Source organism: Crocodylus siamensis, chromosome 6, assembly GCF_052110815.1.
Source record: "Crocodylus siamensis isolate JL-2025a chromosome 6, ASM5211081v1, whole genome shotgun sequence".
NCBI lineage: Eukaryota > Metazoa > Chordata > Crocodylia > Crocodylidae > Crocodylus > Crocodylus siamensis.
In genome coordinates, this window is record NC_143400.1 from 16,238,643 (window position 1) to 16,369,424 (window position 130,782).

A 130,782-nucleotide genomic window follows, 5' to 3' on the forward strand; every position below is an offset into this window, starting at 1 on the left:
TCTCAGGCCTTCCCCGGGCTCTGGGCAGCGAGACCTCCGCCCTCCCTGCGGGGAAACTGAGGCAGGCTCAGGCGGGGAGGCAGCGCTGCTCCCGGGCGGTGCCACCGGGCGGGGCGGGGTAGCTCCCTGGCATCTCGGTGGTGCGAGGCGAGCCGGGTCCCAGGGCTCGCCCCCCCCGGCGCGGCGCGGCGCGGGCCCGGCCCCCGTCCGTGCAATGCTCGCGGCCGCCGCCGCGCCGCGCCCTGCCCCAGCGCCAGCGCCAGCGCCGAGCCCGCAGCCGGCGACGGAGCTTCCTGGTCGGCAGCAGCGCGCGGCCCCGCCCCGCCCGGCCCGGCCCGGGGCTCAAGTTCCCGGGGGAAGTTTCGTGCGGAGAAGCGGCCGCGGCAGCCTCGGGCCCGGGCGCGCACCCCGCTGCGCGCGGCGGCGGCGGAGGTAGGACGGAGCGGGCCCCGGCGGCTCCCTCGCGGCTCTCTCACTGGTGCTGCGTCGGGCCCCTTGCCCTCGCGCCGGGCGTGGGAGAGGCAGAGACACCCAGCGGACCTGGGCGCCTCTGGGAGCTCGTCGGAGAGCCGCAGGCTGGGCGCGGGCCGGGCCGGGGGTGCCCCTCCCTGGCCAGGGTGGCGGGGCTTTGTTGCGCCTCTGCGTTGAAGCGCGGGGCGACTCTAGCGCCGGGGAAGCGCTGAGCCCGGGCGGAGAGGCCGGGGGGGAGGGGGCGGTGGGAACAGGAAGTCCGGACTTTCTGCAGACATGTGCCGCCGTCCCGGGCCGGGCGGACCCGCCGGCTCCGCCGCCCGGCAGGGGCTTGCGGGGCTGGGGCCGGGCCGGTAAACCTGGTGGGAGGAAAGCGAGAGTCCTTTCCCCTCGCTGTGCCGAGCCCGGCTCACACCCTGCAAAGTCTTCCCCGAGGTGCAGTGGAGCCCTTTGATCTAAGCTGCTGGCGGAGGCACATTTCCCTCCCTCCTCCTCTCTTCTGCCCCGGCTGCCTTAGCTGTGAACGCAGCGAGGGGTGGTGGGGGGACAGACTGGGGTCTCAGCTCCCTGGGGGGGTTAGAAATCAGGAGGGAGCTGAAGTCAGAAGTACTCGGGGCTGGCTGGGTTACAGCCTGGCCCCTACACGATCTTACAAGAGCTATTAAAAAAAAAAAAAAAAAAAGTGCTGAGGAATTGAAAAGAAGCTGAGGCGAGCACCTATAACAGTGCTAGCGGCTGGTATTCTCCCCCCACCCTCCCCTGGGAACGGCGATGATTCAGTGGTGGGTCACCCGCCCGGGAAACCAGAAACCCATTGACACGGCATTCGAGCCCGGCTTAAATATACACCATTGCTTCATGCAGCCCCCGCAGAGAGCAGAGCGGAGCAGAGCGTTTCCTGGGCCTGCTCAGAGTCCCACGCCCTGACGTGCTGCCTCCTGTCTGGGAGGATTTCTCAACGGCCAAAGCCGAGCGCCGGGGGCTGGAAGGGAAGTCGTTCTCTGCCTGTGGACCCGGTGGGCTGGGCCGAGTCCTGCTCCGGGTAAGTCGGGCAGGAGGCCCGTGGCTGGCGTGGGATCGGCCTTGCCGCCTTCCCGTGGCAGTGTCGTCTGCAGATTAGCCCTGCAGGGAAGACCTAAATACCACCCTGGCCCCGCTCTCCCCCTGCCTCCAGAAGCTGGGTCAGACCCTGTTCTTTTTCCACAGGGCGAGGGGAGGAGGCTGGGCCTAGAGAGGGAATTTGGTGTGTGGCAGGGCCCTGCCAGACCTGTCATTTGGAAGGGAGAAACTCCCTTAATTATAAGGCCATAGTGAGAAGGGGGGGAGGGGAGGGCGTTTCAAGGTGGCTCATGGGAGGAAGAGCTTTCTCAGCCTGGGGTTTGTCAGACACGAGCTTTTCCCCGTGATCGCCCTTGGTCAGACTGTTGCATTTGGGCAGTCAGAGCTGCCCCTGACTCAGACTCGGGGCGTGTGAGAGCTTCCCCCAAGGACGTAACGGAGAATGGAGCCTGTGTTGCCGGGCTGGCGAGAGGCGCGGAGGCTGGCTGCCCCACGCCGGCGGCATGGTCTGCACCTATTGTTTTGCACAATAGTGAGGGAGGCTCTTGATGAGCGGCAAGTCTTGTGAGCCACCAGTCCCCCGTGGGCTGGCTCGCTCTCTGGAGAGGGGGCCGACTTCTTGCAGCCTCAAGCCTACTGCTTTTGTTTTTGGCTGTGCCTGTGCACAGCTTGGTGCGGCTGGCTCCTGTGCGGGTGTAAATCCGCATCGCTCCGGCTGTGTGGGGAGCAGCGGAGAGGCCCTGAAGAGGTTACCCCCTGGGCAGAATGGTGGCCTTGATTCTTTCCCAGCAGTGCTCCGTGGATGCTAGTGGAGCAGTCCCCCAGCAAAGGATGCGACTTGCGCGTCTCGAGAGCAAGACACCAGCTCGGCTGGACTTTGCAGGGAGCAGAGAGAGAGCCTCGTTTCCCTGCCCCCTTTCTGCTCTGTGTGTCAGTGTTTTAAGCCTCCCACAGAGGCACTGGGTGTTGGCTGCAGCCCAGGCTGGGGATAGGGACCGGACTGTGCCAGTGCTCCTGCTGGGACCAAAGCTGGTGGGTCCTGGCTAGATAGAGGGTCTTGTCCCCCTGACTCAGACCAACGCTGCATTGGGGTCAGAAAGGAGTTTTAGCCCCTGGCCAGGTTAGTACGTACTTGGGGAAGCAGCAGGTTGCCTTCCTCTCTAGCAGGACATGGGATCTCTGGAGCGTATATTAACAACCCTTGCAGCAGTAGGATGTTGCCGGCCATGGTCCCCCGCTTCCCCTGGGGCAGGTTTGGATGTGATGTGTAGTGCTGGGACAGGGCTGACAGTAGTTTTGCTAGGAGTTTAGATGATGGATTTGTCTGGGATGGTTTGGACAGGGCTGATCTTGCCTCAGGCAGGGGTTGCACCAGGTGTGCAGTCCCTTCCAGCCCCACTGCTCTTAGATCCTGTGATCCCCCTCACCTGGAATCTGGGGTCACTGTTTCTGCGTTGCTACCGCCCCTGATGGCACCTATCTCTTTGTGGGAAAAAGGGAACTTGTGGGTGGTGATCTCAGGTCCCAGTGTGTACAGAATGAGACTCCGATCAGGGTCAGTGGCTGGGGCGCTGCAACTACCGCTGATGAACCAGCCACCGGTGAAGGGCCAGGAGGTAATCGAGCATCATGTTTTCAGCCCACTGAGAAGCCGGTTGCATCTAGCAGCGTGGGAACAGGCTCCAGCCCCACTTCACACCTCCTTTCACACCAAGATCTCAAACGGTCTCCAGTGCATTTTACCACTGGGCATCCAGCAGGCAGCCCAGGTGCCCAGTGAAATCCTTGCGGAGTCTTGTGGGCAGCTGAGCTGGGATCGGCTCTGCCTGGCAGGCCGGCACTGCACAGAGTTAATTGCTCTTAGCTGAGCTTTGCAAATACCAGCGGTGGGGCAGCACAATGGGCTTTGGCAGGCCTGAGGAATGCGGTGTCTCTGGGATTTGCCTTTCAGTAGCGGAGGGCATAGGCTTTTTTTTTTCTTCTCGGCCTGTTGATCTCTTTTCATTCAGCGGCTTGTATCTGCCGGGATGATTTATGGAAGGGGGCGGGAGAAACAGCAGCCGGAGAGAAAGCAACTCTTCACACCCCAGTTCTCCCTCCAGGCGGGATGGGAAGGGACGGAGAGCTGCCGGGCTGATCCCCTGTGAAGATCGCAGTGGCTCCCAGACTGCGGTGTCGTGGTGCTAGGTGCTGTACGTAGGGCAGGGCGAAGGAAGGGGCCTCGCAGAAGCTAATTTCTCATGTGCCTCTCTGCAGCCAGACCTGGTGTGGCTGAAAAGTGACCACATTTGTCTCTGATCCCTTCCTCCCAACGGGGAAATTGAGGATAACTCCAGTCACACCCATGTGCAGCTGAGGCAGCATTAGGATTGGGCCTGAAATAGCGGTTTTTGTGGGGGAAATACAGAGCAGTGGAGGTGGCCCGTGGTGGACTCTGGACCCTGGGCCTAATTCTGGGTGGAGCTGGGGGTCATTCCCTTGAGGCCAAAGCAGAGCGAGTACCAGGGTCTGTGGGGTGGCACAAGGCTGCTTCAAGTCAGCTGTGGGACTGGCCCAGCATGCCAGGAGCCATGGGTCCCAGGCAGTGCCCTTAGTGGGGGGGTGGGTGCAGGAGCAGCCCCTTCTGCTGCTTGTCCCCAGGATGCTCTGCCCAGTGCAAGGGGCCTCTTCACCCAACTACCAGCTGCTCCCTCCCTAACCCCCTGGCCTTTCCATCCAGCCGCTGTCTTGCTGCCAGGCCCAGCCTCCCTGCACCTCCCGGGCTTTGCCTTGTCAGCTCCTGCTGCTCCTTAGGAGGCACAGCCAACCAGCACGACATCAAGGGCCAAACCCCCGTGGGTGGAGAAGGCGTGACGGCCCTCTGGGGTCCGTATCCCAATGCAGGCAGATCAGGGTTGAAACACTGGCGGGCACAAGTGCGGCTGGACCCTGCTGAGGACCCAGCCTCCAGAGGATCTGTGACTCCCTGAGCTCTTGGGCCCCGGGTTCTCCCCTGCTGCAGGCCTTGGCTGCTTCCTGGGCAGGATGCGGTCCGCATCCTGGTTAGGGCTGTGCCGCCGCACGGATCTTGGTATGGGGCACAGATGGAGCAGGAGACACTGAAGCTGCTTCTGCTTGTGCCTGTCGGGTATTTTTGTCTGCCCGGGCAGGTGCTCCTGGCACTAGAGACCACCTGGCGCCAGAGGTGATGGGCGCTGAGGCCAGGGTCTGGCCTGAGCTTTGGGACTTAATTTGGTGCCCTGAGGTTGAGTCCAGAAGGCAGGAATCCCATTGCCGCCGGTGCCCCGCGGATCCAAACTACAGTCGCTTTGAGCTGATGTGAGCCGGGACGCTTGCTCTGCTGTCTGGGATGTGCCCCAGCGAGCCCTTCAGTAAAGGGAAGTGGGGATTGTACTGAGCAAGGGCAGAAATTCCCCCAGGGACCACTGGCAGGGAGGCCAGGCTGGGCCAAAGTGCTGCACCCTGCTGTATGTTTCCCCTTCTACCCTGTCCCCGGGCTGCAGGAGCCTGCTAGCGGCAGCCTGCCTACAAGCCCCCTTTTGCCATTGCCTCGCACGCTCGAGGGCCCACATTTGGTGGGGATCTTGGGACCGGTGTAGATGGGTGTCTTGGAGGGTGGATGGCGGGGGGTCATTGATTCCCTTCACTGTATTGCTATATGGCGCAGGGTGGCAATCAGTGGGCCAGACTCCTGATTGGCTGTGAGATCAGGGCCAGGCTGTTCTTCAGTGCCTCAGTTTCCCTGTCTAGAAAGGGCAGGTGCACCCCCTCCTGTCTTGAGAATGACCCAAGATGCTGGGTTTCCCCGGCCCAACTCCAGACGTCAGCCATCGCGCTGGCAGCTGCAGCGTAAGCAGGGAGCTATATTTATACTGTCCAGGAAGGAGAAGGATTGGGGGGGAATGAGCCGCAGCTATAAATACTCCAGAAAGTGCCTTGGGAATTGCTCACAGCTCTGGGGAGATGGAGGAGGGCTCTGGAGCTCAGGCAGGAGGAAAAGGTGCGTGTTGAGGTGGGGGGAGACTGATACCAGATAGGATTCAGAATCTGACAGCTGACCTCAGCCTGGCCCTGAGGATGTAGTCATGAGGCAGCATGCCTAGTGGTGAGAGCCCCAGACGTGGCTGGGCTCTGATCTGTTTTCTGAACTCATGCCTCAGTTTCCCTTTCCCTGTCTCGACTGCCAGCTCCATGGGGCAGGGACTGTCCTGGAGCCGATGTCCTTGCTGCCAGCTCTGTTTAGGAATATCTATGTGGAGAAGCTGAAGGTTTTGGGGAGATGGTAGTGGTGAGTCTGTCCCAAGCACAGCTCCAGGCCTCTGCTGCCAGCCCCGTGGTTCCCTGTGCCAGACTGGAGTCTTCACGCACGCTCTGGCCAAACCAAGGGAAACTCAGTCTGAAACGAGTTTGTTCCTAAGTTTTGTTGCCCAACGGCAGGAGCCCGGCATGGCTCTGGGGTTGAACGGACTGTTTTGTTTCACCTGGAAGGAAACCTTGTGCTTGATTTATTTATTTATTTATTTATTAAATGAAGCCTTGGCAGAGTGTGAAACCGAAGCCTTGTTTTGAAGCCAAGCCTTCTCGCTGCTTGGCATTGCCCACGCCCCAAATCCTTGGCCAGCTTCAACCCAGGCTTGTAAATCAGTGGCTTTCTGCAGTGCTGTGGTTTTCTGTTTGAATAAAATAATCCCGGAAAGACGGAGAAATCTCCTCACTCTGCTCCCTGTGGCGGCAGCTGGGAGCAGGTGAGTCATAGAAAATGAGGGTTGGAAAGGACTTCAGGAGGTCACATCTAGTCCAACCCCTGCTGAAAGCAGGACAATGAATGACGCGTGCCCCTGGCAGCTGGGGGGGCACGGTAGTGCTGGCGGCGGCAGGGAGCTTCTGCAGTTGCCGGTGGCACTGTTGGCGTCAGGGGATGGGGGTGGTGAATGCCAACCAGGGGTCAGCGACCACCTGCAGGTGCTGCTGGTGGCAGCCGGCGGGGTTTGCTGACCGCTGGTGGTGTCGGCTGCGGGGTGGCAAGTGGTAACCGCCTGCAGGCGCTACCGACGGTGTTGGCGGTGCATTTTTGCAGGCGGTGCAACACCATGCTCAGGGGGTGCACATGCACCTGTGTGCACCCCCTACACATCGCCCCTGAGCAGGACCATCGCTTCAAAGAGGCTGTGCTTTCCCTTCGGGTGATCTCAGCAAGTTTGCCCTGAATCTCTTGGGAGCAGGTACTAGATGCTGGAGGCTTGCGTCAAGCAGAGGATGCTGTACAACATCCAGCTTCATTATGAAAGGTGAAGGAGCTGGGATAAGTTTGCGGAGGGGTGGGATGGGGGAAAGGCATCTTCTGGCTCTCCATTGAGGATGTGCGGAGCTGTGTGCTGTCCCCAGGGTGCAGGGCAGATAGATGGTGTCTGGTATTTCCCAGGTTTTGGGGCTTTGCTGGTTGCCAGCTGGGGCCAGGAAGGAATCTTTTCCCCTCCTGTTGCTACAGGTACTGGGGTTTTTTTCTTTGCCTTCCTCAGCAGCACTGAGTGTTGGCTGCAACCCAGTCTGGGGATGGGGACTGGGCTATGCCAGTGCTCCTGCTGGCTCCGAAGCCGGAGGGCCCTGGCTAGCGGGTCTTGCCCCTGCGCTCACGGTCAGACTGGTGCTGTGTTGGGGTCAGGAAGGAATTTTCCTCCCTGGTCAGATTGGTACAGGTTGCAGGGGGTTTCCACCTTCCTCTGCAGCGGGGGCACGGCCTCTGCTTGGGATCTCTGGAGTGGATTTTAACCATTGGCAGTGGCAGGATGTTGGCAGGGCCCCAGTGCTGCCCATGATACTTGAGGGGTTTGGGGCAATGGGCCTGGCAGTTGTACGGTACGGTTTCAGGACGAGGTTGGACAATTGCTTGTCTGGCTCAGATGGGACTGGACCTGCCTGGAGCAGGGGGCTGGACTAGGGGTGATGCCGAGGGCTGCCTGTCCGACTGCTCCATGACTGTATGTATGTGGGACGTATGTGTAGCCCTCCCTGCCCTGTTTTATGTCTGGAGCCCGTGGAACAGAGGGCAGGTCAAGTGGAAGTAGCTGGCCAGGCACCTCCTCTGCTTCCATGCACGGTCGGAGGGCAGATGTGGGCTCAAAAGGGGGCTGCGAGTGCGACCATTGGACCAGGGACTCTGCCCCCCTCCGGGCTGCGCCGGGGCTGGGGTTAAGGGTGCTGACACTGGGATGTCCCAAGGGCTTGTGTCTCTTCCCCTTTTTGGTTTGGACATAGGAACTAGAGGGAGCTGCAAGCAGCTGAGAGTGCCCTGGACGCTGACGCACCAAATGGCACAGGACACAGCTGGACTCCAGCCTTGGGGAAGTCCTCCGTCTCCTCTCCCAGCTGCACCCGTCTGGGGCAGACTCCGGCCCTGTTGGGCCCTTTCCCGCTGCCTGTGAGCCCTTTCCCCATCAGAGCAAGCGTGTGGAGCACCAGGCTCCTCGCAGGGCACTTTGGTCCAGCCTGGCCTCTCAATGGGTGGTCACTGGGGGAACCTCTGCCCTCACTCAGCACAATCCCCCATCCCTTTTCATCCCTTTTCCTGGTCTCTGGGGAAAGTCCCAGACAGCAGAGCAAGCGGGAGGAGCAGCGAATCCTGATTCCCCAACCCAGCTGTGCTCCCTCAAGACCCCAGCATGCGCTGGGGTCGGTCTCTCGCTAAAGCACTCGGTCCGGGCAGGTTGTAGCTGCTGATCCCAGATGTCCCAACATGGAGACAAACCCATAGTGGGCATGAGCCTGTTAGAGCCAGTGGGGAGCTGGGCGTGGGTGTGATGGGCGATGACGGGTGCCTAGGTTAAACCCAAGGTGGAATCAGAAATCCTAGTGCAGCGGGGCTGGAAGGGACCTCCTGAGGTCACATACAGTCCAGTCCCTACCTGAGGCAGGATCAGCCTTGTCCAGACCACCCAAGACAAATCCAGCATCTAAAGTCTTTGTAAAACTACCATCAGACCTGACACAACACGAGACATCACACCTGACCCTGCACCAGGGAAGACAGGGGGACCAGAGCAGCCAACATCCTGCTGCATGTGAAAGGTTGTTGATAGATGCTCAAGACCTCCCAGGCCGAGGCCGTGCCCCTGCTGGAGAGGAAGGCAGAGCCCCCTTAGTCCATACTAATATGAGCATGGGGGAAAATTCCTTCCCGAGCCCAAAAACAGCATGGGTCTGACCCTGAGCAGAGGGTCCAGGGACTGGATGGTCCTGTGCCACGCTTCCCCTTGTGCCTCCTTGCTGAGCCCCCTAGCCTGCCACCAAGGAGCACGTTGTGTTGGTTGTATGGGTCCCGGGGGTGCTCAGGGGAGGGGAAATGCCCTATTGCCCCTGTGGCCTGTGCCCGTGGGCTGGGCCTTCTTCAGATCTCGTCTCTGCTTCCCCCTCCCCACAGGCTGGGGGGGCCGGCAGGGCAGGCCTGTTCCTGCTGTGGGACATGGCCCCACTCCCAGCAGGGATTAGCCACGCGGGGCAGGTCGGGGCAGGCAGGAGCTTTCGTTGGGCCTGGAGCCGAGGCAGCCGGCACTGGGCAGGTCGGGGCCACGGTGCAGGAGGAGTTCACTGCACGTTGCTGGGGCGCGGAGGAGCCCGCGGGGCCAAGCAGGGCTGCGTGTTGCAACGGAGCCCAGCTTCCCCACAGGTGTTCTCCCTCCCCGATGTGCACGCGTGTGCCACCTCTCGCATGTGCTGCCTTGGTGTTCATGTGGCACATCTCATGGGGATCACACTGGGGCTGTGATGCCAGGGTGATGGGCACAGTCAGCTCTTGTGTTGTTTGTGCCCTGTTTACTCAGTGACTCCCTGTAGCTGCACGTTCTCTTGTCCTGGCCTGCCCGTGTCTTACTGCAGTGCTCATGGCGTGGCCACCCTATCCTGGTTTAGAGGCTTGAGAGGAAGAGGATAAGAGCTTGGGTGCGTGTACAATGACTCTCCCAGCGAGGTACTAGGGGTGCCTGGAGTCTGGGGTCCCCTCTCTGGCTGCCTAGGAGCTGGTTCGAAGCTCTAGACAGACTGCAGGCTCCCTGCTCCATGCCAGTGGGCCCAGCAGTGGTGGCAGTACCAGGCTGGACTTGACACCATCCAGTGGCCACAGAACAGCCTTCAGCCTTACCAAGGCCCCAAGAGCTGATAAATCCCCCGGCTTGGTGGTGCACGGGCCTTGTAAGCAGCCTCCTGCCTTGTGCTGATAGGGGTGTGGTGAGGCTGGCAAGCCCTGTGGGCTTGTGCTCGGGGCCGATAACTTTTTCCTCTGAACACTGCAGATGTTCCCTGGCAGGGCTGGGGGGGGAATTGCCTGCAGAGGGGCCCACATGCCCATGCCAGCTCCTCCCCTGGGCACATGCATGTGCCTGCGCCCCACACACATTCCTTTGCAAGTGTGCATGTGCAGGCCCAGACGTGCGTCACACCATAGCCCCTTGGCCAGGACGGTCCTCCGGGGAGGCAGGGGGATGCCCCCCGTCCTGGCGGCATTAGTGTGGTGCGGGGGTCCTGGGGGTGGGGGGCAATGCTGGATGCTGGCTAATGAGCTTCCAGGGGCAAGGCCTCCCTACCCAGGCCCCCTGCCCCATATTGCACCGTCTTGGTCCAGTGGGCTGCCCTGGTGCCTTGAGATCAGGCAGGAGCATGGCAGGGCAAGACCTGCCCGATCTAGCAGCTTGTGGCATGGGTTTGCCCTTTGGAGCAGACACATGGCATCTCCCCTGGCATCTCGGCCCCACCTGTAGTGGCTGCTGGTAGCCAGGCTGGGCTGGGTGTGGGTTTGCGACTTTTAATGTGCTTCCCTTTGACCGGGGCAGCCCGGAGCGCTGTCTGTAATACTGTTCACACCCAAAGCTGCAGGAAGACTCATGCCAGGGACTGGGGGAGCCAGGGTGCCTGGGCTCTGCCCCCAGCCCTGCCATAGACTCTCCACGTGGCCTTGGGCATGTCCCTTCCCTGTCGCTTTTCTGTGTCCCCACTGGCGTGGCTCTGGCCCCTTGGGCGCATCCCGGCTCCGTGTGGCCAGCCTGCTCCTGGTGACCTGCCAGTGCCTCCACCTTGTACCCGTTATGGTGGTCTCTGAGCCCCTGGCCTGGGGCAAGTGGCTGCCATGGGTAGTTAGTTATTGCCTTTCCTGAGACCTACAAATGAAGCTGTAGAGGTATGGGCAGGGGGAGGGCTTCCATCTCTGCCAAGTTAGGGCACCTCCCTTGGTGCCAGAAAATGTGGATGAGGGGGGTGGGGGGGCAGCAGCCTGTAGGCTTATTGTGACCGTGGCCCCTGCCTCAGTTTCCCTGGAGGGTCTATGAATGGACACACCTGTTCCTGCTGCCCCCTCAGCTGAGAATCCCGAGCCCTGCAGTGCATCCTGGCAGCTCCCTCCAGCTCCATATGCTGTGGCGTGGAGGCACCCCCGGGCTCCTGAGGCCCCAGGAACAGGGAGCAGAAGCTGGATGGGGGAGCTCAGAGATCCTGGCAGTTGGCTGGGGGGGGCACAAATTAACCCTTTATGGACTGTATACGGCCCACAGTCTGCCCTGTGCACAGCCCTGGTGTAGACAGCCCTGTTCCACATAGGCAGGGAGAAGTGTCCTGGGGCAATCGCCTGCCCCTGCCCTGGACGGCCTCTAGCCCAACAGCTCTTCCCCAGGCCCACTCTGGCTCTACTCTTGTCTGCCTCTGGCTTCTTGGGTCTTTTTCTGCTCGTCTTTCTGGACACACATGTTCAATGTGTTGGAGTCCCGAACCTCCCAGCCCTGCCCTTTGCTGGGGTCATGCATGTGCTTTGGGGTGGGGGGCACGTGATGGCTGTACGTCCATAGGGGAGCTTCAATGAAGGGCTGCAGCAGCATGCAGTCCCCATGGGAATGGTTCCCCCAGCGTGGGGAGAGATTGGAGGTTTCCTGTGAGCAGCCCGCCCTGCCGCCAGTTTGTGTAGGGGGGTGGCAGTGGGGCTGGGATAGAGGGGACATTATTTAGTGGGGCTGGGGGCAGGTCATGCTGGCTGTCATGCTGGGCACTCAGGCGCTTGCTTTTCTTGGGAGAAGAGAAGACTGGAGGATGGGCCCATCTGGGGGAGCCTGGCCTGCTGGTCCCAGCACAGAGCTCAGCACAGGGGCCTGGGCTGAGCCTGGCTCCCATGGAGCCTGAGGGGCTGCAGGGCTGGGCTTCTTGGAGCCAGGAAGCGGTGGCCCAGCCGGGCTGGCCCCGCCGACATCCCCCATGCAGCCGTGGCGCTAGCCCGTGCAGCACAGGAAGCTGCCTTTCCTGTTTTCCAGTGCGGCAGAAAAGCATCCCTTCCCCCCCACCTCTGAGCAAGTGGGGATGTCACAAGCCTGAGACCAGGCAAGAGCCCAGGCAGACTTTGTCTTGAGACCATTTGGCAGATGGGGAGACTGAGGCACGGAGTGGGGATGTGAATTGCCAGAGGTTGCTCTGCTGGTCGGGGGCTCAGTAGGGAGTCGAACGCAGGGGTCCTGTGTCCTGGCCTGGGGAGGGCTAGGCTACAGGGAGTCAGCTGTTTTCTAGGTGGGGAGGGAAGTGTGTCCCCCCTACTGCTGGGCAAAGGTCAGGAGGAGAGTGCAGCCAAATGACAGATGGGAAAACTGAGGCACTGTCCCCAGGGCCAGGTCTCTTTGCTGGATCTGGATCCTGGGCAGCTGGGCAGTGACCACTAGGCCTGCTAGTTGCACACCCAATGTGCAGCCCTTCCCAACCGGCTCACATGCCCCCTGCTTGCCCTTACTGCAAGCCTGGGACCCAGGAGATTGGGCAGCCAGGCACAGACCCTGCCTGCTACACCCGTGACCTGCCTGGGCCTCACTAGGGGTGACCTCGGGCCCCGTCCCACTGCCCTGTGGCTTTGACTGCATCTTGCTCACGGGAGACTCCTCTCCCCCTCTGCAGCCCCCTGAGCAGACTCACGGCTGAGTGGAGACCCCCAGACTCTGGGTTCTCTGCAGAGACAGGCCTGCTGTGCCGGGAGTGCCTGCTGCTACCAGACCCCCATTCCCCACAGCCGCCACCGCAAGGGGGAAGCCAGATGGGTTCCCTGTGTGGACAGGAAGACTGGGGAATAGGCATGAGGTTTGGGGATAGGGCTAGAGAAGTAAAACCAAGGCTACCTTCTGCCTTGGAGCAGCTTCCTGGCTTCTCTGCTCTCAGCAGGGGTGACCCCTTGGAGCCTCTGAGCTTTGAAAGGGTCTGTGGGAGTCTCCCCACCTTTGCCAGGGAGCCAGCCTGGCTCATGGGATCCCCCTGGGGATGGATTGGATCTCTGGGCCTAGTGCCGGAGCTGCCCATGAACCTGCTGGCCCTCGTGGATGGGTCTCCCTGGCTTGCCCCGGCGCAAGCCATGCTCTGTGCACCGGGGTTCGTGGCCAGCTCTGGGGACACCAGTGGCCATGGCTGATTGCCTGATGGGATCAGCTCAGCCTGGGGAGACCTGGATGTGTGGCAGGGACTTGTAGACAGGTCTCTGAGCTGGTCTTTGGGGGCACTGGACATGTCATTAGGACTTGTGGGGCCAGCATCTATGGTCCTAGCCTGTCTGGCCTGTCCCCGGCACGGCTTGGGGGTGCTGGACAGAGTGAGTCCAGCTGCAAAGAACAGTGTGGTCCACTGCAGCCCACAGCACCCCTCCTTGGTCACTGCACCGGAGTTTGGCGGGGAGCGACAGACCTGATGTGGCTTCAGGGCCTGATCCTGACTGTGTCAAGCTCCTGCCAGCACCTGGGGAGGGCTCTGCTAGGTTGTGGTCTGGGCTCACCCTGCCTCTTGCCTTTTCTATAACTATAGGGTCATCACACCCTGGCCCTGTCTGGGTATTTCCCCAGGGCAGGGACTGTCCTTTGTTGTATGGGTTTGTGCAGCGCCTGGTGCTGGTCTCATTGGAGCCCAGATCACGTCCCTGTGGGTCCGGGCGGGTTGGAGGTCTCCTGGAGGGAGGTGGCAGATGTGGGGTGGGGGCTGCTGAGGCTGGAAGCTGGATCCCCTGCGGCTGCCAGGCTGCTCATGGGGAGACCCACAAGGGTCCCAAGACGAGAGGTTGTAATGGGGCAAGGCGGCTGCTGATCTGTGCCTTCCCCACCTGTGAACAAACCTTCCCAGCAGCTGCTTGTGAGAAGAGAAACAACAAGGCAGCTCAACGGGGTGTGAGCGGCTTCCTGTTGTCTGCATGGCGGGGGCTGCGGGGGCCTTATCTACCAGCCCATCGCCGTGCGGTCCAGGGGGGAACTGGGGCTTGCAACATGGGTGCCTGCCAACGCAACTCTCTCTGCAGCTGCGGCCTTGCACAACAAGCCTGTGTCCTGTACCGAGAGGCACCAGTGCCTGTCGACTGCTCCTGCCCCTGCAGCCGGCTTGGGACTGATGCTGGAAATTCAGGCTGGTCTGTGCTGGATTTTCCCCCCTGCCTCCACCTGCATGCCCCCCCAGGGCTGTTTCCCAGCTGGGTGCAGCCCTGCCTGACGCTATCTGGGAGATCACGGTGCCAGGCGGGGATTTCCGGGGAATCAGAGGCACTCTCTGGCTTTTTCGAGCCCTTGAAATGCCTTGGAATGAGGGAGGAGACAGTGTTAAAGGTGCCAGGCCCCGTCATGCGACCCGGGACTGCCTGGCAGCGGGGCAGGATACAGCCTGGGAGCGGGGCTCTGACCCCACCAGCCTTTCCCGCCCTGTGCTGTGGCTCCAAGCTGAGACCCTCCTGCTTAGCCCGGCTGTCCCCCTTGCCCTGTTTGCATCCATAGGGTAGGGGGACAGTGCATCCCAGAATGCACTACTCCCTCAGGTACTGTCCCGGTCCAATTAAGAAGCTGGGAGCGCATGTTGGCTCTTGGGGGGGCACTGGGGTAGCAGCGAGGGGTAGGAGACAGTGAGGGGCTTTTTCAGCTGAAATATCCATTTTTTTGAGGGAAAAGAGCCCAAAATGTTGTGCAGAAGGGAGTTTTTGCCCTCTTCTGCCAGTGGTTCCTGTGTGGAGGGGTGTCTCAAGCGCCTAAAAGCAAGGTAGTTCAAGAGCTATATGTGCCTTGCCCTGTTGGCCATGGAAATACAGCCACCTCTGGTGTGGAACAGCCCCTCACACAGCCCCCAGCAGTCCAGGGAGGCTTGGCTTGATCTTTCCACGTGGATACAAGTGGTGCCGGGGCTGGCTGGGCTGCTGCTACGGTGCCTAACGGGAGCAGAGTCACGGGCTGTGGGGCTCAGCCAGTGGTTTGTTCAGGTTGGGTATGTTTGTCTTTCCACGGCAGGTCCCTCCCAGGCGTGTGTTGAGTGGCGGTGGTTGGCAGGCCTGGCTGATGGCATCTCTAGCCTGCTGAGTCAAGTGTTAGAGTCCCGGCGAAAGGTCGGGGCGCAAGGCACAGAGGGGAGTGGCTGCACCTGACTGGGAGGGAGCACGATTAGAGCAGGTGGATTTAAAGGACCGTGTCCCCCTCCCTGTCTCTGCCAGGATCTGAGGGCCCAGTGCACTGGGTGAAATGTGGTCCTGCTCCGTGCCTCAGTTTACCCTTCTGTGAAATGGGGAAAAACGCTGGACGTTTCTCTTGTGCAAGGGACTGGCTGTGACATTGCTGGGAGACTATAGCTTTAGCCTAAGCCCCAATCTTTGTTGCTTTGGGCCCTAGCTGGGAGTGAGCAATGGTAGCGGCCATTGCCCAGGAAGTGGTTACAGTTGTGTCTGCAGGGCACTGTGGCCCCACCCCAGGAGCAGAGCCCCGCACTGCCCTCCAGGGTCCCCAGCTAGCCCGGTGGAGCAGAGCAGGTAGGGAGGGGGCACCGGTGGGGGGCTCCCTGGGTGCTGATGTAGATGGCAGCAGTGACTCTCTGTATGTGTCGGGGGGTGTGCGGGGGCAGGAGGTGTTTGTGCCAGGGTGGGTGATGTTGAAACTCCCTAGCTGGGAAGGGAAGTGATCTGACCACAATGGGTGGCAACAACAGCCCTGTGCGCCTGGGGAGCAAGAAGGGTAGGAGAAGAAAGCGAGGTAGTTCGAGCCATGCCTCAGTTTCCCCAAGTGACTTTTGTCATCCCCCCAGCCCCAAGTCACACAGGGCTGGGCATGCAACCCAGGAGACCGGACATCTTTCTCCAGGCTGAATCATGCTCCCTCCCCGGGACAAGGGGACTGCATTCAAAAGCACTGCTTTCTAGTCTCCCCTGTTAGCGAGGTGGGGGGAAAGTCCAGCCTTGGCCGGACCCTGGGTCTCTGCCATCCTGCCTTCTGTTGTGACCACCCCCTACCAGTACCAGAAGCTGAGTACCAGTCCCCGGGGGGCGGGCGGGTTCCTTCCTGACCCCAGCAGCCTGCGCCCTGAAGCATGAGATCTGGTTGCCCAACGCGACCTCTGGACCCCAGTGAGTGCCCTGCCGATGAATCACCCCGATGCAGCCGTCTGGGTCCTCCGTGTTTCCCCCCCAGTCGTCAGCCTGGAGCTCACGAGGGAAGGAGGGAGGATTTCCAGCCTGGCTGAGCTTGGGCTGAGCAATGGGTTTGCTGCTTCCTGAAGGGTCAAAGCCCTTGTATCTCAGGCGAGCTGGGCACCCCGCTGCCCTGGGGACGGTCTGGGAGCAGGGTCTGGCTGGGATGGGGTGTGCACATCCTACTCGAGTCTCCTTCCTTGGCAGGCAGCCGTGCTGAGAGCCCCCGTGCACAGCCCCATCCTCAGGAACCGTTTGGGCCCACACCACCCCTGCCCATGGAGTGACGGACTCGGACCTGCGCTGACACTGCCTCGGGGTTGCAGCCCCCAGACCCACCGCTTCGCTGACACCGCCCGGACCAGATCAACCCCGAGGGGGAAGCTGGACGGGACAGTGAACATGAGCGACTTCTGGCACAAGCTGGGCTGCTGCGTCGTAGATAAACCGCAGCCGGTGAGTGGTGTCACCCACGAGGCGGGGGCACGGGGCCTGGCCTTATCAGCACCTGGGATTTGCTGCCTCCGGGCTGATTCTCTGCCTGGGGGCTGTGGCCTGCGGGTTGCTGCCAGACTCTTTTAAGGGAGCTGCAGCTCTGGTAGGGATGCAGAACCCTACACCTGATGCCCCATCCAGGCAAGTGTCCTGGTCCTGTCCTGCCAGTTTGGCCCGTTGTTGCAGTTAGTGAGGCATCCTGTGGATTTCTAGTTGTGTCCATCTGGCACGATGTGGCCACTCCTAGCCTTTCTGGATAGAGCAGGATATCGTATCATATAGATGATGATGATGATGACAGTTATGGACAAATCTAAATAATAATATTAATTGGACTAATAATCGTAATAATTGTAATAATGATGGTGATAATGGTATTTAAAAATAAATATTAATAACAATAATGACGATGATGATAATAATGGGTGCTAAGGTGCACAGTTGACAGCCCAGAGGTCGCAAGGTCAAGGCCATAATAGAAGTGCTCCTGGTGCAGCCTGGCGGAGTCCAGTGAACCTGTGAATTTTGCTAAATACTGGTGTCACAAGGACACGAGAAGGAAGGAAGGATAATGGTGATGATGTGAGGTCTAAATCTAAATTGTCATAACACTAATTGTGCAAAGGCGGGGAAGTTCCTTCCTGACCCCACTGCAGATGGCCCTGAAGCCTGTGGGTGGGGGCAGCCGTGAGTTAAGGCTCCCGGAGGTTCCTGTTGGCTCCCCTGGGCCCTGTCCTCTGGATCACGTCTGGGCAGCCTGGAGACCCCTGTCCTGATGAGCCCCTGCCGGTGGGATGGTGCCAAGAGCAGGCAGTGGAGGGAGACGTCTCTATGCGTGGCAGGCCCCAGTCCCAGAGCCTTGCTGCCAACCAGACCCCTGCCAGGATGAAGGGGAAAGCCTCCCAGCTGCTCCAAGCCCCAAGTAGAAGAGCTGGGGATAGGGGCAGGGGACACGGGGCAGCCCTACCGGGAGCAGGGGGCACTGAGGTGCTTGCTCTGTCAGAGCAGGAGGTGAATGAACCCAGGTGTCCTGCCCCATGTCCTCCCCTCCCCATGCTCGTATCTGCTCCATGGTGGCTCTGCTCCCCGCACCTTCCCACCTGAATACCAGCTGCTCAGCGGCTTGGCAAGGCCAGGCCCCCCCACGGCGCCTGCTCTCCTCCCCCTGGAGCCCTGAGGCCTTGTTAATATGCTAGCAGTAATGCGCCAGCACGTCTGGCTAGGATGTACTTAACCCTTGACGTGCTCTGCCCAGGGCAGGTGCCCCCCCTCCCCCCACAAGCCTACTGCACACAAAATGAGGGGGCCACATGGATATCCCTGGGCCTGGAGCTTGTATGCCAGCAGCTCTGCCCACCTCCCTGCTAGCCCTGAGTGCCCCCGACCCCTGTGCACTTCCAGGGAGCCTTGATCATCCCGCTCAACCCTGAGGTACTGAGTGGACCATGCCCGCCACTGCCCTCCAGCTCAGCTGGCTCCCGGCAGCCACCTGAGCTGGGTCCGGGGATAGCCGGGTGGGCTCTTTCGCCCAGCCTTATGACCCCCTTTACTCTGCTCCTTCCAAGCTCAGAGGAACCTGGCCTGTGATGGAGCAGCCGGTGGGGCTGGTGAAGGGTTTGCCAGGGGTTGCAGGGCTGGGCCATGGTAGGCTCCAAGTGGAAGGGACGGGAGAGGAGGGTGCTCTGCTCACAGCACCCCCCTCCAGATGGCTTCCCAGGCAGGCCCCAGGCAATGCTCCTGGCTCTGGGCTAGTGCCCTCCATTGCTCTGCTTCATGCAGGTGTGCTAGGCAGGCTGGTTTTCCCCCCCGCTTATGCGGGTGGGGAAACTGAGGCACAGGGCAGGTGGGTGATTTGGTGCCTGGGCGCAGGGACCATTTTCTGTCCTATCTTTGTACAGTGCCTGGTGCTGCAGGGCTTTGGGCTGGGCTCTGCACTCCTAGTGCCACCATGATGCAAACAAATGACCGGAGCCAGTTCCTTTGGCTGGGCCAGGGGCTGGGGGGTATCACAGCTGTCACCATGGGTCCCCTCTAGCCATGTCAGAAGCCACTGACACCTCCTTACCTTCCTTTGCCTGGCTCTGGGCTGGCTCTGGGCTGGCTCCCGTTGCATCTGCTGCTGCAGGGTGGGTATGGACCAGGGGTCTGATCCTGCCTCTGCCACTGACTGCCACCACCTTGGCCCTATTTCTCCCTGTGCCTCCATTTGCCTGTGGGTAACAACCAGTGTCGTGTATCATGAGCTCAGAGTCCCCCAGATGCTGTTGGAGGGGTGAACAGCAGCCTGACACCCCCCTCACCCACAAATCTAAGGCTCTGTCTCTCTCTCTGTCCCCTGCAGAAGAAGAAGCGGAGGCGGATCGACCGCTCCATGATTGGGGAGCCCATGAACTTCATGCACTTGACGCACATCGGCTCGGGGGACATGGCTGCCCACGAGGGTCTTCCCATGGTACATGCCCCTGCTGCGACCTTAGGGGCATGTTGGGAGGGGGGGCAAGGAGGCAGGCTTCTGCCTCGGGGAGCTCCGAGCTGCTGGGCAGGGATGCGTCTCAGGCCCAGGCAAGTTCAGGGCTGCTTCACTGTTGCCATTTCCCCACGGTTGGGCACCGGGTCAGCTTGAGGAGGTGCAGTACCCGAGCATGCCACACCTGCCTAGGAATGGTACCCGGGGGCTCAGTTGGCTGCGGGACGCCCACGAGGACTTATCATGCGGGGACAGGAGCGGGAAACAGCCACACGGGACACTTGGGGCCTGCTGAGAGTAGGGGGCGGTTGCCACCAGTGCTGGTGGGGGGGGGCGTGGTCTGAGCTTTCACAGTCAAGCAGTGAATGCTGGGCTTATCCGAGTTGCCAAGATACAGCCAGGGGCAGAGTTGGGGACCTGGGTGTCCTTGCTCGGTGCTCTCACCCTTAGGCACCCACAGTCCTGGCTTCTGAGTCCTCCTACACCCCCACTTGCCCCAGCATGGGTGTTCTGCCCCCTTCTCCCCTCCCCCCCAGACACAGCCCCTTGCCAGGGCTGACGGCTCAGTGTGTCGTGGCCCATGTGCCGCGGGGGCCGCTGATGGGTCCTGTGCTTTCTTTGCAGACAGGTGCGGTGCAGGAGATGAGATCCAAAGGCTGTCGGGAGCGACAGTGGAGCAACTCCCGTGTCTTGTAGCTCTGCCCACCAGTGTAAGTGCCTCACACGCCTGCAAAGCCCTCCCCTTGCTTGTGCAATGGTTGCACAATTGTACCGTCCTGTCCTTCCTCTCCGCCAGCAAGATGGATCCAGCTCGGTCCAGGGCTGGGGATCAGAGAAGCGATGGCAAACTGAGCTGGGGGGTTGAACAGGCAGGCCCCACATGCAGGCTGTCTGGGGTTACTGGGGGTGCTGACAGCCTAGTAGGCAGGGCCTGTCCCCTTCTGGGTGCATGGTACACTTAGTCATCCAAATGCAATTCAGTTCCCTCTGCTCCAACAACACCCAGCACCCCAGGCTGAAGGGGAAGAGCAGTCTCCATCCTGGCTGCATTGGGTGCCTGGCTCGGAAGGACCAGATGATGGCGGGCGGCAGAGCAGAGGCTGCTGGGACCCAGCAGGGCAGAACAGAACCCGGCTTTGGTGCCTCAGGCCGCTGCCACGTCTTGTGGCTGGGGCAGGATCTGGCCCCGGGGCCTTGGGAAATCCCAGCCTCAGTGAGCAGGACAGGGAGCTCCAACCTGGGACTTAGGGCTGGAGTCTTCTGTGGGGGGCTTACATGATAACATGGCCCCCACATGCTCCCTTAGGTCTCATCCTTCCCTGTAGGCTTCCCCTAGCCCAGGCCTTGCTGGTTCTGGTCCTGGGGTTGGGCCCTGGGGACTCAACCCATCAGATTTGCTATCTTCTAGCTTTCCCATGCATGAAGGGGAGGAATTTCACCCCAGACTGGGACCCTGCTGTGGGGGTACGACCCACCTGCAGCCCCAGGCCATGCAGGAGACGGAGCCTGTCGCACCCAACCACCGCACGGGGGGTCAAAGCCTCATGCATTGTTGCCAGTGCCCGCCTGCCCCAGCACTCCCACAGCCCCTTTCCTTGTGTGGGCAGTGCTATAGTTAATGGTGCTGATGCCTGGGAGAGGGTCCCTGGCCTTAGCGTCTCCCCACAGGGGCTGCCAGGGTCAGATGTGGAAGGATCAGCCAGTCGGGGGAGCTGATGGCGCAGCTGGTGCCTGGGGAAGGGGCTGAGGGGACACATCTCTCCTGCTCGCTGCCACCTGGTCCTAACCCCCACATCTGCCTCTTGCATTACAGACCCCGCGCAACCAGCCCTGGCCCGACGGGAGGGAACCCTGACCCGGCGCTTTGATTTGCTTTAATTTATGCAAACGGATTCTGCTCTCTGCATCCTCTGGCCCGTTCCTGCAGCACCTGGTCCATAGACATGCTGTGGGGTGGGGTGGGGGGTTGTCTTCAATACAGAAACTCCTCTCCTAGTGACTCCCATCCTCCACCCCCCATGGGGATCCTACCCGTTTGTTTTCTGCCCAGTTTTCATTCCCACTTCCTTGCTCTGCTCCTGGCTCCGGGGCCCAGAACTGCCCCAGGCCGAGTAGCACATTGCCACGTTGTGGGGCGTGAGGCTCACCCAGGCAGTGCAATGTGGGCCCAGGAAGGGAAAGGAGGTGGTAATATGTACCTGGATTGGGCCTGTGCTCTCCTGAATCAGGGCCTTGGTCCACCTGAAGAACCTGCCTCTCCAGGGGGATGGAGCCCAGGCACTCTGTCCCTCTGAGACCTGGCCCCCTGGGTCTCCTGTTTTGGGTACCCGGGCAGGCTGGGCCCCATATCTCAGTTTCCCCATCCCTGCCTTGCAGGGGTGTTGTGCGGATGGGCGCTGTGGGGGCCGAGGGGCTCTGCTGCCTGAGGCTGGGCTGTGGGGGCTGGCAATGGAGTCAGGGCAGCACCCGGCCATGCCAGGAGGTCCATGTCCCATGAGTCCCCTTTGAATCTCCAGTGCCGGGGTTTCCCCAACGACTTGCAGGTGGGTGGAAAATTCCTTCTTGTGATCAGGACTGACTGGTTCCAGTCACGTCCCTGAGTGGGTTTTTACCACACCAACCACCCATGTACACCTGCACCTGGAGCTGCAGGAACCCTCACAGCCCTGCTTTTCAGTCATCACTGGCTCCTTGGCATCAGCTGTCCCGGGTTGGGGGCTTTGCTGCCCAGCCACTACCCTTTACGCTGGAGGCCGGGCACTGGGGTGAGACGCAGCCAGTGGCTCCATCCACCTCTGCCCCCACTGCTGAATGAATAAGTCTTGCCCACAGTGGCTGGGATGGGGTTTGCTCTGCAGCAGCCTGGACTGGAGCAGACAGGACTGCAGGCTGGGCCAGGCCCAGTCAGGGCAGTATGGGGTGCTCAGAGGAGGTGGCTGCGGGCTGGATGCCCGACCTGCCCCAGTGCTTGCATATCCAGCCTCTCCCATCCCAGGTTGCTCAGTCCCATCCAGCCTGGATCAGCTACCATCGAAGGCTGTGAGCAGCCCTCCAGTGACCATCTGGGCACAAGCTGCTGTGGGCACTGGCCCAGCCCCAGCCCCAGCCCCAGCTGGGAGGCACTGTGGCCATGGAGCTCCTTCCCAGGCACCGGCTCTGGCACGGGGATATGCCTGCCCCCCAGGCGCTTGCACTGGGGCTTTTCCTTTGCACTGAACTTGTTCCATGAGGGAGAAGGCGGCACTCCTGGGAGGCGCTTTGCTGTCTACTCCGATCCAGGGCAGGAGGTTGTAGTACTGCATTGCCCCTTCCTGTATCACTGCTTGGCCATGTGCCCAGTGGCTGCAGGGCCCTGACTGTGCAGGCATCACTCTCTGGGCCCGCCAGGCTCTTTGCAACCGGTGTCTGTCTCAAGGCATCTGCCCTCGCCCAGCCAGCAGGAGCAGTTGTGTATGAAGCCAGCAAAGCTGAAATGCAGCAAGAAGTTGCTCCTGCTGCCTGCCTGCCCTGCCGCCCTCTGGCCTCCTCAGCATTGCATCAATGAGTTGCATGCACCTGACTCAGTTTCCCCACCGGGGTTTTGAAGCTCAAGCTGCAGCTGCACTGAGAGGCATCTTGGAGCAGTGGAGGAACACGCGGGCTGGGAGCACGAGCATGGGGACTGGGTGACTGGGGCGTTGGCAATGTTTCAGGCCAAAAGAAATTCTCCGGGTTTGAAAAATGCCTCTGGGTAGTGCTGGGGCCAAAGCGGGCTTCCACAGTGAGTGGGGATCGCCCTGCCAATCTCACCCCACAACCTGCCCCTCCCTAGAGGGGCTGTGTCGGGACAAAGCTCGTTTTCAGTCCACTTGTTGTTCGCCCTCTGTATTAAATTAAAAGAAAAATTCGATTCCACTTTGACTCCACGTGGAGACCGGGTTTCATCAGAGTTTCCAGTCGGGTTCAGTTGTATACTATCTTATTATTGTCCTGCAGCTGGTTTTGCAATCAAAACCCTGCTGGGGGAATACGGGAGCGGGGGGAGGGTGTTTGATTTTAAACATTTCTATTGATTTTTAATAGGTTTTTTTTTTTTACTGCCATTCTGCTGACGTTTGAACCTAACATTTCCCCTCTTGATGTGTTGCGGTGCAGTGCACCCTGATGGGTCCAGTGGCAAAGGGAAGGGCCCGCCAGTCTTGAGAGCATTTTACCGTGCTCTGTTCATTGGTAGCTGGGCAAAATCAGGGACCTGGTCTGGTCCCCCTCGTGCTGCGGAGCACAGGGCAAGGGCAGGTACACCCCAGCTGGGAGGCCAGGACCCTTCACGGGGCAAGTGCAATCTGGGAACAGGGCTTTTCTGTTGTGCCACGTTGGGGGCAGACTGCCAGGCACAGCAGCTGCAATTTGCACCTGGGGTAGAGAAAAGCAGGCAGTGAGGGAGAGCGAAGACCCTCCATTCATGGGAGCAGGATGTCAGGAGAAATCCTCTGCCCTGGCTTGTATCTCCTGCTTTGAGCTTCCCACCAAGCAGATTTTATTCCCTTTGGGGTGGTGACACTTTATTGAGAGCAAGGCCAAAACCCCTAGGGAGAGAGGTAGGTCTGGAAGTGATCCAGGCCCCTGGCCATGGTCCCGTCTCCTGATGTGGCCCCCACTGGAGAGCCACTCCCCAGACCCCCATCTCATGAGCACCCCTTGTTCCAGAGGCACCTGGAAGGACTTTGTGTTTGCAAACCCCCCGGCTGGGGGAGGAAGAGGGAGGCATTGGCTCTAAACCAACCTGCTCCACTGCTGGCACAGAGCAAACAGCTTGGTGCAGCAGCTCCAGGCTCAGAGGTTTCCGCTGCCTTGATTTCTTTCTTCTCCGGGAGGCACAAGGTTCAGCCCTGGGTTTCACAGCTGGCCTGTTGAACGCTGTCGCTATGCAGGAATAGCTGGACTATTCCCCTGGGTTTATTACCTTTATTTTTTCTTTTTTAAGGCAAGGGGATAAAGTGATCACTGGGATTCTCGCCTAGCCCTGGGAAGTCGGTGCAGCAGCGAGGCAGGGGGCCCCTCTTACAGTACACCCCGATGCACTGAAACCTCCCAGCTATAGGGAGACACTTGTGGAGAATACACCCTCTCTTCTGCTGTGTGAAGGGGGGATTTTGGGGTGTGTGTGGGGGGGGGATTGTTGGGCTGGGAGACCGTTGTACAGAAATCACCTTCCTCTTTCCCACACCTTTGCTTTCCCCACAGAGTGGATATTTGGACTGAAAATAAAGTAAAAGGAAAAAAGAGTTTGTCCGATGACTTTTATACAACTGGTGTGTCGTGGTTTGTGCGGTGGGAGGGTGCATTGTGCCTGTACCCCTTTTATCCCCCCTCCCCAAATGAATAGTCTCTGATGTTACTCCTTGAGCCTCAGCAGTTGCCACGAAATATTTAGGCACAGTCTGAGAGGCTGGAAAAGGTGGTATACTGGATCCTGATGTATCGCCTGATGTCACTCCTCCCATCTCCCTGGGCCTTCTGGCTCATGTACCAATAGGCTCGGTGCCTTGAAACTGAGCTTTTGAATGAAAAGTGGAGGCAGAAGGAAGCAAGGGGGTTGGGGGCAAGCAGCAGTGCCCTCCCTGTCCCCCCAGTTAGGATTATCTGCCCCTGCTCAGGGGACAGACGTGCATGATTCCCCTGGTTTAACTGGCGCTTGTAAATGTGCGCGGAAGGTGGGGGCATGCAGCGTACAGGCCTGCCCTGGGGAGGGGTGGGAATTCACGGGGGAAATGGGGGTAATGCTATACCCACCCACCCTGTATCCAGACCTAGCCCAGGGGAGCCATAGGCCGAGGCTGCCACGTGCTGTCCTGCCACCTAGTGGAGTGATGCTGTCATTGCAGCCCACAGCTGGCCTGGGAGCCGGGTGTTATCCACATCAGTATCTCCTTGAGGGTGTGGGCCCAGCCTTGGCCTGGGAGAGCAATCACCCAGGAAGTAGCAGCCTTAGGGTCTCAGGCTTTGCTTATGACTTTGCAGCATCTCTGAATTGGGTGAAAGTTTACGTTCTGCTCTGGCACTGAGGAGCAATAAAGGTTGATGCCTCCACCCCATGCCAAAGGAGTAGCCCTGGGGTCTAGGCTCATCTTGGTCTGGGGGCTGCCTGCTGGCCTGCCAACCCCGCATGCTTGTGGTGCGGGCGGTGCTTGAGCAATTAGGAGCTTGGGTCACATCAGGCACCTCCCAGCACTGGCCTGGATGGGGCTGGGGCTAGGCCCAAGTCACCCATGCACAAATCAAGTCTGAGCACCCCAGGCTGAGGCAGAGGTGCCCAACAAGCTCAGGGCTTTACAGCTCCTCTGAATCAGGTGTCTAAATCCCCTCTATGTCCTGCTCTGGCACTGAGGTGGGATAAAGGCAATGCCCCCACTCCATGCCAAAGACAGTGGACCCAGAGTGCACCACGCTGGTGCAGACTCCCTGGACGGGGAAGTGAGGCTGGCCCCTGTGATGGTTGTTGACAGAAAGGCAGGCCCGTTGCATCAGGCCTGTGAATTCATCAGCCTGATTTCCCCGCCCTCCTCCAGGTGCACAGAACATGAGTCTGTTTCCTCCCTGGCAGCCCATGTTGTCCCGTTATCTGCTGGCACTTGCCTCCCTGGTTGGTTCCTGATTCACCTGGGAGCTGTCTGCACTGGGCTCTCAAGAGAAGTGAGGCCCGGAGTGGGTCACCGTGTTGGCTGGGAGCAACGTGGACTTGTCACCCAGGACCCAGCTGCACACCTGGATGGGGCTAGCTTTGGCGCTGTGGCTGTCACTGTTGCATTGTTCTCTGATGTTTTTACTGGGGTGTGAAATAAGCCTAGACGATGAATGCCTCGTCCATCTTCACACTATATCCAGGCAGCTAAAGATGCCTCCTATGCGCCCCTACAACCACCACCTCTGTGCTGCTGCCAGGGCCCTGAAGCATCAAGAACCACCCATGGGGATGACCCCAACCCTCCTGAATCCAGAATATGAGAGTGGAGATCAGTCTGTTCTAGCTTCAGGCACACAGCCACCAGTTCAGGAGCTTACCTGGAATATCTGTCCTCTTTCCTGTACACCAGCATTAAATGATATATGCTGTTCTGGTACATCTGTTTGCTTCCGTTCATTTGGCACAGAGTAGGCAGTTAAATCAGATGGATAGACAGGCCCTCCCAGCATAAGTTCCCTCTTTTAAAGTGGTTTAGACAGATATCTGTCCACAGCCTAACTTGGGTTTTCTTTCTGATTCTGCTCATAGTGGTTGTCTATAGCAATGGGCTGTTACCAAGGGAGGGAGAAGGTCCCCCTGCACCCCAGTTGTGTCAGGTCCAGCTCCAGCTCCAGCTCCAGCAAACCTGAACCCCCCATGGTCTGGGATGTCTCTGTCCTCACCACCCCATCACAGCATCCCCAATCAGCAAGGATCTGTGGAAAGACAAGTGCCCACGTTTCCCAAGTCCCAGGCACGCCCCCTCACCATTGGGCTGTGAGAAACAGAGGCATTTGGGAGTTGCTGGCTATGGTACCCGTGTTCTTCCCCATACCTCCCTGTCTGATCCTTACCTGTGCTGGAGACAAGGTGTATCATGGCAGAAGGTATCATGACACCTGGGCCCAGGTGGCAGTGCCAGGGCACTCACGGAGCCGTGAAGCATCTCACCAATAAAGTGCAAGGGGAGACACTGCCTTGAAAACAGCTTTTACTCTTAAATATCTCTGGAGTTGCCAGCATGGCTGGCGTAATTGCTGTGTGCGGATGCCAGGGCTGTTGCAGCGTCCTCGAGATGGGGCATGGCCTCAGCTCTCTTTGTGGCTGTACTGCAGAAGAGAGATCAAAGTGCTAGCATGGGCTCTGGAGGCAAAGGACCCGAGCGCCTCTGCCCTCCCACGGCCCCAGCACCCAGCGCACATGGGCAAACCCGCTCTGCTCCGCATGGTCGGGTACCAACCCCTGTGCTCACTCTCCGGCCCCTTTGTCTGGGCCCTGCTAGACAAGCAGGACTTTAAAGCAGGTGGAAAGTGTGTATGGTTTTGGTCTGGAGCATAAGTGAAAGCCACCGCCTTCCTGAGATGGGTTTCCTACCCGCCCTGATGTGTCTAGCTCAGCCGTGCCCCTACGCTCACCCCACAGCTTCCAGCCTGCACATAACCCTGCAGCAGCTGTTTGGGCAGCGATGCCTCAAGAACAGGCCATTGCCCCAGGCTTACGCAGGCCTCAACCTTGCAAGCACAGAAGTGCTTGGGTTTCCACTGGTTGTGGCATTAAACCCCACAGCACAGTGTCTGCAATTGGGCTGGTGGGGTTGCAGTACCCCACAGGCCTTCCACACTGCGGAGGCTGCCGTGGTCCTCCTCCTTTCCCCGGGGCAGGGTCGGGTGTGATGTCTTGTGTGGTGTCAGGGCTGACGGTAGTTTTGCTAAAAGCCTGGATGACGGGTTTGTCTGGGACGCGTTGGGCAGGGCTGATCCTGCGTCAGGCAGGGGTTGGACTAGGTGTGACCTCTGGAGCTCCCTCCCAGCCCCACGGCTCTCATTCTGTGATTTGCAGCAGTGTTTTGAGAGCCAGAGAGGCAGGCTAGAAGCGAAGGGGCTTCTGGCTGCTCTCATGTAAATGTTTGCTGAGATCAGACTTCGAATGACACCCAGCATGAACCGGTCAGATAATGATGCCATCCACTGCCCGGCCTGAATGTTCTGTGGGCCCCTGGCACCAAAGTGGGCATCTCCTCTGCTGTGTGAGGGGTCCGGGTGCTGCCAATTTTCCTTATTCCCCAATATTTGGAGGACCCGTGTTGCTTAGAGCCGCCCGCCTACTCCAAGGGCACCATCCCATATGCAACCCCCTGACCAAGACTGTCCTAGACAGCATAACCACCTACAACTGGCCAGTCTGAATTTATTGCACAATTCACTCATTCACTGTGTGATCCTTACTTTGCATGTGTGGCCAGTCTACATTGATTGTACAAGTCACCGGTTAATTGTGTAATAAACATAATATCTAGTAGAGACGGGCGCTGCTGGGGAACCTAAGAAGGTGGATATCATACCAAGAGGCCCCACCCTTCTAGGATCCCACCCCGTGGACACCCATGCCGTGCCCACCCTGTGCCTCCTCCCCGCGCTGCTCACCACCTTCTCCCGGACGAAGGCAAGGCGGACGTTGTCCCACAGGTCGCGCAGCTGGCTGCGGATGCGGCGCCAGAAGCGCTGCGACTCGCGGTACTGGGCCTCCCGGATGTCACGCACGGCGCACAGGTAGGGCCTGGGCGCGTCGCATGTCAGCTCCTTGCCGGCGCACTGGAGGCTCTGGCGGCTGCAGGCACACTGCCGGTACTTGCAGGGCACGCGCTCGAAGCGCAGCGCGTTGAGGTCGTCGGGGGCCAGCTCCACGTCGGGCACCGTGTAGTTCACGTCCCGCACCCGCGCCATGCTGCCAGCCTCGCAGTTGCAGAACCACTGCCCCCACGGCTGCCACTGGTACCCGGAGTCGCCCACCGACAGGGTGGCCTCTGCGCCCAGCGTGACGGCCGTGTCCAAAACCTGGGCCACCGCCCGCTTGCTCACAGCCACTGTGGCATCTGCCTCCGTCAGGCCTGTGGCCACCGCCCGTTTGCTCATGGCTACTGTGGCCAGGCTTGTGGCCACCGCCCGCCTGCTGACGGCCACCGTGGTGTCCGCCTCTGTCAGGCCCGCGGCCACTGCCCGCTTGCTCACGGCCACCGTGGTCTCTGCCTTGGTCGGGCCTGCGGACACCGCCCGCTTGATGATGGGCACCGTGGCGTCCGCTTTGGCCAGGTCTGTGGCCACCGCCCGCTTGCTCACGGCCACCGTGGTCCCCGCCTTGGCCAGGCCAGCAGCCAGCGTGGCCAGGGAGCCTGGCTTGGCCATGGTGCTGGGCATGGCGGGCACCGACTGCGCGGCGGCCGTGACGGGCCGGTCCGTGGGCAGGTCGCGCCCCGCTTGGGCCAGCGCCCAGGCTACGGGCAGTGCCAGGAGCAGGGCCAGGCGGCCGCGGGGCAGCCCCATGCTGGGCCGAGCCGGGCCCGCGTCCTTCGAACCCGCGCGGTCGTTGGCGGGGGCGGGGCCTGCCCCGCGCGCGCCGGCGGGGGATGGGCGCGCGGGGAGCGTTGTGCGCGGGCGGGGGTGCATTTTGCAGAGCCGGGGGCGTTTGCACGCGGGAGGGGTGTACTGCGCAGGACTGAGGTGATTTTTGCACGCGCGGGGGTGCATTTTGCAGAGCAGGGGGCATTTGCACGCGCGAGGGGTGTACTGTGCAGGACTGAGGTGATTTTTGCACGCGCGAGGGTGCATTGTGCAGATGGGGGCGCGTTTTGCAGAGAAGGAGGTGCATTTTGCAGACAAAGAGGTATACTTTACAGAGGTGGGTACATTTTGCAGAAAGGTGGGGTACGTTTTTCCCATGGGGGTGAGATGCTTGCACCTGTGGGGCCGGGAGGCGCTGCAGCTCGCGTGCCCGCAGGCTGGCGTGGGGGTGTAGTGCCCAGCACAGCGGGCGGGGGGTCACAGCCCAGAGGCGCCTTGTGGCCTGGGGGCTGGACCCAGGTGGGTGCCTCATGGTGGGGGGCTTCTTTTCTCCTCACAGAGGGTCTCTGCAGACCGCTGCCAGCACCTGCCTTCCCTGTGCGAATGTGTGACAGCCTCGCACTGGGCACTGGCCCTGGCAGGGACCTGAGAGCTGCACTTGGCACGGCCCAGGCGGGCGCCCGACACGGCTGCACCATTTCTCCTTGGCATCAGTGCAGCCCTGCTCCAACACGGGCCTGAAGTGTGGGGATGGGGCAGGACCCCCGCCCCGGTCCCATCGTGGGCACTTAAGTGGCTCCAAGAGAACCCCATCACCGCCCGGCCCTCTCCGCCTCTGATGCGAGCTGTGCACACCCGTGGCCTACAGAGCTGGGCCCGTCCAGCCTGGCACTGACTCAAGCCCTGGCTACGGGCACATCCAGAGCAAGCAGGACGTTCCCCGAGGGCGCGAGGTGCTCCGGACCAGGTGCTAACAGGGTTCAGGCACCTGAATGCACATGCAGGCCGCATCGGAGGGGTTCAAATCCCCCTCCAGGTGGTTGCAACAACCCGCAAGCCCCGAATCCTAGCCTCTTCGGGCTCCCTCTTGCCTGGGAAGCCAGCACTCTCCAAGTGTCAGGAGAGCCCAGGTTCCGCCGGGGTCAGAGCCACTGGCTGCCCAGCATGAAGGGCCAGAGACTGGGCCAGTGGGGACATGCCTGGGGGGAAGACTCGGGGCTTTCCTTCCCTGCCTTGCACTTGTGCCAATAAACATGTGGGAGAAAAATCCTCTGTGTGAAATGCCCTGCCTGATGTGAAAGCTGCAGTCAGACCCTTTTGCTGGTATTTCCAGCCTCCCCTGGTTTCTCCCTGCGTCTGGAGCTACTTGGAAAACCTCCCGGGTTCTCAAAAGCTGGCCCTGGGCATGGCCTCTGCCTCCTCTCCCTGCCCCACGTCCCAGTGGGAGCTGTGCTTTTCTGGCTGCGGGGACTGGGGTATCAGCAGGCTCGTGGGGGGATCCTGCAGCTGGATCCAGCTCCATGGCCACCTGCATTAAGGCAGCAGCACGGGATACACCGCCTGCACATGCAAATTCTTCCCTTTCTACGGATCGGACCTTAAAAAAAAGAATAATCGGGTGTTTAAGCTGGAGCGATGGGCGAAGCACTGGCTGCAAGCACCCGTCTGCACAGGCCCGCACAGTTTGGTCCTTTGGAGAGAGACTCAGGGGGCATAGAGCAGAGCCCTGGTGCTGCTTTCTGCCCGGCAGCCACGTCCTGAGGTCACCGTGCCACGTCTGAGGCTCTGTCCCAGCTCGGATCCATCCTGGGGAAAGAAGAGGAGACAACGGGTCCTTCTGGGTGCTGTGGTGATGGGGATGGGGGGCTGCTAGGCCCCTGTATTAGCCTCTCTCCTCCACCTTGGCCTGGGCCAGGGGAAATGAGAGCAGGTCCTGGGCTGCTTTAAGGCAGGGGAGGGGGTTTCAGAGCAGCCCAGAAAGCCAAGGGGAGGGGGCAAGCCCTGGGCAGGTCCCAGACTGGTTCTCATGCTGGTCCAGGGCTCAGATGGGTACCTGTCCAGAGCCTGGTTTGCCAGCTCAGCCCATGTCTGCCTTGAGCCCCAGAGCAAGTCACATTTTCTCCTGAATTGGGCCCACCATGACCACGTCCTCCATGGAGCCCCGGGACCCCGAGACTGCCCTCAGAGAGCAGAGCACGGGGATGCAGGGCTCCCGGGTTCCTTTCTTTCTGGTGTTGCTACTGACTCAGTGTATGGCCTTGGTCACATCACATAGCATCCCTGCACAGCAGGGGACACCCAGATGTCCTTCAGCAGGGAGGCTCAGTCTGTTGCTCCCAGGGCGGGGCCTCCCCAGTCTGTTAACCCTCTGTAGCCCAGTGCGAGGACCCCCTGCCCACCCTGATGCTTGCGCAGAGGGGAGCACTCACTGCCGGATGCACTCGGGTATGTGTGCATGCTGCAGGGGGATTTGCCGTGCCAGGTTCCCCAAGCTGTCCACGAACTGCACCTTCCTGCTGAACTTGGAGCTGGAAAAGACAGTGGGGCAGGGGGGGCATGTGAGCCAGGCCGGGGCTCACTGCTGCCAGGGCCAAGCTGCGCCTACAGGCCGAGGGCTGAGTCCTGACAACTCGTTGCATGCATGGAGTGTCAATGGCAGCATGGGGGCCGTGGCCAAGGTCACTCTGTTTTGGAGTGAATGAGCGGTGCTGCCCCGGGACAGCAATGGCCACACACATGTCTGCACTCGCCCCCCTCGACCCACATGGCGGGCACAGCAGGGAGCCCATGACCTGGTCTGGGCAGTTTGCCCTCTGAGTCCCAGGCTGGGACCTGGGGCATGGAGCCACTCCTGGGGCCCATCCGACATTGGCCTCTGCCAGACAGAGCTGGGTGGGCGTGGGCGCCACTGGCTGGGCTCGGACCCTGCATTTCCACCCTGTGCCAGGGTCTCCTACACACTCACACTCCACCCCACGTACCAGGGATCTCTCCCCTGCCCCCACTGTGCCAGAGGTCACGCAGGGATCTCTTTCACACTCACACTCCCCATCTCATACACATGCACATACACACACTGTCTTACATGTGCACGCACACATACCCCCTCTGACGTGTGCACACACATACACAAACATGTCCCTCTCATGTGCACACACACGCATACATATACGCACCCTCTCACTTTTGCACACATACCCACCCTGTTGCAGGTGCACACCCCTCCTTCACGTGTGCCCACATATATACATATGTACACCCTCTCACATTTGCACACGCCCCATCTTACATGTGCATACATACACATATACCCCCCACCCTTTCACATGTGTACACACACACACTCACATTTGTACACACTCTCACCCTCTCGTGCACGCACACACATATACACACAACTTTTTATGTGCATGCACACATACAATTGCACTCACGCATACAGATTTGTGCATACCCCCCTCGTGTACACACACATACCTACACCCTTTCACGTGCGCACACACAGCCCCCCCACATGTGCACATGCACACACGTGCACACGCATGCACGCGCACCCCCCCTTCACATGGGCGCACACACACGCAAACACATCCCTTGACGTACAGGGGTTTCTCACAGCCTCCTGCCCCCTCTGCCCGTGCCCCTGCATGCCGGCCAGCCCTACCTGAGGAAGGGGCGGACAAGGGTCACCAGCGCCCGGATGTACCATGTGGGGTGGACGATGACCAGGGCCTTCATGTTCTTCCGCAGCCTGTGGGGATGGGGGTGTGGGCACGTGTCAGCCTGTGGGACCTGCTGCTGGGGGGCCTGGGACTGCTGCCACCAGGGCATCCCGGCTGCAGCCCCCTCCCACTGTCCAGGAACAGCCCCACTGTCTGCCCCAGGCCAAACCCTACTGGGGACGGGAGCTGGGGCTGGTCCCCTCCCTGCATGCTCTCCCCAGGGCGGGCAAAAAACCCCAGGAGTCCTGGCTCCCAGTGTCCCCAGAAGGGAGGCCGTGGCTTCCAGCTGTGCCCAGCTGGGACTGAGCTATGTTGGGAGGTGTGAGGAGGGGAGGGATTGGACAGGGCCCAGCCTGCCGTGGGTGCCTGAAGTACAGGGAGCCCTGGGGGGTAGGCTCCAGTGGGGACCCTGGGGGGGGTCCTTCCTGGGGCCAGGAGAGACAGGGGTCCCCGCATCACTCACCGCCGGTCAATGGTCTGGTAGCACTGGCGCAGCCAGCTGAGTGCTGGCACCTGGGTGCGGGCTGTGGCACCGCTGAGACACACCAGGGTGTAGTTCTCAGCCACCATCAGCTCCAGCGTCCCGATGATGTACCTAACGGGGGGAAACCGAGGCACGGTGCCAGTCGGGGAGAGGAGCCAGGGTAGGCCCAGCCCCCCAGGCCCTCCCCCACTCCTACATGTCCCTCCTGCAGTGGGTGGAAGAACCCAGGTGTCCTGATTCCTTGGTGCCTGCACTAACCACTGCTCCTCGCTGTCGTGGCCATTCACAGGGCACAGAGGCTGCAGTGGAGACCCCAGGCATTGCCCCCCTGCCCCCTGCTAGGAGAATGGAGGCCCTTGTTGCCCCCCAGCCCCTGCGGGCCACAGAGGAGGCTTTGCCGGGATCCTACGAGACGTGGGGTCCAAGTCCTGCACCCCCATGCTGGCTCTGGCTCTGGCAGGCGCTGCGCTCACCGGAAGAGATGCTCCATCACATAGGGGTAGCTGGGGACGCTGCTGTCCGGCAGGTAGCAGGAGGCGAAGAGGATGATGGCGCTGAGCCCGTCTCCATGGTACCCTGCCATGGCACAGCTTAGGGTGGAACTGGGGCAGGGTCGCCTCACCAGCCCACCCATGCCTGCCCCTGCCCCTTCCCCACTGGGAGTCCTCCGGCCACCCGAGCCCCTCAGCCCCTCTCCTGCCCCATCCCACCAGGAACAGAGCCCAGGAGTCCTGGCTCCCGGCCCCCTCCACGCTGCCCAGGGCCCCCTGCCCCACCAGCCCATAGCCCCAGCTCCTTGCAGCCCTCGAGTCACATGTGGACCCCAGGGGTCCGGGGGCTGGTACCTCCGTGGGAGATGACGCGGGTGTAGGGCTCCACCACACTCATGTCCACCCTCTGCTCCTGCTCGCTGGACAGGAAGAGCCGCCAGCGGCGCCCGTCAGGGTCGTCCACGTCCACCACACGGCCCTCCGACAGGCTGCTGGCCAGGCGCCGCACCCGCGGCAGGTCATCTGGGAAAGCACGGCGCATGGGCACCTCGTCTTGGCATCCCCTGCCCTCGCCCCGGCCTCCACCCACCCCAGGCCTCTGACCCAAGGGAAGGGACAGAACCCAGGTGTCCTAGACCCCCCGCCTCCCCTGGCTCTTTTAAACGCAAGATCCCCCTCCTGGAGCAGGGAGGAGGACCCAGGAGTCCTGCCCCACCAGCTCCTCTCTGCTACCCACCCTCCAAGCACCAGCCCCAGACTCCGTCGCCCCCAGTAAATGTCCCCTCGCTCCCAGCCCCAAAACCTGGGCGTCCGGTTCAGCCCCCTGGCCCACCTTCCCACTCGAAGCCGCCGAGGAGCTCGCTCTCGGACGGCGTGTCCAGTGCGTCCACGTCCACATCGAGGCTGCCGTCGGGCGTGGGCCCGGGGGACACGGCCGCACGCGGGGACCCCTCAGCCCCATCCAGCGCCAGGCTCAGCGCTGGGGCTGCCAGTCGCCGCCTCATGCGCCGCCTCCCGCACAGCTCCAGGGTGCTGGGGGTTGCTGGGGGGCACAAGGGGGCTGGTGGGTGCCCAGTCCAGGCCCCTGACCCCCTGCTTCTCTCACCTCCAAACCTCCTGCACTGGGGGAGCCGAGACCAGAGCCCTCCACCTGCCCCTGCAGTACCCTCTCTGCCTCCCACCTGCCCCCAGGACCACTCAGCTGCCTTCCCACTGCCCCCTTGCCCCCCACCCCTGCCAGCCCGGCCCCACCTGGGCACTGCTCAGTGCTGGTCTCCTCCAGCTCTTCCTCTGAGCTGTCCTCTGGGAGCGGTCTGCAACAGAGTTGGGGGAGGGATGGGTCAGGGGCTGCACCCCCAGCAGGCCAGGCTGGTAGTGGGGGCAGCTCAGCCAGGAGGAGGGGGCTGGACACCTGGTTTTTGTCTCTGGACCTGGGTGCGAGTGGCCAGGGCCAGGGAGCTGGGACTCCTGGGCTCTCTTGCGGGGTCACTGGAGAGCCCAGGGGTAGGGAGGGAGGCCAGGCTCTGTGGAGGCCTCCTTTGGCACCATGTGGCTACTCCCCCCCTCTCTCTGTGCCTCAGTTTCCCTTTTTCCCCACCCCATGCTGCCCCCACAGCTCCTCACTGGGGAAACTCCTCGTCCTGCCACTCCTCCTTCAGCTCCATGTCGGGGATGGAGGCGTCCCCCTGCACCCGCTCGCTTGGGCCCGGCTGCTCCAGGGTCTTCTGGTATCTGTGGGGCCAGCAGAGGAGCCCGTGGGCCTCAGGCAGCAGCAGCAGGGCTGGCTGTGCCCCCATTGCCCAGGGGCCACCTGCTTGGATGGCCCCAGGACTCTTGTGCTCCAGCTCCTGAAGTCCTGTGATGAAGGGAGACCCAGCCCAGCCTCTCCCTGTGCTGGGTCCTGTGCCCTCAGCCCCAACCCAGGGCCCTACCAGCCCCGCTTCTCTAGGATGTGACTCCCTCCTGGCCTGGGAGTTGAACTGACTTAGGACTGTGCCCACGATGGGGCCAGGCCCAGGACACTGTGTGTGGGGAACAGGAGCAAACCCTTGCAGGCTGTGCGAGCCTCTGACGCCGGCTTTACTTGAGCCCAGTGATGCCAGGCAGCGCGTGGCAGGCGCAGCAGGGGCAGGACAGCAGGACACTGGCGTTCTTCAGCCTGCCAGGCCCCCTCTGCCAACGCCTGCCTCGTGGGGCTGGGATGGGAGCTCCGGGAGGAAGGGGATCCCTCGTCCCTGCCTAGTGCCTGGCCCAGCACTGCAGCACCTGGAGAGCTCGCTGCATTGCACATAGCCTCGGCTCCATGCACCCCTGGGACACAGGGTAGGTGGCTGGTGCGTACACCCTTTTCTAGGGGCTGCCCTCTCCCTTGCTGGCCTTACAGGGTCTTCCATACCCCACTTCCACATCAGGTCATCAGCATCTCAGCCCTCCTCGCCTGCGGCTCCTTCCCCACCAAGATCTAGCTGCCCCCTGCCCCTCCATCGACCTGGAGCAGTGAGCTGGGATGCTGCGAGGGCACTGGGCCCATCTACACCTGGTACCCGGCCACCTCTGATGTGATAGAGCCTGAAGAGGACGCAAACACCCTCTCTGCTTTGACAACACATTCCTTTGGGGTGAGCAGCGCCTGCCCCGCACACGCCCAGCCCCTCCCTGGGGCTGGGGCTCCTGCAGGCTGGGGCATGACTCACGGGGAGGTGCCCGCAGACAGGCAGGGCGGCAGGCAGGCTCCGACATGGCTGGGGGCAGGGGGGAGCAGGTGATTGAAGGCAGCCTTGAGTGAGTCTGATGAGGTGGCGGGTGCAAGGGACCTCTGGGTGCTGCTGTTTGCACTGCTCAGATCTCTGCAATGCTTCTCCTGCTCCTAGATGGGCTTGGCTGGGTCAGGCCTGGTTCTTCCTCTCCAAGCAGCTTCTGTTACCTGCTCAGCGGGCTCCCAAGAAGGCCAGTAGCCTGTGAGCCAGGATGCCCCTTCTGCCTTTATCTCTGGGTTATAGGTGGAGCTTGGTGGAGCTAAGTGACTTGCCTCAGGCCACCTAGCAGCTCAGTGCCAGAGCCAGACATGGTCTCCAGAGTGCCAGAAGCCCCAGCAGCTGCACGGGGGTGGGCTGTGGCCTTCCCTGGGACAGGGGGTCTCAGCTTCCTGGCCCCACACCCAGGTCTCATACAATCCCCAGTGCTGTTTCCCAACCGGACCAGTTTATTAAGTCCTCCCTGAGTGGCCCAGTGCCAAGGCAACCATAACATTACATCTCCCGTTCTTCTTCCAGCCCAAAGGGGTGGGACCTGAGGCTCTATCACTTCCTGTCTCATTCCTCCACCCTCAGATTAATGGGGTGGCACCCCTGAGGCCAATGTGCCCCTATGCACCTTGGAGTAAAGCCCTGAGGCCAATGCACCCCAATGCACATGAAGGAAGCCCCTGAGGCCGATGCACCCTGATGCACATGAAGGAAACCCCACAGGCCGATGCACCCGGATGCACCCGGAGGAAACCCCTGAGGCCAATGCACCTCGATGCAGAGGAAACCCCTGAGGTCAATGCCCCACAATGCACCCGGAGAAAACCCCTGAGGCCAATGCACCTTGATGCAGAGGAAACCCCTGAGGCCAATGCCCCACAATGCACCCGGAGGAAACCCGAGGCCAATGCACCGTGATGCACGCAGAGGAAACCCCTGAGGCCGATGCAGCCTTGGAGGCTGGCATGCATCCCTCCATCATTACTGCGCGTGCTACCCGCAACATGGCAGACCCAGGCTGGGCACTGGGCCGACATAGGCAGGCTTTGGCTCCCAGAGCTGTGTTCTCACTGCCAACCCGGCTGTGCCAACCCCAGCCCCAGCCCTCACTGCTCCTTGACCACCTGAAAACCCTTCTGCCCCTGCCTAGCACCCTCCCGAGACCTGGCCTGAGGCCCTAAAGTAATCAGCCTTCTCACAGATAGCAGGGGGTTGTCCTCATTCCTACCTGCCCCAGCCCCAGCCTCAGCTCAGGCCTCCGTGGTGCAAGGGGCTGCACACCCAGAGCAGGGACGCTGCCGGCCCCAGACAGCTGCACCAGCCAAGGGAGGGCAGAGGGAAAGCCAGGCAATGGGACCAGCCACATGGTGACTACCAGTAAAAGAGCCAGTCCTGAGCCAGAGCTTCTCTCAAAGCCCTGGCTCCTGGAGTCACATGAGGATGGGGAAAGCCTCAACTTGCACATCTAGAAAAAAGACAAGTCCTGGTCTCTGTGGCTGCAGTGAAAAGCCTGAGAAGGAAAAGCTCCAACCCAGGTGTTTAAAATCCTGGTGGGGGAGGAAGGGAGGCTTGCAAACATTGCTCTGCTCCCGAGTCAGTCTCAGGATGGTTGAGGATGACTCCTGGCTTCTACCTGAGACTCCAGGCGAGAGCAGCACTGCTTTAAAAGGCACCTTCAAGAACTGGACTGGGAGAAATGATTGAGGCCCGACACTGGCTGAACACATAGGAGCAAACCTCGACCCCCACAGGGAAAGCGGGAATTTTTGCCCCGTCTTCCACAGTGTCTGTATTTCACCCCACCGAGTGCCTTCCAGGCTGGGCTCCGGCAAAGTGGGGGTATCCCCCATTGGTTTGGAAAGCATCAGGTCCTGAGCTGTCTCTAGGAAAACAGGCAGAGGGGCTTGGCTGGGGGGTCATGCCTTTCTCCTTTCAGGCTCTAGGGAGTTGTGAGGGGCTGGAAATAAAGGTCTGAGAGGGTTTGTACAGCTCCAAGCACGAGTGAACCCTGGGTTACTTGTGGGGTGACAGCAGAGCAGGGGAGCGGTTGTCCCCAGTGCCGTGGCACTCCCAGGGCACTTCTGTGGAAGCAAGCGCCATGGGCCAGGACACTCCCTGTCAGAGCCATAAACAAGCAGGGGCTGAGCCAGAAGCCCCGTGCAAGCAGGGGCGCAGGATCAGGGCCCGGCAGCCCTGATCCTAAGGGAGCAGTGCTACCTGTCAGAAACCACCCAGGCTGGAGGCACAAAGTGGGCACTCACCTGGGCTGCTGGGCATCCTCGGTGGGCTCCATGCAGGAGCCCATGGTCCTGTCCGTGTCCCTGCAGGCGCAAGGGGGGCTCTCCATGGACAACCTGCCCTGCCTGCCCTCCCCAGGATGCAGGGCCCAGGAAGGCCGGGAGCCCCAGCCCAGACAGGTTTTTCTGCATGCACACCTGGGCAGCAGGGCTGGGTCCTAGCGCCTGCACGGTGCACCTGGCAGGGGAGGGGGCAGCCGGCGCTGCCCTGCCCACCTTGGGCCTGGCTGCTGGGTTGGGGGGGGGGGGGGGAAGGCAGGGGGCTGCAGGCCCCTCCCTGGGCTTAGCTTGTGCTGCAGCCACAGCCTGGTCTGTCCCTGCAGGTTGGGTCCAGGGCTGAGGCAGCAGGGCTGGCGGTGTTCCCTGCTCTGCCATAGTGATGCCTGTGCTCTGCTGCAGGGATTGTCCAGGCTTTGGGCTGTGCTAGTTGCCCCCTCCCCATCTTTCTGCTCCATGTGTCGGGGGTTTTAAAGCCTCCCGCAGAGGTGCTGGGTGTTGGCTGCAGCCCAGGCTGGGGATGGGGACTGGGGTCTGCCGGTGCTCCCGCTGGCACCAAAGCTGGAGGGTCCTGGCTGGAGGGTCTTGCTCCTCTGCTCATGGTCAGACCAATCCTGCATTGGGGTCAGGAAGGAATTTTTCTCCCTGGTCAGATTGATATGGACTGGGGGCAGGGTGGGGGTGGGAGGTTGCCTTCCTCTGCAGTGGGGGCATGGCCTCTGCCTGGGATCTCTTGAGCGTCTATTAACAACTTCTCACAGCAGCAGGACGCTGGCTGCCGCGGTCCCCCTGCTTTCCCCGTGGCAGGTTCAGGTGTGATGTCTGAGTTATGTCAGGAGTGACTAGTTTTGCCAGGAGTTTGGTAAAACTCCAGTCAGCCCTGAGATGGATGTGTCTGGGCTGGTTTGCACAGGGCTGATCCTGCCTCAGGCAGGGGTTGGACTGGATGTGACCCCTGGAGCTCCCTTCCAGCCCCGCTGCTCTATGATGTATGATATACAAACTCGCCGGGTGGCTTTTCAGCAGCTCTCTGCACTGCTTGTGCCTCAGTTTCCTCACCCCAAGCACAGGACAAGGCCAGTGTCCAGGCCTGGCAAGATTGCTGGTGGCTGAAGATCATCCAGTATAGAGGAGCCAGGTCACTGGAGGCCAAAGTGCCTGTGGGAGACTGTGCTGGGACAGAGCACATTGGCGGGTCCAGTTTGCAAAGCCAAACTCAGCCAGGAAGCTCCAGGACTTTCCAAGCTCTGGGTCTGGTCTAAGTCTCCTACATTCATCTCTGGGCCTGGAGCAAGAGGCAGCATCACGTTGGGCAGGTGTGAAATGGCTGGACCCCAGCCCAGGGCTCCTCTGCACCAGGGAGCTGTTGCTGTCACAGCCGCATGGCTACGGGGTGTGGGCTGAGCTCTAGATACAGGCAGCAGACGGGGTCTTTTGGCCTGGGTGGGGTGTACCACTTTCCTGGCTCAGCTCATGACAGCTCTCTCCCACCGGTAAGCCTCACTGTGTCTGAAGCAGGACCCGTCTCCATCATCAATGCTGGCTATGAAAGCTGGCTTGGACAGTGCCTCTTGCACAAAAATGCAAGCCAGTGGCTGAGGCAAGACTGGGTTGTAATAACAAGTCTGCCCCCCCAAAAAATCAAACTCCACTAATGGTTTGCAACCCATTAGGCATAAGGGAGAGTAGAGATTGAGGTACCCAATTCCAGACCCATGCCATAAGCATGATAACAGCCTCAACCCTAAAAAATAAAAGTGGGGGTTAAAATTATTGGCAGTGACCTGACACACTCATCACATGCGTGTCTCTAAGGTAAAAAAAGCCAGAGAAAAAGGCTGAGGCGGTGTAACTAAAAAAGGCAAGGAACCTACATGTACATTTTAATTGAACTAGCAACTAAAGAAGACAAAAGCCTTACCAAGCAAAACCTGTAAAAGGTGCATTGAATGCAGGAAAAATGTCCTGTACGTGATAGTCTCACATTTCTCAAAACTGGCATTCAATGTCCATGGTGTTACAAACATCTCAATCATTCAATGTATGTCTGGAGTTTTGTAAATAGAGCATCACTGGTACAAGCTATTGCAAATACAGCGATAGGTCTGGTAACCAGTGCCTCTAGGTATCCTGCTTGATCACTCAGGGCCCATTACATTTAGTTGCTGAGCTAGTCAACAGCCGCAGCAAACACAAGTCTTCACACCTAGGTAAATCCAAAACCAGGAGCCAGGCAATTTAACAATTGTAACCTGATGGTCACCCTTTTCCTCTGTGTTTTGTTTGGGCTTTAATCAGCCAACCATCAAGGAAAAATGCTTTGAAGCTATACAGCTAAACAGCATAAAGCAAGACAGGGTGGACAGCAAAGTGTGTGCAGTCCAGGAAAGATCAAGATGTCACCCTGCACCCAGCCCACGAGTGAAGGCTGCAAGACTGGACCAACTTCCCCGCCTGCATTAGTGAGAAAACATTGCTGCAGCTAAATATGTACTAGGACTTTCTGTAATAGCTCATTGTATACTGGGAAAGAGTCTTTTTCTGTCATTTACTTTTGCAGCTTGTTGGTAGTTATTAAAGCAAGCCTTTCTGCTGTTACTCAACTGAGCGTTGTGTCTATTCTTAAAGCACTAGCTTTAATAAACCTGCTTTTAAGTTCAACAGCCGAGGGTATAACAACGCCACAGGGTCAGCTGTGACACTGGGTTGGGGGCTGGGGAGCAGCGACCTCCAGCGCTGCTTCTTGTGCAGAGGTGACCTCGGTGTGTTGCTGCCGCCGGGTCTGCAGGATGCGCCTCCCCTGTGCCAGCTGCCCCTACGCACCCTGGGAGCGATGGTCCCCTGAGCCTGCAGCTCAGCCCTCCCCACCTGTCCCCATTGCTGAGCCACACTGTGCTGCATGGGGCTGGGCCTAAAAGGTCACATGGGGATCCTGAAGTCCTAGGACCATACTAGCCTGTCCTGTTTGGGGCAGGGAGGAGGGACAAATGCAGGACACGTATTTTCCACATATTGGTGCAAAGGCAGCCCGCAGCTCTCATTCCCCCTAATTTATAAAGGTTCAATGCTATGCAAGATCATGCCATATATTAATGTATAATAACCATAGAAGAACACCACTGCTACAATGATAAGACAATAATAACACATAATAATAACGATCTCTTCTATGGGGAACTGTGTGGCAGGGACGATAGGGAGGAAGAAAAGAGAGGTTGATTTACCCCCAATCTCTTTCCCTCACCCCCACGGATGTCCAGCAGCTGATGCCATTCTCTCCATTCCTCGCTATGGCCCCTGCCCAGTCCCCATCTGGGTTTCCCACTCCAGCTGCTCCTCCTTTTCATCTCCCACTTCTGCATCTGCTCCAACCTTCACTCTTCCATGATCTCCAGGGTGAGGGATGGTGCCAAGGAAAGGTTTTCTGGGAAGCGCCTGCCCCAGATATTGGAAAGATCCACGGGCTGAAGGAGGATGTTTGTGGTGACAGAGCCAAGCTCTGCAGGGCTGGAACTGGGAGATTGGACCTGCCAGAGGGAGAAGAACAAGAGGTGAGACCCTGCCGGCCAGGGAACAGCCACAACCAGGCAGCAAGGAACTCGTCTGCAAATGGATCTGGTTGAGCCACCTCTGGGAAGCCAAGAGGAATGGCCCAGGGCCCGATCTAGCTAATATCCTGGCACCCCTTGTCCATAAGAGCTCCCCCTGTCCACAAGAGCTCACAGCCTCCGGGCAGACAGGGCTTGACCATGTGCAGATCTCAAATTTTGAAATGGGGGTGCACGTGATGCCTCATCACATATAACCCAGAATATATATTTTTGCCAGTTAAACCAGAAGCGCTAGGAATACACTGGATTATTCAGTTGAGGACTGAAGCAGAAACAAATAGAGTTTCATTGGAATGAGCTCCATACAGTCTGCAGGGCTGTGAAAGAGGAGCTTCAGCACCAGGAGCAACAAGCAGACAGCAGCGTGGCAGAGCAAAGGCTGGCTTGACTGGGAGAACATCAAGATCATTAAAAAGGAGAAAGGATTATTAACGCCTGAGGAATGGAGAGTTTAGCAGGAATCAGGTAGATGACAACGAGCCGCGAAGTCAAGTGGCTCTTTCAGCACTGCCGGACTAGAACTGGTGGGGAGTTGGTTTAAACTCTGGGTGCAGCAGGGACAAAAAGGGGTGTGAGGGCTCCAGTGCACCCCCCTGGATCTGCCCCGGGGCCAGATGTGCAGGCAGGAAGGGGTGGGTGGGGGAGAGGGAACAATATCCCTGTGGGCAGCTTCATGCCAGCCTTGTTGGACTGCCGGTGACTGAAATGGGGTAATGTTGTCACTGCCTCAGTTCAGGGGCTTTAGCTAGCGCCTTCCATTCCCCTTCTGCACAGGCTGCGGTGTTGGGGCTGCCAATGCACTGCTCTCCCCGGGGAGATCCCACTGCAGGCCTGGGTCTGCACAGGGCACCTCCCTGTAATGACCTCCGGGCCCATGGTAAGGTCCTAGAGATGAAGAGGCTCCGGCACAGAGCAGGGGGCAGGAGCAGAGTCTGGAAGACAGCCCCAGCTCCTGAGTCCCAGCCTGCAGCCCTGTCTGTTGAGCCATGCTGGTAACACCAGGACCTGCTGTCCCTCCTGAACTGTGACGGAGGTTTCTTGTTGTCAGTCTTCAATAGCTGAGGCAAGGACCCTGCACTAGTTATTGTACTGATCTCCATGTGGAGGGGAACGTATCTTCATCCTTTGGCTGTCTCATGAGAGTCCTAGAGCAGTGGGGCTGGAAGGGAGCTCCCAAGGTCACAGCTAGTCCAACCCCTGCCCAAGGCAGGACCAGCCCTGCCCAACCAGCCCAGACATATCCATCATCTAAAGTCTTTTTAAAACTACCATCAACCCAGACATGACACCCAACATCCCACCTGAAGCTGCCACAGGTAAAGCAGGGGGGCCACAGCAGCCAGCATCCTGCTTCTATAAAAGGTTGTTAATATACAAGGCTGTGGAGATCCCAGGCTGAGGTTTTGCCCCTGCTACGGAAGAAGGCAACCCTCCCTCCAGTCTGTACCAATCTGACCAGGGGGGAAAATCCCTTTCTGACCCCAATGCAGCATTGATTTGAGCCTGAGTGAAGGGGCAAGACCCTCTAGCCAGGACCCTGGGTTTGAGTGCCAGCAGGAGCACTGGCACAGCCCAGTCCCCATCCCCAGCCTGGGCTGCAGCCAACACCCAGTGCCTCTGAGGGAGGCTTCAAAATACCGTGATGCACGTAGCAGAAATGGGGCAAACAGCAAAGCCCAAATGTCTGGGAAATACCTAGAATAGAGCACAGGCATTGCTACACCTAGAACAAAAAGTCCTTCTACAGATATATAGGAAGCAAGAAAAAATTGGGCTCCACTGTGGGACCTCTACTGAATACCCCCTGCCCCCTCTGTCGGAGCCGCACATTCTGTCTGGACCCGGACTTTCAGAAGTTGACACGCTGGAGGAAGAACAGAAGAGCATGATGTGAATGAGAAGAGGTTGGAAAACATGACAGGCAGGGAAAGATGGAAGGAACTGAGTTTGGTTCCTCACTGAAGCAAGCAAGGGTGAATGGGGAGATAGGGCCACAGTTTTTAAAAGTGAGAAAAAGGTGCCGGAGTCCCCAAGGCACCTTTTGATTCTCACCGTCCTCTGTCCTGCTGTCCCCTTTTCCTTTCCCATCTGTCCTTCCTCCCCATCGAGCTCTTCCACCACCTTTCCCTTCTCAGTGGGCACCAGCCTCCCTATCGGCATCTCCAGACTCCCTCCCCTCCTCCTGGACCCTCGCCCATCCTTTCCACCCCCATCTTTTTTCCCCACCCCAAATCGCACCCTGAAGATATGATCTCCTCTTACCTGCTGCTGAAGCTGATGGGAAAATATTCATCTTGACACCTTAGCACAGAGGGCTCCAACCACCGGGCCGAGATACTGGGCTGGGGCGAGTTGACTGCAGGGTCATGGCACAAGCCCCCCGCTTGGAGCCCTGTCTCTTGGCCCAGATGAGCAGCTACCAGGGTCACAGCTGAGCTTCTGGGGTTAAAGCCGGGTGGCGGAGGAGCCCTGGTAGGGAGCCGGCTGGCTCTGCACGCCCCGTCCCACTCCTGCAGTAAAAAAATTGTTGGGAACCAGTGCCATAGTGCAGCCACTGGGCGGGGGGCACAGAAGGGGTAACCGCTATTCCTGAGCCCAGAAGATCCCTTCCTGTCACACACCCTGTGTCTGGGCTCCTGGCACTCACAGATACACAGCAGAGATCCCGATGCTGTGGATAGACTGCTGCACCCTCCCACCTCCAACCACTGCTGCATCTGCTCTGAGGCCTGCCAGCCACAGGGCCCTTGTGTGCCTCCATCTCCCCAGACCCCCCACGGCCATTGCAATGGGGGCTGCAGTGGGTGATGGTGGGGGGAATGGGACAGGAGGGATAAAAATAGAGGGGGGCTGAAGAGGGGGGCTTCTCCCACTCAGTCCTGGGGGCTGTGTGCATACAGCATGGATCCAGGGGGTCTGGAGAAGATACTTGGACATTGGCTTCACCTGCGGGGGGATGCAGGGGGAGGGCTCTTTTCCTCCATGTTCACCAGCACTGTGCAAATGGCCATGCGCTGCAATCCCGGTGTGAGCAGAGGTGTGAGCAGGTCCAGGGAAAACACGATGAATCCAACAGCTCTTTCCCACCATCCCTAGTCGATGGGGAAGTGCCTTAATTAGACACTGCACCAGAGAGACAGTCTCCTCCGGCGGGGGCCCCAGCACCCAGCTGGCCCTGGACCATCTTGCACATTGGAGTCAGCAGAGGTGCCGCGCACTGCGGCCCTTGGATTTCCCTGGGACGTCTCCATCTACATCACGCCCAAGCACAGCCCTGCCTGCCTTGGCACTGACCTTCTCACAGCCTGAGTTGCTGCAGGACAGGCACACAAGAGTGGCATTTCTCAGTGCATGCCCACAACCTCCATTATCCTCAGTCACAGCCCACGTGGCTGCCAGGGGAACAGATGAACCTCTTGGGCTCTGATGGATAGATTTTGAAACGTAGCTTAAATGGTCCCTTCCCCCCCAAAAATGGTGGTGTTCAATTACAAAATGCTTGTGTTTTATTTTATGTGCGACCTTTCTGCCAGGAACTGGCCAGCAGGCACAAGGGCTGGGTTCAGATCCAGGGGTTTAACACCCACTTTCTAAGTCAGGCTCAAGTCACCACCCAGAAACTTGGGAAAACAGATGCTCACTGGGTGTTGCAATGTGAATGAGTTTCCCTTCTTGCAAGCTGCATTCAGCTGAACAGAGTGTGTTACAGGGGAAAAGGGGACAAATGCATGACCTTAAGGAAAACTGTAGCTATTGAACATTAGCTGACACCCAAGACAGTTCACAGCCACCCAGGGGAGCTAGCCCCCAGCCCAGTCACTTGGAAAGGGACACCCATCCAGGGCTGCCCCAGGGGACTCTACCACCTATCCTAGCCAAGAGTGGCAGGTGCTGGGTATGGAGGTGACTTCAGAGGACCCTGCTGTTTCTTGCTGCCAGGGGTTGCAGCTCTGCTCCAGGGGCTCTACCACCTATGCCCAAGAAACTACCAAGTGCTGGGTAGAGGTCAGCACAGGAATTGCCACCACGCTGTTTCGAGGTGTTGCCCCACTCCTCTGCTGGACCCCTTCAGCTTGCCTACGCAACTCCCTAGGTCTTGATAGACTGGGATGCAATAGGATTATGCTTTTGGCAGCTGTGCTTCTGCACACAGCACAAAGCTCAGTAGCTCCAGACCATTGAGGCCAATTCCCCCTTTTGCATGATGGTATTTGCATTTGTGTCTGTAGGCCCATTTCTTCCCATCAGGATGTGGTGGCTGTTATGTTCTGCGTCAACTGAGGATTTTGAAGATGGAGGGGTGGACGGTGTGTGGGGCATCGACGCAACATCTTTTTCTGCAGTTAAAGAGAAACTGGAAGCTTTACTAACAGGCCAGGGACCCAGCACTATATTATTCAGTTTAAGACCAAAGCAAAATGAAGTGCAGCTTTATTGGAATGAGCACTGATTTGCTAGATTATACCTGAAATTTTGAAACCCACAATGAACTAGGCAAAAATACTCAAAAAGTTACTGTTTTATTCCAGGTAAGTGTGCATCTTGTATACAGGTTTGTAGTACAAAAATCTCGCCTTCTTGAGCATCCTGACAGCACATCCAGCGCTTTACAGTTACTCATTTCTACAGCTGAGTGAAAGTACATCTGAATTAATATCGCCAAACCTGAGTTAAGGATATTACCAGGAATGGCTAATGGACAGCAGGTTGCAGAACGAGGGATAGTTTGAATAGTGGAACATGAGGACCATTAAAAAGGAGAGGGTCATTAGACCCTGTGGAGCAGAGACATTATCAGGAATCAGGAAGATGATAAGGAGCCTGAAGTAAAGCAAGGGAACGAGATCAGAGGCTGTCTCTGTGCTCATGAATCCCTGTGGGTGAGAGCAGCATTGATTGTGTCTCTCAACATAAGAGCTGCCATTGACTGGATCAGACCCTAAGTCCATCTTGCCCAGTTTGCTCTATCCCAGGAGCTCTGTAAACACTTATCACACCATCTACACGTTGGGCCCTGCCTGAGCTCTGCAGGGAGGAGCTGAGTGAGTCGGCTGAGAAGGTAGGCTGGCACAAGTCTGCCCCTGCCCACAGCCGTGCTACACCCTTGGGCAAATGCCTACCTGGCTGGAACCTTGTGCTCTCCACATGGGATTACCTGTGGGAAGCATGCAGGAAGAGCAGGCGACCTGGTGATGCCTTTGCAAACAGGGCACTGAAACCAATGAGGAAGCGGGTTGGCAGCCAGGACAGAAAGGCACTCATTTCACAAGGATGGGCGCCAGAAATGGAACAGCCCCTGCAATAACCAGCTGCTGAGCCCAGTTGGGGTGGGGACATTCACCTGGGACAATCTGAGCCTTAATGGTGAAATCACTGGAGAAAAATATGTTTACTGAATCGCAATACATTGCCTTGCACAGGTTTTAAATGCTTTGCTCTCCCGGTCAAACCCCTCCTTTCTGCGCCAATTTGATTTTGCTGACACATCCTTTTCCAAATCTTTCCCCCTTCATCCAAGCCTAGTGCTGCAGTTGTACTGCAAACCCCTCTATTTAATTAAGCAAAGTCTTGTCCTTACTGGGTACATTTACAATTGCAAATAGTGCAGGATCAGTTTACTTTAAACTACTGTAAACTGTCCCAGGCATGCGTCTACACATGCAGGGATGCAGAAAATTTACTGCACTCCCTGCAGCCCTGCACCAGGCCCCTGCAGCAGCTGGGGGGGCTCTAGGCCACAGGGCTTGGGCAGGGAGATGAGACTCTCCTAGCCCCTGCTCCCCAGTAGCTGGGGCAGGGAGACATTGTCTCTGCATATGCTCTGGTGGCAGAGCCTGCCCCAGAAGCAGGCAGCTCCTGGGGGCTGGGAGCACATTTATTCCCAGGCAGCCATCTACACGTGCTATACTGCACAGTAAGTAATTAGGAGAGTAAATTTGCTACTTGTATTTACAGGTAGCAAATTTACTCAAGATTAGAGCATATTATTGCTCAGTGAGTGTCTGCACGTGTCTGATGGCGATGCTTACTGCGCAGCAGTTAGCTCTAATCACAAATAAAGCATCTCGTGTAGATGAGCCCGCTGTTGTTCTGAAGTGCTTTGACGTGCACTGTGCTTTTGCAGATAGTTTCACTAGGAGACCTTGGTGAGGTCACGTGGACCAGGGAACTTCAGTTCAACAGCTACAGCACAAACACAGCCTGAATCATGTCACAGCTCTGGCTGGGGGGAAGCAGAGAAAGAGTTTCCTGGTAACTGGACAGGATGTTTGAGAGCAGCACCCAAAACACCACAATTTCTACCTCCTCCTGTTCATTTCTGCTGCAGCTTCCCAGCCCAGGCAAGTCCCAGGCAGCTACAAAGCTCCCTGCAGAAGCCTCCTCTCTGGGGAGCAGACATCACCCTGCCAACAACAGCCATCTGCTCCCTGACACATGGAGCAGAAGGGCTGGGGGACTGGGGCAACTAGCAAAGCCCAGAAGCAGCCATTCTTGACTTTCAACATGCTGCCAACTGGGTGCTGGTTCAAAATGGCAGGAGGCAACCCAAGAGCAGGGACAGTCTGGCAGCTAGTTTCCAAGCAGAAAACCTCTCTCTGACCGTGCCCAAACAGCCTGAATCCAGTAATCCTTGAATGCCCTCCCAGGGCTAGATGGGCAAAGTGCCTGCCACTGCCCCAAGAACAAACTCTGAGGCTTGGTGTTGAGGCCAAACTCAATGCGGCTTGCAATGTGCTGGTGACCTGGACTGCAAGGACCTATCTGACTGACATGCATGGGTGTTACTTCCCATCGCAGAAGAACCAGTGCCTCTGATCTTGGGGCTGCATTCACAGGAAGGGTGTTTGTCCAAATGCTCTGCGCATGGATTTAGTGAGCTTACATCAACTCTCAGCAAAAATCCTTCCCAGCTCCAGCATAGGAGGGTGGAAGAAGCTGATGGAGAGACAAGAGATCAAGCATAGGCCATCCTATGGGTCTATGGTCTGGTTCAGGCTCCCAGAAAGCAGCAAGCAAGCAGACTCCAACCCTGGGAGGAAGGGCACCAAGTGCAGAGGGCCCTGGCAGACAGCTCCCACCATCCTCTGCAGGACGAAGAGGTGACTGGAAATCTCTGCCTGCTCCTCAAAGGGAAGGAAAAACCGTGGCTTACGAGCTGCGGCCTTTGGAGCCCCTGGTAACTACTAAGGTTTGGCCCCAGGGGTGGCAGCAGACAAAGGCAGTTTGGAGGGACTGGAAGCAGCCTTTGAGAGCCAGGCTTTGAAGCCAGGCCTTCTAGAGACATGGCCGGTGACATAAGTGGTTGGTCAGCATGACCCTTTCAAAGATCCCATGGATTTCAGTTGTTAACATGGGCACCTGCACCAACCTCCAGGGCTCACCGCAGCCCCCTGGGAAACGCAGCCTCTAATGGGCCCCTTCAACCTGGCCCCACAAAAGCCCCTTCTTCTCATCCTCCTCCTGTGGCCACATCCAACTGCAAAACAAACCAGCATCTCCCAAAAACCCAAGGGCTGTTCACACATTGATGTTTATTGTCTTTAAAAAACTTAACATCAAGGAAGCAGGAGCCACTTCCTGGCTTCTGAACTGCCGCTCTGCTCAAGAAAGGCACCAGTCAGAGGCTGCATCCAGCAGGAGAAAGACTGGGGGCAGGGATCAGATGATAGGACAATTAGGGATGAAAGGCAAGACCATGCTCTGGGGTGGGTTGCTGGCTGCTTAGAGTAGCAGCTATGGGAGAATCACAGGGCCAAATGGCTTCAAGACTAGCAGAGCTTGAAATCTCAAACATGCCGAGCTTTAGGCCCCCACAGCCAACACTGTGCCAGCACTGAGGCACCAGGACCCTCAGGGCAGAGGCTCCTGGTAAGATACCAGTACAGGGCCCTTGCTGTGGTCCCTGGAGCGATGACTCCAGTGCAACCGTCTTATTTCCCAAGCACAAGAGCTCTGGTTGTTGCAAACAGGCCCTGGATCCTGGCAACTTCTTTGCAACAGGAAACAGAGGCCTCAGCTCTGGAAGGGCTTCGGCCCCTGCTCCTCTCCCATTTCACAGCATGTCCTGCCCAGTCTCCTGTGTCACACAGCAGCAGAGAAAGGGAGAGTGATTGGGTCTGACCAGGGGTTTCCCGTTCCTCTCTCCCTTGCAGCCTCCAGCGCTTAAGGTCTGGGAAGCTGATACCGAGGCCATGCCCCTCACTCCTGTGTCAATAGCAATGGATGCCCCTTTCCTCCAAGACCACGTCCAATCCCTTGGTGAATCTGGCTACAGTCAGTTTCCCCCAGTCTGGTGGCAACAAATCCCACCTTTTAATTCCCCCAGCCTGCTGGGCTGAGGCGTGGGGGCAGGGACTGGTGACATAAGGCCTGCAGCCAGGGTCTGGCCCATGGATCCAGGGACCTTCAGTAGCATGGGGCTTTGTCTGTATCCAAGCTAGCACCAGGGCTAGGCAGACAGAAACTGCTTCCGCCTCGCTGCTGCTTCTCACCCTGCGGGTGCAGCAGAGATGCAGCTCCCAGACCCTCCCAGCTCCCTAAGGCCCAGCCACACATTGGGGCACAACCGTACCCAACACCCCTGCCTAGCACCAGGGTCTTCCACAGCTCACAAAGGCCACAGTCCTGTGGGCATGGACACCTCAGGGAGAAGGGTGGAAAAGTGCATGAAAGAGTGGGGCTGAGGATGAAAAGCAAATGCCTTGCATCAAGCCTCTAGTCTCAGTGGATCTTGCAGAGCCTGATGATGGATGAGGCAAGAGGAAACCTCTTTCAGTCCTTGGTCCAGGGAGTGAGGGGTACTTGATGCCCTCTTGTTCCATGGGCAGTACTACAGTGGTAATGGCAGCCACAGGGCTCAGAGATTGGAGGGGTTCAAGGGGTGCCCACTGGTCTCTGGTGCTGTGGACAGTGGCGATGGCAGCCAGTGGGCTGTAAGTGCAGAGGGCTGAGGGGTACCCAATGCCTTCTGGTTCCATCAACAGCACTACAGCAGCGATGGTGGCTGGTGGGCTCCAAGAGTGGATAGGTGTGGGGGTGCCCAATGCCCTCTGGCACCGTAGGCAGTGCTATTGCAGGGGGCAGCCACCAAGGAGGCATACAGCACCCTGGCGCACTATTGCAGGGAATCAGCTAGGCAGGCCAAGGCAGGACTGGAGCTTAGGCAGGCTACAACAATCAAGGACAATAAAAAGTTCTTCTACAGATACATAGTGAGCAAAAAAAAGGTGCAGAGTAGCATAGGGTCCCTGCAGGACAAATCAGGTCAGTTGATGGTTGATGCAGACAAAAAGGCAGAGCTCTTCAATGAGTTCTTCACTTCAGTATTCCTTAATAATGACCAAGACAACCCCTCCACCTTGAGCATAGACAGATGACCAAAAGGCACCAGATCATCAAAGGTTAGTGCTGACTTATTTAAAGAGTACTTGGAAGGACTGGATGGGTACAAGTCAGCCGGCCCAGATGATCTCCATCCACCGGTGCTGAAGGAATTGGCCAGTGGCATAGCTGAGCCGCTGGCACAGCTGTCTGAGCTCTCATGGTGCTCTGGACAGGTCCCTGAGGACTGGAAAAATGCCAACATGGTGCCCATTTTTAAGGGGGGAAGGGAGGAGCCTGATAACTTTAGGCCAGTCAGTCTTACCTCTTTCCCTGGGAAAATACTAGAAAAAAACATCAAAGAGCGTATTTGTGAAAGCCCAGCAGGGGAAACGATGCTGAAAGGAAACCAGCATGGGTTCGTCACAGGTGGATCCTGGCTGACAAACCTTATAGCCTTTTATGAACAGGTCACACACTGCCTTGACGCAGGAGCAAAGGCCGATGTCATCTACCTGGATTTTAGGAAGGCCTTCAACACAGTTTCGCATCCTATTCTCATAGGGAAAATAACGGGCTGTGGAGTGGATGCAGTCAGGTGGGTGACTAACTGGCTTAGGTGTTGCACCCAGAGAGTGGTGGTTGATGGCTCATTCTCAGCCTGGCAGGAGGTGGGCAGTGGGGTCCCGCAGGTTCAGTTCTCGGGCTGATATTATTTAGTATCTTCATCAGCGATTTGGATGAGGGTGTGGTGAGCACCCTCTCCAAGTTCATGGATGACACCAAATTGTGGGGCAAAGTTTATACACCTGAGGGCAGGGAGCAGTTACAGTCCAACCTGGACAGGTTAGATCAATGGGCGGAATGTGACAGGATGCAATTCAACAAAGATAAATGGAAGGTACTCCACCTAGGAAGGAGGAATCCCCAGCACACCTACAGGTTGGGGGATGACCTCCTCAGCAGCTCAGAGGCTGAGAGATCTTGGAGTCATAGTTGACTCCAAGATGAACATGAGCCGGCAGTGGAACGAGGCCATCAACAAAGTCAATCACACCTCGTCGTGTATTAGCAGATGCATGACCAACAAATTGAGGGATGTGATATTCCCCCTCTATGCGGCATTGGTCAGGCCGCAGTTGGAGTACTGTATCCAGTTTTGGGCATTGCACTTCAAGAGGGACACGGAGGATCTGGAGAGGGTTCAGAGGATGGACACTTGCATGATTAGTAGTCTCCATGAAAGACTCTATGAGGAGAGGTTGAGAGATCTGGATCTCTTCAGCCTTTACAAAAGACTGCTGAGGGGTGACTTTGTAGCTCCCTATAAATTTAATCGGGGGGGACAGCAGGGAATTGGGGATGTGCTGTTTACCAGAGCACCCCAGGGATTTACTAGAAATAATGGGTGCAAATTAGTGGAGAGTAGATTTAGGTTAGACATTAGGAAAACTTTTTTTTGTTTTTTTTTTTACAGTAAGGGTGGCCAGAGTCTGGAATGGGCTGCCAAGAGAGGTGGTGCTGTCACCTAACTTGGAGGTCTTCAAGAGGAGGCTTGACAATCACTTGGCTGGAGTCATCTGACCTCAGCCCTCTTTCCTGCCAGGGGCAGGGGGTCAAACATGATGACCAATTGGATCCCTTCCGACACTATAATCTATGAATCTACGAATCTACAGCAGTGGTGATGGCAGTGGTGGCATGTGGAGGCGCCGGTGGCGGACGAGGTGGGCATGCTGCACGAAGCCCTTGCCGCAGTGGGCACATGTGTGTGGCCTCTCACCCGTGTGCACATGGCAGTGCCGAGCCAGGTCGGAGCGGGACACGAAGCCCTTGCCGCACTGGGTGCAGGTGTGTGGCCTCTCCCCAGTGTGCACAGGCCGGTGCCGCGCCAGCAGAGAGGGGTGGGCAAAGCCTTTGCCACAGAGGGCACAGCGGTGTGGCTTGTCCCCCTCATGGCTGCGCTGGTGGCGGGCCAGATTGACAGGGTGACTGAAGGCCTTCCCACACTGGGCGCAGCGGTGCAGCGGTGGCCCCCCCCGCACGTGCACGCGCTGGTGGGCAGCCAGGTCTGAGGGGAACAGGAAGGCCTTGGCGCAGTGGGCACAGCGGTGTGGCTTGTCCCCTGCGTGCTGGCGCCGGTGCTTGGCCAGGTGGGAGAGACTGGCGAAGTGTTTGCCACACTGGCCACAGCCATGGGGCTTCTCTCCAGTGTGGGTGCGGCGGTGCGTGGCCAGGTTGTCAGGGCGGGCAAAGCCCTTGCCGCAGTCAGGGCACCGGTGTGGCCTCTCGCCTGAGTGCGTCTTGAAGTGGGCGGCCAGGTTGCCAGGACGGGCGAAGCTCCTGCCGCACAGGGGGCAGGCGTGAGGCTTCTCGCCCGTGTGCACACGCTCGTGCAGGGCCAGGTGTGCCGGGCACTCAAAGAGCTTCCCACAGGTGGGGCAGCCGTGCTGTCTCCCCCTGCCCTGCGTGCCTGGCTCCTGCTGCCCCCCTGGGCCTTCTCCGCTTACAGGAAGCTTGCCCTCATTTGGGTCTCTCTGCTCCACAGACTTTTCCCCGCAGCCCAGGCTCAGTCCAACTGGAGCTGGGACATTGTGTGCTGCCATGGTTTCCCTCTGCCTGGGGGGTCTGGCTTGTCTTTTGTGCAGATGGCTTCCCAGGGATGTCCCTGTCAGCGCCAGGTGCGCAGGTCCTTCATCAGGAGTCTGCTGCTCAGTTCTGCCTGGGGTCCCCGTGCCTGCTGGGGAGGAGAATTCACAGGTCAGTCCCGGTGCTGAGGGCTGAGGAGAGCCCTGCTCTTCCCCCATGCTGGTGTACACCTAAGACAGCCCCAGGCCTCAGCCCACCAGAAGGGAGAGGAAAAGAAGAGCCAGAGCCTCGCAGCTCCTGCTAACAGACCTCCGAGGCTACCATGCTGGAGATGAGCCCCAGTGATTCAGTCCTGGCTCAATGGTGAGTGCAGCCCATGGTCAAAGCCTGCGGGGACATCAGTCCCTGGGGGAGACATCTGGGGGACCCTGGTGCCATGACAGGACCCATGTGTGAAGGGAGGGGTTGGAAAGAGGGAAAGGTCAGAAGTGTCTTTTCCAAGGTGTATGCAGCAGTTCTAGGGGGACAGGATGATCTGAGGTGCTGGAGCATTGACCCCCAAAATGCTGTGGCAGGGGAGGGCAGTAAGAACATACGAGTTGCCATCGCCTGGGTCAGGCCATGTCCTGCCCAGTCTCCCATGTCACACAACAGCAAAGAAAGGGAGAGTGACTGGGTCTGACCGGGGATTTCCCCTGTTCCTCTCTCCCTTGCAGCCTCTAGCACTTAAGGTCTGGGAAGCTCTGATACCGAGGCTGTGCCCCTCACTCCTGTGCCAATAGTGACAGATGCCCCTTTCCCCCAGAACGTGTCCAATCCCTTGGTGAACCTGGCTACACTCTGAACTTCCCATCTGGTGGCAATGAATCCCACCCTTTAATTCGCCCTGGGTGAGAAAGAACTGCCCAGTGCCCATTTCAGATGGACTGCCCAGTCTCTCCAGTTGGGACCCTTGCTAGGTGCCTCCGGCTACTGGAAAGGACACAGCCAATGTCCCTCACCTGCTCCAGGGAAACGGCCTCGTCGGGGGAACCAGCCCAAGGAGCTCTCCACCTCCACTGTGCCCCAGGTCTCCTCCACATCATGGGAATCTGCAGCAGGACAGTGCTGGGGGTTAACTGCATGCCACCATCCCGAGAAAAACCCACGTACCAGACACCTGTGCCCACCTATTTAGGGGCACAGGGACTCCTAGCAGGCATGAGAGTGGCAACTGGGATCTGTTCGTTGAGATTTAAGCTGCTAGTGCCCCAAGGCCCACCTGAGACAGGGGACCTTTCAGCTGGAGGCCCCCCCAGAGACTGAAGCCCCACCTTCGTGCACTGAACAGCTGCCCACGCACAGAGAGCAGGGTCCCTGCCTGGTGCCTGACATGCTACCTGACTCCTTGTGGGACGTGGGCTCCTCTTTGGGGACACGTGATGGCTTCTCCTGGGGCCCGGTGCTCTCTCCCTGTCCTTCTTCCTCCTGTGGCTGCTCCACCCAGGAGTCCAGAGGTTCCCACAAGGCCCCCGCGGGGGCCCCCTTGTCCGAGGTCACCTCCTCAACCTTCACGCACACCGTGACCTGGGGACAAAGCACACGTGTGACCGGGGAGCTGGGCAGCAATGTCCCCCAGGCAGAGGGTGGTGCGGATGGGAGCACGGGCACCTAGGGCCAAACACTCTCACCTGCAGCTTCTCGTCCTCCGGCTGCTCCAGCCAAAGACCCTCGGCCAGGGCCACGGCCTCAGCGCAGGTCTCCACGCCAGGCCCCCACTCCCAGCTCTGCATCTCCTGGGGCAGGACTGCCAGGAACTGCTCCAGCACCAGCAGCTCCAGAATCTGCTCCTTGCTGCGGCGCTGGGGCTCCAGCCATCGCCGGCAGAGCTCGCGCAGGCGGATGCAGACCTCCCGTGGCCCCTCGGCCTCCTGGTAGCAGAAGCCTCTGAAACGCTGTCGTCGCATCTCCAGGACAGGGAGGTCGTCCCCTGGCACAGGCTCCAGCTGCTGTGGGGTCCCCAGGGCTGGCACGGGCTCTGCTTGCGCCACTTCCACGCACTCGACCAGCTCCTCCTGCGGCTCCTGCTTGATCTGCTGCAGCCCAGCCCCTCTTGGGCTCTCCTGGCCGGCCCTGGCCTGGATGACAGGAAGGGCTTTCTCTGCCCTGGGCCTGGGGTCTGCTGCGTCCTGATGCTCCTCCATCTTCACAGGAGTGCTGGGAACAGGCGGCCGGCGCCGGCTCCAGCTAGGCAGGCACCGTGTCTGCCCAAGGTCTCAGCCCAGCCAGGGGCTGGAAGCGTCCTGCCCCAACCTGCCTGCAGGAAAAGAGACAGCACTGGCATCACCGTGGGACGCAGCAGCCCAGATCGGGCACCGTTAACTCCAGCCACTGAGCTGGCTAGAGAGCTGCCTCAGTCACCAGCAGAGTGAAAAAGATGCTTAAAAAGAGACGCCTCAGGGAACCGGCCCGCCACGAGCTTCCGTGGGCCAAGGGCTGGCCGCCGGGGCAGGCATGTTTGACGGCAAAGCGTCGCGGCCGGCGGGCACCGGGCTTTGCCCGGCACGCCCCAGGGGGACCCGAGAGGAGGGGGCGGTCTGCCCCGGGGCCAGCGGAGGGGACGCTCCGGCCTTTTCTCTCTCTCTCTGTGCCGAGGGGGCTGTCACCATGACCGGGCCGGGCCGGGCCGGGCCACCTTCCCCCCTACAGCCCGCTCCCCCCGGCCCCGCGCCCCGGCCCCGCGCTCCCGACCTGCGGACAACCCCGCTCCCCCGTCGGCTCCAGCGACGCCGCGCAGCCGGAAGCGGAAGTGGAGGTTCTGGCGGCCGCGGCCCTGCCCCGGACTTCCTGCGCGGGGAGGCTGCGGGGTTAACCCTGTCCTTGCCGGGCGGCAGGGGGGAGGGGTCGGGGGGGCTGGAGGGCAGGAGTGAGGGGGCACCGGCCGGGCTGGGGGAGGGGGGTGTCCTTGGGGTCACCGCGCACAGGCCCCCACGCCCCCCTTGGGCCCCTGCTCCGGCCAAGTGCTAGACAGCCGCCTGGGAGAGGCAGGGGCATTTCTACTCGGGCAGTCGGGACTCAGCGGGGCGCTATGAGCCACTGGCTTCGTGCTCGCCGTTTCAGTGGCTGGGGTTGGTGGCTTATCCTTTCTCCCATATCCTGCTGCGTCTCCTGTGTCCCAGGTCTGCGCTCTTTCCGGTGGGGCCAGGTTAGCACCAGGAGCGGATCTGCACGGAGGAGTCGCAGCCGAGGCACGGGCGACACGATGGCCCGGATTCAGGGGGCACCCGGCACTATGGTTGGAGGCGCTGTCAAGACACCGGCGAAGGCTCGATGGCATTTTATGAGGCTGAATAAGAGACGGACGTTTAACTTGAATGACTACGGGACTAATGAAACTTTTGGCCGGGCTGGCCTGGCGCACGCACTAAACTTGCAGTGTGCTGGAGCAGGCAAGAGCGCATTGCTTTACGATCCTGTTTGTTTTTGCTTTCATCTTGCAGGACACGGCGCTTGGCTCAGTGTGCTAGTAAAGCTTCTCACTTCTCTGTAATGGGAGGAAAACAGGCGCTGTTGATCTGCGCCACATCACCTGTGCCCCCCGGTCACAGCCCCAGAGCCACCCGTGCTCAGAGGCATCAGAGACCGCAGCCACAACCCTGGGGCTTGGCCTGGCAGCACGGCTGCTCATCCTGGCCCGCTGCCCAGGGACCAACTCACCAGAGCTGACCCTGCACCTCCCACGTAAAACCCCCTGCCCCCACAGGGCAATGGGGCCACTTGGCCTAAGACAGCTCTGGGGCTTGCTTCGCTCCACCCTCTGATCTCCTGACTCTTGACTTGCTCACCTGGCCTTTGCTCCTGGGTTGATCTCCTGGTTTCTGACCAGATTTGACTGGCCTATCAGGCCCTGGTCAGTGCCTTGATCCCCAAGTGCCTCCAGACATGGCCACCATCTTTGGTGTGACAGTGAGGCACTTGACGGCAGGGGCCCACTCAGAAAAGCCGGAGGCCTCAACAAATAAAACTTCCAGAGGCAGAGACCCCCCCACTACCAGCGGAGGGCACAGGCAATGCAGGCTTGGAAGCCCAGTCCCCTGTTCCTGTTTGCTACCATGCCGCATCATTTTAGTTAGACTCCACCAGCACGGTTAGCCTGGGGGGAGAGGGGGGCGGCCTCTTCAGCTTGGCCCGTGTCCTTTCCAGCACTGGTGGACTGTACCGGTTACATCCGCCAAAGAGGGCAAGGTCTCATCATTGTACTTGACTGCGTTTGCACATCATATGAAGCTCAACACTCCTTTTAGTCCCCAGGTTGCTTGCTCCCTTGGCAAATCTGGCATCTCTCTCACTTATAAACATTACAATGTGTTGACAGCGGAATAAACCTTACATGGGAGTAATAGGTGGAGTTCTCTCTCTTGCAGGACATGAATCTATTGCCATGTTCAAAGCTTCTTGCATCAATCAACCAGGCCAATGAATACTTTCCCGCTACGTGCTCGACTTCTCCAGGTGCTTGCCATACACACTCAAGTTCTCCCTCTTGCTTTATTGTACCCCAGAGAAATTCCTCTGAAAAAATGTCTTTCCCAGACCAGGCCTCCACGGACACTTGGTTCCCTGGATCCCTGCAATTTTAGGCCACAAACAAGCCAAGGTTTGGGCAGTGTTCTCAAACTGTTATTAGTGTAAACCCCTGCCCATTGGCTTTCAGGGCAATCTGAATACACAGAGCTTAGAAAAGTTGACTTTTCAGCAGGATGGTTATGTACAGCTGTGTGGCCAGTCTGCTGTGATTGGCACCGGCTTAAAAAGGAGAACATCCTGAGAAACCAGCTTCTGTCAAGGCCAGAGAGTCTGGGTCTAAACTAAATATGAAATATCCCCAAGGAAACTTGGGCACCTTCTCAGAGGTTTGAATGCTTTTACCTCCAGGTAGCCCTGGTGAGGGATTTCCATAGATTTCATAGACATTAGGGCTGGAAGGGACCTCGGGAGATCATCGAGTCCAGCCCCCTGCCCAAAGGGCAGGAAGTCAGCTGGGGTCATAGGATCCCAGCAAGATAAGCATCTAATTTACTCTTGAAGGTGTTCAATGTAGGTGCTTGAACCACCTCTGCTGGCAGACTGTTCCAGACCTTGGGGGCTCGGACAGTAAAGAAATTCTTCCTTATGTCCAGCCTGAAACGGTCTCCCAGGAGTTTGTGACCGTTCAACCTCGTCATCCCTTGGGGCGCTCTGGTGAACAAACACTCCCCCAGATCCTGGTGGTCACCCCTGATAAACTTATAGGTGCCCATCAGATCACCCCTGAGCCTGCACTTTTCCAGGCTAAGGAGTCCCATGGCTCTCAGCCTGTCATTGTAAGATCTGTTTTCCTGACCTCTGATCATGTGCGTGGCTCTCCTCTGGACTCTCTCAAGCTTCTCCACATCCTTTTTGAATTGTGGAGCTCAAAACTGGATGCAGTACTCCAGCTGCGGCCTCACCAAGGCCGAGTACAAGGGGAGAATGACATCCCGGGATTTGCTCGAGAAGCATCTATGGATGCAAGCCAGCGTTCTGGTCGCTTTACTAGCCACAGCCAGGTTCTTGCTGGGTTTGGTGACCCCATTTAAAGCTGCCATTTAAAGGTGCCATTTAAAGCTGCACTGCCCAGTTTATTCCAGAGCTGTGGAGAAGACTGTAAACTGGTTTCCTTTAGTGATCTGGTTCTGTAGCTGCTCAGGCCAGTGCTGAAGCAGCCACAACAATTCTGGTGGCAATTTTGGTGGGCCACAGGGTGGCAGTGGAGGCAAAGGTAAGACGCTTCATGCTGTAAGAGGCAGAGCATGAAGCTCCCTAAGCTAGCCGCTGGCAGGGGCCTCCCCACTTTGAATTTGTATATCCTCTTTGCCATTAATAGATCATTTTGAACGGGGGGAGTAGATGGTGCAGTGCAATGTCACGTAGAACACGACACACATTTTCCCCCAGGTAAAAGGAAACTAGAAGCTTTACTAATACACTAGGGCAGTGGCTTTCAACCTGTGGTCTGTGGACCCTTGCAGACTCTGTTTAAAGGGTCTGTGAAAGATGACTGTGATCAATCAAAAGTATGTGAAGATCCACATTTACCATTGAAAGGGGTCTGTGCCTCCATACAGAATTTTTTAGGGGTCCACAAATAAAAAAATGTTGAAAACAACAGCTCTAGGGACCAAGGGCTCTAGTATTCAGTTAAGATCCAAGCAAAAATGAACATGAGTTTATTGGGACACACTCATTTGCTAGCTTATATATTAAGTTTAAAAACACACCAAGCTAGGCTTAATATATAGTTTTATTAGTCCTGTAGTCATTAGAGTTAAATGTACGTCTTGTTCAGATTCGTAAAACACCATCTAACCTTCTGGAGCATCTTGCCAGTGCACCCAACACTTCCCAGTCAGTTATTTCCACACCTGAGTTAATGTTCACTTGAGTTAATACAATCACACCTGAGTTTAGTTTTAGTCCTAGCTAAAAACCTTGTCTGCAGAGCTGTGGAATAGAAGAGAGATATTACCAGGCATGGCTAAGTAATAGCAGGTGTGCAGAAGAAAGGATATCTTGACTGGTAGAACATCAAGACCATTAAAGAGGAGAGTGGATTGTTAACACCTGTGAAACAGAAGAGAGAGGTTACCAGGAACAGCTGAAAGACAGCAGGACTGTGGAAGAAAGAATAACTTGATTAATGGAATGTCAAAGCCATTACAAGGAGTGAGGGTCATTAGCATTGACATTAGCAGGAATCAGGTAGGTTATAATGACCCATCAAATCAATTGGTTCTCTCCAGTGCTGCTTGAATAGAAATGCCACTGCCTCTCCCAGGCAGCTGGTTTTAAATCTTAGGTGGTTCAGGAATCCAAGTGCATCACTGCATCCACCACTGTTGATACTCCCCCCTGCCCAGTCCCCATTGCTCTGAATCCACCAGCTCTGAACCTGGAAATTCAAAACGTCACGCTTTGTCACTAGGGAAATCTAGTCCAACCTGGCCAAGGGCCTTGGCAGATTCTCACTGAAATCAGGATCCTTTGCATACACATTTCATCCCTGGGAACGTCCAAAAAACTCTTGGATCCAGCTCCAAATGACTTCTTTGTCTCATGTCATAGAATCATAGAAGTCAGGTTGAAAGGACCTTGTAGATCTTCAAGTGCGACCCCCTGCCTGGGCAGGAGAAAAAACTGGGCTCAAATGATCCCTGCTAGGTAGGCATCAAGCCTCCCCTTAAAGACCTCCAGGGTAGGAGCCAGCACCACTTCCCTTGGAAGCTGGTTCCAGATCCTAGCCGCCCTAACTGTGAAGTCGTTCTTATGGATGTCTAATCTAAACCTCCTCTCCAACAACTTGTGGCCGTTATTCCTTGTTATGCCAGGGGGCGCTTGGGGAAACAAGGTCTCTCCCAAACCCTTCTGGTCCTCCCTAGTGAGTTTATAGACGGTCACCAGGTCCCCCCTCAGCCTTCTCTTGTGAAGGCTGAACAGGTTCAGGTCCCGCAGTCTCTCATTGTAGGGTCTGCCCTGTTGTCCCTGGATCTTGCGGGTGGCCTCCTCTGGACCCTCTCCATGTTGTCCACATCCCTCCTGAAGTGGGGTGCACAGAACTGGACACAGTACTCCAGCTGTGGCCTGACCAGTGTCACATAACGGGGGAGGATCACCTCCTTGTCCCTGCTAGAGATGCACGTGTGGATGCATGACAAGGTGCGGTTAGCCCTTCCAATCATGATCTCGCGTTGTCTGCGCATGTTCATTTTGGAGTCAATAATGACTCCAAGATCCCTTTCTGCCTCTGTGCTCTCAAGAAGGGAGTTTCCCATCTTACAAGTGTCCTGCTGGTTACTACTGCCCAAGTGCAGCACCCTGCACTTGTCAGTATTGAAGCGCATCCTGTTTTTTCTAGCCCACCCCTGTAACCCATCCAGGTCTTGCTGCAGTCTTTCCCTTCCTACTAATGGTGGGCTCACCTCACCCCAAATTTTGGTATCATCAGCGAATTTAAACAGGGTGCTTTTCACCCCATCGTTCAAATCGCTGATAAAGAAATTGAACAGCGCGGGCCCAAGGACCGAGCCGTGGGGGACTCCGCTGCCCACTTCTCCCCAGGTTGAATATGACTCATCCACCACCACCCTCTGAGTGTGACCCTTCAGCCAATCTGCAATCCATCTGACTGTGTAGGCATCAATGCCACAGTCGCCCAATTTATTAATGAAGATGGGGTGGGAAATGGTGTCAAAGGCCTTGCTGAAGTCCAGAAGACTACGTCCACAGCAACACCTGCATCCAAGGCTTTTGTGACCTGATCATAAAAGGCAATCAGGTGGGTCTGAAATGACCTGCCCCTAATGAAACTGTGCTGGTTGACTTTGAACATCATCTCTGAGGCCGGCCCATTGCAGATGTGCTCCATGATGGTCTTCTCAAAGAGTTTCCCTAGGATTGAGGTAAGACTGACGGGCCTATAGTTGCCCGGGTCCTCCCTCCTCCCTTTTTTAAAGATGGGGACCACATTGGCTATCTTCCAATCATCTGTCGCCTGGCCTGAGCACCACAAGCGCTCGTAAAGCCATGCCAAGGGCCCTGCAATAACACCTGCTATCTCCCTCAACACCCTGGACCTGCTGATTTGAACACGTCCAGCCCCTCCAGAAACTCTTTAACCTGGTCCTCCCCAACCTGAGGTCTGGAGGCATTCCCCTCGAGTCTGCCTTGCATCACAGTGGGGAAGTCCTGGTCCCTGCCCAAGAAAACAGAGGCGAAGAATCAGTTAAAGAAGTCTGCTTTCTCCTCTGGCGCAACCACCAGATTGTCTCTACACCACATTGGACCATTTTGTTACACATGCTTATGCTCATTTGCTGTACTTTGCAAAGTCTTTCATTGTATACGTGCCCTCAAGCTGCAGCATTGCAGCAGGTGTTCCATAGTCTGAGGCCCTGTGCTGGAGTCACAGGTGGTTAAATCAATGGTGTAGCTCCGCTTCTCCACCGGTTCCTTGGAGCCTCCAACTCCGGTACATAGGTGGTGGAGTCATTGCCACCTTTGCCATGGTTCATCAGCCCCTGGTGAAGGACTCGGCTGCTGGAGTGTCCATTTTCCCCGTCAGGTATTTTCTTCAGCCTCTCGTTCCACATCTGTAGTTCTGTCTCCTTGAGTGTGGCATTGAGGGGTTGGGTTCTGGTGAGGAAGCTCCTGCCATGACTTCAGATGTTTGTACGCTGCAAGATGGTCACACACAGTGGGTGTCTCACAGCTTCACTTTGTCTCGGTCACTCTGTCCTTCTGGCCACTGCTGTTCTTATGTCTGACTGAGCGATGCCAGCCAACAACTGCACACCATTTAGGCTGGCAGGCATCAGACATCCCATGATGCATCAGCACGTATCATTCAGATGGGATCAAGGTGCTTAGTGTGTACAGACCCCTCTTATATAGGGCATGCGTAGCTAGGCTTCCTGGCAGAGAAGCTGAGATCCAGAACAGTGGTTGGGAGAGTTGAGGTGCTAGCTCCCCATTTTGAGTTGGCAAGTGTGGCAGATGCACCTCTTTGGGGTCTGTCTACTGGTGACCCCGCCCACCTGTTATGGGTCAACCACCCGCCGCTCGCCTGCCATGCCTTGTTGTTAATTGATTAATGAGAAGTTATTAACTGAGTGGGAGGCTGCCCATTTTTTCTGCCCCAATGCAAAGGGGGCATTAGCTGTGGCTCCTTTTCCTCCCCTACACCGCAGCCCATGCCTCACAGATGGTACTCACATCGTTTGGTCTGGGCCTTATTCTACTCTGGGCCCCTTGTCCTCCCTGGGCTCCCCACGGCCCTGTTTCACTCTGTGCCCTCATTGGCGCTTGGGCCCTCCGGAGCCCTGTCTCACACAGTGCCTCTCTGGTGTTCAGGCTCTCTGTAGTCCTGTCTCACTCTGCATCTCCCTTGGTACTCTTCAATGCTACCCCCTCTCTGGGGCTTCTTGCTGCCCTCTCTGGGGCTGGAGTCTCGATCTGCCATGGGTCCCCTGTGAGGCCTCCTCCAACCCCTGATAGCCTCACCCAAACCTCCGGTTCTAAACAGCAAACACAAAACACAAACCCCTGGGCTATAACAAAAAAAATCTAAACCGCCCGGCTAAAACGCCATTCAGTTCCTACCAGGGAATTCTCCATCTCACAATAGCAATCAGGAGCTGCTCATGCAGTCAGGCTTCTCCCCTTTGCTTGCTCCGGCAGGCCCCTTCTCCCTTGGCTGTGTCGGGGAAATTGGCCAGCTACTATGTAGCACCCATACACTGAAGGGTGTGCTCATACACCGAGGAGCACTGGCCACATCCTGTCTCCGGGCTCATTCCTAGCCGCGATCAGTTAGGCAGAGAACGAGGGAGTGTCGGCAAGATGATTTATTGCTCTGCAGAGGGGTGCTCAATGCCCAAAGACAAAAGAGCCCCCCGACCTGAATTTACAGCTTGATATTTATACATTAACCCTTACATAGCTGTGCGCGCATTCAAGCTCTTCTGTCTGCTGTTACAAAGTTGCAAGACACACAGGACAACTTTAAACTACTTGGAACTGGTTCTGTGGTTAGCCTTGTCAGCAAAAGATTCATGGTTTAGCTGACTGTCAGCAAAAGGGTTTTTTTAAGCTTAGGGAAAGGTCAGCAAAAGGCTATCTTTAAGTTCAGCATTAGATCATCTATTCAGCAAGGGGTCATCTGCTTTTCACAGGTTATATAGTTTTTCTGACAATTCCCTCCTTTCAGCTGTGAGCGTAAGCTCAGTGGCTGACATCAGAGGCTGCCATTCTTGAGTGTACGTGACATACTTATTCTGCATTGCGCGTGCAAATAGCCTTTTTACATGAGCGATAATACAAGATGCAAACGTACATCCTATAACGAGCATGGCAAGCAAAGAAAGTACTATCTGTAGCTTAGGAGGCATCTAACGGGCTCTTAACATGCCATGTGTTTCCTATAGTCTTTGTAAGTTTTAAGGGCGGAACAGCTTGCTTCTCTGGTGGTGCTGGCGGTGTTGGCTCTTCTCCGGGTTTCAAGTGGCTATGGTGGATCCAGGATTCCTTCTTGGCAACTTTGACCGCAGTGTGAGTCGTCAGCAGGACTTGAAAGGGACCTTCCCACCGTGGTGCTAAACAGTTCTGTTGTCAATGCTTTTTGATTCATACCTAATTGCCGGGTCGGTATGGATGGAGATTGGTGTCAAGGGGTACTGGTTGTATCAATGCTGTGGACCTGTGAAGAGAACTGAGAGACTGCTGTAATGACAAGACATAATCAGTTAATTTTTCATGTCCCCCAGACAGGCTTAGATGTGGACTTTGCCAGTCTTTGTACAATGGTGGAGGATGACCAAACAATAACTCATAGGGTGACAGATTTAGAGGTTTGCGTGGCTTAGTTCTAAGAGCAAACAACACAATGGGCAAGGCTTCAGGCCATTTTAATTTGGTTTCAGCACAGATCTTTCCTAAAAGGGTTTTCAGGGATAGGTTTAACCTTTCTACCTGACCCGAGGATTGTGGATGGTAAGGGGTATGAAACTGTGCTTGAATTCCTAAGGCTTTATATACCTCTTGCAATATCCTTTCAGTAAAGTGTGAGCCTCGATCTGATTCAATAATTTCAGGGAGTTCGAATATTGGCGCAATGTCTCTAAGGAGGGCTTTGACTACAGTCGAGGCATCTGCTCGCGAAGCAGGGGAAGCTTCTGGCCATCCGGTGAGCTGGTTGGTTACCACTAAACAATGCTGATAGTGGAAGGCCTTTAGTAAGTCTATATAATCGACCTGGAGTCTTTGAAATGGTAGATAGGCCCATGGCCTCCCCTCTTTGTGAATACTTTTTCTTGTTTTGTGATTAAATGCTTGGCATGCAGGGCAGGAGTTGGCAATCCTGGCGGCTTCCACATAGATGCCAGGCGTGAACCAGTCACGGAGAACACTGCACGCTAGACTTTCTTTACCAGAGTGGTTTAGACGATGGGCTCCTTGGGCAAGTGTGCGAAGAACAGCTCTGGGGGTGATGGGACGCCCAGCAGGTACTCGTCAAATGCCATCTGTCCCTTCAGTGCCTTCATATTTGATCTTCCAGTCCTGGACTTCTGTCGGTTGAAGGTGCTGGTACATGGAGGTTGGGCTGGATAATGTGATGCATAAGAGGTGAGAGTTAGAGATGTCAGAAATGGGTTGAATAGCCACTGCCTTTGCGGCTGCATCAGCCATACGGTTCCCGGCAGCAATCTCAGTACTGTCCTTGGAGTGCCCTGGACAGTGGACAACTGCGATTTCTTTGGGTAACCGGATAGCGTTCAGAAGATTGTTGACTTCTGTGGCATTAGCAATTGAGCATCCATTCGAGGTGAGAAATCCTCGTTGCTTCTACAGCTGGCTGGTTGCATGACAAATACCAAACGCATATCGAGAGTCAGTATAGATGGTTACTGAACAGCTTGTGGTGAGCTCACATGCTCTCTGCAAGGCAATAAGTTCTGCAGCTTGGGCACTGGTACCTGGCACAAGAGGCTTGGCTTCCCAAACCCATTGCATTGTGGTTACCGCCTACCCTGCGTGTCTTGTGCCTTTGATGACTGATGACGATCCGTCGGTGAAGAGAACATAGTCTGGGTTATGCAAGGGTTGATCTTTAAGGTCACTCTGGAGTTTTTCCACATACTCAGCCGATTTACAGCAATCATGGTGTGGCTGTTTTTCATCTGCCTTTGGCAGAGGGGTGGCTGGGTTGAGTTGTGCACATCGCTGTATGGTGATGTTTTCAGATGTCAGCAAAAGGACTTCGTATCAGTTGAGTCTCTGGTTTGAGAAATGCTGAGTGTTATGCTGGAGGAGGAGAGCCTCGACTGAATGTGGCACTCTTACGATGGAGCGAAGGCACGAAACAGCTCCTTGGGCAACCGGGTCCAGTTGAACTGAGTAGTATGCGACTGGTCGAGGCCGATCTCCCCAGGGTTGCGTCAGTTCTCCAGAAGCAATTCCTCTGTTTTCATGAACGTATAAGATAAAAGTTTTAGTATAGTCAGGGAGGCCCAGGGCTGGTGCAGTCATGAGGGCATGTTTTATTTGGTGAAATGCTTGTTCTTTATCTTTAGACCAGCGAACAGGATCCTTGGCTTCTTTAGCAGTAGCTTGAACTAAAGGACGGACTATTTCCCCAAAGGCCGGGATCCAGGGTCTGCAAAATCCTGCCATGCCTAAGAGTGCATGGATTTGCCTCTTATTCTGGGGCCGTGGGAGCTCTTGGATGGCTTGTAAGTGTCTGGGTGATAACTTCCTGGTGCCTGCTTTGAGTATGTAGCCTAGATACTCCACTTCAGGCTGGCAGTATTGTAGCTTTGAGGGAGACACTTTATGTCCTTGTTCTGCAAGGGCAGAGAGTAACCTTGCAGTGTCTCCTCGACAGCTCTCTGTGCTGTTTGAAGCTAGCAAGAGGTCACCTACATAAACAATCAAAGCAGTCTCTGAGGATAGAGTGAGTGCAGATAAATCTTTATGCGGGATTTGTGAAAACCGTGGGGGATTCCACATACCCTTGGGGTAACCGAGTCCAGGTTAACTGTCTCTTTTTCCAAATGAAAGCAAACAAGTACGGTGAATCTGGGTGTATGGGAATACTGAAGAAAGCTGCACACAGGTCGACGACAGTGTAGCAAATCGCTGTGGCTGGGATGGTCGTAACAATAGTAGCCAGATTTGGAACTACGGGGTGTCGTGGAATAACATAACTGTTAATTGCCCGAAGGTCTTGTACGAACTGGTACACAGGTTTACCATCAGGACCGGGTTTAGGTTTTTTGACTGGAAGGATAGGGGTGTTGCAGGGTGAGAGACACTCCTTCAGTATTCCCTGTTCTAAATAGCCAGTCACCAGTGGTTTTAAGCCTTCTTCCGCCTCTTTGGACAGGGGATACTGGGGCACTGATGGGGGTTGACCTGGCTTTGTTTGGATACTGACTGGGGTAGCAGATTTAAGGAGTCCTACTGCCATGGGGGTCTATTCCCACAGTGATTCAGGCAAAGTTTGGAGATCTTCGGGGAGGGAAGGGCACTCAGACTTATTAAGCATGGCCTGAAAGGCCAAGAGGTTAGTACTGGGGACAGTAATTTGGATTGCGTTTGGGCTACACTGCAAGGTGGCATGGAGCTTGCAGAGCAGGTCTCTCCCCAGTAAGTTAACAGGTGATCCACTTGAGAGTAAGAAGGCATGCTCAGTTGTTAAGGGTCCAATGGTGACTTTCATAGGAACACTATAAGGGATGCTAAAGGGCTTTCCTGAGACTCCCACCACCCGTTCAGTTTTTGCTACGCTTAATTTGGCCTGACTTGGGGAGACACCCAGTGAAGAAAGATCTGTGCCAGTATCAATTAAACATTTGTATATCTGACCCTGGACTTCTAGGTTAATATATGGTTCAGAGAATGGACATTTTAATTTGTGTGAAGTTTCATTAAAGTTCCCAAGGTTCATCTCGTGGAAGAGCCCCCCCTTATGTCAATCCTCAAGTTCAGGTGACTCCTCCAGGTATTGTTGGTAGTGGTTAACTTTGGGCGGGGCAGGCGTGCGGGGAGTGTTAAATGGTGCAGGGGTCCCTTGTGGGCGGACCGGGCAATCTTGTTTCCAGTGCCCTCTTTGTTTGCAATAATTGCAGGTATCATCTGATTGAGGCCCCCTTGTTGGTTGGTTGAAGGGTTGGGAAGACCAAGTACAGGTTCTGTCTTGTTCCTGCCCTCTCCCTTGGCCGCGGCTGTAGCCTTGCCGGGGGGGTGCTTGGAAGTGTTGAGTGAGGGCAGCTGCTAACATATTCAGTTCCTTTTGCTTCAGTTTTAATTTTTCTTGCTTTTGGACCTCAGGGCGTCGGTCAAAGACATAGGAAGCCAGATCGACTAGCTGGGGAAGCGTTTTGGTGGTCCAATCAGGGTGGTGCTTAGTGATGTTGTCACAGGGCGGGGGCCCAGGAGCGGCCGTGATCTCTCCAGGCGCCCCCTACCATGTCAAGTGGGTGTCCATGCACCCTCGTTATCTTGCCCGCCATGTCTTGCTGGAAAATATTATGAAAGGGAGGCTGCCTTTTACCCCCTTGAGCACAGTGCTCTTAGATATCCCAGCCCTTTGTCCTGTGTAGGTCAATCTAGTGCCCCACCCCTGTGGGCTGTGCGTGGCTCCTACCACCCCATATACCACGCCCCAAGTCTCTCAGTTGTCCCGGACATTGTTAAGTCTATTATCTCCTCTTGGTGGCCCTCTCTGGGGCCTCTCCCCGTACGCTCGCCCTCCCCGGGCTTCTACCTGTATGCTCGCCCTCCCTTGGGCCTTCTTATTCCTGTGCGCCCTCCCTTGGGCTTTTACCTGTACGCTCACCCCCTCCGGGCTCCTTGTTCCTGTGTGCCCTCCCTCGGGTCTTCTTATTCCTGTGTGCCCTCCCTCGGGCTTCTACCTGTACGCTTGCTCTCTCCCAGGGCTTTCCAGTACGCTCGCCCTCTCCCAGGCTCCTTGTTCCCATATGCCCTCCCTGGGGCTTCTACTCAGTCTCTTGCCCTCTCCGGGCTTCTTCTTGCACACACACTGGGGCCTATGTGCGCCCTCCCTGGAGCTTACCCCAATACTATGCCATCACCCTCCCTGGGGCTTATCCCAATACTTTACAGTCGCCTTCCCTGGGCTATAAGGTCGCCCTTCCTGGGGCTCACCGCAATGGTCTTGCCCTCCCTGGGACTCACTGCGATGCTCTCGCCCTCCCTGGGGCCTTGCCTCGCGATTCCCGCAACTGGGGCTCAGGTGGCCATAGCCGTGCCTGGCACCCAGACCCACCTTCTTGGGTCACTCACCCGCATTGGGCTCCTCGCCCTGCACGACACTGCCCCACTGGGCCAGGGTCTATGCAACCCCCAAAACGCAGCACCCTCTCTGGTGCCAGGAACCCCCACGCTACTGGGGAGCCCCCCTGAGGTCTCCTCCAAACCCTACAGCCTCTCCCGGTCCTCCAGTGTAACAACAACCAACAAAAACCATCAGCCAATCGGCCCTAACTCAAACTCTAGCCTCCTGGCTTAGCGTAAACCCAAAGCCCTCTGGCTCATCATTATTTCCATCCCTGCCAGGGCTCCTCTGCCAGGTATTCTCACCCCATGAACTGCTCAGGTCCTCAGGCCTCCCACCTCTGCCTGCTCCCAGAAGAGCTCTCTCCTTCATGGCTGCCAGAAGGGAACTGCCTGCTTGGCCTCAGCCTAGGCTGTTTATATAGGCCAGGCCCTGCCCCCTTCCGGTCAGCTGACCTCTGGTGTTGCCCCAGCGACCCACACCTGTCCTTTAGGAGCAGGCACTTCAGTGCCTGCGACAGATGCATTTTCTTATATCATCAGTTGCTTGACCAACAAATGCAGAATTTACTATCATTTGATTGGCAAGGCTGCTGGGGTTGAAATCACCACCGTGTCTATTCATAGTGCTTAGGAGTTTTGACAGTAATCACTCGGGTGTTCCTTTGGTCCTTGTTTAATAGCCTGGACTTCGGTCCAGTCTGCTTTTTTTTGCCCACTCTTTTTAGCCCTTCTAAAAGGGATGGTTAGGCATGTTGCAAGCACAACAGATTATTGCTTCCCTCAGCATTTGGATCCTATCCAGGATTTTGGACCAGCTAATTAGTTCTATTTTGTGCGTCTTCTGACACCCACTGATTTCCTCGATTTATTATTTCTGCTTTCTCCTCTTTGCTGAGAAGAGCATCTAAAAGCTGATTCATATCTGTCCATGTAGGGTTGTGGGTATTGATTACAGTTTCTATTCTGCGTCTCACTGACTCTGGGTCGTCTCTAAACTTGGGGGTGTTAGTTTGCCACAGGACAAGTTCTTGAGGATTGAATGGGACCTTTGTATATGGATGTTGGATTCCTTCCTGTGTGGCTATAGGGTACTGACACAGTGGAGCTAGACGAACAGGCAGCTGTTTCTTTGTTTGACTTCTTGTGTGTCAATACAGGGGAAGAATTTCCTGTTTCATTGTCGGAGGAAGGTTCACTTGAAGCGGTGGATGCGGGGGTCGGGGCTGTGACTGGCGCTGGGAGTGGTGGTGGTCCTGCTGGACACCACTCATCTTCTTCTGACTTAGGGGCAGTTGGAGCATATGGAGGTGGCAGAGTTTCAGAGGGGCTTTTAGGATTAACCTAGAGCGGAGCCAGGTGTCGGGTTTCTTTTTTAGAGGAGTTCAAGTAACCTTTTTCTAACTCGTGTGCAGCGTTTGCCCAGACATACCAGTAATCCATCTGACAGGGGTGAGGATCTGCCAGAAATCCTCTGAGGTACCTCAGGGTTTCTCGGTCAAAAGAACCAAGACTAGGCCACTGTCAGCTTGGATCCTCGTAAGTGTATCCAGGCCAGACAGTTGTAGATAACTGGATCAATTTAAGCTTATTAACCTGACCAGTGCCCCGGATTTTAGCTCAGCCAGCCACGTTCCAAGGGGCTCTTTTGTCTTTGGGCATTGAGCACCCCTCTGCAGAGCAATAAATCATCTTGCCAACACTCCCTCGTTCTCTGCCTAATTGATCGTGGCTAGGAACGAGCCCAGAGACAGGATGTGGCCAGTGCTCCTCGGTGTATGAGCACACCCTTCGGTGTATGGGTGCTACACAGTAGCTGGCCAATTTCCCCGATAGCTGCCAGCAGGGAACTGCCAGCCTGGCCTCAGCCCTGGGGTTTAAATGTGAACCAGGCCCTGCCCTTTCCCGTCAGCTGACTGCTGGCATGTGTGGGTCACCAGCTAGCTCTGGTTGCCCTGGCACCCAGAAGCTGGGGCTCCTCACTCACTGCTAGGGCTCTTCCCTAGCAGTTTCCCCTCTTTAAAAGGAGCAGGGCAGTTACGTGCTCTGCGACAGTGAGCTTATATAAAATGTTGTTCCGGCTGCTCACCTTTGCTTTTGTCTTCATGATATCTTTGTATGAGAGGATTTGATCAAGGGTGATTCCAAGGTAAACTGGGTTTGGACAGTGGGATAGTGAGGTCCTGACCTATATCATGCTGAGCTGGCAATTGGCCTCCTCGTTTTTCAGAGGGAAGGCACTTCCTTGTGTTTTCGCTCGGTTGGTGCATAATTGGTTTTCAACATAGTATGAAGTTAGGTTAATTAATGTCTTGGGGACTTTTCAACATGGTCAAACCTGATGTTTTGGGATGTTATGCACAGGCTATCTGCACAGATAAAATGACTGAGATGGCAACACTGCTGGCTCTGCTTGGCAGCATCTACTGCAGCTTCACAGGGAGGTGACAGGAAAGCCTCAGATAAATTCCGACTGTTTCCTCAGATAAATTTCTTATCTGGATCTGCTTAAAGCAGGTCCTGGATGTGATAAACAAGCAGGGTCTAAAAATAGGGATGATAGCGCATATGATGAGCTCGCTCCTTCCCATCTGGGTGCCATTACTGTCTTTCAGAGGGGTAGTGCAAACCTCTGGGTCTTACAGAGGGGAGTGGTCTCTATGGGTTCGGACAGACATAAAACTGTTTGGGATAAACTGTTATCTCAGTTGTCCCTGGACACAAGTGTCTGCACATACCAGGCTAAGGGTGTTAAGTAGAAACCTTGCCCTTTAGGGAGTGTACTGCTGCTGAAATGCCCCCAGGGGATGATCAGGTGTGAGGTACCCAGCCCATCATGCCCTTCCAGGGGTCAATGCCTGCAGCTTCCCCAGCATTCATAGAAACCGAAAGCAGTGGGGCAGGAAGGGAGCTCCAGAGCTCACATCAAGTTCGACCTCCCGCCTGAGGCAGGATCAGCCTTGTCCAAACCATCCCAGACACATCCATCATCCATAGATTTCATAGATTTCATAGACATTAGGGCTGGAAAGGACCTCGGGAGATCATCGAGTCCAGCCCCCTGCCCAAAGGGCAGGAAGTCAGCTGGGGTCATAGGATCCCAGCAAGATAAGCATCCAATTTACTCTTGAAGGTGTTCAATGTAGGTGCTTGAACCAACTCCGCTGGCAGACTGTTCCAGACCTTGGGGGCTCGGACAGTAAAGAAATTCTTCCTTATGTCCAGCCTGAAACGGTCTTGCAGGAGTTTGTGACCGTTCAACCTTGTCATCCCTTGGGGTGCTCTGGTGAACAGGCGTTCCCCCAGATCCTGGTGGTCACCCCTGATAAACTTACAGGTGGCCATCAGATCACCCCTGAGCCTGCGCTTTTCCAGGCTAAAGAGTCCCATGGCTCTCAGCCTGTCATCGTAAGATCTGTTTTCCTGACCTCTGATCATGTGCGTGGCTCTCCTCTTGACTCTCTCAAGCTTCTCCACATCCTTTTTGAATTGTGGAGCCCAAAACTGGACGCAGTACTCCAGCTGCGGCCTCACCAGGGCTGAGTACAAGAGGAGAATGACGTCCCGGGATTTGCTCGAGAAGCATCTATGGATGCATGCCAGCATTTTGGTCGCTTTACTAGCTGCAGCATCGCATTGCAGGCTCATGTTCATCTTGTGGTCAATGATGACCCCCAAGTCTCTTTCTTCTGTAGTGCTAACCAACGTAGCACTGCCGAGCCTATAAGGGTGCTGCAGGTTTTTCCTCCCAAGGTGGAGAACCTTGCATTTATCGGTGTTAAACACCATGAGGTTCTTGTCTGCCCATTTGCTGAGCTTGTCCAGGTCAGCCTGGATCACTCGCCTATCTTCTGGCGTGGATGCTTTGCCCCAAAGTTTGGTGTCATTGGCGAACTTGGCCAGTCCACTCCTGACTCCAATGTCCACATCGTTAATGAAGATGTTGAACAGTATGGGTCCCAGGACAGAGCCTTGAGGGACCCCACTGGTCACAGGGCACCATGATGAGTGACTGCCATCAATCACAACCCTCTGGGTCCGACCACAAAGCCAATTTCCCAGCCAGCGGATCGTGGTGGAGCCAAGGCCACAACTGGGCAGTTTGGCCAAGAGGTGATCATGGGATACCAGATCAAAAGCTTTTTTGAAGTCAAGATATATGACATCAATCTCTTCTCCCTTGTCCAGGTGATAGGTCACCTGGTCATAGAAGGAAATGAGATTGGTTAAACAAGACCTACCCACAACAAACCCGTGCTGGCTATCATTTGGGATGTTAGCCTGGGCCAGTCCCTCAAGGATGGCCTCCTTAATAAACTTTTCTAAGATCTTCCCCAGGATAGAAGTCAGGCTGATGGGCCTGTAGTTAGCCAGATCCACTTTCCTCTCTTTCTTGAAGATAGGCACGACATTGGCCTTCTTCCAGTCTTTGGGCACTACACCAGAGTGCCAGGAGTTTTCAAAGATCCGTGCCAGGGGCTGGGCTGTGACGCTCGCCAGCTGCTTGAGTACCCTGGGGTGCAGGTTGTCAGGGCTGGCTGACTTGAAGGTATCCAGCTTCTCAAGGTGTTCCTTCACGAGGTCAGCATTGATGGAGGGTAGGGGATCCCCCTCATCCAGATTTCCCTGTCCCATAGCAGGCATGGGCATCCCGTGTGACTGATGAAAGACTGATGCAAAGTACCTATTTAATAGGTTGGCTTTTTCCTGGGCGTCAGTTGTCAGTTGCCCCATCTGGTTTAGCAGGGGTCCAACATTGCCCTTGCTTTTCCTCCAGCTCCCCACATATCTGAAAAAGGACTTTTTGTTGTCTTTAATGCCTGAAGCTAGTTGGAGTTCAGTTGCAGCCTTGGCTTTCCTGGTTTGGTCCCTGCAGGGGAAACTCTTAGCGAAACTATACAGTTAACCTTGACACAGAACCAGACGTCACACCCGACCCTCCCACAGGTGAAGCAGGGGGACTGCAGCAGCCAATGTCCTGCTGCTGTAAAAGTTGTTAATATGCGCTCAAGAGATCCAGGAAAAGGGCCACCCCCTCGCTACAGAAGAAAGCAACACCTCCTTTACCCCAGTCCAAACCAATTTGACCCCCAGGGAAAATTTGTTCCTGAACCCAAATATTGCATTGGTCTGATGCTGGGCAGAGGGGCAAGACCCTCTACACAGGGACCTCTGAGTTTCAGTCCCAGAAGGAACATTGGCACAGCCCAGTCCCTATCTCCAGCCTGGGATGCAGCCAGCATCCAGTGCCTCTGAAGAAGGCTTAAAAAATCCCTGACACCTGTAGCAGAAAGCAGGGCAGGGGGCAACCAGCAAAGCCCAGAAGCCTGGGAAATCCCCATAGTAAAACACAGGTATTGCTACACCTAGATCATCTCTGACCAGTCGTCTCCAACCCCTTCTTGAACATCTCCAGTGATGGAGAGTCCACCCATTCCCTGGTGTCTATTTCACTGCCTCCCTTGTCTAACAGTGCAGAAGTTTTTCTGGCTATCCAAACTACTATCTAAAACTACTTTGCTGTAACTTTAAGCCTTTGATTTGTGCCTTCCTCTCTGCAGCAAGAGAGAAAAGGTACCTCTTCTTTATGGCAGCCATTCAACTATTTGAAGACTGCTGTCATGTCCCCTCTTAAGCACCTTTTCCACAAGCTGAACATGCCCAGCTCCTTCAGCCTCTCCTCCTGTGATTTGTTTTGCATGCCCATCGTCATCTTTGTCATCCACCTCTGGACCCTCTTTAACTTATCCATGTCCTTTTAAAAATAAGGAACTCAGAATTGCAGACACTGCTCTAGATGAGGCCTAACTAGTGCCAAGTAGAGAGGCGCCATCACGTCCTGTGTCTTGCACCTAATGCTTCTGATTCATAGTGTCATAGACATTAGGGCTGGAAGGGACCTCAGAAGATCATCGAGTCCAGCCCCCTGCCCCAGGGGCAGGAAGTCAGCAGGGGTCATAGGATCCCAGCAAGATAAACATCCAGATGCCTCTTGAAGGTGTTCAATGTAGGTGATTGAACCACCTCCAATGGCAGGCTGTTCCAGACCTTGGGGCTCGGACAGTAAAGAAATTCTTCCTTATGTCCAGCCTGAAACCATCATGGAGGAGTTTGAGACTGTTTGACTGTGTCATCTCTTGGGGCGCTCTGGTGAACAGATGTTCCCCCAGATCCTGCTGAGCATCCCTGATAAACTTATAGGCAGCTACCAGATCACCCCTGAGCCTGCATTTTTCCTGGCTCTCAGCCTGTTGTCATAAGGTCTGTTTTCCTGAACTCTGATCATGCACGTGGCTCTCCTTTGCACCCTCTCAAGCTCCTCCACATCCTTTTTGAATTGTGGAGCCCAAAACTGGACTCAGTACTCCAGCTGCGGCCTCACCAAGGCCAAGTACAACAGGAGAATGACATCCTGGGATTTGCCTGAGAAGCATCTATGGATGCAAGCCAGCATTTTCCTCACTTTACTATCTGCAGCATCACATTGAAGACTCATGTTCATCTTGTGGTCAGTCATGACCCCCAAGTCCCTTTCGTCTGTAGTGCTAGCCAGCATAGCACTGCCGAGCCTATAAGGATGCTGCAGGTTTTTCCTCCCAAGGTGGAGAACCTTGCATTTTTCAGTGTTAAACACCATCAGGTTCTCGTCCGCCCATTTTCTGAGCCTGTCCAGGTCAGCCTGGACCACCCTCCTGTTTTCTGGTGTGGATGCTTTACACCAGAGTTTGGTGTTGTTGGCAAACTTGGCCAGTCCGCTTCTGATACCAACGTCGACATCATTAATGAAGATGTTGAATAGTGTAGGCCCAAGGACAGAGCCTTGAGGGACCCCACTGGTCACAGCGCAGCACGACAATTGACTTCCATCAACCAGCACCCTCTGTTTATGCGTCCCAAAACTGTATTTGCTTTTGTACACCTGCATTACGCGGCAGATTTGGATTGAGTCTGTGATCTTTCAAGACTCCCAGAGCCTTCTTCATAGTGCTGGCACCCATCTAGGGCTCCCTCTTTTTGTATTTTTCTCCTAGAGGGGTGGAAGACCCGGTTTGGGGCAGGGGATTAGAGTGGAGGGGCTGCCAGGTGCTGGGGAATTTCTGTGGTCTCTTGTTAATCTGATGATTTTTTTGGGGGGGGGTTGTTGTTTTTGTTTGTTTGTTTTGCAACAAAAGCACATTGTTGGCTCATATTCAGCTTTTGTTCCACCTAACCCCCAGGTCCTTCTTTGCAGAACTGCAGCCCAGCCACTCATTCACCCATCCATATTTGTGCATGTGGTTATTCTGTATCAATTGCAGGACCTTGTACTTGTCCTTGGTGATTCTCATCCGGTTGATTGTGGACCATTTCTCCAGTCTATCCAGGTCATTCTGGAGTCTAGCCCTACCCACCAGAGTGTCCGCATCTCCACCCAGCTTGGTGTTGTCTCAGAATTTGCTACGCAAGCACTCAATGCCATCATCCACCTCTTTAATGAAGATATTAAACAAAACTGCACTGGATATCTTCTCCCAGCTAGATGTTGAGGCATTTAGAACTACTCGCTGAGTGCAGTTATCCAACCAGTTGTGTATCTTACAGTACTCTCACACTGGAAGCCCTCTCCTACTTGGGGTCTCTGGCACGGATGTGCAGGCTGTGCTCACTGCAAAGCCAGGCCAGACCCTGGGTAGAGGCCTTGGGAGTCAGGGTCGTGCCTGGGCAACCCCGGTGCAGGAGCAGGCAGAGGAAGGACTGGCAGGCGCAGGGGTTTTGGCACCGTGACATTCTTCAACCACCCTGTTCATTTCCTGCAAGATCCTTTTTCCGGTCCTGTGTCCTGGGGAACGTTCCCTCGTCCGCCTTCACCTGCTTCCCCACAGCAAGCTGCACAGAAACGACGTGGTTGGGTGAGCTCCCCTTGCACTCAAACTTGCCCGCTGGTCCTGGTGTCTCTGGCTCCTGTGCTGCTGTGGCCTGTCCGCACTGCGTTCCAGATCCAAGTCCAACATCATGTTACTGTTTGGCTCAGTGCCGGTTTGGCAAAGAAGCCCATCAGCTGGGGATGTCTGGGTCCTACCCTTATTAGTCACACCTGTTATTTCATCTGTGTTTGGGAAGTAGAGCTCCACTCTTATTGTGCAGGTCGTGGTCCGCTGCCCTGAGGTGTCCAGTGGGCATCCAGATCTCCTGTTGTCTAAGCAGAAAGGATGGGGAATAGGATTGCCCTCCTGGGAAATGTGCTTGTTTCCCTGTTCTCACCATGGGGGCACCTGCCTGGAGCTCCCATGTGACATAAGAGTGGAGGCTGGGGGTTGGGGGTGCGCCCAAGGGCTGGATGGTGTTCACTGCCCAGTCCATGTCCTGTTGTTCTTCCCTGCTCTGTCCTTGGCCCAGCAGAGATGCGGGTGCCTGAAGCTCAGGCACAAGCAGCTCAGATCTCCTGGGAATACGGAGGGGCATGGTGCCTGCTGGGGGGGGCTGTCAGGCTGGAGCATGGGGCCTTGTTGAGTGAAGCCAGAAGGTGTCTGCTCCATGCTCTGGGGGCAGGAGCTGGTGGAGTCAGGGCACTTGAAGAGCAGAAACTCTCCTGAAAGGATTTTCTGATGCCCCCTGAGCTGGTCCAGAAGGATAAGAGACTTCATGGCCACCATGGAGGGAGGAGACGCCATGCTGACTCATGCCCTGGCCTGGCTGAGCTGGTGCCCCCATCAGACCCTGCTCTAGGGTCTGTCCCTGCTGCTGGGGAAACACCACATTACAGCTGGGGTTGTGCTGGGGAGCGTGAGGGAGGGGGAAGGCTTGGAGTGTCTGAACAACTGACTTACACCACTGGGCTGATGTCTGGAGACAGTCGCTCACTCTTAGACTCAAACTTTGCATGCCCCACCCCATGCAGTTAGAGGAACAGAAGGGGAAGTGGAGGTGTTCATTTTCTTCAAGTTTCTCTCAGAGCCTGGCAGATGCCTGTAGAACAGCCTGGGGCTCCCCCCACACCTCCAGATGCAGCTCTTCTGCACCCCAGGGAATCCCACTATTTGCATAGCAGCAGGTCAGATTCATCAGCAGCCCACAGTGCTGATCTCATGGAGCCAGACATGTGCGACACTTTTACAGCCCAGACTCTGTGAAGCTGGAGAAGAAGCCTTGAAAGAGCAGGGAACCACATAGTTTGGGTTGCTAACAGCATAGCATTGGCAGCTCTGGGCACCACCGGGCACAGTTTCCAGAGAATCATAGAATCCCAGAGCCGTGGGGCTGGACAGGAGCTGCAGAGCTCACATCTAGTCCAGCCCCTGCCTGAGGCAGGTTCAGCCCTGTGCAAACCGTCCTGTACAGATCCATTATCTGACCTCTAATGTTTAAGTTCAACATCTGGTAGCTCCAGAGCCTTTGTCATTTCTGAGCCTAGGCCCCTGCATGGAGCACTCCAAAACTGGGAATGGGATTTTAATCTGGGGGTCTGGTGCCTAGATGTGGCAGTGATAATGGGACCAGTTAAAAAATTGGGGAGTGTGGAAACTAAGACACAGAGTAGCTACCAAAGTCTGAATTTGGGGTCCAGGCACTGAAACTGAGCAACCACACATTTTTACTGGTGAGGGCACCTTCTGTAAAAAGTGTGGGGCTTGTAATGTGGTTGTACTCAATGTGACTGTGCTCCTGGATGCCTGGCATCGTTCAAGCACCCCAGTCTTCAAGTCTCCAACACACCCTAGCTCGGTACAGTAAAACTAGAGATGACTAACACAAAAAGGTTTCTTTTAAATATTTATTAAATTTAATTAATGATCTAAAAAAAGAGGTCAGCAGAAGATTGATCCATATTGGGCTCTGCAGCTATACCTGGTGTGCTAAAACATTCATTACACAGAATACCTGCAAATCACACTGCAAACTACCTGCAAGTACCTGTGAAATGTAGCAGCACCTGGTAGGCAAAGGGGCTCAGGACACATAATTTGGTGAGTTGATATGTACAGGAGATGTACACATGACAGATCTCTTTTTGTCCACAATGGGACAATTTGCCACAATCAAACTAACATGCTTTGGGAGCTAGTATAGTTTGCCATGATGTGGGACAATTTGAGACAACCAAACCTTGTGCACATGCACATGGTGATGCCATTATGCTAACCAAATGCCGATTTTCGTCATGTGTACATGGGCAAGTTGTCATGTGTACAGGTGCCCTAAAGACCAGCTGGAAATCATTGTTACAGACCCAGCAATCCATGCACTGCAGCTGGGGGCATGGAGATTAGGGACAAACACTGACTGGTGTCATTGCCTGTTTGTTTCCCATCCAAGCTTTTACTCAGTGCGATGCCCAGGGCTAACAGCAGTGTGACTCCCCGGTGGATAAGGGCAGGATCCAGCCCACAAGGTGCTGGATAGAGCTAGTGCTGTTATAGCTGCGCAGCGAGGGGCAGGGGAGCTGGGCAGCGTGGGAGGGTGAGTGTTGGGGTGGTTGGGAGGGCAAAAGTGAGATCTTGTCCAGGGTGGGCTGCTGAATGCTGGAACCTGCAGAGAGACCAGGGAACCCTGCATCAGGTCCTCAGCTGGGGAAAGAAATGCAATGATAACAGTGGAGCTGAGACATTTTTCACCAGCTGGGCTGAGGCCTGCTCTGTGGAGCCTGGTTTGTCTCTGACCCAGAATGGGGCTAACCTGAGGTCCCCCAGGTGCCTGTGGGCAGCTCTAAGTGGGGATCAGAGCTACCCTGGCCCTTCTGCCCCTTTTAGTGCACCCAGCTGAGGATGCGGTTGTCCTGCCCTGGCTGTGAGCCAGTGCTGAGCAAAGCCGCTGCTTTCCCTATCTATCTCAACACCCTGAGTGAAGGCAAAAGTTCTGGCTTCTGTAGTGGGGGTGGGTGGTTGGGGGGAAATCCCAGTGTGAAATCAAAAAACATTTCCTTCCTCTTCCCCAGGACAGAAGATATGCAAAGGAAAGTGAGCTTTGCTGTAGTCAGTTGGCTGGCAATAGCTCCATAACCAGGACAGCGCGAATCTAGGCACTCTTGTGTTGGGTAAGTACCTGGTGAAATAGCCACCTTGTCTGGACACAGCGCGGACAGGCAGGGGCAGTTCAGGGAAGAGGCTGGGTGCAGCTGCTAAGGTAGGATCCAGACAGAGACTCTGTAATGTCATAACACAAAAGAGCTGCCGGGAATTGTGTCATCAAGGGGGACTTTGACCTCCCAGATGGTGAGGTCGGAGTAAATACTGCTAATGTCGGTAGGACCAAGGGATCCCCGGGTGTCAGTGTTGACAGATTCCTTCTTTAAACAGTTACTGAACCAACATGAGGCGAAGCTGCTTGGGACTTGGTCTTAGTGGGGGATGAGATCATATAGCAGTAACACAGAAAGTCGGTTTGGGTAGAGAGATCATGGGTTGATTTGGTTGAAACTGAAAAGAGTTTGGTCAGAAGCAGTTCTCCATTCTGGAAGGACAGACCTTTGGAAAGGGAGGATATTGGAGCGTGAAGTTGGCTGGATGGAGCTTCGCCAGGACCTGAGTGTGGAGGTTGCTTGCTATATGTTTCTGGCAAAGGTGCTAAAATGATTTGGAGCCTGTATCCCAAATAAGGGGTAAATGCCTGTGGTGTCACAGCCCCTCCCCATCCCTTCAAAGTTCAGGAAATCAAAGGGAGAGGAGTTCAGAGTGCGGAGGAGGAGGAGGGGGGAGACGGATGGAGTACAACTTTTCCATTTCTTAGAAAACATGGTGCTTGATTCAAGCAAATAAGCAGTAGGTTTCAGAACTCACTCCTTCTGACCACTGGGGAGGCCCCATGAAGTACTGTTTATTCATCTGTGAATGCTTTAGTTCATTAATTTTGATGCCTCCAAACCACTCCAGACTTCCCTTTTTGTCATGTCTTCTTACACAAGCTTATATTAATTAAACATAATGCAAGAGGCTGGCAAGGATTTCTTAGGGTGTTCTTGTCTACTGGACCAGCTGTAACATTGGGATAGTGTTAGACAAGCTTTCAAATGCTAGGTTGTCTTAGAGAAATGAGAAGTAGACTCATAGATTTCATAGACATTAGGGTCTGGAAGGGACCTTGTGAGATTGAGTCCAGCCATCAGGTTTTTGGTTTGCCCACCTTGGGAGCATGTCCAGGTTGGCCTGTAACCCCAGTCTGTCTTCTAGTGTGGCCACCTTCCCCCATACTTTAGTGTCATCTGTGAACTTTACTGGCCTGCATTTGACTCCCGAATCCAGATCATTAATGAAGATGTTGAAGAGTACCAACCTAAGAACTGAGCCCTGAGGGACTCCACTAGTCACCTTGTGCCACATTGATTCACTCCCATCAACTAGTACTCATTGGGTCCAACCCCAGAGCCAGTTCCCCATGAGAGGGTCGAGGGCGCAGTTCCTCAGCTTAACCATGAGAACATCATGGAGACCACGTCAAAGGTTTTCTTGAAATCCAGGTATATAACACCAACTTTGTCTCCCTTATTGGCAATGCATCACCTGGTCATAGAAGGTGATGAGGTTGGTCAGGCAAGACCTTTCAGTGACAAAAAGCCATGTTGGCTGGCATTCAGAAGGTTGGTTTCCGTTAGCTTGTTGCTGATGGATCCCTTGATGATTTTCTCCAGGATCTTTCCAGGGATGGACATCAGACTGATTGGCCTGTAGTTCCATGGATTTTCCTTCTTTCCTTTTTTGAAGTTTGGGACCACATTGGCTCTTTCCCAGTCTTCTGGCACCTCACCCAAGTGCCATGAGTGCTCAACTATCTTTGCCATAGGGTGTGCTATGATGTCTGCCAGCTCCTTCAAGACTCCCTGTGCATTCCGTCTGGGCCTGCGGACATATGGAGGTCTAGCCTTTCGAGGTGTTCCCTCACCTGATCAACTTCAATAATAGGCTCATCTCCCATTCCCTGAAAGTTTTGCATTCTGTCTGACAGTGTGAATCCCTTGGGTGGAAAACTGATGCAAAGTATTTGTCTAGGAGATTGGCCCTTTCTTGGGCATCACATGTCAGCTGCCACATTTTAACTCGCAGAGGTCCAATGTTGCCTTTGTTCTTTTTCTGACTTCCCACATATCTGAAGAAGGGCTTTTTGTTGTCCTTGATTCTGACAGATAGTCTGAGTTTGGTTTCTGCCTTGGCTATTCTGAACTGCTTTCTACAGGTGTGGGCAAGTGTTGACTAGTCCTCCTTAGTCATGATTCCCATTTCCCATTTGGTGTAGGCTTCTCTTTTAAGTTTCAGGAGGTCCAACAGTTCCCTGTTTAGCCAAGGGGGCTTTAATGCCTGCTGACTGCATTTTCTGCGGGGCAGGATGGACTTCCCTTGCGCTTCTAGGATTCAGTTCTTAAGGAATAACCATTTCTTGTGGACTCCTCTTTCCAAGGGCTTATGGTCTATTAGTGCCTGATCAACCAGTCTTCCGAGTTTGTGAAAGTCAGCCTTCCCAAAGTTGAGGATTTCTGTTTTACTGAGGGATCTGCCCACCCTGCGTTGAATGGAGAAGGTGATCAGTTCATGGTCACTGTCACCAAGTGTCCCCTCAATCCTCAGATTGCTCACCAGATCATCCTCTTTAGCCAGAACCAGATCCAGCAATGCCTCTCCCCTAGTCGGCCCGTAGACCTCCTGTGTTAGGTAGAGGTCATCAATGCAGGTGAGAAAGCTATGCAACCAGTCAGATTTGGCCATGTGCTCTTCCCAGAGGATGTCAGGGAAGTTGAAGGCCCCCATGATAATCATGCATTGGGAGCGTGCGGCCTCAGTCAGTTCCCTATTGAATTCTTGATCCAGTTCTTCTTGGTTGGGAGTCCGTAATAGATGCCTACAGTTATTTCTCCTTCCCCATGCTCTCCCCATATTTTAAGCCAAGGGTTAAATCTCAAGGCACCCTTTTTGGTCCAGTTTGTAGGGAGGTGTACTGCTCCTTGATGTAGAGAGCTACACCCCCGCCCCTCTTCCCAACACGGTCTCTCCTGTACAGGGTATAGCCTTCTTTCCCCACAGACCAGTCATAGGTGGAGTCCCACCAGGTCTCCGTTATCCCTATGAGATTGTAATCTTTATTGCATAAGGGAAGGGTCAGTTCCTCTTGCTTGTTTCCCAAGCTCCAGGCATTTGTGTACAGGCAGTTGGGTCTGTTAGGGAAGCTCTAGGCTTCCTTGTGTGATGGGACATGACCTTTCCTTGGGCTGTTGTCAGAGTGGGTTACCTTGGGCTATCTGTGACGGTGTGGAAGAGAAGAAAGAATGACCTTACCTGCTGAGTTGGTGCAAGACAGTGGGACAACAATGAAAAGCAGCACTGGGGGATAAGGTGAGCACTGCAGAAACACCAGCACTGGCATGGTTGCGCTTTATAAGTGTGTGCCACTAGCACATAAAGGGCTGGAACCCCACTGTGATGGTGATGCACCCCCACAGGATTTCAAAGGGGCAGAGGCAATCTCCACGGGTCCCAAAACCCTGAAACAGCCACCTGATTTGTAGACCTCCACTGGGATTGCATCGGGTCCAGAAGCTTTGCCACTAGGCATTTGTTGTATGGCCTTTTGAACTTCCGTGATTGTAGGTGGAGCTTTAAGCAAGGTGTTGATGGTGATTTGAGGCAGCTTGCATATGGCGTCCAGGTTGACGGAAGAGGTCTGATTGAGGACAGTGCTGAAGTGTTCGGCCCAACTCTGGAGGATCTGGGCCGTGTCAGTTAGCAGTGTGGTCACATTGGCGGACAGCAGAGGGGAGGATCTGAGGACCTGAGGACCACAGACAGCCTTTAGGGTGTTAAAGAAGTTCTTCGTATAGTTTCGGTCAGCATAATGCTGGATGTCGTCTGCTTTTTTCTTCAGCCATGTGTCCTGCATCCCTCACAACTTGCATTGAATGGTCTTCCAAATCGAGCTGCAGAGTGTATAGCTTCATGAAGCTGCTTCCAGTTGGCTTCGATGGAGCTGGAATAGAGCGGTGTAATGTGAAGCTGATCTTTCAGATGGTTCACAGAAGACAGCCTGGTGCTGCTGTTTATCAGCCCAGCAGTGCTGAAGCACTTTGGCCCACTTCATCCTTGCAGACACTGTCTAGTTTGAATCATGATCTTTAATGGGGAGATGATGAGTCAATTGATCAGTCCAGCATTCAGCGCCACACATTGCTTTGATTACATGGACATCATAGCCGTCCTTCCTTTGGACAATGACATAATAGTCGATAAGATGCCAGTGCTTGGAGCAAGGGTGCATCCATGATGTCTTCTTCCAGTTGAGGAGATGGAACATGATGTTAGTAACCAGGAGCTTGTGTTCAGCACATAGTCTGAGCAGGAGAAGACCATTACTACTGCAGCTTCTGATCCCATGCTTCTCGTTGATGCCATCCTGGCATTGAAGTCACCAAGGAGGATGAGATAGACTTTGGTACAGCAGTGATCATGGAGTGGAGGTCATCATAGAACTGGTTCTTGACTTTGCTGGAGTTGGTCGTGGTAGGGATGCACACACTTATGATAGTGGTGCAATTTTTGCCAAGCAGAGGGAGCTTGAGCACCATCAGTCCATCATTCACTCCCTTGGGCAGGTAGGTTACCTTCTTGATGAGGCTGCTTTGTATAGCAAAGCTGACACCTTCTTCCCATTTGGCTTCACTTCCATGACCACTCCGGAAGAACGTGTAATCAGTTTTTCCTTTTGTGAGCTGCTCTTCATCGGTGAGTCTCACTGAAGGCAGTGATCTGGACACTGTATCTGCCCAGTTCTCTCCCAGTGAGGGCAGTTCTCCTTTCAGGTCTGTTGGTGTTTCCATCGGTCAACGTATGTATGTTCCATGGACCTAGCTTGAGAGGGACTGACTTCTTTCCTTTTGACTGCTGTAGTGGGACCCCTGCCAGCTGCAGTATGCTGGCCAGGGAGAGGTGAAGCAGACAATGTTTGGGACACTTTTTCTACCCCCTTACTTATTCTAGGAGGTGAGCAGTGCGGTCCTGAATAGGGCTGCTCAGTCACTCAGGGGCTGCTGAGTTCTACTGCTGCTTCTGTCCAGTAGAAAACCACCCAAAGCCCTCAGCTGCCTGTGTGCAGGTTTGTGGCTACAGCTTCTAGTGTGTCCACACCTGCTGTTTCATCGCTGGCCTGTTGCCACAGAGCCTGTGCTGGATGTGAGTTGTGTGGGATTTAAATTTAAGTGAGGAAGATTTGCACAGCATCTGCCTCCTTCTCTTGTCTGAGCCAACTGGTAACCAGCAGCAGGACAGTGTCAAGATGGCTGAAGATTGGCCAAGATGCAGCGGATGATGTCTTGCTCTGCTGTGCGTGATCTATGGCATGGTGCTGTATGGTAGGGCGGTGCAAAGCTTTGGATCATGATTCGGATTTGGAGATGATTCAGATGATTCAGAGGCCAAATCTATTAATCTGAATTGAATCATGGGAAGCTTTAGGCTTTCTGAATCAATTTGGAGCTTCCGAATCAATTCAGAAAAGATTTGGAGTTTCGGCCATAGGGTATAATGGGGAATCAATGAAATAGCTATAACTTTGTTGTATTTTGGCTGATTAAGATGAATCTTGCAGGGATGGTAGCCTCTACTAAGAGCATAATACGTGCCGTGTTTCATGGTGATAGGTACAGGAGTTTCTGGGAAACTGCACCCCAAAATTCTGAAAGCAAAACTCATGTTATGTGTGTGTTAAGCCACAGGGGTGTAAAAACTGCAAGGATGGTAGCTCTTGCTGAGGCCACAACTGCCAAGTTTCAAGGAGATAGGAGCAGGGGTTTGGGGGAAACTGCACCCCAAATTCTTGAAAGCAAAACTCATATCATGTGTTATGCCACAACAGGGTGAAAACTGCAGGGATGGTAGCCCCTGAAGAGGCCACAAAGCCTGCCAACTGTCAAGGAGATTGGTGCAGGGCTTCTGGGTTCTGGGGCCCTGCACCCCTAGCTGCTGACAGGCAAAACTCATGACATGGGTGATTTTGCAACTGTGTCTGTCTTGGGGCACTGGGGGGCGGGAGGTTGAAGCTACTGTAGGCCTGGCTGCTAAGCTCCTGTGTTACCAGTCAATCATGATTCACTCAGGAACCAGCTCAATACATAGTAGCTAGCTAATGTAACAAGTTAACAAGCAAGGATTAACACCTACAAAACCACAGACTAAGGAGAGGAAATATTCAATACAGAGAAGCACCCATGTCACGAGTTTTGTCTGTCAGCAGCTGGGGTGCAGGACCCCAGAACCCAGAAGCCCTGCACCAATCTCCTTGACAGCTGGTAGGCTTTGTGGCTGCATCAGGGGCCACATCCCTTCAGCTTTCACCCTCCTATGCCTTAACACACACAGTGTCACCCATGTTATGAGTTTTTCTTCTCTGCAGTTTGAGGTGCAGTTTCCCTCAAACCCCTGCACCTATCACCTTGTAACTTGGCAGGTTTTGTGGTCTCAGCAGGGGCTAGCAGCCAGGCCTGCAGTAGTCCCCGCCCCGTGCCCAAATGGGTACCCTCACCTGGTTTGGCCCACCCGTCAAGGCGGTTTACTGAGGTGTGGCTGCTATTGCATGGAGACAGCTACTTGGAGCCACAGGTGAGAGGTGAGTGCTGGTGAGGACCAAGAAAGGAAGAGTCACTCAGGCGAGTGTGATGTACTCTTTCTCTGGAGGTGCTACCTATCCCAGGCACCCCAGACACCCCATCCTACCATATTTTAGTAACACCTCATTCCATCCTACCGTATTTCAGTAACAGAGACCAACTGTTTATCCAATGGGTTTGTAGCTGACTGAACATGGTTATTTTTTCCTATGAAAAAAGACAAAGAACCCAGTTGCTGCAGCTGTTACTTCTATACTCCACCTGCAAATGCAAATGCACCCATCAGCCCTTGCACCAGCTTAACACCAGTGGCCTTGAGAAACACTGGCTTAATGCTGAAGTTGCAAGGCTTTGCATTTATGTAAATTCTTAGCAGGTGGAGACTGAATAGGGGCTTCAGGTGCCTCACTGCAGCAAAGAGCTTCAGACCTCAGAGCGCAAACAGCTCTGTTAGGATGGTGCTAGGAGGAAGCAGAATCTCTGGGGAATGGCCAGAAGGGCTTGTCAGCAAAGAAAGTCATGTCCTGGAGATGGAGATGTGAGGGGCACAGTAAGAGCTGACAGACTTTGCAAAGGAAATGACAGCAAAGAGCAAAAGGCACTTCAACCACACAAACAACCGAAGTGAGACTGTGATGCAGTGAGGATGGGGTAAAGGTGAAAGATGATCTAGAGAAGACCCAAGAGTTAAGTGGATGCTTTGTCTCTGTGTTAACTTGTGATGCTGATGTGGATACTGGAAGCAAAGGTAGGATGGGCAAAAGGGACAAGGGTTCAGATGTAGAAATGACCAGAACTGAAGAGAGACAAAACACCCGGCACTTGATGTTCCCCTGTTGGGAAATTTCCCTCTCCAGGCCTGCTGCAGCCCAGAAATCTAAAGGATCACAGGCTCTGGGGGGGCCTGTCTGGCTCCTGGGATATGCCTATGGGTGAGGGGTGGGAGGACAGTGGGACAGGCTTGGTGGGGATGGGACAGTGGGGAGGGCTGCAGGCCATGTCCAATGGCCATGATGAACTTGAAGCCGCCCCTGCAGCACTTGGGTTCCCTGGGGACACGCTGGGGCAGGCTGGCTTGGCTCCTGCCTGTGCTTGACTAGAGGGTGCAGTAGCGTGGGTGGCTCTGGCTGAAAGGAGCTCTCTCTCCAGTCCCTCCCCATGTGGTCTCTGCTCCCCTTGTGCACTCGGGCTGATGGCTCTGATACTCTCTCGGCAGGTCTTGGGGCCAGAGTCTGTTCACAGAACATAAGGCCAAAGGCCACTGTGGGGAGTCAGACTGACCTCCTGGACATCTCAGGCCTCTGGGCTTCCTTGGACAGACTCAGGGTTGATGATGGTACCACTGAGCAGGAAGGAACAGGCCTTGCCTGCATCCATGTTCTGTCTTGTTATCTTTGCAGCTCATGCCCTTGGCTTAGCCGGTGAGTCCTCTTGTCTCCCATTTTCCTGCACAAATTCCAACCTCCCGACCCCCCAGCACTTGGCAATCCCTGGGCACATGGTGGTAGGAGGGAGGTGGGGAGGGAGGAAAGCTGCTGAGAGACAATTGTACAACCCCTAGTATTGGACAGGACCCATTTCCTGGAAGGGGAACTGCTGTTGTACTTTTCCAATGCTTCCTGGAGCAGGACAGTGCCCAGGCCTTACCCCAGTGTACACTTGACTAGATAATAGCTGGCACTGGGATGGACCCCAACTTCTCTGAGCTCCTTTGAAATCCCAGCCTAGAAGTGTAACCCTGGCCAGTGCCCTGGCTCTGACCCATATGCAGGGCTTGGGCTCATCTCATCTCATCTCATCCCACCCACCTGGGCACTAAATTCTCCTTTTCCTGCTCCTTCCCTTCCCATCTGCCTGGCCCTAGCAGCTGCACAGAAGGCCGTGCTGACCCTGGAGCCTCCCTGGAGCACCGTGTTTAGGGACGAGCGTGTCACTCTGAAATGCACTGGATCCCGCTCTCCTGGAAGCACCCGCACCTCTTGGTATTTTGAGAGACAATTCTTGAAATTCACAGAAACAAACAGCCTCCCAATTAAAGCTGCAATGAAAGATAGAGGCAAATACCAGTGCCAGATCTCAGACTCTCCACTCAGTGATGCCGTCCAGCTGACTGTCTCTGAAGGTGAGTGCCCTCAGGGGGGCTCCATCCTGCTCTGCACCCACTGCTGGGACCCACAGCTCTGGGGTGGTCACTGGGGCTGATGAGACCTCCTGCAGCTGAAATCAGGGGACAACTGTGCAGGTCCTGCCCCCATCCCCTGCTCTCTCAGGGCTCTCCAGAGACCAAGACGACCTCTCCAGCTGCAGAACAGAGGCTCTGGGATGCAGTCCCAGTTTGCTAGATATGACAGCAGTGGGGCAGACACTTTCTGCTCTGGCACTGCAGGGTTGCGGGGGCTGTGCCCTTGCAGGGGGATCAGTCCGGACAGGACCGTGTGCTCGGTTTGCTCCTGAAGCTCTCAGGGCAGTGGTGTGGGCAGCCAGCATGGCCTCCTGTCTGGGGGAGCTTCTAGCCAGTGCCCTGTTGTGCTGCTGCTGCCCATGTCACCCACTCTTGGGACCTGTCACTCATTTCCCACCTGCCTCCTTGCTCAGTCTGGCCTTGCCCCTCTGGCTCTTGTGTGACTCTTCTGCCCCTGCCCCAGGGCACATTTCTCTGGCTCTGCTCTAGCACTAGAGGGGGTCTCTGGGTCATTTTGAGCTGTGCAAAGGGCACTTTTCCAGAAGCCTGCCCCTCCCTCGCATCAGTGGATAAACTGCCCTTGTCACTGTAGCCTGCAGCCCCTGTCCTGCCGGGCACAGTGCACCAAGGAGTGTGGTACCTCATGCAAGGGTCCCTGCAGCTCTTGATTGCTGTCTCTCTCTTTCAGACTGGCTGATTCTCCAGGCCCCGCATTATGCAGTGTTTGAAGGGGACCGGCTGGTTCTGAGATGCCATGGGTGGAGAGGTGGTAAAGTGTATGAGATGAGATACTACAGAGATGGAGCAGACATCACACCAAAGTATGTTCAGTCCAGTTATCCTATTGATCAGGCACAGGTGATGAACAATGGCAGATACCGATGTAAAGGACAAATGAAATCTGTGATTTATACTACAAAATATTCCAATGAGGTGTTGGTTTCTGTACAAGGTAAGGGACTGCTGTGAGCGTGGGGTTGGGCTGAGACAAGACAGCCACAGGACACAGGGCAGGAGGCCACTGGTGACCTGCGAGGGGAAAGGTTCCCTTGGGCTGGATGGCTTCAGGGGGCTGGAATTCACTTGGGTGACTCTGGTCTCATTCCAGGCTGCCCCAGTTTAGTGGTGGTGCCACTGCACTGATTGCAGCAGAGCCAGGCCAAGGGGAAGGTGAGACCAGAACAGAGCCCCTGATCTCCAGCTGTCAGAGGAGAAACCTCACAGTGGTAGAGATGGGACAAGGCAAAGATAGTGGGGTGGACAGCAGTGTGACAGTGACAACACAAGGGGTGCTCCGGCAGTGCCCCACCTGTCCATTGTAGGGGCCTTACATAGCAGAGGGAGCAGTACATTGCCGGCGAGGTTCCTTATGTAGTAACCAAGCCTGAGACTTATACTGGATCCAGCCCTGGAACACGGCTCTCCCCGCAGTGAAACCAGTCCAGCCCCTCACCAAACCCCAGTCCCGCACATCACACACAGCTGACAAGGGGGCAGAACTGCCTGGCCAGCTCTGGGATACCCTGCCCTTCCAGCCACCCAGAGTCCTGGGCCTGCCTCCTCTTGTCCCAGCTTTGTGGGACCACCCACAGGAGAGATGCATTTCACCTCCTGAGTACACATGTTCACTGTGCTGTAAGTGATTTTGGAGCAGAGGTTTGGAAAGAGGGGACAGGCCCCTGCGAAGTCAAGGGCTCTCCCGTGCCTGGCCATGGACTCTGAGGCTAAACCAGGGGTGGGCAAAATATGGCCCATGGGACGAATCTGGCCCATGGAGGGACTTTGGCCTGGGGCAGGTCCCTCAATCCCACCTGGCCCAGTGACGCATCCTGCCTCCCCCTGGGCACACAGCAGGGCTGGGGTAGCTTTTTTTTAAAAAAAAAAATATTTATTTCTGTATAAATAAATAAGTAAATAAGTAAAAAATAAATAAATAAATAAATATATATAACTCTACCTCCAACACTGCCAAGTGGCCCTTGTGTTCACTTGGCAGCTCAGAGCACACTAAACCCCATTACACAGTTCACACCGCACAACTGTGTGACCGCACACCTATCCCTATAGCCATGCCCCCACCCAGTGCCCTCCTCAGAGCGGCTAATCCTCAAAAAGTCTATGCCAGACCCCTTTCCACCAAAGGAGGTCTGCCATTTTTTTCCTGTCGAACTCTTCTGTTTTTCTGTAGTACCAGTATGTTTCACCTAGTCCCATTTTAATACAGTCCTCGACTGTGAGGTCCGAGTGTCTGTTTGTGAGCAGGTTCCTGGTTTTCCACAGCGCAGACCTGAGCAGGAGATGAACTGGTTGAAGCGCGTGTCAGGGCCCTGTGCTGTGCTCAGTTGCCTGTAGAGAACTGGAGTGCACGGACTTTTTTCCACACCTCCCTGGCATATGGGCAGTCCCAGAAGAGATGGTCGATCGTTTCTGCCTGCCAGCGGCGGCTCGGCCTCGGGCATTTCAGTGGACCTCTCTGCCCTGCACTGTTCCTCCATGCCCGCATGGGGAGTGCCCGGTGGGCTGCCCGCCAGCTCAGGTCTCTGTGGAAGATTTGCTCCCATGCGGCCTGGGAGCTGTCACCAGGTAGTAAGTCTACCAGTGGTGCGGTGTCTCTTGCCCTTACGACGTCCCGTATCTTGCGGGGGTTTACTAGGGTCGCTAGGGTAGCATCATGCAGCTTGTATTTCTCTCGAAAGCACTTCAGGATCTCGTAAAACCATGGGGAAAACATAGCCCATGGGCTCCTGTTAGTGGTTGTGTGCATTTGCCACTGTTGCAGCAACTGCCCTGCAAAATACTTAACAAAGCTGGCTGTTTTTAATTCCCTCCCTGTGGCCAGTTTGCAAACCTGGCTCATGTACTTAGCCCAGAGGAAGAGGAGGATGTCTGGCATTTCTCTGCCTCCAAACCATTTTGGCCCTTGCCACTTTCTCCCACGTGGAGTTCAAAAGAAAACACACGTGGCTCTCTGGATACTGCGAATGACTTGTTCTGAGCAGGGGAGACTAGAGCGGTATGTAGCAGTGTTGGCAGGAGCACTGCCTTCAGTGGTGCCACCCGCCCCCCATTGATATGCAGTGCGACTGCCATAGCCCCAGCTTCTGTCTGGCCTTGCCCTCTCTCTTCTCCTCTGCCCCACCACCTCTGGGTCAACCCCCACCCCGAAGACCTTTGCCTCTTCTCAGGGGGACAGAAACCCCCAGGGGTGACAGGTCCTTGAGCTAACCCAGTCCTAGGCAGGTGCTTTTGCTCACGTTGAGCCTGGCCCGTGCTGCTGCTCCGTGCACCTGGGTACCCGCTCAGCTCTGCAGCTGGATTGCCTTTTTAGGAAGCCCAGGGAGTGCTGACTCCTAGTTTCATAGTTAGTCGGGTTAGAAGGTGTGGCGGGCCAGTAGGGGGCGCTCCTGTGTTGAGCCGCCCACCTCTCTGCGCCCGACCACCTTCCAGGCTCCAGAGTGCCTCCCGAGGGGTGCCTTATGTCCGGCCGACCCCTCTCCTGGAGCACATACGCTAGCCTGGGGGTAACGTCGCCGCTACCACCACAAGAATGGACTCACTCCCGGCCCTGTGTCCTCGGGGAAACACAGGCCTAATGTCCTACGGGTACTCGACCCAGTACAGGCTCTTGGGGCACTTCCCCAAGTCATGGGGCAAAAAATAAAGTCTGCCTTGGTCTGCAGACCTAAGAGGTCTCTTAGGCATAATTTAGACCCACCCCTCAATAAGTCTCCCACACCGGTCACAAAGGAGGACTTTATTGGTTACAGGGGTAGGGTGAAAATAGGGTACAAGATTGCTCTTTAGGATTTCTAGGATATTGCTCAAACAGTCTGGCTGAGGTAGCCTTTTGATCACGCATCTGAGTTACTGCCAGCTAGATATCTAATCAGATCTTGAGTAGCTTACTCACAAGCATCTTCCAAAGGCCGGTGAAGTTTCCCTTTGGAGGCAGGCCATTTCCAGCTCATAAGTTTGGGGGAGAGAGCCAGTTTCAGATGGTAAAGCTCCTCTGTGTCCCCTGCATGGCTGCTGCCCCCTCCTCCTGGGCAGTCCTAACTTATATAGCCCCTGTGACCTTGTTCACCTGGTCCAGTGGAGGCCAGCTCCGGTTGGCTGTCGGCCAATCAATTTGAAATACATCACTAGTTGCCGGGCAAATTCCAGCCCACCAGGTAGAAGCCCCTCACCCAGGTAGCCGATACCAGTCATGTAGGCAGAGGGAGCAGGTTTCCCCCCTGCAGCCAGCTCAGATTACCTAAAGAGACAGGGTAAGGGTGCATCTCCTCTGCTGGGCCCATCCTCATCAAATGGTCCCAGCACAGAGATTTTAATCACATTATCACAGGGCAGAGATTTTGGGGAGAAACCAAGGTGGCTTTCTGCCACAGAAGGGACCTGAGCAGATCATCAAGTCCAACCCCCTGCCATGGCAGGAAAGAGTACTGGGGTCAAACGACCCCAGCAAGGTGTATCTAACCTCTTCTTAAAGACCCCCAGGGTAGGAGCCAGCACCACTTCTCTTGGAAGTTGTTTCCAAATCCTAGCCGCTCTGACCGTGAAGTCGCGCCTCCTGATATCTAGTCTGAATTTACCCTCTGCCAGCTTGTGACCATTGCTTCCAGTCACTCCTGGCAGTGCTCGGGGGAGCAGGGACTCCCTCAGTACCTGCTGGTCCCCTCTGACTAGTTTGTAACAGGCCACTAGATCCCCCCTCAGCCTTCTCTTGTGGAGGCTGAACAGGTTCAGGTCCCGTAGCTTCTCCTCGTAGGGCCTGCCCTGCTGCCCCCTGATCATGCGAGTGGCTTCCTCTGGACCCTCTCCATGTTGTCCACATCCCTCTTGAAGTGCGGCGCCCAAAACTGGACCACTGGGCCACACTGCCAGCCCATGTTCATCTTGGCATCAATGATGACTCCAAGATCCTTTTCTGCCCCTGCACTGATGAGAAGGGAGCTCCCCAGCCTGTAGGTGTGGTGCTGGTTGTTCCTCCCCAGGTGCAGCACCTTGCACTTGTCAGTGTTGAATCCCATCCTGTTCTCATCCGCCCACCCCTGTAACCTGTCTAGGTCTGATTGCAGCCTATCCCTCCCTTCTAGCGTGCCCACATCCCCCCACATCTTAGTGTCATCAGCAAATTTGAACAGGGTGCTTTTTACCCCCTCATCCAAGTCACTGATGAAGATGTTGAACTGTCTGTGTAGCCTGCGGCCTCAAATAATTGCCCACCTGGGCTAAACACTGTGGGGTGACCCAGTCTGATCTCTTTACAGAGCTCTTTTCAACACCGGAGTTGAGGGTGGCTGGCTCAGCTGAAGCCATAGAAGAAAGCCCACTGACCCTGCAATGTGTCACACGGCTCAATCCCCAGAAATCAAACTCACAACTTCAGTACTCCTTCTACAAGAGCGACACGATTGTGAGAGAGCCAGCGAGCTCCCCCGAGTACCAGATCCCAGAGGCAGGGCTGGCAGACTCGGGACCCTACTTTTGTTTGGTGCAGACAGTGACCTCAAGTGTGCGGAAACGGAGCCCTGAACTAGACATCGAGGTTAAACGTGAGTGTCTGTGATGGGGATTGTGGGGCAGGGTCTGAGGATTCCCTAAGACAGGGTGTCAAACCCACCCTGGGCCCGATCTAGACCATGGGGGCTCCTCTCAGTCTGGATCCGTGGGCCAGCAGCACCTGTGGTGGGGCTGTGGTCAGGCAGCGGCACAGGCCCATGGGGCTGCTGCTGCTGGTCAATGTCCATCAGGATCCAGGGACCCTGAATTCTGTGGCAGGCCACACCTCACACCTTCTAGTAGCCTGCTGGGCTATCAGTGGGACAGATGCAATGGTTTTGTAGGCCAGCTGTGGCCTGTGAGTTTTATGGTTGGCATTTTGGCCCTAAGCACTTGGCACTGTGCTAAGCTGATGGAGCCTGGCTGTGTGCGCCTCTGCGGTGGCTGCAGAGGCAAGGCATGTTTGGGAACGTGGCCCGTACCGGTAACACTGAAACCCTGGATGGGAACATGCTGTCCCAGCAAGGTCTGGAACCCCAAAGGGAGGGACCAGCGCACAGGAGTTTGCACTGATCAGACTTGGTGCCTGAGGGCCATGGGGTAGGTGTTGAGGAGTTCGTGACCCCTTGCGGAGCTATTCCCAAAGACACAGAGTCACTGTCTGTCTCAAAATTTATTCAGCATGCTGGGCACCCTGAGCGAACTCAGAGGCCCCGAATAAAACTGTTAGAGGCATTTTATAGTTTACAGACAAGATGCACGCGCAGGTGGGAATTTTCCACTGTGAAAGAAAACAAGATATCAGGTCAATTTGAGAGACTCTTAATTGGTTCAAACTGTTTTTTGGCTATGTGCTTGTTTTTGAAACGCTAACTAATTCTTGATTGCTTCAGACTTTAAGACGACTAAGGTTTAGTCTTTCCAGAGTCTTATCAGGCTGTGTTCGTGAAATGCTGAGTCTTGCTTTGTAGTTGATTTCTACAATATTATCTATGATCTTGTTAGAAAATTTCTACATAGGCAGGACCTGAAACAAAGAGTGGAAGGGCAGGGACGTGGCCCCGTCTTGCTCCATCTCTGCTTTGCCTTGAAACATTTCTTTGTGAATTTTTGTTTGAAAATTGTCACAAAAAATCTTAGAGAAGGAGAAACATTTGCTTTCTTCTAGCTGCTCCCAGCCCGCATCACACACAGCAGGTATCTCAGCCAGTGCCAGGGAAACCTCAGCCTGGAGGAGGGTGCAGCTGGGAGGAAGGCGGCAAGCCCCACAGGTCCTTGCAGTGCTGCCAGGAGGTGTGAGCCCCGCTGCCCAGCGACCGTGGCCTAAGGAGAGCACTGACTGCTGCTCCAGGCCTCCTGCTGGGCAGAGCTGGGTCCCTGTGGCCCTGCACAGGGGTGGGATGTGCCTAGCATGTGGCACTGCCTGCTGGGTGGACCCAGCCCCGTGTCCCATAGTGTGGGACTGAGCTGATCCCATACTTTGTAGGCAGCATATGCCCATCTCCTGTTGTGTCCCCTGCCCTTGGCCCCACCTGGGCTTTGCCCCATGTTGATGTGAGCACAGGGCCACCATTCTGGGCTGCCTCCAGGAGACGCCCCACCTCCCGTAACTGAGGTGCACATGGGGCTTGCGGTCCTGACTGGGGCAGAGGCTGAGCCCCCTGGATGTCCCTGCACCCTGGGGCTGGGGCAGTGCAGCGGGTCCCACTCCCCTCTTGGTCTCCCCGTTCAGGAGTCCCCGTCTCCGGAGTCACCCTGGGGGTGCAGCCCCCCAACGGGCAGGTGGTGGCCGGGGAGCAGCTGGTGCTGAACTGCTCCGTGGCTGCGGGCACGGGGCCTCTTGCCTTCTCCTGGCACCGGGAGGGCTCTGGCCTAGCTCTGAGGACAGAGACTCTGCGCTCACGGAGGATGGACTACAAGATCCCTGCTGCCATGGAGAGCGATGCCGGGGAGTATCACTGCGCTGCCTCGAATGGCCACGATGCAATCCGGAGCCTACGGGTGACGGTCACAGTGTGGGGTGAGTGGGTCCCAGTTGACGGGGGGGACGAGGCCATGTTGTTTCCCTGGGGAGGACGTGACTCTCATCAGCCCCGGGCCCCGTGGGGCGGGTGCTGGTGGATAAGGTGCTGGGGCCCAGGCTGCTGGGAGGGGAGGCGGGAGGCTGCTCCGCGCAGGCAGCGCCACGGGGGAGGCGGCTGCGGCAGCAGGAGGCCGTGGGCAGCGGGGCATCCCTTCAGGGTGTGGTGGGACAGCACCCACTTGTCACTGCTCGGCTACCACGGGGGCTCCTGGCAGCCAGGTCTGGGGCCATTTTCATCCCATTGAAACCCTTCATCTTCCTGAGGAGCATTTTGTGGCCACAGTGAGAAATATCTCTGGAGGAATCCCACGTTGGGCTTTTCTTGTCCCTCAGCTCTCACTTGTCTCCTCCTCTTGCTCGCCCTGGGCAAGTGAGAAAGGGCAATAGGAAAGTGCGAGGAGCCATGGTGGAGTGTTGTTGTGGGCGTGATTATCCAGGGAATGAGCAAGAAACAAGATGTATTTGGCAATGTCTTTTCTTAGGCCAACTTCACAGTTGGGAGGGACGTTAGAGAAATTTTGGGGCATAAAATGCCCTTCGCTAGCTCTCAAAAAGCAATACAAGCCACCTCAGCTAAATAACCAGTGGGAGAAATGCTGTAGCAGTCTAAATGCTGTCCTGAGTGTGTGCCCACCCCCGCACGTGAGAGGCCAGAACGCCCCGTAGCACGTGTGGGCTCCACGTGTGTCTGTGGGATTCGTGCCAGCTGACACGGCTGCTCCTAGCCGGGCCCTGGGGCAGATGGAGCTGTGACGTGATCTGTTCTCTCTGTCAGTCCCGGTGTCCTTGCCTGTCCTGACCCTTAGTGCAGCCAGCTCCTGGGCCGCCATTGGGGATGCAGTGGAGATGCAATGTGAGTCGCACCGGGGCTCAGCTCCTGTGGTCTATCGGTTTCGTCATGAGGGAGCCCTGCTGGGGACCAGGACAGTCAGTGCCCACGGGCCAGGGTCCATCACCATCAACCTGACATCCGAGAGCGACTCTGGAGCCTACTCCTGCGAGGCTGACAATGGTGTGGGCGATGGCCCCCAGTGCAGCGCCCCCTTCCACCTCGCTGTGCTAGGTAGGCCAGGGGATGATTGTGTTTCCCCGGAGGGGAGGTCTCCTGGGGTAGCAGAGCACACACGTGTGGCCGTGGGAGCAGTGCCTGTATGCTGACACAAGTCTCTACAATCCAGGAGGGTGTCCCCTTCTTCTTTGTGTGCCAGGTCCCTTCTGTTGTGTAGCTGGTCTCTTCCAAAGGCCGAACTCAAACCCATTCTTCTCAGTCTAATCAGCTAATGAAACATCCCATGGATAGTCAACTCCCAGGGGGCTGTGTAGGGTGTCAGCCTGGCTGTGTAAAACGTCCAGCTCCAAAGCGCTCAAAAGCTTGTCTAACTTTATCCCAGCTATACGGTTGGTCCAATAAGAGAGATTGCCCTCAGAAATCCTTGCCTCTTGCAGTTCCAATGCCCTCATTGCTTCAAGGCGCATTGCTCTCATCCACTCTGATCTCACTGGGAGCAGGAAACATCACCTGTTCGGAGAGCACGGGGGTCATTGTGCTTTCAACCACCTCTCCCATCCACCTGCAGGAGAGGACTTGGAGGGGCTCCCTTGCTAGGGCTGGGCCACCCCACTACCCCACCTGGGAGCAAGTGCCCTTCTGGGTCCCCTCTACTCTGTCCCCATGGCCCGGGCAGCATGGGTCCCTGCAGCCTGTTCTCTTTGACTGCCCCCTCCTCCCTGCCCCATTCACACCACTTTTCTCTATGTGAACTGGAGCACAGGCAGGAGCCCTTCCCTCCAGCCTCCTGCTCCCCCAGCCCCAGTCTGTGCTCATGCCCTCTCCCTTGCGCTTGCAGTGCCAGTGGCTGGGGCCAACATCACCACAGATAAGCTGGATCCAGTGCTCATGGTGGGAGAAAGCCTGAATCTCAGCTGCTCGGTGCAGGTGGGGACAGACCCCGCGTTCAGGTGGGTTCATGACTCTCAGGAGCTGGACGTGGCCTCAGGGCTGGGCCTGCTCTCTCCTGTGGGGCACGTCCTGTATGTGGAGTCGGTGCAGCTGGGCCATGCAGGGAATTACCAGTGCATCGCCAGCAACCGGCTCAGTCCCCAGAGAGTCTTCCAAGCCCCCAGCGAGATTCTGGCCATCACCGTGAGAGGTAAGACCTGGGGCTGGCTGAGGGACAGGCTGGGTGGGGCTTGGGATAGGATCAGGGTCAGGGTTATGACCAGTTGCAGAGTCAGATTCAAGACCCCACAGGGGGCTTTGCATCCAGCCTGGATTTCATGGTGAGATGAGATGGGGACAGATTTAATACCAAGAGGGATCCATCCTCATTCTGGTACATCTGAGATCCTAGCCTGATTCTCGGCCAGGCCGTGCCTCTGCCACACGGGTCAGAGCTGGGAAGGAGCTTTTGGACCATAATTGCCCTTAGCAGGATCTGGGGTGCCTGCCTGGAGCCTGCTGAAGAGGGGTGGGAGGGAGGGGAGGCAGTGGAGGCAGCAGGGAGGGCATAGTGCTGTTGGGAAAGCTGGGAGGTGCTGCAGGCTAATGACCGAGACCAGGCCCTGCACAGATTTTAGTGGCTGAGCCCCCATGTGTTTGATGCTGTTGGCACAGGGGCACTGCTGCTTACAACTACCCAGTGCCCATAGTGCTAGGGTTGTAAAGGGGTAAGAGGGGCATCCCCAGGGCAACAGTAGAGGCTTGCATTGGCAGGAGAGTATCAGACTAGAGGTGCATGGTCAGAGGTGCTGCTCTAGGTCAGTCTTGAGACCAGCGTTACTTAACATTTCCATGAGCCGCCTTGGCACAGAAAGAAGGATGGTGCTGGGGAGCTCTGCCAGTGACACGGCATGGGGGGCACTGTCAAGAGAGGAGGATCAGGGCATTGCACAGACCAGATGGGGTGACCCTGAGCCCCCAGGCAATGGGGTCAGGATGGGTTATGTGCTTGGGGCTGCTCCCAGCCAGGAGCTCTTTGGATGGGAAAGACTGAGGAGGAGGATCTCAGGGTGCATCAGTCCATCACCGATGGCTGAGCCACCAGCACGAGCAGCTGTGGGGAGGCCAGAGTGATGTACCGGGATGTCTTGGGTGGCTGCTGCCAGTGGAGACAGGGAGGGATTAATGCCGTGGCCCAAAGCCCTGGTGGCCCCTCACCTGGGGACATGTGCACAGCCCTGGGCGGGCGGGCACCGTGGGAGGGCAGACTGCAGCCTGGGGCAGCACAGGGGAGGGCTGGCGCAGTGCTCAGGGAGTGGAGTGCCCATCGGGCAAGGGCTCAGCTGGGTCAGGCGGGGAGGACACATGCTGGACGTGGGCCTCAAGCTCCCTGTGAGCTGCTTTGGGGATGAGCACCAGGGAGGGACAAGATCTGATGGAAAAGGCTGGTGCTGGCACAAGGGCAGATGGGAATGAAGCAGCCGGAGTTGCTGGGGCTGTGAATCAGAAGGCAGCTCATGGTTCACAGAGGTGCGAGGCTCTGAAGCCACCATCCAGTCAGAGCAATGGGGCAGGGGACGTTGGAGGATCATGGGAGGTGCTGCCTGCAGCAACAGGGACTGGGCGCATGGATGCAGTAAGCACAGACACTTGGTGCTGCGGGTGCCAGAGGCTCCTGGGTATGTTTTTTTTGTCTCTCAAGCAGACGTGAGTGCCCAGATGGCTGTGGGTGCATCTGTCATGGGTGTGATAGTCGCCCTCCTGTGCCTGGTCGGTGCCACTATGGCTGCTGTGCTCTACATCAGGTACCAGCAGAAAGCAGGTAGGTATCTGCCTTGGCCCCGCTTCTGCCATGCAGGCCCCCTGAAATACATGTGCTTTGCTGGTTGTGCCTGAGGATCACACCCAGGCAGGTGCTTGTGGGGAACGTGGGTATAAAGCAGGCACAGACACGGGGATTCAAACTCCCTCTGTGCATCCATGGTGTTTGCTCCCTCTCTGCCCTGCTGCAGCTGCAGCCTGTCTCCTGCCAGCCCCACAGGGACAACTGGGTGCCTGGGCCACCTGGGGGCCCTGGATTGTCACTGCTTCTTGCCCAAGAGCTGCGGCAGGCGCTGGAGCTGGAAGCATGAGCCTGGATGCTGGTTTCAGCTCTTCCTTGCTCACCCTGTCCTGTTGCTCTGGCCTCAACCCTTGAGGTTGCGCAGTGGAAGCTGATCTCTCCATCACCGTTCCCACCCCAGGTCCCCAGCCATTGTCTCTCATGTTCATGCAAAAGCCAGCCATGCCTGGCAGCTGGGGGCAAGGATCTAACACCCCTTTTCTCACTTGCTTTGCAGAAGATACATTTTTCACTGCTCGGTGGAGGTGAGTGCAGGCCTGGGAGCAGGCAGGTTGTTGGAGGGGATGGAGGGGGGAGGTCAATATTGTCTTGTTTTTAGGATCTTGGGTTACTCCATGCTCAGTGCCAGGGTCATCCTTTAGCTACTCCTGCGGCTGCCCCTTCCCATGGTGATGACTGGAGCTGGGTCCTGCTGGTGCAGCCATCTAGGGCTCTGAAGGTGGCTGTCATCATCCCCTCTGCCACCGCCCTGAGGTGGGCATGAGGGACCGTTGGTGCTTGCTGGTCAGTGAGTCTGAGGCTGTGCACACAGCAGGGCATGCTCTGCCCAGGTGCATGGCAGTGACAGGGAACCCCTATCCCTGAGGAAGGGCGCAGGAGGGAAGCCCCCCTGGAGGTGGGGACAGAGACTGCAGCAGGACTTTACTGAGGGCAGTGTTGGGTGAAGGGGCTTTGGCATGGTTCGCAGGAACATCCAGGGGTTTCCCTGCCTGGTCTCCGGCAGCTGCTGGGGAGCATCACGTGAGTGTCTGAGGCCAGGTCCTAGATGCCTGGATGCAGCTGCCAGGTGCAGACAAGTCATGTTGTTAGAGCAGGGACCGGGCTGAGACCCAGGACCACAGACCCTGCCAGGGCTTGATTCTCCCTTGCACTGAGGCCTGTTCTCCTCTAGACCCAGCTCAGGCCACAGAAGGCTCTTGGCATGAAAGTGAATCTGGTCCCCATGTGTAGGTGCCTTCTTTGTCCATCTGTCTGTCTGTCTGTCTCCTTGTGCCCTGCTCTGTGTGTATCCACGTTCCTTTGCTTTTGCTGCATCTTCTCCACAGGCGCACTCTGAGCCCAGTGCAGCAGGAGCCCCCTGCCCAGGGGCTGCCTCTCCCGGCTGCCGTGGGCTCCCCAGAGCTGGAGCCAGAGTATGACAATGGTAAGACCCTTTCAGCGAAGGCAGATGAATCAACTGATCAGGGCAGAGGAGCAATGTCCCAGGCTGGAGCTGTAGCAGGATGTTCTCCTACTCTGGCTCTGTGGCACCCATGGGCACAGATGGGCTGTGGTGCCCCCTGGGGGGGTCCACTCAGACCCAGCTGCTCTGACCCTGCCCGTCATTCCAGGGGTGATGAATGCCAATGTGCCTTGCCTTGTCTCCATTAGACAGCTGCCTAGATGCCTTCTCCATCCCAGGCCCTTCAGAGCCCCCTCCCATTGAGCTGGAATGATCAGCCGGACCCTTCCCGGTCAGCTAGACAGGAGGGGCAGGGTGTTGTGGTCTCCAGGCCAAGAGCCCGTCACCAAAGAACTGGGTCACTGGGAACTGAACTGGCTGCCCTCGCACAGGCCAACATATCTGCACCAGCCAGGCAGAGTCACCCTGCAGACCTGGCACCTCTGCACTGGGGCTGTCCTGGACCACTTCCATCATGATGTGCACCAAGCACCGCTGCCATGATCCCCTTGGCTCCTGCAAGCAGGGCAGTCTGGGAGATGCCCAAAGGCTGGCAGTGCCCTGTGGGACCAGGGAGGAGCACGGGGAGCACGGCTGGACAGCTTCAGCTCATTGGCTTCCAGCGGGGCATGGAGCTGCTCTGGCTGGAGTGATCCCGCTCGATCAGTGCTCAGCCCTGCTGCAGCACAGCCGACCCCCGATGGCCTTGGCCAGCCTGCAGCTGCCTGGGGGCTCTGTGCCTGGGCTGGCTGGGTGGGACTGCAGTGCTAGGGAGCAGGGGGAGCGTAGCATGTCTCTAGGGTCAACAAGGACTATGTGAGACCTGCCTTTTTCTTCCAGTGTGTCCCCAGGAGCAGGGGAGTGGAGACGTACTCTATTCGGTTATCAGCATCAAGAAAGGAGGCAGGGGTGAGTCGCACAGAGCTGTGTCTTGCTGGCGTGGCACAGGGATTTAATGCAGCGGTGGGTGAGGAGACACAGGTGCAGCTGGGTTTCTAGTGGGGAGTTTAGCTCCCCTTGTCTGTGACTTTCTTGACCAGTTAACCAGAGCCAGGAAGTGGGGACGCACCATGGGCAGTTCCTTCAAAGGGAGGTACATCGTCTCCTGGATTCTTTGAATCAATGAATTGTCCATGAAAAACGTCCATTTCTCTGCCTAAGCTGCAATTAAGCGGATTGTCTTTGCTGACTGACTTGTCTGGGAAACAGTGAAACTTTGTGTGCGCGGCTGTTAGTAGTCAGGCCTGTAGTAAACATTCGAGGGGGACCCAGAGGGAAAACCGTGAAATGCTGTTTTCTCACCAGCATCTTCCAGTTCTTGCTACTGCAGTCATGACTTGTTACTGTGGTTGCTCTAACACTAGCAGAGAAGTGCCACCTGCGCATCAGAAGAGCCCACTCAAACAGCAGGAAATATGGAGCAAGGTGAATCCCCAGGGCTGGGGGCTTGGATGCTTTCTTGCATCTCAGGCTGTAAACTCAAGGTTTCTGGCTCCCCAGTGCCTGGATCACCCTGAAATCCTGTGGGAACAGTGTTTGCTTTAGTTCTTGTTCCTTGGGGGTCTCCATTCCCATCCAAGGCCAGGAGCACAGAGGCACGTGTAGGAATGGAAAGAAAGAGGAGACTGGCTTCCAGCCCCTCCAGAGCCTTGGTTAGGATTTGGTTGCAGGGCTGGTGTCAGCTGGCAGGGAAGCTCAGACACCCGGGGCCCCTCCTGCTTCGTGCCCAGGTTGGCAGTATGCAGCTCCTAGGTTCAGACAGGGCTGGCACAGGGGTAGGACAGGGGTCTGGGGTGCCAGGCCCTCAGTGTTGGGTCCCAGGTACATCAGGGAACTGATTGGGGTGGCATGGGGGGTGGTGCCAGCTGCCCAGAGTGTGCACATTACTTCCCAGGCCTGATCCCTTTGTGTCTGTCTTACAGCGAAGCCCACAGGAACTGCTGAGAGGGATAATGTAAGTGTTACCACCCCTCCCAACCTGGCCTGCCACTCTCACAGGGCCTCTGTCCATCCCCTACCCGCCCTGCTCACGGCCCCTGTGCTCTCTCCACTAGGGACACCTTGTCACCTATGCTGTGCTCCGCAGCCCCATGATCCCCCGGGATTCAGCCACCAGAGTGAGGGCGTCAGAAGAGAGAGACCAGCCCATGAGCGACATCTATGAGAACGTTCCCCACCCATAACCTGTGCGTGATCCCAGCGAAGCCCCTTGACACCTGGGATGGACCAATGCTTTGATCCCCACTTGGCCTGTAGCACAGGGTGCAGGGCACGAGGGCTGGGACCGCGGGAGCCGGTAGTTTTGAAGAAGGGCTCAGGACAGCAAAGAAGTGCAGCCCAGCAAGGGCATCCCCCCCCCCCCCCCCAAATGCTGGTAACAGCCTCAGGGTGTGAAGGAACAAGTGAATCATGCGCTCTGTCCTCCCTAGTTTTAGCCTCTATTTGTTTCTCAAATCCAGAGCCTAGTTTGACTCAGTGCATTTCTGATCTACATAAAATACAGCTGGCAGTTGCAGTGGCAGACTTGTTCAGGGCTATCTTCATGGACACAGAAACCCTGTCATCTTATCTGTCAGTACTGACATCCTAATGGTGTCATTAGTGCAGAGATCTCAAAATTGAGTCGCGACTGGCTGAGTTAGGGCTGCCTGGCCTGATCTGCTGCAGGGCTTGGAAAGGGGCCTGAGAGTCTCAGGTCCTCACCCCAGAGGGTGCTGGCTGATGCTAGGTTGTAGTTATGCCAAACTATAGTTAAGCTAAGGCACTGCAAAGGACCTTAGGAGTAGCAGGCTTCACCAACCACTGGATGACTGGATAAAAGATACAGTGAGCCAGAATGCTGGTTTAGAGTAAGGAACAGGAGCTGAACAGATTGAGGGGTACAATGCTAGAGCTTGCTAGTAAAGGAGACAACAGAAGGTGAGCAGTACTCAGCAGGGGGTGAGCTGGAGTTACCTGAATTCAAAGGGACCAAACTTTAGATGCCTGAACTTGGCAGAAGGAACTGCAGTTGGCAAGGCATGAGCTGCAGGTGTCCAGACTTAGCGAAGAGATAAGTAAAAAGGGATGCCTTGACAGAAAGAGAGATAACGTTTGGTGCAATGTGGGAGCATCTCAGCTATAAATACAGGGGTTGAGAGACTTGCCCTTTCACAGTGACTCAGTGGGCATCAGTGCATGTAATGTGTCGTTGACTGTTGCCTGGACAGGCTTGCTGAGCCGGACTGATTGCTTTACAGACCCACTTGCTACTGTCTTATGAGACATTCAGCTTCTCTGAGTTTTTGCTTCCCAACACAAATTCGAGTTGTTCCTTCTGCGTTGTACCTGGGTTTCGGGAGGCTGGTTGCAGGCAACAGCCTCTGAGAGCCCCTGGCCCAAGGAGCTTGAACAGCAAGAGCGACAGCAGGCAGGAGGCCAGTTGGGAACCCTCCCAACCCCTGGCATCTCAGCACAGCACTGACCTGGCTGTTGTGGACACAGGACCCTGCCCTGCCAGATTTGCGTGAGAGTGGATTGTTCTGTTTTGCTCTATTAAAGACTGAATTTGCTGCCGGTTGGTCTCTGAGCTTCCTTCATTGAACAGGGAGGTGCTTAGAAAGACTAGATGGTTGGCCCTGGTGTCACAGGTTTACAGGGGAGCTGCTGACCTTGATCCTCTAGGAAGAGCCCCCATCCATGCTAGACCTGTGACCCCCACTTGTACTGCCAGGGATGCCCAGCTGTCCCATTAACTGGACTGCCACTGCGTGCTTCCACCAGGTCCAGAGAACTTGAGCTCCTAGCAGAGATTTCCTCCGCAGAGCAGCTTTGCCCAAACAAACCGGGGCAGTTGTGGGAAAGCAAAACTTCCATGCCTGTCTGTGCCAGTTAGCATCACTGATTCTGTTGCACCTCTCTGGGCAGCAGTGGTCAGTGGCTGGGGTGGAGAGTCCAGCTCTAAGGGGGATGTGGGGGGATGAGCAGCAATAGGAAAGGGCAGGATGGGCCTCATACACTCGTGCTCAGCCCAGTGCTTGTCAGCAGCATCGTTCTGTTCTTCTCAGCCCCTTAAGAGCCCAAGGGTTCGGCTCAGAGCGGCTGAGCCTGGCAGGTTTGTGTTAGTCTTGTGGAGAAACCAAAGCACCGAGTGCATCTACAGCTGAGATGAAGCCTGCCAAGCTTCAAGAAGATTGGTGCAGGGGTTCTGGGGGAACTGCACCCCAAAATCTTGAAAGTAAAACTCATGTCATGTGTATGTGTTACACCAAGCTGGGGGAAGTAGTAGATATGCTGGAGAGTAGTGTGACCTAGACATACTGGAGGATTGCACCAGAAGGAATCTCATGCGGTCCATCAAGGACAAGTGCAAAGTCCTGCACTTAGGACAGAGCAATCCCATGCACCAGTATAAAGTCCTGCACTTAGGATGGAACAAGCCCATGCACCACTATAGACTGGGGGTGACTGGCTGGACAGCAGCTCTGCAGAAAAGGACCTAGGGGTTACAGTGGACAATAAGCTGAATATGATCCAGCAGTGTGTCCTTGCTGCCAAGAAAGCTAGCGCCATTCTGGGCTGCATTGGTAGGAACGTTGCCAGGAGATCAAGGGAAGCGATTGTTCAGCACTGGTGAGGCCACATCTGGAGTACTGTGTCCAGTTTTGGGCCTTCCACTACAGAAAGGACCTGGACAAATTGAGAGAGTCCAGCAGAGGGTGACAAAAATGGTTTGGGAGCTAGAACACATGACTTGCGAGGCGAGGCTGAGGGAACTGGGATTATTTAATCTAGGGAAGAGAAGACTAAGGATGGGTTTAATAGCAGCCTTCAACTGCCTGAAGTGGGGTTTGAAAGAGGATGGAGCTGGGCTGTTCTCAACAGCGGCAGATGACAGAACAAGGAGCAATGGGCTCAAGTTGCAGACAGGGAAGTTGAGGTTTGATGTTAGGAAGAATTTTCTTACTAGGAGGGTAGTAAAGCACTGGAACAGGTTACCCAGCGAGGTAGTGGGATCTCCATCCTTGGAGGTTTTAAAAATCTGGGTAGACCTTGGTTGGGATGATCTAGTTGGGGCTGGTCCTGCTTTGAACAGGGGGTTGGACTAGAAGTGTCTTCCTGATGTCCTTTCCAGCCCTCATTTTCTAGGATTCTATGATAACTGCCTCCCAAATTGTCCCTCACCTTCATCTCCTTCACCAGTTCTTCCCTATTAGTAGGGACAAGAGCTGAGATAGATGATTCCCTAGTTGTATCCTCAACTTTCTGGAACAGGACTCCTTCCTGCTGGCTGTTCCTAGGCCAGAGGTGGTGTGGGAAGGACGATCTGCCTGGTCTTCTTGCACAGGCTAGAGAAGCATGCCCTTGAGTCTGGGCAGGTCTCTGTTCCATGACACCTTGGAAGAGACAGAGAGAGAGAGATTGCCCCTGGAGGGCCATCTCCCTGCTCCAGACAGATGGACACTTTCTGAAACACAGGGTACCCATGTCATGCACACGAAAGGCCGGTGTGTCACGGGGTGGCAGGAGAGGACAGTCTATCTAGATAACAACCAGGGAGATCCTGAGCTTGGAGGGCAGTGGGATTACAGCAGAGGGGTCTGAATCCGTGATCACGAGCTGTGGTATGGGGGTGATGGGAAATCTAGTTCAACAGCAGTCAGAGGGCTAATATGAGGTGCTGGTGTCTAGTCCTCTTCTGCTCCCCAAGGGTAATTTGGGGTGAGTCCTAGGCCCCCTAGGGGTGATATAGGGGTGCCCCAATCACTTCTGGGGCATCTTGCAACATCCAGGTTCCCCAAATCCCCATGCCACTGTCCTCCCACTTGTCTCCGCCAGGCTCACTCCAGTTTCATAGTTTCATAGTTTCATAGCTGATTGGGTCGGAAGGGACCTGAGCAAATCATCAAGTCCTACCCCCTGCCCTGGGATGCTGGAGTCAAACGACCCCAGTTAGGTGATTATTTAGCCTCCTTTTGAAGACCCCCAGGGTAGGAGCGAGCACCACTTCCCTTGGAAGTTGGGTCCAGCTCCTAGCCGCCCTGACAGTGAAGTAGCGCCTCCTGATGTCTAGTCTGAATCTACTCTCAGTCAACTTATGGTCGTTATTCCTTGTTACTCCCAGTAGTGCTCGGGAGAACAGGGACTCCCCGATTACCTGCTGGTCCCCCCGGCAAGTTTATAGACAGCCACCAGATCCCCCCTCAGCCTTCTCTTGTGGAGGCTGAACAGATTCAGGTCCCGCAGCCTCTCCTCGTAGGGCCTGCCCTGCTGCCCCCTGATCATATGAGTGGCCTCCTCTGGACCCTCTCCATGCTGTCCACATCCCTCCTGAAGTGCGGGGCCCAGAACTGGACGCAGTACTCCAGCTGCGGCCTGACCAGTGCCACATAGAGGAGAAGGATCACCTCTTTGGACCTGCTTGAGATGCATCTGTGGATGCATGAGAAGGTGCGGTTGGCCTTCCTGACTGTGTCCCCACACTGCCGGCCCATGTTCATCTTGGCATCAATGACAACTCCAAGATCCTTCTCTGCCTCTGCACTGACAAGAAGGGAGCTCCCCAGCCTGTAGGTATGGTGCCGGTTGTTCCTCCCCAGGTGCAGCACCTTGCACTTGTCAGTGTTGAATCCCATCCTGTTCCCATCCGCTCACCCTTGTAACCTGTGTAGGTCCAATTGCAGCCTATTCCTCCCTTCTAGCGTGCCCACATCCCCCCACATCTTAGTGTCATCCACGAATTTGAACAGGTGCTTTTTACCCCCTTGTCTAAGTCACTGATGAAGATGTTGAACAGTGCGGGCCTGAGGACCGAGCCCTGGGGGACCCCACTGCCCGCTTTCCTCCAGGTCGAAAATAACCTGTCCACCACCGCTGTCTGGATGCGGCCCTGCAGTGAATTTGTGACTCATCTGACTGTGTAGGCATCAACACCACAGTCGCCTAATTTTTTAATGAGAATGGGGTGAGAGACAGTGTCGAAGGCCTTCCTAAAGACTACATTCACTGCGACACCTGTGTCCAAGGCTTTTGTGACCTAGTCGTAGAAGGCCACCAGGTTGGTCTGGCAGGACCTGCCTCTAATGAACCCATGTTGGTTGCTCCTAAGCATGATCTCCCCTGCTGGTCCCTTGCAGATGTCCTGTTGGATAATTTTCTCAAGGAGCTTTTTCTCAGTGGCCCTTGTTTCCTTTGCTTTCAGCTCTAATTACTTTTGGGGCTCCATGCTGGAAGCGGTGGCAGATAATTGGGCTTGTTAGTGCTGTCCCCCCCATGGGGTTCATTAGCACTCCCTCCCCTCCCCTTACTGCCCCCAGGCCCAGCACAGTGGCTTCTTGCTGGGTTTTCACTGGGGTTTTCTTTCTCCTGGCTAAGGGAAGGGCCCAGCTTTGTGCTCCCTGAGGTCCCCCAGCCTGGTCCCAGGCTGGCGGGTGCCAAGTCACTGAGATGTGTGTTTGGAATGACCCCCTCAGACTGGAGTCACCTGTTACCCCTCTCCCACCACCCCATCCACACTGGAGCTGGAGCTGGTGCCCCCCAGAGCCAGTTGTGGTGAGGGGGGACAGAGCTGGGGCCCAGGGGGTGGGGGATAGGGAGGGTGGCTTGGCCGGGGAGGTGCCATGCTGTGAGCAGCAGGACAGGGGCTGGGTGAGAGCAGGGAGCTGGGCAGGGTGGGGATCAGCAGGTGGGCATCACAGTGCAGGGGCGTGCAGGGGACACTGCTGTGTGATGCCTGCCCATCCCCCAGTGCCCCCCTAGGACCTTCTGCCCTGCCCACCCTCCCCTGCTTGGGGTCTGTGCTGCCTGGGTCTTGCCCTGAGCGGGCTCCAGGCCCCACTGGCATGGTCGGTCCCTCATGGCTTTTCCCTGCTAAAGGTGCAGAGCTATGCGCTGTAGGAGTGGTGAATGGGACTGATCCTTCTGACTCCCCCTTGACGGGCTGCACAGGGACCATGCCTTAAAAAAAGCAAATTTTTGCTAAGAATAGACATTTTTTCCCAAAGCCGGTTTGTGCAGGGAGTGTTGGGATTCCAGTGGAAAAACACATGGGTTGAAAACTGAGCTCTTTTACTGAAAACAGAGTCCCATGCAGGGACCCCAAAGCTAATTCTTTCCAGGGAAAAATGGATTTTTTTTACACAAAATGTGGGTTTTGTCTCACTGGAAATTGAAGACCTGAATGATATATTTTTTCAAGAAAAATAGAAACATTTTACAGACAAAGCCTTTTTTCCCCTAATGAGGGAGTCCCTTCAGACACAAAACTGCTTTCTTTTCTTTATCAGAAGGGATGGCAAATGTTTCTCATAAAGCTGTTCCTTGGAGGTAAAATCGAGGGTTGTTTTTTTTTTAACCCAAACCCGATTGTTTCCTTAGCTGGTGTTTACCAGAAGCTGAACTTTATCTCTCAAAAGGGTTTGCAAAGAAGCTGATGTTTCTGGGGCCTTTGGTTTCAGGCAAAACCAATTTTCTTTCCTTCCCCAAAGTGGACAAATATTTTTGATTGAAATCTAGTTTTCTCAACCTGGAATGGAGGAGGCATTTCTCATGGCCGCAGAGAGTACCCGCTGCTCTGTGCCATGGGGAGCTCCCCCCACCCTCCTCTCTGTGCCAGCTGTCAACAAAGGGGCGTTGAAATATACCCCCGGTGGCAGGGGCATATGAAGGGGGCTCTGTTTTCCTTGCTTTGCAGCTCAGTCTCTCTCTCCATCTGCAGCTCCCTGCACCTCTTTTTGACCGTGACCAACCACAAAATCCTCTCTATGTCGGGACCTCTGCAGAGCACCACTTGCTGGACAGGTCAGTGGGATCACACCTGGCATCTCCAGAGCCCACCTGGTGAGATCTGCCCCTGGCTAGGGTGCTGGTGAAATCCTCTCCCCACTTCCTGGGGAACCACATAGGGTGCTTGGAGGCCAGGGCATTACTGGGAGGAGGGAGGGGTGGCATGTATGTGCCTTAGTTTCCCCATGTAGCAAATGGGCAAGACCAGGCAATGACAGTCTCACCCAGCCTCCAGGTGGGTTTGGTAGGGGCCATAGTGGTTCAGGGACCCAGACACAGAAAACTCCTCTGCTTCAGGTCTTGCCCCCCATCAGCTCTCCCTGCCCAGGCTGGAGCAAACTCTGGGATTTGTCATGGTCCCCATATTCATCCACCTCCCTCCCCAAGTGGCATGAAGACCCCTCACTTCATGGCAGTGCAGGGTTCACATACTGTCACGGGGTCCCCGTGCTGTGGGGAGTGGAGCACCCTGTTGCAGAGTTTCTATCTCAAGCCAGGTACCCCCCAAAATATCATCCTGGGCTCCTACTCTAGAAACAGACCCAGAAACTCACTGCTGCCAGCACGCATGGGGGACAACTTGCTATAATCATCATCAGCATCACCATCATCCAAAGCAAAATCATAGTACTAGTAATAATATAATGTCGATGATATTATGATGTGAGAGGCTAGGGTTTCTTAAGGCGGTATCTTTTATTGGACCTAGTGTGTAGTAGAGGTAGAGAAGCTTTCTAATGTAAGACCTTCTTCAGCAGGGAAAAGAGATCACCCTAAGAAATCCTCACCTCTTGCATCACTTCTGGACCACCATGGCTGGTGCATCATTCTTTCTCTATTATATTATGATTACATTTTTACAATTTAGATCATCTGCTCATATACAAGCTATTATACCATTACTGTCACACACTCTCTATTATAGTAATGTAATCTAATAATCATACAGTAAATAATATACATATATCATATATATAAAATAAACAATCATATTGATGAGTAGGTGATGATGATGCTAATAATGATGTTTGACAGGTTGGGAAATATATTGAACATCTATTTGAATGAAATTTTTGTAAGGTCCCTTCAAGCCCCTAACAGCTATGAAACTATGAAAGCACAAAGCAAAGACGATTCTTTTAATGGTCTGCTTTGCCAGATATATGTGGAGACTTTGGTTTTGGGTTGGGATTGCCCATTCACCACCCCCACCCCTGCCCCCACCCCACGCCTCCATGAAATATTTCATTTTGGATTCATAGCTTTTTTTTAAAACTTATTAAACATTTTCACTTAAGAATTATTTTCTGTTTCACTGTAATAAAATATGAGTCTTTCCAATTCTAGTTCAATACATGGTATCTTTCCATTTTATTTGACTTGAAATTCAAATTATTTCCCATTTAATTTTAAGCAAAATATTTTAAGTGAGATACAATTGATTTATTCTTAATTGAAAATAGAATTGCTCCCAATTAGAATTAAATGCAAGGAAATCTTGGAAAGAAGAATCCTGTAGAACAACCCCCCACCCCCCAAAATGATTCAACATTTCTTAAAATTAAAACTTTCACAAATCTGAGATGAACTCCCAAAATGCTGTATCTGAAGTTTTTTGCCCCCTGTAGAGCCTCAGGCTGAAAGTTTCTCCCAGATCAGAGATGAGATGCCACAAATCCCAGGCTGTTATAAGCTTTCTTCAGGACTGATTTTCAAAGGGGTTGCTGTTTTTTGCACCATACACCACACTCAGTGTCTGACCAGCCATGAATTGAAAAAACCCCCCACAGAAAAATGATGTGTTGGCAAAAAAAGGCTTCCAGTGATAGCCAAGAAGGCTAATGGCATCCTGGGCTGCATTGGTAGGAGTGTTATATCAGGAGATCGAGGGCAGTGATTCTTCTCCTTAATTCAGTACCGAGGAGGCCACATCTGGAGACCTGTGAAGAGAGTTCAATGAAGGCAACAAAAATGGTTAGGGGGCTGGAAGACATGACTTGAGAGGAGAGGCTGAGGGAACTGGGCTTATTTAGTCTGCAGAAGGGAAGACTGAGTGGGGATTGAACAGCAACCTTCAAGTCCCCACAGGGGGGTTGCAAAGAGGATGGAGCTGGGCTGGTCTTAGTGGGGGCAGATGACAACAAGGAGCAATGGGCTCCAGTTGCAGCAAGGGAGGTTGAGGTTGGATATTAGGAAATACTTTCTCACAGGGAGGGCAGTAAAACACTGGAACAGGCTACCTAGACAGGTGGTGGAGTATCCATCCTTGGGGGTGTCAATGAGTCGTATAGACAAAGCCCTGGCTGGGATGATGTAGTAGGGGCTGGTCCTGCTTTGAGCAGGGGGTTGGACTAGAAGTGACCTCCTGGGCTCCCTTCCAACCCACATTTTCTAGGACTCTCTGATTCTATGATATAACCTGAATATTTTGCTTCTCAATTTCTTTGAACCCTTTCTTAAGTGGGCAATAAAGAGTGAAGTGAATAAATAAATGCACCTCCCAGTTTTCTGCTCTCTTGGTCAAACATTTAATCCCTGCATCATGCTAGGGCTTGTATACTGCTTTGAGTACAAATTATTTCCAGGTTCCCAGTCTGAGGTGAAAAATTGGGAGAAGACAAGTCATTTCTGAATGAAGAGCAAAACCATTTTGGTTTATTTTCATCTTGTTTTAACACCTGGAGGGTTATTTTTTTTTATTTTTTTGATTAAGAAATGGCAAATTTTAAAACCAAGAAACCTATTCATTAAGAAAAAGTCAAAGAATTTGGACTTTTCTATATGTTCTGATTTCTTAGATTTTTCTAATGGCTTGTTTCAAGGGAAAAATGGCATTTTAATTAATCAAAAACATCTGGTTTTAAACAAAGTAAAATAGTTTGGACTTTTCCAATTATTCTAATTTTTATATGACTTTCCAGTTTGTCAAAATGTGGAAACTAAAAGGCAAATACATTTGAATTTTTTCCCATTTATTTTCATTTTTCAGATTATTTTAACTGTTCTTTAGACAAAAATATAGGCAATTTTTGAAAATGAGGACACAAGGTGTTACCTAGTTTGGATTTTTCCATGTTTCCTTTTCCAGCCAAAAGTAGTTGTCTCAATTTAGCCTGATTTCCCAGACAGCTTCAGTGCCTTCAGCAGAGGACTTTGTACTGAATAAGTATTTCACAAAAAAATACATGCCCAAGACTCTTTTCTTCATGCCTTTACCAAGGTAAGCAGGTTTCTGGTATTGCCAGTGATGTCGAGGCGCTGGTCTCTGGAGGAGGAATGCAGTGCTCTTGGCTGGTGTTTCTCTGGGCAAACCATGCAGAGGGGCTTATAGTCCCAGTGTCTTGACCCTGACAGGAAGAGGCATGGGTAGGAGGTAGCTTTCCTCCATCATCAAACATGGTGACTCTCCTTTTTGCCTGTGTCCTCATCCTAACAACCTCCCTCCCTCTGCCTGAATTGGCAGATCACCCTGGAGGTGCCTCTTGGACTCAGTGCTGGATTTGCCCAGCAGCCTTGATTCATGGATTCACAGATGTTTGGGTTGGAAGGGACCTCAGCAGATCGAGGCTGACCCCCTGCCCTAGTCAGACGACCCCAGCCAGGTGCATGTCCAGCCTCCTCTTAAAGACCCCCAAGGTAGGGGAGAGCACCATCTCCCTGGAAGCCCAGTCCAGATTCTGGCAACCCGTACGGTACGTAAAGAAGTTCTTCCTGATGTATAGTTTAAATCTGCTTTCCATCAGTTGGTGGCTGTTGTTCCTAGTTATTCCAAGAGGTGCCCTGGTAAACAGCAGCTCCTATTCCTTGCTGCCCCCTGATGAATTGATAGGCAGACACAAGATCACTTCTCAGCCTTCTCTTGTGGAGGCTGAAAAGATCCAGGGCCCTCAGTGTCTCCTTGTAGGGCTTTACCCGCAGGCCACTAACCACATGAGTGGCCCTCCTCTGAACGCGGTCAAGGTTGCCCACGTCCCTCTTGAAGTGCGGTGCCCAAAACTGGACGCAGTACTCCAGCTGTGGCCTGACCAGTGCTGCATAGAGGGGAAATATCACCTCTCTGGACCTATTTGTCATGCACCTGCTAATGCATGATAAAGTGTGGTTAGCTTTATTGATTGCTTCACTAGACTCCCACGAATGTAATCCTTAATAATTTTTTCAAAGGTTTTCCTGAGGATAGGGGTGAGACCAACTGGTCTATAGTTACCTGGATCCTTCTTCCTCCCCTTCTTGAAAACAGGGACCACACTGGCCCTTTTCCAGTCCTCTGGGATCTCACCTGAGCACCAAGAGTGCTCAAACAGCCGTGTGAGTGGCTCTGCTATGACACTGGCCAATTCCTTCAGTACCCGTCAATGAAGATCATCTGGGCCTGCTGACTTAAACACATCCAGCCCCTCCAAGTGACCCTTCACTAACTCGGTGCTAACAGTTGATGGGCTGGTTCCCCTTGTGTGCCTGTCTATGATCCAACTGGGAGATTTGTCCTTACCCATGTTCAGGAATACAGAGGCAAGAAACTCATTGAAGAGCTCAGCCTTGTCCCCCATCTGTCACTCATTGCCCTAGTTTCTCCTGTAGTGGGGTCCTATGCTACCTGTGCCTTCTTTTTACTCCCTATATAACTGAAGAAGGATTTTTTGTTGTCTTTAATTTTTGTTGCCAGCCTGAGCTCTATTTCTGCTTTGGCCTTTTTGACAGCCTCCCTGCAAGTGCAGGTCAAGTAGGTGTACTCTGCCTTGGCAGCTTCCCCCTGCTTCCACAGCTTATATGTCTGTTTTTGCCCCTAGGTTTTCCTGGATTCCCCTGTTCAGCCAAGAGGGTTTCTTGGCTCCTTTTCCCCATTTCCTGAGCAATGGGATTGTTTCCATCTCTGCCCAAAGGATTGCTCCCTTTAGAAATGACCGCCCTTCCTGGACTCCCATCTCACCAGTGCTCCTGTTCTTCAGTGCCTCACTAACGAATCTCCTGAGCACACTGAAGGCAGCCCTTCTGAAGTCTAGCACTTCTGCCCTACTGGTTATCCTTTCCCCCTACTCTGGATGGTGTATGCAGTCATGTAATGATCACTGTCCCTTAGGTTATCTTGTGTCGGTAGATCCAAGTCATCCCCTGTAGCCAGCACCAAGTCCAGCACGTTGTGTGGTGGCCTCCACCCTGCAACCATCATACAATGTGATATGTCATTGCTCCTCTGCTTAGGCAGAAAGGAAGGGGCATTCCCGTAAGTTTGGATTCATCGGGGTTGGGCTGGACATCAGAGGCCTGTTCCCCATCAACCCCAGAATCACTTCTGGATGATGGGGTGACAGAACGAGAGAAAATATGCAAGAGAGAGCAAGAGGGATGGTACATAGGGATGGATGGATGGATGGAAATGGAGAGCTAGAGTCTATGAGGATGGATGGTTAGGTAGGTAGCTAGGTAGGTAGAAGGGATGTAGAGGATGGACAGATAGACAGATGTTCATGGGGCTAAACAGATATACAAGTATTCAGAGGATCATGGGGCTGGCAGGGACCTTGTGGGCCATCTTGCCCAACCCCCTACACTGACCCAGATGGCACTGCTCCTATCTCATCCCAGGCAAACCCCTTCCCAGCCTTCTTGGAACCCTCCATGGGAGGAGGCCCCAGCATATCCATGGGCAACTGGTCCCATTGTCCTGCTGCCCTGGCACTTGCTGTCTGGATGGTCGGGTTCCCTGAGTCTCAGTTGATAGGGACACGAGGTGACCAGTCGTATCCTTCTTGCCTCTTGCAGAGCTGCCCAATCCATGGAGCCTGGGAACATGACTGCTGCTGTTACAGACTTTGTGCTGCTGGGCCTCACATCCCAGCCGGAGCTCCGGCATTTTCTCTTTCCCCTCTTCCTTGCTGTTTACCTTGTGACCCTCCTGGGCAACCTCCTTATTGTTTTTCTGACCCGCTGGGACCCTGCCCTGTGCCGTACACCCATGTACTTCCTCCTCGGCCACCTATCCCTGGCAGATGTGGGCTTCACCACCACTGCAGCACCCAGACTGCTGGGCATCCTGGGATCTGGGAGTGGGGCCATCTCCTATGGGGGCTGCCTGGCCCAGATGTACTTCTTCATCACCTTTGGGGTGCTGGAGAACTTCCTCCTTACTGTCATGGCATATGACCGTTACATAGCTGTGTGCCATCCGCTCCGCTATGCCACTCTCGCCAGCCCTGGACGCTGCTGGGGGCTGGTGGGCACTGCATGGGGTCTGGCTCATCTCCATGCCTCCCTCCACACCATCCTCATGTCCCGCCTGCCCTTTTGTGGTTCCCGCCATATCCGCCACTTCTTCTGTGACCTCCAGCAGCTCCTGGCCTTGGCTTGCGGTGACACAAGCACCAATGAGATTGCTGTGTTTGCTGAAGGTGGGCTGATAGTGCTGGTCCCCTTCCTCTTTGTGGCTGCATCCTATGGGCACATTGTGGTGGCCATCTTACGGCTTCCTTCTGCCCAGGGCCGGCGCAAAGCTGTGTCCACATGTGGGGCCCACTTGGTGGCTGTAGCTCTCTTCTATGGCACTGTCATTGGCATTTTCTTCAGGCCTTCCTCCAGCTACAACCCCCAGAAGGACATGGTGGCTTCTCTGCTCTACTCCACCATCACACCCCTACTCAACCCCTTCATCTATACCCTTAGGAACAAGGACCTCCACACAGCTTGGAGGAGGGCTCTGGGCCAGTGCAGGGTGTCCAGTGAAGTCTTACCTATGGGTAGGGGAACCCAGGGGTAGAAACTTAGTGCCACCAGGCAGCTGTAATTAGGCCCAGTTAAAGCCAGTGCTCAGCAGCACTGGGGGCAGCAGCAGCATGGAGTTGTACCCCCACATTGCCAGAACTTGCATTTCATCAATGACTGTGGCCTCACCAGGGGCCCCCATAGCATGTTCAGGGATAACACATGGGAACCCACCCTTCTCCCTCAGCCTTTCTAGCAGTCGTCAGAGAATTGCTCCACTGGGGAAGATTGGCTCTTGACTCCTCGCCTGGCTCCATTCATTTATACTGATATTTCATAGACATTAGGGCTGGAAGGGACCTCAGGAGATCATCGAGTCCAGCCCCCTGCCCACTTCTTTTGTATGATGGTAGGACTTGTACTTGGGCCCAGACTGCACAAATGACCTGGTACCAAGGTGTAGCTGCATGCAGCAGGTGGCTATTATAGTACATCAGTGTTCTGGGTAGCAACAAATACCATGTTTGCTTTGAGGATATAATGACCGGGATATGTTTTGAGCACATAGCACCTAAACTGGGGTAATTTATACCAGTTTAATTTTACTCTTGATTTTTTTTATCCCATGGTAATTGTACATTGGATTTATGTAAATTGTACTGGCTTAAGGCTGAATGTTGTGTGTCCACTCTGTTTCTATACCAGGGCAAAAGCGAGTTGCACCCATGTTAATGAGTCCCGTGTCCAAAGCTTTTGTCTAGAAGGCCTCTTGGATTCCCCAGGTAGATGGGGACCAAGTCACCCCAGGAACCTTCTCTAACCAGACCCTTCCTCAGGAGTCTTTCCCTACATGACTCTCTTGTCCCAAACTTTTAATCATCCTGACCTTTTTTTTCTGAACTCTCCTTGATGTGGAGAGACCAGACCCAGGGGCAGGAGGGACCAGACCCAGATACAGAACCTCTGTGCTCCAACTGGGGACTCTTCTGTTGGCCTATTTAAGAGTCACCCCAACTCTTTCAGCTGTAGTGTTGCTTTGGAAGCTAATGGTCAGCTGATTGTCCACCATACCTGCCTACCCCAGTCTGTTTCATGATACATTTAATCTGGTGCATCCTTAGTTTATTCTGGAGGAAACATGGAGAGGATACATGGCATTTGCTTTGGAGGGAATGCTGTTTTCCAGCCTAAAGTTACTCCTGAGGGCATCTGCTGCCAGTTTCCTCTGGAGAAAGTTGTAATGGTGTAGGTGCTGTGTGTCCTCTCCCCTTCCCAGTTCCACCTCGGGGAAGTATTTTGCTCCATGCAAATTGTCTCCCTTGCCAGCCAGTGGCTGAGCACTATAATACACCTGCTTTGGCAGCCAGTATAGGCAGTTGGCTATAGAGTCACCCAGGATCTCTGCAAGGATGTCAATAAAATGCATGTACGTGTTACACCCATTAAAACACTTGTGTGTGAGCTGGGCTGCAGCATTGCATTATTGACACACAAATGCTTGTTTTGCTCAAAATGCAGAAGAGACAGGAGAGGAAGGCTATTAAAGCACTGGAGGTGCAACATGTCAGGCAGCGCTTTTCTTCTGAAAAGGAAAGCAGTGTTCATGTTCTCTGTGTTGAAGAAAGAATATATCATATTTTTCACATGTGCCCCAAAATATAACATGTGCGGTGTTCGTTGGAAGGCCAACTGCAGAAACAATTATTTCTCCAGAGTCACGTGACATACAGTTAGTCCTCCTGCAAACACAGACTGTTGAGGAAGTGCGGCACCCCAGGAGTCTGGGTGAGGCAGCAGGAAAGTCTTGCTGTGGCAGGACAGCAATGATCCTTGCAAGGGTGGTAGCAAGACTTTTAAGCCCAAAGCTACAGCCATTGGTGATGGATTAGGAGGGCACAAGGGGATCAGATTTCTGTGCTGACAGTGGGGCACAGAGCACAGGACTGCAGTCCAGCTGGAGCCAGCTGCAGTGGTCATGGCAGTGTGATTTCTGCATTGACCATGGGGCATGGGGTTGAAGCCCAGTTAAAGCCAGTGGTCAGCAGCACTGGAGGCAGCAGCAGCATGGAGTTGTACCCCCACATTGCCAGAACTTGCACATCATCAATGACTGTGGCCTCACCAGGGGCTGTGGGGAGATTATCGTGAGACTCTGCCCCACTGTTGGAAACCCCAGGGAGATGTCATAGTCATTTTGGCAGCTATGATGCCAGTGCCTGCTTGGTTTTTGGCCCTTGCATCTATTTTCCAAAAAAAGAAAAATCAGTTTCCCAGACATGTATGGTGGGCCAGTAGGGGGCACTCCTGTGCTGAGCCACCTGCCTCACTGTGCCCAACCCAAAACCAAGCCTTAGTGCCTCCTCTGGGGCACCTGTGTCTAGCCAATCCCCTTCCTGAAGTATACCTGGAAGCCTGGGGTAAGCACTGCCACCACCCAGGGTCTGGTCTCTGCCCAGGCTCTGTGCCCCGCAAGGTACACAGGCCTTGTAGACTTTGGGTATGCTTAATCCACTGTGAGATCTTGGGATGCTTCCTTTAGCCTGAAGCACAGAAAGTAGTCTCCCTTAGTCAGCTGAGCAAAGGGAGAAAATAGGCTGCTCAATCCCTTTCAAACATTTACTGCCAGGCTTGCTATGATAGATAGTTTTATGATTGGAAGGGGGGGCATAGGGAAGGAATACAAGTTAAAAGGAACGTTGAAGGAAAACAGCCTTGAGAAAAACAGTATTAGAGGCTTGTTGGCCTTTTTAGCATGCTTAGGTCTAAGTTACTGGCTAGAATTCAGATAGGTTACAACAAGGTCCAGAGGATTCTGGAGTTACATAGTTTCAGCCTGATTCAGTCACCAGAAGATGCCTCTCTCTTCTCCCCATCCCAAAATGGAGGGACCCTATTTATAACCTTTCTGCCCTCCACCTAGACCCAGTCAGGGACGGGTGTTATTTGATGCTGACCAAACAATTTGAAAAGCACCAGCATTACCTATTGGAGGATATTGGATTAAGCCTAGCCCCAGAGTCATGAGATCAGAACTCAGAATAATGGAGAGGCTAGATCTACCCCCCTCTTATCTTAACTAGGTCATGTATGCAGTAACCTGGGGCAACCAGGTTGACAGACATGTGAGAGGACAAAGAAAAAGGAACGAAAAAAACCCCTTAGAGAGAGGGCAGAGTCACTGGTCCTAGAGGTTTTTTCTCACAACATGCACCACAGCTGTGATGGGCCAATTTGGGAGAAAAGCTGCACAGCGTATGCGAGTAAATATGACATAATGACTTTTAGGTGTCACTGAAGCTGTCCCTAAGGGACAGAACCCTGTTACCTGTATGTGCCCAAGTAGACATTCTTCACCTGCATAAGGGCCATTTATGGCATCTACCCAGAGTTTGCATTTTTATTCACTGTACAGTGGACCCTACACAGTGACTGAGCATACTTAGGCAGCTATGTTGTGCCTGGCCACATACAGAGGTGGATCCAGGGGGGTGCAGTATGGCAGCTGCACCCACCTGTGCTTCCTGCTCCACCCAAAGTCTGGCAGCAGCAACATTTTTAGTCAGGGAGCAGTGGGGAAGCCACTTAACTTCATGGCTTATTCAAATCTACCCAACTGCTTTCAAACTCTTCACTCCACAGGTGTTAACAACCCTTTCTCTTTTTTGATGGTCTTTATGTTCTACTAATTAAGGTGTTCTTCCTTCTGCCATTTTGCTGTCTGTTCATTGTTCCTGGTAAATGGAGCTCCTATTTCACAGCCCTGCAGACTGCTTTTAACTCTAGCTAAAAATATTAAACTCAGGTGTGGAAACCTTAGTGGGTGGAAATGATTTTCAGTGAAGCACCAGATGCACTGTCAAGATGCTCAAGAAGGTTAGATTGTATTTCGTGAACCTGAAAGAGATTTAATTCTAATGATCACAGGACTAATGAAATAGCATGTGTTGAGCCTTTTTCCCTAGGTTGTTGTGTTTTTTAATAGCCATGCACTACCACATTCAGCTCCAAGCACCAATGCCCAGTTTCCACTGGGCGACACCCCTCATTTTTGCTGCTTGTGGGAAGGTTGAATGTAAGGGAAAAGGTGCCTCTCTTTGATGGCTTTCCAGTTTCATTTACAAGCTCAGAATGGCTGGGTTCAATGACCTTCTCTGTCCAGGAGCCATCTCCAGCCTCTGTGTCCAAGAGTGAAAGCTGGGGCAGCTTTCCTACAGCTTGGAGAGGAGCTGAGGATTTCCTCTGTGGATTCACAGGGGTTAGAGTTATGACCGGGACATGGGCATTAAAGAACCACAAGCCAGGGGGTCAAGAGCAGACTAGAAGCCAGAAGTCCAGATTGGAGCCATGAGCCAAGAGGTCTGGAAGCCAGGGACCAGGAACTGTCAAGTCAGGAGCAAAGCATCAGTGAGCAGGATCCAAGAATTAGGGACCAACATGCAGGAACCCTGACCCAGGATTCAGGTAAGGCTTGGGAGTCAGGAGAGAGAAGGACACCAAAGCTGCCATCTGGACTCCAGGGACACAGACAGAAGTGACGCTTTTTGTGCAATCTGGCCCTTGAGAGCACTCTATGGCCATGACATAACACACGCATGGCTGCAGCGCACTCCTAAAATGGCCAAGCGTGAGAAAAACTAACCCTCATTACATCAGGGAGTAAACGAAGGAGCTCTATTATAGAGTGCCTTAGGGAATTTGTGTACAGTACCCTGTGAGGGTTAGGTGTCCTATGCCTGGTCTGTCTCCTCCCTGTGCAGCCAAGGAGGGAGGGGGAGTACGTTTGCTCTCCGAGCTGGCTGACATACCCCGTGTGGGGAGTGATGGGGGGGAGGGGGCTAGGGAAGTGTAGCCCCTCCCCACTGGTATCATGGGGCACCAGGGACATTTTCCTGCTGAGCAGGTGTGTGTGTGTGTGTGCATGTGTGTGGGCTCCCCCAACCCCTGATCGAAGCACTGCTGGGCTGTCAGCAGCCCACACCAGCCTGGCCAGCGCACTGACAGGCAGCAACAGGCAGGCTGGGGGGATGGCATGTGAGCCCCTCCACTGCGCAGGCACAGCCCAATTTCCCCTGCTGGCATCTGGGGTGGCGGGGTGCTGGACTGGGTTTGCACAACCTTGGGGCTCAGATCCCAACCCATCTGATGCTTCTTAACAGTGTGCCAGCCCAAAGCTGGTGCTAGTGGGCACTGGGGACCCTCTCCCTAAGGCGGGGGTCCTTGCCAGGAGCCCCCTGACTCAGTCACTGGCTTGATCACCCACCCACCCCCCTGCACGAATTCAGGCAGCCAGCTGGCTGGCTGGGCAAGTCTCTATTATCACCAGAGACTAGAACCCATTTGCTGCTCCCAACACCCTTCTTGTGATCACATTTTTAGGACTACCCAGTCATCTCCCACCATGCAGCTTCCCTCACAATGGCCCAACATGACACCAGCTGGGCCATGCTCCATTGCAAGTAGAAGTGTCCAGCTCAAAGGAGACATGTGCCCAGACCAGGAACTGAACGATGTAGTGGGGAAGGGAGGGAGCATGAGTGAAGCAAAGGTTTGGGATGGAGGGATGGATGGAGAGATGGATAGATGGAGAGAAAATGTATGTTGAGATGATGGGATGGATAGCTTGGGGGGTGAGGACAGAGAGAGGCAGAGGGCAGGGGGAGGCGTGGTTAGATCCAGGAGGTGTGGGTTGCAATGACTGTGGATAGAACGTGTGTGGGAGGCTGGAGGGATGGACAGACAGTGTTACCCAGATTACAGGTAACTCTGTGGGTTGGGCTACTGATAAAAGAGGCAGAGAGAGGTCCACAGCCTGACCTTTTACTTGCTTGGACTTCAGAACACAAAAACCAGACATTTATCCCAAAGTGTATATGGCTGCCCATGACAGCACACCATAGATTCTCGCCGGTACTGGCCGGGGAGACTCGAGAGGCGGGAGGAGGGTGGCGTGCAGATTGGCAGCAGGTGTGCTTGAATTTGTTGAGTTCTCTATACAGTATAACCTCATAAATCCATTTTGCAAAATTCCAGAATTCTCAAAAATCTGACACTTTTTAAAAATACACTACATTGGGGAGTAGCGCCGGCTGGTTCTGGAGCAGCGGCCGCACGTGGAGTGGTGCACGGGGTGGTGGATAGCAGTGGCAGCTGCCGCATGCAAGCTTCCCCCTCTGTGTCCGGGGAGGGTGGGGCATGGACCTGGGTGGTCGTGGAGCGGGGGCAGAAGGGGGAGTAGTGGTGGCCGGTCCTGGAGTAGCAGCTGCACCGCGCGCTGTTTAAAAAATCCAGAACTTTCAAATTTCTGGCAGGTACTAGGTCCTAAGAAAGCCAGATTTATAAGGGTAAACTGTATTTCCCTCCAGGTCATGCCATGGGACTATAGATGGTGGGTGCTAATATTCTAATAAATGGGCCTCTGATTGGTTTTATTTATATATTTTTATTCCACTGAAAATTTTGGAACTGCACTGAACCAGGTGGACTTGGAACGTGTCAGTGATCTGGGATTTATATCCTTTGGAAAGTAAAAGGGGGAATTTCTCATCTCCTCCCCTTCCCCATTGTGGAATGCTGTTCAACATGGGCCTGTCTCCTCTTTACCTTCGTTTATGGGCTTCTCTGCAAAGGCTGTTTTGTTTTTGCAAATTATCTAAGCATCTTAACAAAAAATATATATCTATCATAACAAAGTAGCTTTTAATACATTCGGTTACATCAATCACTACTAGTAGTATTTTAAGATGAAGCTATGATGCAGTATATTTGGATTTAAGGTATGGTCTTCCCTTACACTGTCTCCTTCAGGTCTTCTGCTTTGTTTGATTGTATCTCATTGCCAGTTTAGTTAGACATGTTGATTCTTCCCAGGATCTGCCTGTCCTGTCCTGCGAAACCTGTGGCTGCACGGGGCCCTGCAGCTAAGGGACCCCCACATCCAGCTGCTCGCCACCTGGCCCCCTGCTCCCCCAGCTGGTGGTGGTGGCTTCACCTCTGGCTGCTCGCCCCCCCACCCCCATTGCCACCTCTGCCACCAGCTTCTTCAACCACTCCCTACTCTTCCCCACTCCCCACTCTCCGTGTCAGGGGCCCCCAAAACTGCTTCTTGCTGGGGACCCTCCAAAATTGTGGGCTGCCCTGATTCTTCCTTTACTTTGTGGACCGAGCTTAGTCACTCTAGGCCCCACAAAAATGGTTAAGGCTGGCAACAATGGGCAGATGAGTGGACAGGTGGACAAGGGAGGATCAAAAGACATATCAAGAGAGCACCAGGGCACCTGCTGTGCTCTGTGCTCAAACTCTGCTGGGAGCCTCCTGGCAGGGCTTGTAGTTGCACTATGTCCCTAAGTCAAGGTCCTTTAGCTGGGCCATTCCCCGGCAGAATCCCCTTCTTCCCTGAGCAGATAGATGCCTCCCTCTGGCATCCATCTGGGCCCAGGTCTGGACTTCTTCTTTGTGCCTAAAGTGATCTTGGGTCTTTGGTGCTCCCTGTCCTGCACCCAGCCTGTGCCAGCCCCCTGGAGAAGTAGAGCAAAGTACAGAGACTCTCTGTGCTGCCCAGGCAGAGACAGGACAGACTGATGGCCCAGGGTGAAGGGGGATGGATCTTCAGGGTGGGGTGCAGCCTGTCAGGATCCTTACCCATGGGCCCATGCTGGAAATGCCCGAATGTGGTCTGAATGGGGTCCCCTGGATGGGATCCTTCAGCCCACAGGCCTGAATGGGGTCCCTTGGGCCAGAGCCCCATCCCCTACAGCCAGGTATCCTCCAAAATGCCCATCCTCCCAGGGCACAAAGCTGGGGATCCCTGCAATGGGCATGGGTCCAAGCCAAGAGATGAGGGCAGTATCCATGCCCTGCTCTCATAGCACTAGGGCAGGGGCTGGTTCATGGATGCCCAGAGCCCCTTTTCCCATAGTGCACAGAGAGGCAACCCCTCACCCTGAATCTGAGCCTATCTGATCTGCGGAAACTCCCCCCAGCCTGTGAATGAAAGAGAAAGACCCACCAGCTCTCTGGGTCTGCTGAGGCATTGGTGCCTGATCTGCGACCAGTATCCTAGTGTGGCCCCTTCCTCCCCCAGCCCCTCCAGCTCCTTCACACACCCCCTTCTATGTGGTTCCTTCTCCAAGCCAGGGCCAGGACTTTGTGACGTGCTTGGGGACCCTCTCCCTCAGCCCTGCCAGAGGCTTGTCCTTCTACTCAGCTCCACGGCATCCTCAGGTTCCCATCCAATCCCCTCTGCCCATCTCCCAACTGGACACTACAGTTTTATCAAACTGAAGAATGTGTTCAATTCTGCTTCTCAGCTGATGCTGGGTAGAAATAGGCAGAAAGGGAAGCTAGGTGGTAACCTTCTTGTACAGCACTAGAGAACGCGGCCTTCAGAATTAAAACCCGAGTCCAAGTTTTGCCAGATGTCCCTTCTTTCTCATAAAGACTGATACTAAACTCCAGGGTCAGTTCTTGGCGCCTCTACTTGGCAATGGCCAAAACTCCATGCCTGAGTCTGTCTGCAGTTAATGGTGTCATGATCACTGGGTTCAGTAAATACTAGACTATGTGAAAGAGAAGAATGAAACAGTGATTTTTTTTCTGTGGAACCACAGGCAAGCTCTCCAGACCCTTGGTCTCTCTCTATCTCGCTAACTAGCTGTTCCGTCACTGAGGGACCATCTCCAAGTTCCCAACTCCATCCGTTTTCTTTTAGGGAGCATCTCTAATTTACAAATACTACCACTATATATGGGGTGGCTTCCTCTCTAGACTCTTGGAGAAAGCATAAATATGAGTCTTTTCTGGGGGATAAGTTTAGGGTTGAAGGCAGGGGTCCCTCTTCAGTTGAAGATGGCCAGAAGACACCCAGGAGGAGCTGATCAATGGGGTTGTTGGGGTTTGAAGTGCCTCCTTATCACTGCACTCACACCATGGCTTTGAGAAGAGGAGACCTTTTAATCAGCACATGGAGAAATATGGGATGTTCAGCTCTTCCATCATCCTGAAACCTCAGGGAATGAAAGCAAACACAGTGTAATATATTTGTCAATTTAAAAAAATCAAATAACATTTTCACCCTGGGTTTCTGCTTTGGCAGAGTAGAAAGCATGCAACATCTTCCTTTTAAAATTTTATTTTAATTGTGTAATACATAAAATGAAAGGCAGGTGGGAAATTCAGGGGAGTTAGAAACTAAAACATTGCCATGTTTCGTGCAGACATTATTGCAATTCTCCATCTCAGATTTCTAGGACATTTTTTGGAATGTTTTTCTCCATCACACCAGAATTAAAAGTTCCTTAAAATCAGCACTTGTCTTTCAGTGACTTGGTGTGAGAAAATAAAACCAGTCCTGCCCTGGGTGGTGTGGTGTGTGGCAGGCCAGTAGGGGGTGCTCCTGCACTGAGCTACCCACCTCACTGCACCCAGCCAAAAACCAAGCTCTGAGTGTCTCCCCGGGACACCTCATGTGTGGCCGACCCCCTTTTTGGAGCACACCTGCAAGCCTGGGGTACCGTTGCCGCCACCTGGACTCAGATTTTTGTCTGGGTCCTGTGCCTCCTGGGATACACAGGCCCTGGACCTTGGGGTTTTGGGGTGAGTCCATTAGCATTCACCAGCAGCCTTCCATGGGGGAGGAAGGTAAAATAGCCAAGCCAACCTTAGCGGGTCCCTTCCGTCTTAAGCCCACACAGTGAGGCATGCTAGGTTTATTGACCAAAGAGGGACAGAGTGGGGAAGGAATACCAAGAGCAAAATATAGAAAGAAAACCAACCTTGAGAAAATCTGAGTGGCTTGTCAGCTTTCTGATACGTGACTAGATTACAGTCGACAAAGTTCCTAGCTAAGTTTTTGGTAAATTACTCACTTCCGCATCCTGGGTATGAAAGAGAGAACTGTGGAGGTCCACACTTCTGTGTGTGTGTTTTAAAAATGTCTGACCTCCTTCTTTCTGGAGAGGCCCTCTTAAATAGCCCTCCTGGCCTCACCAGCTGGACCCAGCCAGGGACCGGTGTTATTTGAATCCAGTCAATCAATTTGAAAAGCACCACAGTTACCTACTGGAGCGACATGGGCTGAAGCCCCTGCCCCATGCCATGAGGTCAGAGCTCCAAACAACACAGAGGTTAAATTCACACCCTCTTACCTGAGGTTCTTCATGCGTTGCCTGCCTTGCAACCAGATAGACTGACACATGAGAGAGAGAGAAGGGAAAGAGACAACCCCCAGAGAGAGAGGAGGCTGGAAGGGGTTTCTGTCACATGGGGCAGGAGGGATGGGGAGATCTCAGACCAGCCAGTCCTTCACCCTCAGCCTGTCACCCTCAGGCAACCCTCCTTTCTTCTCAGAAAAACAGAATTTGGCACTTCCATTTTCCTCCCCATCCCTGGCCAAGTCCCTTCAGTAGGTTGGGTTCACTTCAGTCAGGCCATTGGTCCCCGAGCTATGGCTGAGCCCCTGTACCTCTCCTCTCCCCTGCTCTAGCTCACCTGCTCCCCCATGGATGGACAAGAACCCCAGTGTCATGGGGCCTTCCTGGCCCACACCTCTACCCCACCAGGCCAGGCTTCCTGCTGGGACATCAGAGATGAGACTCTTCGTTAGGATGCTATTGAGGTGTTTGGTTCCTGGTCTCCCCTCCGGGCCCACTTAGCTGCAGCCCTGCCCCAGCGTCACCTGGGGACACCTCCTCCCCCTGGAGCTTGTTAGCAATGGTGTCAGACAGTGACGCAAGTTGTTATTGACAATCCTGAGATACACGAACTCCCCCACATGGCCTTGCCCTGTGCCCGGGGGTGCAGCTTCCCAGCCATGGGACCCCCGGAGTGGCATGGAGCAGAGCCATGTTCCTCCTGTCTGTACCAGAGCCTCAGGATGCAGCTGCCTGGAGATGGCCGGATCCATGGGACATCCAAACAGAGAGGATGCCAGGGAGCTGCCATCTCCACGGAACCAGCCCTGGGCCAGCCTTTGCTCCCAGCTCACATCTGCAGGCTGCAAAGCCTGCCTGGGATGTGCCCACACCAGGATTTTGTATGAACTTGGCTGTTTCCATGGACAAAGCAGGGTTTTGCTGAGAGGATTGGGATAGGTGGGAATGATCCCAATAAGAACATCAGCAGGGCCAGACTGGGTCAGACCAATGGTCAGTCTTGCCCAGTATCCTGTCCCTGACAGCGTCAGGGGTAGCTGCTGCAGAAGGAGAGCATCAAATCATAGTTTCAGAGTTTCATAGGTTCATAGTTATTAGGGTCGGAAGGGACCTATTAGATCACTGAGCCTGACCCCCTGCCCTGGGCAGGAAAGTGCGCTGGGGTCAGGTGACCCCAACCAGGTGTCTGTCTAATCTCTTTTTGAATATTTCCAAGGAAGGGGACAACACCACCTCCCTTGGATGCCTATTCTGTATTTTGGCGACCCTCACTGTAAAGAACTTTTTCCTGATGTCCAGCCTGAATTTGCTGTCTTTTAACTTGTGTCCATTGTTTCTAGTTACCCCGACTGTCGTCCTGGTAAACATCGTATCCCCCACTTCCTGCTGACCCTCCCTGATGAGTTTGTAGGCAGCCACAAGATCACCTCTCAGCCTCCTCTTGTGGAGGCTGAAGAGGTTCAGGTCTCCCAGTCGGTCCACATAGGGTTTTTTCTGTAGGCCTTTAACCAGACAGGTGGCCCTCCTCTGAACCCTTTCCAGGTTACCCACATCCTCTAGACTGATCACATTTCTCTAGACTGATCTATCCCCTGTTCAGGGTCCTCCCTGGTGTCCATCATTATTGGGTTAGAGGAAACATCACCAATGTTCTGGATTGTTGAACATCATCAATGGTTCAATCACCATTAATAGATCGATCATCCATGAGTTTACCCAGTCCCTTGCAGACCCTGGCTCTGCTCTCAGCCTCTGCCACCTCCTGTGGCAACAAGTTCCATAAGTTGCCCAGAAAAGCACTTTCTCTTGTTACTTTTAAACCTGTCACTGACTAATTTCAGCTGATGCCCCTTAGTTCTAATATTCAAGGCATTGGTGAACAACAGTTCTTTGTTCACTTGGGCCTCACCCCTCATGATTTTATAGAGCTCTTATGTATCATAGAAATCATAGAAATCAGGGAGAAGTGGGGCTGGAAGGGCCCTTCAGAGGTCATATCCAGTCTAAACCCCTGCCTGAGGATAGTCCAAACTATGCCAGGCAAATACATCATCTAAACTTCTGCTCTCTTCCTGCAGAGCCCCATGGACACCCATCCAGGAAGCAGGAGACCAGTGTTTAAACCCATGCCTACTGAAAGTGAGACTCAGGAACTTGTGCCTCTGACCGGGCCACAACTCAGGCCTTCACAAGCTCCCTTACTCTTGAAGCTTCCCCAACCGCCCGCACCCAGGGAGCCCAGAGAGGGAGATCTGTGGGGACCTGGGGGAGAGAGCAGGACAGCAGGTGTGTGGCTCAGGAAAAGGGCCCTGATTCCAGCTTGGACCCTTTGCTTCTAGTGAGGCAGACAGTTCCCATCATGTTACCCTCTGCCCATGGCCTCCCACGATTATTACATGCAAAAGTAAGCAACTCATGGTCCGGAGCAGGCTGCATCACTTCTGGTTCGGTGGTTTGGGCTGTTTGTTGGGAAGAAGGTGATACAATTCAAGCCTCCTCTGAGCCATGGAGGGGCTCAAAACCAGGTCTCCTGTTTCTCTGGTGAGTCCCTAATCCCTCAGCCCT

At 55.0% G+C, this 130,782-nt stretch overlaps 6 protein-coding genes across 12 annotated transcripts; 3 read left to right on the forward strand and 3 right to left on the reverse strand.

Moving 5' to 3' along the window:
• Positions 1-248: 248 nt before the first annotated feature.
• On the forward strand, positions 249-22,808 carry CDC42SE1 (CDC42 small effector 1). 2 transcript variants are annotated; one of them, XM_090056431.1, is made up of 6 exons: positions 249-432; positions 1,336-1,513; positions 16,160-16,408; positions 18,789-18,899; positions 19,539-19,624; positions 20,728-22,808. In XM_090056431.1, exons 3-5 carry the CDS (start codon positions 16,355-16,357, stop codon positions 19,608-19,610), a joined length of 237 nt encoding a protein of 78 aa, XP_089912557.1. In that variant the 5' UTR covers positions 249-432; positions 1,336-1,513; positions 16,160-16,354; the 3' UTR covers positions 19,611-19,624; positions 20,728-22,808. The 2 variants fall into 2 exon arrangements, with proteins under 2 accessions (XP_089912557.1, XP_089912558.1); XM_090056432.1 differs by lacking the exon at positions 1,336-1,513.
• A 3,785-nt stretch (positions 22,809-26,593) lies between these two features.
• C6H1orf56 (chromosome 6 C1orf56 homolog) lies at positions 26,594-29,033 on the reverse strand. Of its 2 annotated transcripts, none has more exons than XM_090056413.1 (2): positions 28,041-29,033; positions 26,594-26,726 (listed from the first exon to the last, which is right to left on the reverse strand). In XM_090056413.1, exons 1-2 carry the CDS (start codon positions 28,935-28,937, stop codon positions 26,706-26,708), a joined length of 918 nt encoding a protein of 305 aa, XP_089912539.1. In that variant the 5' UTR covers positions 28,938-29,033; the 3' UTR covers positions 26,594-26,705. The 2 variants fall into 2 exon arrangements, with proteins under 2 accessions (XP_089912539.1, XP_089912540.1); XM_090056414.1 differs by having other exon boundaries at positions 28,044-29,032.
• Positions 29,034-30,622: 1,589 nt separating this feature from the next.
• Positions 30,623-38,814, reverse strand: BNIPL (BCL2 interacting protein like). Of its 3 annotated transcripts, none has more exons than XM_090056400.1 (10): positions 38,658-38,814; positions 35,276-35,383; positions 34,904-34,965; positions 34,485-34,694; positions 34,007-34,174; positions 33,635-33,737; positions 33,141-33,272; positions 32,620-32,706; positions 31,385-31,483; positions 30,623-30,761 (listed from the first exon to the last, which is right to left on the reverse strand). In XM_090056400.1, exons 1-10 carry the CDS (start codon positions 38,741-38,743, stop codon positions 30,719-30,721), a joined length of 1,098 nt encoding a protein of 365 aa, XP_089912526.1. In that variant the 5' UTR covers positions 38,744-38,814; the 3' UTR covers positions 30,623-30,718. The 3 variants fall into 3 exon arrangements, with proteins under 3 accessions (XP_089912526.1, XP_089912529.1, XP_089912527.1); XM_090056401.1 differs by having other exon boundaries at positions 30,625-30,761; positions 31,355-31,483; XM_090056403.1 differs by lacking the exon at positions 35,276-35,383.
• Positions 38,815-49,813: 10,999 nt separating this feature from the next.
• On the reverse strand, positions 49,814-57,010 carry LOC149861276 (uncharacterized). 3 transcript variants are annotated; one of them, XM_090056377.1, is made up of 5 exons: positions 56,942-57,010; positions 55,882-56,507; positions 55,591-55,777; positions 55,213-55,302; positions 49,814-54,359 (listed from the first exon to the last, which is right to left on the reverse strand). In XM_090056377.1, exons 2-5 carry the CDS (start codon positions 56,392-56,394, stop codon positions 53,296-53,298), a joined length of 1,854 nt encoding a protein of 617 aa, XP_089912503.1. In that variant the 5' UTR covers positions 56,395-56,507; positions 56,942-57,010; the 3' UTR covers positions 49,814-53,295. The 3 variants fall into 3 exon arrangements, with proteins under 3 accessions (XP_089912503.1, XP_089912501.1, XP_089912502.1); XM_090056375.1 differs by having other exon boundaries at positions 49,814-54,362; XM_090056376.1 differs by having other exon boundaries at positions 49,814-54,362; positions 55,882-56,503; positions 56,942-56,982.
• A 31,870-nt stretch (positions 57,011-88,880) lies between these two features.
• Positions 88,881-106,098, forward strand: LOC149861277 (Fc receptor-like protein 4). Its single transcript, XM_090056383.1, has 12 exons — positions 88,881-89,038; positions 89,482-89,739; positions 90,488-90,751; positions 95,070-95,354; positions 97,034-97,321; positions 99,232-99,534; positions 101,026-101,145; positions 101,663-101,690; positions 102,492-102,589; positions 103,448-103,516; positions 104,530-104,561; positions 104,662-106,098. Exons 1-12 carry the CDS (start codon positions 88,948-88,950, stop codon positions 104,788-104,790), a joined length of 1,965 nt encoding a protein of 654 aa, XP_089912509.1. The 5' UTR covers positions 88,881-88,947; the 3' UTR covers positions 104,791-106,098.
• An 11,048-nt stretch (positions 106,099-117,146) lies between these two features.
• Positions 117,147-118,124, forward strand: LOC149861278 (olfactory receptor 1E1-like). Its single transcript, XM_090053732.1, has one exon. It carries the CDS (start codon positions 117,147-117,149, stop codon positions 118,122-118,124), a length of 978 nt encoding a protein of 325 aa, XP_089909858.1.
• The last annotated feature ends 12,658 nt before the right edge of the window (positions 118,125-130,782 follow it).

Coding starts and splice junctions, on each gene's coding strand:
- CDC42SE1 (XM_090056431.1), top strand. CDS start 16,355: ATGAGCGACTTCTGGCACAAGCTGGGCTGCTGCGTCGTAGATAAACCG. Junction 16,409..18,788: donor TCGTAGATAAACCGCAGCCG/GTGAGTGGTGTC, acceptor TGTCCCCTGCAG/AAGAAGAAGCGGAGGCGGAT. Junction 18,900..19,538: donor CCCACGAGGGTCTTCCCATG/GTACATGCCCCT, acceptor CTTTCTTTGCAG/ACAGGTGCGGTGCAGGAGAT.
- C6H1orf56 (XM_090056413.1), bottom strand. CDS start 28,937: ATGGGGCTGCCCCGCGGCCGCCTGGCCCTGCTCCTGGCACTGCCCGTA. Junction 26,727..28,040: donor CCTTCGTCCGGGAGAAGGTG/GTGAGCAGCGCG, acceptor TCTCTTCTGCAG/TACAGCCACAAAGAGAGCTG.
- BNIPL (XM_090056400.1), bottom strand. CDS start 38,743: ATGGAGAGCCCCCCTTGCGCCTGCAGGGACACGGACAGGACCATGGGC. Junction 34,966..35,275: donor CAGGACGAGGAGTTTCCCCA/GTGAGGAGCTGT, acceptor ACTCTGTTGCAG/ACCGCTCCCAGAGGACAGCT. Junction 34,695..34,903: donor CAGCACTGAGCAGTGCCCAG/GTGGGGCCGGGC, acceptor TGTGCCCCCCAG/CAACCCCCAGCACCCTGGAG.
- LOC149861276 (XM_090056375.1), bottom strand. CDS start 56,394: ATGGAGGAGCATCAGGACGCAGCAGACCCCAGGCCCAGGGCAGAGAAA. Junction 55,778..55,881: donor CGGAGGACGAGAAGCTGCAG/GTGAGAGTGTTT, acceptor CTTTGTCCCCAG/GTCACGGTGTGCGTGAAGGT. Junction 55,303..55,590: donor CACGTCCCACAAGGAGTCAG/GTAGCATGTCAG, acceptor GTCCTGCTGCAG/ATTCCCATGATGTGGAGGAG.
- LOC149861277 (XM_090056383.1), top strand. CDS start 88,948: ATGATGGTACCACTGAGCAGGAAGGAACAGGCCTTGCCTGCATCCATG. Junction 101,146..101,662: donor CAGGTACCAGCAGAAAGCAG/GTAGGTATCTGC, acceptor CTTGCTTTGCAG/AAGATACATTTTTCACTGCT. Junction 101,691..102,491: donor TTTTTCACTGCTCGGTGGAG/GTGAGTGCAGGC, acceptor TCTTCTCCACAG/GCGCACTCTGAGCCCAGTGC.
- LOC149861278 (XM_090053732.1), top strand. CDS start 117,147: ATGGAGCCTGGGAACATGACTGCTGCTGTTACAGACTTTGTGCTGCTG.